At 45.6% G+C, this 142,181-nt stretch overlaps 7 protein-coding genes and 1 non-coding gene across 12 annotated transcripts; 6 read left to right on the top strand and 2 right to left on the bottom strand.

The window, feature by feature from the left end:
* Window positions 1–22,198: 22,198 nt before the first annotated feature.
* On the top strand, window positions 22,199–32,163 carry LOC8026195 (coiled-coil domain-containing protein 43). Its single transcript, XM_029968574.3, has 5 exons — window positions 22,199–22,411; window positions 22,527–22,623; window positions 22,727–22,871; window positions 26,609–26,706; window positions 27,484–32,163. The coding sequence occupies exons 1-5, from the start codon at window positions 22,247–22,249 to the stop codon at window positions 27,669–27,671; spliced, it is 693 nt and encodes a 230-aa protein (XP_029824434.2). The 5' UTR covers window positions 22,199–22,246; the 3' UTR covers window positions 27,672–32,163.
* On the bottom strand, window positions 32,084–46,960 carry LOC8026191 (tubulin epsilon chain). Of its 2 annotated transcripts, XM_029968556.4 has the most exons (12): window positions 46,639–46,960; window positions 43,057–43,136; window positions 42,089–42,157; window positions 40,799–40,914; window positions 40,301–40,422; window positions 39,759–39,825; window positions 38,841–38,961; window positions 37,036–37,187; window positions 36,160–36,300; window positions 34,553–34,693; window positions 33,217–33,391; window positions 32,084–32,367 (listed from the first exon to the last, which is right to left on the bottom strand). In XM_029968556.4, the coding sequence occupies exons 1-12, from the start codon at window positions 46,661–46,663 to the stop codon at window positions 32,212–32,214; spliced, it is 1,365 nt and encodes a 454-aa protein (XP_029824416.2). In that variant the 5' UTR covers window positions 46,664–46,960; the 3' UTR covers window positions 32,084–32,211. The 2 variants fall into 2 exon arrangements, with proteins under 2 accessions (XP_029824416.2, XP_029824422.2); XM_029968562.4 differs by lacking the exon at window positions 33,217–33,391 and having other exon boundaries at window positions 46,639–46,940.
* Window positions 42,607–42,679, top strand: Trnas-gga. Its single transcript has one exon. It is a non-coding gene; the product is annotated as a tRNA-Ser (tRNA).
* On the top strand, window positions 46,948–65,782 carry LOC8026194 (transcriptional regulator ovo). Of its 4 annotated transcripts, none has more exons than XM_029968588.3 (6): window positions 47,042–47,371; window positions 47,884–48,115; window positions 52,072–52,263; window positions 54,611–55,067; window positions 57,478–57,835; window positions 63,185–65,782. In XM_029968588.3, exons 1-6 carry the CDS (start codon window positions 47,347–47,349, stop codon window positions 63,622–63,624), a joined length of 1,704 nt encoding a protein of 567 aa, XP_029824448.1. In that variant the 5' UTR covers window positions 47,042–47,346; the 3' UTR covers window positions 63,625–65,782. The 4 variants fall into 4 exon arrangements, with proteins under 4 accessions (XP_042142464.1, XP_029824448.1, XP_042142466.1 ...); XM_042286532.1 differs by having other exon boundaries at window positions 47,877–48,115; XM_042286531.1 differs by lacking the exon at window positions 47,042–47,371 and adding an exon at window positions 47,378–47,790.
* A 5,619-nt stretch (window positions 65,783–71,401) lies between these two features.
* Window positions 71,402–75,626, top strand: LOC8026188 (serine-rich adhesin for platelets). Its single transcript, XM_029968603.3, has 3 exons — window positions 71,402–71,663; window positions 72,142–72,252; window positions 72,684–75,626. The coding sequence occupies exons 2-3, from the start codon at window positions 72,142–72,144 to the stop codon at window positions 75,045–75,047; spliced, it is 2,475 nt and encodes an 824-aa protein (XP_029824463.2). The 5' UTR covers window positions 71,402–71,663; the 3' UTR covers window positions 75,048–75,626.
* Window positions 75,524–77,715, bottom strand: LOC8026187 (dolichol kinase). The gene has a single exon (XM_002402397.5). It carries the CDS (start codon window positions 77,273–77,275, stop codon window positions 75,752–75,754), a length of 1,524 nt encoding a protein of 507 aa, XP_002402441.3. The 5' UTR covers window positions 77,276–77,715; the 3' UTR covers window positions 75,524–75,751.
* Window positions 77,716–82,890: 5,175 nt separating this feature from the next.
* On the top strand, window positions 82,891–118,272 carry LOC8026186 (sialin). The gene is made up of 11 exons (XM_029968624.4): window positions 82,891–83,149; window positions 83,489–83,572; window positions 88,639–88,872; window positions 95,354–95,601; window positions 100,311–100,494; window positions 102,946–103,076; window positions 106,279–106,428; window positions 107,996–108,128; window positions 109,371–109,526; window positions 113,434–113,519; window positions 114,597–118,272. The coding sequence occupies exons 1-11, from the start codon at window positions 83,134–83,136 to the stop codon at window positions 114,828–114,830; spliced, it is 1,656 nt and encodes a 551-aa protein (XP_029824484.2). The 5' UTR covers window positions 82,891–83,133; the 3' UTR covers window positions 114,831–118,272.
* Window positions 118,273–120,020: 1,748 nt separating this feature from the next.
* LOC8026185 (succinyl-CoA:3-ketoacid coenzyme A transferase 1, mitochondrial) lies at window positions 120,021–140,153 on the top strand. Its single transcript, XM_029968640.4, has 15 exons — window positions 120,021–120,442; window positions 120,946–121,045; window positions 121,455–121,588; window positions 123,324–123,416; window positions 126,856–127,005; window positions 127,683–127,789; window positions 128,177–128,237; window positions 129,322–129,429; window positions 132,555–132,654; window positions 132,754–132,848; window positions 134,944–135,065; window positions 136,153–136,228; window positions 136,854–137,030; window positions 137,764–137,865; window positions 139,765–140,153. The coding sequence occupies exons 1-15, from the start codon at window positions 120,371–120,373 to the stop codon at window positions 139,804–139,806; spliced, it is 1,539 nt and encodes a 512-aa protein (XP_029824500.3). The 5' UTR covers window positions 120,021–120,370; the 3' UTR covers window positions 139,807–140,153.
* The last annotated feature ends 2,028 nt before the right edge of the window (window positions 140,154–142,181 follow it).

Below are 142,181 nucleotides of genomic sequence, written 5' to 3'. Positions count from 1 at the left end.
GCACTATTACGGCGTTTGACGTCAGGATAACTGAACATAGTTCTTTTTTGTTAAATTTCTGTGACATAATTTTTAAAAGTTGTAATAATTGTTTAAATTTGTTCACGTCTCGTCGAAATAGCTTTCTTCATATTTTGAAGTGCTTGGTCTTCGAAGAACTTTAAGAGACAGATTGCCCTGGCGCAGCATGGCATGTAAAGTTAGTCATTTTTCCATTCGCCATGGCCTAGCACTGGACACACTAGAGATCTATCGGCTTCGGAGATCAAACTGCTTTCCGACACGAACAGTTCTTCAATCGACTTCAATCTCTATGACCCAATTTTCTAAAAATGATTGAGCAAGTAACCCACCATTTTACAATTCCAACCAACTAACACATCGCGTAATTTCGACTAAAAATAAATGATACCGACAGACAAGTGTTAGATAATTCGTGTCAAGAATGTTTAATCATGAAACGTTCAGTTTCATGGTTTATTTCACAGCATTCTCAAAAATAAAGAGCAGTGAAGGAGTTACATATCACTAGCATAAGTATTTGTGGCTGCTCCCGGCTTTTAAGTAAGCCGACGGCGCAAATTAACTCGCAATAGCTTGCACCGGTCATAACGTTTCAAGGAGACAATGCTCGCATTCATTTGCAACACTCTATTAGGCGCCAAGTGGCATAATCTGGGCTCGTTTAAAGACGCCTTCCAATGATATTTGAGCTTCTTCCTATGTTGTGTTATTTACCTCTTTAGTGATTCGGTGAACTCAGTGAATAAAAACTAAAGCATAAAATAGTTGTGCATCATATTTTTAATAGAACACACGAGAACCCGGGACTGGACAAAGTTACCCCAGGAAGTATTTGTGATTACAAATACTGAGATACATGAAAGGGAAGGCTAAATGCGAGATGGGGGCTGAGGTACATTTGTATTTTATATTTCGGGAACTTGAGAGACACTTCCGTCGATAGAACAGAGAGACTGGAACACTGATATTAAGTTCTGCGAGTCCAAAATATATCGCGAGGCACTATCCATTATTTAACACTCAAATACATATACATTTTGGCAAATAGTATTTGCCTAGCTAGCTACTTGTCTCCAATGGCTATGTAGTACTTGTATTCTCCAAAATAATTCAAATAGGTCAAACAGTCGGTAACCGTCACAAGCAGTCCCCCCCCCCCCCCCATTAATAGCAATATCATTATAAACACAGAAGATAAAAATAAGGCTCGATGGACCTCTTGACGCGTTGGACCTCTGACGCGTTGGACCTCTTGACTCGATGGACTCTTGACGCGTTGGACCTCTTGACACAAATTGGACCTTTTGACTCGTTGGACCTGTTGACGTGTTGGACCTCTTGACTCAAATTGGACCTTTTGACCCGTTGGACCTTCTGACTCGGATGTCACGTGGCTATTGGACCTCTTGACTCGTTGGACCTTTTGACTCGTTGGACCTCTTGACCATAAGCGGGAAGGAAACGGGGGGGGGGTGGGGGGGTTTGGTCCTAAAAAAATGTGACGGATTACAAGGAATCCGTTACGTAAAAAAAGTAAGGGAATTACTTTAAAATTGCTCTAGAAATTATGTAAATATTCCGTGACTAAATTACTGAAAAATGTAAGGGATTACAAGTAATTTCGTTACTTGTAACGGATTACGTACAAGTCTGGTTGCACCCTTGTACACTGTTTCATCTATATGATACATCGAGTGCGGCTTTCCATGTGGAATTAATGTGGGCTTCAAGAACAATAACAAATACGACGAACATGTCAAGTGTTGTAGTTGCTATTTGTACAGCATCAACCAGGGGGTCACGTGATGCTCCAGTGACGTCGTTTCTCTGCGTCACGCATTTCTGTTGGTGGGTGTCGCGTTACTCACTTTTTTCTTCGCGTTTTCTCGGCTATAACGGGTCACGCTAACGCATTCCCTATGGATCCACCAATGGATCCACCAATGGATCATTCTTTAACTTTTCTTTGGTTCCTTCTTGTTTCTGCTTTCTTTTTGCTTCTGACACTACAACTGTTACATGCCCGAGCTCCTTATTCACCTTTTTCTGTTCATTTTGTTGGGCAAGATCGCCACAGCGATTGCCGTCGCCGAGGGAGTCCTTTGTATTTCATGCTGTCTGTATGCTCGTTTTCTTTTTTATCGCTATTTTTTTCGCTTGGAATAGAGTTTTCAATTGGTCTCGTATAGTAATGTTTGCGAAGTGTTTACAGTTCATTTTTCTCAATGCTCTGGCTCATGGCCAACACCTGTCAATATGTGATAACACCTGCCATGGCGCACATGTGAGGTGAATGAGGCGCAGGTCCTGGAGGCGAGTGCACTTGCTTTCCCGTGGAGCGACTGAAGCAAGAAACATTGAGTATGCCTGGGAGTGGCAGCTGCATTGTTCAAACGTGAGGTATTGCTCTGGTGGCGCCGCTTAGCAGTGTCTGAAGCAAAAAAATACTGGCTAGGCCAGGAAGCCGTGATCGCATAACATGCCAGTACGGCGGAAGCTACGGCCCTGGCGGGCCAATCGGAACATGATTACGTTAAGGCAAGGGTGCAGGCGAGCTGGTTGAAGCGTGAAATAAATGTTAGCTGTGGTTGGAAATCTGTGTCGTGTTTGTCCTCCTTGTCCCCACTCTCCAGGGTTAAAGTGACTACGATCACTTGAGTGCGCTTTTACTGCGAAGAAGTATCAGGCTTTTCGCTGCGTCATGCTCCAATATATGCGCGTTGCGCTCGTATACGGTAGCGCATATCGAAGCCGTCGGCACGCAATGTGGGGATTATCGTCCACCCTTTGCCAAGTTACAACGAGAGAGGGGTATAACCGTGGGCTCTCACTCTGCTGGCGCCCCCTGGCTGTTGCCGGCTGGCTATACTTGACTACAGCTTGACTATCACGCGATCTACCCACACCAACAACAAGGTGGCCGGCGCCCAGAGTCCGTACTTTCAAACGTCTATATGAGAGTCTGGCAGCCGGGAAACAGTATGTTCGGGTATTTTCGATCCGCCATCTTGTGTTGTTGGCAGATAACATGCCATGGCAGTTTCTGGATAAGATAACACGCCATAATGTGCTATCGCGAAGTTGGCCTGATCCGCCGCCTGGCTGGCTCATAGCTCGAGTTCAGGTTCCCATGTGCGCCACCACTTCGCTTTTGTTGAATATTACATTACGAAACTTCCGTTTTCAGTAACTATTGACCATCGTTTACCCTAAGTTTTGCCTGCTTATATATGCTCTTGTTTGTAAAAAGTAATTGCGTAACTGTTTAGACAGAGGGAAGTTGGTCAGCCCCAATCTGCATCTGGTGTAACCGCGGTATAGATGAGAAGTTTAGCTAGCGCAGCACGACTGATAGCCTGGGGTCTTTAACGTGCTTCACGCAGTAGTGATACAGAACCGAACTTTAGTGACGTTCATCCACATTAAAACATCCAAGGAATTTGCTACCCATTTTACAGTAACTTGCAGCCCCGAGTGCAAAAGGGCTTTAGATCTTTTGAGCAGCATTTTATTCGCTACTGTGCCTGATCCTCTTTCTGTTGATGTTGTGCTTAGTTTTGTACTACTTGAAAATCGTGATCTATTTGTATAAAGTTGTGTTCTTTATTCTTTCATACGCTTATTTCATCAAAAGTTTATACAAACCTGAGGGTTGCGAGTCGCTCCTGAGGTAAAAGATATGATGCCCGTGGCTCGCGAGAAGGACCTGGTAACTATCCCTGTAAATGCCATGACTGTGCTGTTCGTTGAAGAGAAAAATTACCGAAAATTAGGCTATTTGGAATGTTGTTGGTTCTTCTGAAACTGTTCCGACTGAAATCGCCAAGAACACGAGAACAAAGTCAATGTACAATTATTAGAAAGACACGGTGTGACAAAGTTTTACAGCTTTTGCGAAAACAGTGACTCTTGTTACTTGTTCACTATATTTCTTTTTACATCCTGAACGGGGAAAGTCCATCTCACATATCTAAACTTCACATATTTCCTCCAATACTTTGAACCTTTATTCTGTCTTATCACATATTTTCCTTTGTTTTCTCTCTGTGGGGCACTAAGGGGGAAGAAATTCACCAGTATGTTCTCAACTTGTAATATATATTTTTAACTGAAAGGAAACCAAGCTACGTATCTACAACATACACACACACACAAAAAAAAAAGAAGAAAGTGCAACCCTAAGAAAACCGGTGTATTCATTCAAAGTAATCGAACACTTACATCAAATGAATTAGAGTTTTTTCTATTTTTTTAAATAGAAACTTTAAGCCTGTCACAACACCTTAGAGCCAGAGACTTGGGGAAAACAGAAAAGGGGGGATAGCACAAACACAGGTCTTGTGTTGTGCTTGTGTGTGTTTAAGGGGGGGGGGGGGGGGGGGCGATAATCTAGACGGCGGGGAGACAGTGAAAGAAAAAGTCGTGGCTGATGGCGCCCAGGAGATTATGCCGGCCATCGCCGCCGCGTCACACGGTGCCGTCTAAACCGAAAGGACCCCAAAGCGACGGCTAACATTCGCCTCTGGAGAGAGATGACAAAACTTTGAAAAAATCGTAAGGGTGCAGGCGAGCTGGTGAATATTAACCAGGTTGAATTAACCCCAGTCTCAGGTTCATTCAGCATGGTTACAAAACTTTGAAATGATCAGTGAGACGTGGCTGGTGTATAGTGAACAAGAGTACGTGCTCCCGCATTCTTCGAGCAAATAAAAACAAAAAGCGACGAGGTTACTCTTTTGTCATCTTTAGAAAAAAAAAAAAAAAAAAGGAAAGGGGGGGGGGGGGGCGAAGGAGAAAAGCTACCGGCCCCTTTGAACCCCCTCCACCTTAGGACCGCCACTATATATGGAGACACAACGAGAATACGCACCATGTGAAGCCGCTGGGAGGGTTGACGTAGCGTGGTGGGCACAAAGCGCGCAGATGAGGCGAACCTAAACGAGAGGCTCAAATCGCTGAACGTAAACAAACAGGTGCGTCGGAGTTCGGCGTACCAGTGACTCGCAGCGTTTCGCGTGATAAATGCGAACAGATGTGCACCGCTCGACGTGTGCGACATTTGATGCGCCTTTTACTTTCAAAGCATGAGATGGTTTTAACGCTACCCTCCCCCCCCCCCTCCCCCCAATCCTTAAATTTTGTCCGTCCGTTCGTCCGTCCGTTGATGTTCTTGTCACGTGACCTGACGTTGATGTCACGTGACCTGACGTCACGGGACAAACACACCAATGCAGTTTGCCCGCTAAAGTTAGCTTAAAAAATTGACGCCACGTGACCTATGTATCAATTCCGTTTCCCCGCTAAATTTATCGGGCAGGTGGCGTCACCTGACGTCACGCGACCTATACGCGTCAACTCAGCTTTTCCGCTAAATTCAGCGGGAAATTGAAATCACGTGACCTATCCACCAGATTCGCGTCTGGTGTGGCCTAGGCACCAACCCAGTTTCCCCGCCAAATGTAAGTCGACGTGACGTGATATATAAAACCATTCAGTTTCCCCGCTAAATTTAGCGGGAACATCTACGTCACGTGACACACCAATTCCCTCAGCAATTCTATGCGTTTCACGCGTTCTTAAAGGACTTTGGGGGTAAATGGTCCCTGCCTATCGTTTTCTGTATTTCACTCATATAAGCTCACTACAGACCCCCTACATTCCGTTGTAGTAGTGGTTTCGATGAGAGCCGTTCGTTTGTGAGTCAGAAAGAGTGAAAGAATATTACCGGTCGACCTCTGTCGCTCCCAGAGAGCCTAGACGCAAGAGGGAGCGACCGAAACCACGGAAATGGTTTGCACTTTATTTATTGGCGAACACCTCCTCCGCATATTGGTCCCAAGTTGGCTTGCGTCTGCATTGTCCCGGGGCCAGGAGGAAAGCGTATGGGGAGGCGGAGACGCTTCCGGACAATCAACGCTTTTGACTCCTCGGGCAGCGCGTCGTGTTAACAAAACAAGCACGGCTCATAAACCACGTGATTCCGATCGAGCAGTAGGAAACACTCTGTAATCTGAGCACTGTGAAACGCGAGCCAGGCCAGGTGTGCTCTTCTGTACGATGGAGCGCGAAGAACGCTACGGGCCGATACACGTTTTGGCCGCCGTGTTTTGTGGAGTGATGTTTTGGTGTTTGTAGCATGCTACAAACACCAAAACATCACTCATACAACGATATCTAGAACGGATGACCGTATTTCTTTAAAAAAAAAGGAGGCGCATTTGACAGAAATGTTCACGTCTTGTTTTTTCCAGCAGGAGAGGAAATGATAAGAACAGAAAGAATAAACACAGGGACGGAGAGAACAGCAGAACAGAAGACGAAAGAAGTGCTGTTCTGTCCGCCCCTATGTTTATTCTTTCTGTTTTTATTGAACTTCACCAACGCGCTCACGTCGAACTGAGAGGGAATGTCCCCGCGTCTTCTCCCCCTCGCCGCCTTGAGGGGGCAAACCGAAGAGAGGAGGAAACGAGATATCTTGACGTCACGGGCCTCGTCGGCCTCGTTCAATCTCCACCTCTTTTTCCAAAAATATAGCCGTCCATTCGAGATATCGCCTTACGAGTAGAGTTGTAGCGTCCCGCCTACAGCTCCTGCATTGTTTTCTGATATCCAAATTTCGGTTCAAGGGTACAGAAACAAAAATCAAAATATACAGAAGCCTTCCCGAAATGGGTGAAATTTGGCCTATGATATCTGTAAATGACAATCGCACGTTCGTATTTTGAGCGGATGGCTATATTTTTCGTTTCAAGCGTCCGATTCTAGCGAGAGCTTCAAAATCGGCCATCGAGGCCTGCGATGCGTCATGGCTTTTGCGTGTTACAATCTCGCGTTTCGGAATGGCGGGAGACTGCACAGCTGCACGACCACCGTCGTGACGCATTATTTTCGGCCCTTGTAGTTCGTAGTGCGTTCCGCCATGACCTATGAACTCCAGAGGACGATGATTTCGACTACCAAGTGGACTCGGAAGATGTCAGCGAGGACGAGTAGTCGCTCGGTGACAGACAGGCGATTCGGGCTAGAACTGTACGAACCATCCGACAGCGGACCGTCCGCCCGACAAATTCTGACGGGGGTTCGGTGTCGCCAAGAAATGCCTTGCTTGGTCAACTTGGAGGTACGCGCTATTAGGTGTTTTATTAATAGCGTGCTCACTTACCAGCTGCTTCGCTTTTCGTGCGGTACGTTAAGCTCTTTTGCTTTTCTTTTCTTCGAAAAAAAAAAAATAGTCGGCACAACGTCTGGTAGCAATAGAATATTCTTGGTACGAAGACCTAGTGGGTCACCCTTCATAGTCATCATTGCGAAAATGGTCACTGTATACAGGCGATCGATTTTCGTCTTCGTTGTCCGTCCCCCCGTTCTATGTATCTTCCTCATGTCTAATTACCGTTACCAACACGCTCGTTTTGTTCTTGATTTTCACCGGCGCCCGGAAAACGACGGACGCGCGAGGCGGATCCGCGCGCTTCGGAATTTCTCATCGTTCGGAAACCCGTGGGGCGATGTCTCGCAGTTCAGCGCACTGTTGCCGCAGCCCTAAATATCGCGGCATCCTGCACGCAAGCGTGATGAATAAACAGAGAAACAACTCGGCGGTACCAAAATAATCGCGCGCCGCGCAAAGCACCGCGATTGCGTCATTGCGTTCACTGGGTATCTATATAAGTACGGTGTACTACTGAGGGTGGCGTCACTAAGGGAGGAGCAGCACGTCACGATCCCCCACCAAAGCTTCGGCCCCTCAATTACCATGTGCTAGTGGGAAATCGTTTTATAACGATCTCCCACTTGCAGTGGATACTTTGCGAAAAAGTCGGCGAGAAATCTGCAGGGCGGCCGTGATTGGCCAACGCCGCACTCGACCTTGGCACCGGCCAATCAGAGCAGCCGGAGTTCTCGCCGACTTTTTCGCCAAGTGTCCAGATTAGGGCCCCTGGTCTCCCACTTGAAAGTTATAAGGGATTTTCTGAAGATTTCAATGGGAAAAGGGCGTCCGACGGAGCTCTCGAATATACATACCAGAAGCCGAAAACGGGCGAAAATGGGCCCCCTTTTCCCACTGAAATTTGCAGATAATCATTTATAACTTTTGAATAAAATATCGGTTCATGCTGAAACTTTGGTATCTGGTTCGGACCACTAGCGCTACCTTCTGGCAGGGAATGAGCGTTCGGCGATGCATACTTTATTTTTGCGGTAAAAAAAAAAAAAAAAAAAGAAAACACTGATTTTTTTTTTTTTTTGGGGGGGGGGGGGGGGGGGGAGAGAGACACTCCGTATTTAAGCAATAAAATTAGCCCTAAAATTTTGTTTCTGCGCCCCTTCAAGGTGAAACTGACTGTAGTGGTAGGAATTATAATAGGGAGTTTTCGTTGACCGTTTTTCCTACTCCGCTACGCTCTTCGCAAAGAAGACGTCGCTTAGTGCGCATGCGCGCCGCTGGCCTTAACTGCAGAGTTTCGGATAACGTAGCGGGTTGCCGAGAGCGTTGCGGGACGGAAGAAACGGTCCACGAAAACTCCCGAAATTACACAGCCGCTCAAACCGAGATGAGAGAAAGAACAAAGTAGGCGATGGAAGTGAGTAATGGAGTAAGAAAAGAGGAATGCAAGGGTTTATTCAGGATTGCCAATAAAAAAATGAAGATGGATTGAGGGGGGGGGGGGGGGGGAGAGATTTATGTATTTCGTATAAGAAGCTCAGTATGACGCCCCGAGTAGTAACATTAATTCTGCTTTCGTAAACGGAAATGTCGGAGCGTCAACTTTGGCGCGGTTGGTGTATGAATGCGATGGCTCCACGCACCATCATACTTGTCATTCGCAAGTGATGATAACTCTTGCTAAGATCACAAGCGAGACTCGCGGGAACGCGCGGAAGCGCTTGCGACACTGCCGCCGGAACTCCGGTCAAATAAAGACTTATGGACTCGAACCAACTAAAGTGTCTCGAACCAACTGTATTCGTCAAGACCCAGATAAACTCAAAAAGGTTGTTCCTAAGCTTCCATTTTCTCATTTATAAGCTAATTTTAATCTAACTATATTTATGAACGGTGACCTCAAAAACTCCGATGCAATGGGATGGCAAGTAAACGACGTATTTGACATCAAATTAAAAACCTAGAGAGATGCTCAGCCATACCTAATTAAGTGGACTTACATATTTTGCTATATGCAAACATTCTTTCTTTATTCTCAAATTTAAAAAAGAAATATATAAAAAATTACGAATGATGAACGCACGTTATTGGTGCATATATACCTGACATATAATAAATACTCTTGCACAATAGCTACAGTTTAATTTAGAAAATTTTACTGCCGCAGCTCTTCGAAAATTACGAATATCGCAGTTCATCTCGAAGCGGTGGCGTAGCCAGAAGGTGAATGTCCTTGTGGCCCGAAATCCAGCCGACCATATAATTTACCTGCACATCCTGCAGCGGTGCAGAAATGTGTGGGCGGAGTACTTCCGGTCGTATTTCAATACGCATACCGGAAGTACACTATCCTACACTTTTATGCACCGCTGCAGGTAAATTCAACAAAGCTAATATTATACGCAACTATTTTCACCCCTCCCACCCACTTTCCTTGCACCCCAACCAGGGCTGGATTTATGGGTCAGGCCTGGGGGGGGGGGGGGGGGGGGAAGAGGGGGGGGCGAGTCTGCAGAGTTATGATACGGTCGAAACGTTGCCCAGATCTTTTTTGTTGACCCAATATTTGCAATGTCACCAAACACTAAACTTTTGGCTGGTGTATATATCAATAATTTTATTAGGGGGGGGGGGGTCTCCCCCCCCCCTAAATCCGCCCTTGACCCCAAGTCATGGACGTCTCATGGACCTCAGCCAACACCACCTGGAATAATCAAAACCTGTGCAGTAGAATTTTGGCGTCATCACAGTGATATCGAGCGAAGACATAGATTGGATACGAGTGCTGAGTCAATCCATGGAGGAAGAGTGGGTCGTTCCGAGGCCTTCATTATTCTAAATGGTGTTGCCACTTACCCCCCCCCCCCCCCCCCCTTTCCCCCCGGACATCCAATAGTCTATTACGCGAAAATACTATTCGAAATTTCAAATATTTGCACAGCACTCTTCAACAGCAATTCAAATACTGGCCGTGACGTCTGGAGATGTAACCATAAGAGGACGCCACCGAAATAACTCATTGTCACGTTCGTTGTGCACGTCTGCCCACTCGAGAGGCTTCGAAAGCGCCGAGATTGCTCGTGTACCGACATACCGTGAACGCACAGCTAAAGAACTGTCACAGCCAAAGTGCCAGCAGAGGAGCACGGAGGACATAGTGAAAGAGTGCCTCCCATAATCAGGGTATAAAGATTAAGGTATCGTTACCTTTCATTTCCAATATCTCATTACGGTTCGTGTAGTTTTCAAGTTTCAAGTTTCTTTATTCCCCTTCATGCAAGAAGAGAGGGAGGACCCGGAGGAGGGAAAAAAAACAGCTGAAAACTGTTCGACAGTGCCCTCTCCTCCCTCAACAGCAACAGCAGAAGAGGCACTCAAAACAAAACCGCTCTCAAGAGTGCTCAATGAAAATCGTAAAGATAGTATGCGTTTGTTGAAACAGTTTTCAATCGTAATATTCCGCGATAAAAATAGTTTAACAATTTGGATAGTTGGTATCTAACCATATGATTTCCGTAGTTTGTTCTCAAGCGCGGGACCGTCCAGGCGTCGGCACGGCGGATGGCATACGAGGTGTTTCGTGAGTGAAGGAAAGAAAGAGAAAGAAGTGATTGAAACAATTCCTAATTTATTGAATGACGGTGCCGTGTGGCTGTCATGTGCTTCATTACACAAAAAATACGAATTACCTTTTTCTGAAGTATATGGAAACGATGAATATTTGCAGAGGTTGCATTTCCCAATACCAAGAAACAATAATTTAAATAAGAGTAGAATAAAGAGTTATAAAGATGGTCCTAGTACAGACTGGGGTACGGTTGTTCTACGCTTATATATTATACCTAACACCTTCGATAGTTTTTTTCGCTATAATCTGAACTGTTTCATTCCATCGCATGTATTCATTAAACATAACACCAAGAACTTTGACATTCTGCACAATTTCTATACCACGTGAGTCTAAAGAGAAAAGCTGATTTCAGCTAATTTTGTTACCCCCTTTGACCTGAAAACAACAGCTTCCGTTTTATTACTATTTATCACTGACGAGTTCAGGACAGTCCACGTATAAAGTTTTCCTAGAGATGTATTATCTGTCTTCATAATGTCGGAAATATCGGACCCTGCAAAATATATACTAGCATCATCTGCATAAGTTGCCATGTTTGCTTCATCGTCAAAGTTTGCTTATACAGGTTAAATGAAAGAGGCCCTAAAATACTGCCTTGTGGAACACCTGCATCAAGTTTTCTAGACTCAGAGCGCTGGCAATTTATTACAACACTTAAAAAGCAAAACTTTAAGTAACTCTGGAGTATTTTCAGGGCTATTCCACGAATACCATAAAGTTCTAGTTCTTGATTTACGATAAGGAAAGAGGGGCATTGAAGACAAACAGACTAGACAGAAAGCCTGTATTGTCTGTTTGTCTTCAATGTCCCTCTTTCCTTATCGTAAATTAGAAACCAACACGCTCCACCATTTCCATTCTAGTTTTTGAAGGAGAGTTTTATGATTAATACGATCGAAGGCTTTTGAAAAATAGATAAGGTCATTTCCAGTATAATTTAGATTTTTAACTTCTAGCTCCTATCAGATCATTTCAGATTCACTTTTACTTTGAGTTGCAATTAAAAAAATAACGCTATTTTTTTTTTTTTAATCATGAACGGTTAGTCAAGAAGGAAGGGGGTGTTGGCGGAGGCGGAGGCGCAGGCGCAGGGCCGACGAGTACCCGAGGAGGAAGCCCTGAGTTAGGATCGAACATGAATACTCTAATGCAGTGGTTCACAACCATCGATGTTTCGCGGACCTTATTTAGATCGCCCAAGATAATGGAGGACCCCGTGCGTGGTGAGAGGAGAGAAAATGTGTAGGTTAAATATAATATTTATTTAATAAATAAATATAACTAAGAGCTAGTGTGATATACACCTCTCGTATTGAAATGCACACGAGAAAACTCGCCCGAAAACTCAAACATTTCTTCTCGACCTGAAAAAATTCAAGTTTTATTGCTTTGCTTGACTTATGAGGTAGGGCTTCACGGTCCCTTAGACTGCCTTCGCGGACCATCATTTGAGAAACACTGCTCTAATGTGTCAAATAAAATGTCGGAAACCTAAAGAGCTATCTACTGCTGATGCTATGTCGATAGTCTAAGCGTCTTCGCGATTTACATGTCAATTTTGTTTTTCTCTTCTGTGTAATTCAAAGTTGTTGGAAATAATATTTCGTTTCAGGTTAAAGGGATACTGAACCGAAATTTGGATTTCGCAAAGTAAGGCTGCACAAGTGTTGAACGGGACGCTACGAACTCGTAAACATAACTCGTACATCGATATCTCAAACGGATGGCCGTACTTTTGGAAAAGAAGGGCGCGATCAAGCATGTTCTTTGACGTAACTGTCCTCCGGGAGAATTTGAGAATGAGGAGAAGCGGCCTCGCTTCTCTCCTCCTCACTTCGATTTACCAGCTTGACGGGACGTAGCGAGGAGGAGAGAGAATTGGAATCGTGACGTGCCTTGTCTCGTCGGCCTCGTCGGCCGGGTTCCATCGCGCACTTCTTTTCCAAAAAATACGGCAATCCGTTAGATATATCGCCGTATGAGTGATATTTTTTTGGTTTTGTAGCTTCCCGCCTATCCGCCCGGCCTTGTTTATGGAGCTCGAAATTTCGGTTCAGTATGTCCTGACGCAGCCGACGCTACGAGCTAGTAGGACAAATCAAGCAGCGTCAAAAGTGCAAGCCAGTGTGCCTTTTCCGTTTATGACATGGTTCAGCGATGATTGAACAAGTACAGAAAAATGACGAACACCATGATGGCGCGCTTTAGACGATGTCTGATTGGCCCCATCATGAAATATAAGTATGCCTCAGATTTTTAAGGTGTATTTTTCTCTTTTTCCGCAAAATATGTGTGCCAGCAAGGATTACGAGGTGATTGACAGGAGCTTATCTTGTTTGGTATCTTTCTTATGTGTGTGTTCAGCACAATGCATGCAATGGTATGAATACGCGGTGACACAGCAAGTCCACCTTGGTATAAACGCAGGACTTTTTTTATATAAAATTCTTATTATTAGCATTAAAAGTGCAAAAAAAAAGACAAAAAAAAAAAAAAACTACCTACTTGCTATGGGCGCCGTCACCCCTACGTACGCCAGTGATTGCAGTCCAGAAAATCCTATATTATCTACATCATTGAAGTCGGTTGTGCGCAAGAAATTATAATTGTATAATTAACTACTTTCGGTGTAAAGTAATTGAAATTCAAGTAACATTACATTTGCGAAGTAATTCTGCGTCGTCTTGTACAGTCAGTTCCCAGAATTCCTTTCGGCGCTACGTTGTGCGCAGCACGTTTTGCAAAATGTCTCTGCGGACGAGGGAGTAAAATAAACATGGAAAGCCATGTTGGAGGAAATGTGGTAAGGGCAATCAACTCAACCGTGTACTAATCATAAAAAAAATGAAAAAAAAAAAAACGAATTAAGAAATTGTGGTTCTGTGACACGGTGAAGTCACCTGGTCACGGTGTCACGTCGTGGTGTCACATGACGTTCCAGTGTCACAGCGTGGCACGTAACCAAACGGTGTCATGTCGTAGTGGTAAGTGATATGACGGACACAGTGGTACGTCATATAGTTTGTGTTGAACTACGTCACAGTGTCACATTCTTGTGACAGTGATATGACATCAAATGACATGGTCATGTGGATAATGTCCCGTGACCATGTCATTCTGATGACGTCACTAACCACGTCACGGGACGAAGTGTCACGTGACATCACAGTGTAACGACGCGATGGTGGTGGCGTAATGTCACATGGCGTGACAGTGCGTCAATTATGCAAAAGTTCAGGTTCCGCCGCTAAATTTAGCGGGGAAACTCTTCCTGCTGAATTGAGCTATCGCGCCATGTCGGACGGACGCAGACGATATCATGGTTCGGTGGCCGTAAAAATGCTATCGCGGTTGATAAGAAAAATTGACTATGGAGCGAACGTTCAAATTTGATCAGAAGATTCAACCGGTCGTGGCGTGACACCACGGCTTGACGCCATAATGTCACATCACGTGACCACGTCGCGTGGCGTCTATCTTTACGCTAGGCTTAGCGAAGAAATAGAATTGGTGCTCACATGACGTGAGGTTGTCGAATCCAAGGTCAACTCGTGGTGTCGCGTGATACAATGGTGTCAGGTCACGTAAAGTCTGTTTTCCCATTAAATTTAGCGGGGAAATGGACGGAGGTTCCCTCCCAGAGTACACTTAGATATGCTGCTGACGAGGATCGATGATGATTAAAGGATTGCTGTTACAAACAGAATGGTAAAATCATAGAGTTATTACAATAAACGCTAGAGGCTCAGCTGGCGCTAGTGTGCTGTTGCAAATTGAAGCAGACAGCATGCAGTCAGAAATTGACTTCCGGTAATGCATTTCTATGGGAAAAAGCGAGTGCATTTTCTCTCTGCGCTCGATTATAAGAGCAAATATCACGAATAATTTGTACGTACTAGGCACATTGTAACATTTCTCAGTCACGCAGACGAAATAATTGGTCAGTTACAGCATTTTTATTTGAAATTCGCGGCATTAAAAACGGTGTTAAAACCGCTTCGTACGTGTATTTATGTGCAGTGTCGGACACTGTTAGCGCGAACACGGCGTCGACGCTTTCCAGCATGGGGGATATAGACCAGTGTCCGCGCCAATTCCAGGGCGCCGCCATGGACCAGTGTCCGCGCCAATTCCAGGGCGCCGCCATGTTTATCTACGCTCGCGCCACCACGCGGAAAGAACTGGCAGGCAGGGAGGGGGGGCTGCGTTGGTGGCGTTGCTTTGGGTAGCTGGATTTTTATTCTTTATTCATCATTGTCCTGCAGCGCCATCAGGCATTATCGCAGGGGGCGAATAAACTCTGAAAAAACATTTCTGAATTCGCGGCACACACAATCGCACTGGGCAAGGCATTCCACTCCTTAATTGTTTTAACAAAAAAAGAATTTTTGCCCAATTCCGTCCTGGTGCGGTATTCTCTAATCTTATGAATGTGGTCTTTTCTTTTTGAGATATAATTTGGTGGTAATAAGTAAAATGAGCTATTAATGCCAGTTTTATTGTTATAAATGTTGTATAAAAACTTCAAGCGCAAATTTCTTCGTCTTAATGCCAATGCAGACCATCCCAGTTCTTTTATCATGTCGGTTACACTCTCAAAGCGGCCGTACCGCACCAAAACGAAACGAGCGGCACAACTCTGAATTCTTTCTAAAGCAACAATGTGGTTTTGCTGAGAAGGATCCCAAACGGTGCAGGCGTACTCTAGCACTGGGCGCACATAAGATAGATAGGCGAGCTCTTTGATAGATTTAGTTGATTTTCTTAAATTTCGTTTTAAAAATCCAAGCGCTCTGCCAGCCCTCATAACAACGTCGTTAATGTGTGCGTTCCAGGTGCAGTCAGCTGACAGAGTGACGCCAAGATATTTAACTGTTTGCTGTTTTGTTACGGTTTCATTATTCAGTTGGTAACATGTTTCAACTTTTGTTTTGGTTTTTCGGGTAAAACTAACATGGGCACATTTTTTAACGTTTAACTCCATCTTCCACTTTTTACACCATTGCTCTATTCGATTCAGATCACACTGCAGCCGCGTGGAACTCCCCTCGTCTGTTATGCATGTATAAACAACACAATCATCGGCAAACAATCTTACCTGTGAATTAACACCGTCATTAATATCATTAACAAATATCAGAAACAACAATGGACCCAAAACGGACCCCTGCGGTACACCAGATGTTACCATAACAGTATTTGAAGTTTTACCATTTAAAACAACACGCTGAAGACGTGATGACAAATATGCTTTTATCCAATTTAGGATAGTCGTGTCAAAATTCATGCTCTCTAATTTGTATAATAATAGTTCGTGTGACACCGTATCGAACGCTTTTTTATAATCTAAGAAAACACAATCAATCTGTCCGCCTCCGTCAACCCCCGTCATTAAATCATGATAAAGCTCAGTTAGTTGTGTAGTACACGAGTACGCCCTTCGGAACCCATGTTGCGAGTCAAAGAAAAAATTATGACAGTTTAAATGCTTCATAATGTGACAATATAAAACATGCTCCAGTAATTTACAACATATAGATGTCAGTGAGATCGGTCTGTAATTCGTAATTTCTTTTTTGGGCCCTTTTTTGTGCACAGGCACCACGTGTGCCACTTTCCAGTCATCTGGCAATGAACCATCATTCAACGATTTGTTATATATTACAAAAAGGTATGGAGCTATCGCATCTGCACAACGTTTTAAAATTCTCGGAGAGATCCCATCTGGGCCTACTGCCTTAGCTTCATCTATATGCTTTAGAAGTTCCAACACACCTCCTATAGCAAGTTCAACTGGTGGCATTGCACTGAACGTGCCCTGGCATCTATCGTAGTCGATGTTCTCAGGAGGCAAGAAAACTGATTGAAAATATTGATTGAAGGCTTCAGCTTTTTGCCGGTCATCGGTAATTATTTCGTTGTTGACCATCACGTCTCCTATCCCAATCTGATCATTACCACAGCGCCTCATGTACTTCCAGAACTGTTTGTTGTTTGCTTTCATCCCGTCCTCCAGCCGTTGCAGATAATTTTCTTTGGCTTCCTTCGCCTTTATTTTATACAATGACGTAAGTTCTTTTAGCTTATTTAGATTTCGCACCGAGCTCTTTTTTTTATACCGTGCAAACACACGCTTGCGCCTCTTTATCAGCCGCAGTAGGCTACCGGTAATCCATGGTTTTTCTCTCTTTTTTAACTTCGACGAGTCTATACTTGGAACGTATTTTTCAGTTAAACTGATAATTCTTTGTTTAAAGACTACCCATATGTCATGAACACTCATCTCCTCAGCAAGGCATTCGAAGGAAAGGAAATTGTTCGAAAGTTCAGAACTGATCCCTTCATAGTCACCTTTTTCATATAACAGCACCTTTCTACCCGTACTCACTTTTTTGCGCGAAACCCGAAAGTCAAGAGTTGAGACAACAGCACTGTGGTCGCTGATACCGGGTATGACATCAGTTTGCTTAACAACGGTAGGGTAGTTGCAGAGAAACAAGTCAAGTGTGTTTTGATTCCGTGTAGGTACAAGAACATGTTGTTTAAGTGCTAAGCTGTCTACCATGCATTTGAGATCGAGATTCAACTGGCCCATGGTTCCACATGCACAAAATTCCTCGCCCCATATCATATCTGGTAGATTAAAATCGCCTCCAAGCACTACACAGTCATTCGAAACACTGGATACTAGGTCGTGAAGTACCTCTATGACAGCTGAGTCAGAGTTAGGGGGTCTATAGAACACTCCAGCAGTGAATTTCTTGTTATCAGGCAGCCCAACACTACACCACACTGATTCGACAGTATTGCCTGGCACGTCTAGCTGGCAGCTTTTCAAGGAATCATGAACCAGTATAAAGACGCCTCCCCCATGTGATGACCTATCTTTTCTATAAGCGTTAAATACGCTAGGGAACACCTCGTGATCTGATATAGAGCTATCTAACCAGGACTCTGTTCCCAGGACTATATCGGCTTTTACAGAGCTAATCAGTCCATACAAGTCTTCCACTTTATTTTTAACGCTTCTGCAATTCACCAGCAACATTATAACATTCCTTCGCGCAATTTTTCTAACAGCCCTTGGACGTCATGCACGCTTCACGGCAACGACTTTTTCTATTTCAGCATTCCAAGTAAACATTTGACCGTTTATTATAAGTTTATCATAGGTTAATCTGACCTTATTGCTTGGATCACTCTTTTGAGCCTTCGCGTATGCCCAGAGATGACGACGCTTTTCCCTTACTTCAAAAGTGTAGTCTTCAGATAACGATAAGATAGAACCCTTAAGCTTGTATGCGTTCCTCATAACCTCAGCTTTTTCATTGCGTGAAGAAAATCTTATCATAACTGGCCGAATTTTCGTTTCATGTTGTTTCCCAAGCCGATGTATTTTTTCTGTAGAAGACACTTTCACCCCAAGTTTGTTTTCAAAAATATCCACTATCACCTTTTCTTTTAGCAGATCGTTTGTTTCTGACGTGTCCTCGTCGAGTCCATACACTATTAAGTTATTTTGTCTATTATAATTTTCCAGTCCAGTGATCCTGTCACCTAATGTCAAGACTTGGTTACTGAGGTGGTGAACGACCCTCTCGCACGCTTCAAGTTTGGGAACTGAATCCGAGGTAGCTTTAACTTGAGTTTCGATTTTTTCAACTTTCCTTTCAATAGATGAGAGCCTCTCATTAGTTTGTGTTATGTGCTGTTCTAGTCTCTCTTTGATCGAGTTCATACTACTGTTCAGGGCTTTTTGGCCATCAAGAATCGCCTTTAACTGCTCCTCAGTTAGCGGACCCGGGTTCTCCTCTACATCACCGCTGAGTAAAAGGACAAGAACGCAAAGCGAGTCAAAACAAGCAGCGACACATTCACACAACGCTCCCGGGCGAGGCAGCACCACAAGGCAAACATAGTTACTTTTTACTTTCGAGTAGGAAGGTTTTTTACCAACCTGGAATGCGAGCAAGAGCTTGTTAGCCTGTGACCGCATGCCTCGGGTGCTGACTCGCCCACTAAGCGGGACCGCTGAAGGGGCGGCGCAGGGGCGCAGGCAGCTTCGGTCAGTGTCGATGACGATGGTATTTCGCGCAAAAGCGCCGGCCAAGCCAACGGGCACAGTCCAGCACTCCTCTTTGTCAGCGGCAGACCGGTGGCTTCAGCGCAGTTGGTGATAGGAACTGCGTTGTGAAGAAACTGCTGAGCCAGACTTGTCGTCACATTGTCGCTTGCCGGCTGCACAATCCACGATGCAAAGATCTGGAATGCGAGCAAGAGCTTGTTAGCCTGTGACCGCATGCCTCGGGTGCTGACTCGCCCACTAAGCGGGACCGCTGAAGGGGCGGCGCAGGCAGCTTCGGTCAGTGTCGATGACGATGGTATTTCGCGCAAAAGCGCCGGCCAAGCCAACGGGCACAGTCCAGCACTCCTCTTTGTCAGCGGCAGACCGGTGGCTTCAGCGCAGTTGGTGATAGGAACTGCGTTGTGAAGAAACTGCTGAGCCAGACTTGTCGTCACATTGTCGCTTGCCGGCTGCACAATCCACGATGCAAAGATCTGGAATGCGAGCAAGAGCTTGTTAGCCTGTGACCGCATGCCTCGGGTGCTGACTCGCCCACGGCAGGCTGTCCGAATGCACCGACACATCGTGAAAGATGTCTTCACCAGAAGCCTCTGCGGCCCGTTCTTCAACAGGCAAGATGTCGTGAACATTCGAGAACCCATCTCGATCAAGGAAAATAAGGGAAAACCTTTCTTGTCTTAGATGTTCTCGGTGTCTGCTGACCCTTGACATCCGCGTTTCAGTCCGGGTTCATTGCGTAGTAAATATTTCGCTACCGCTTTCTTGTAGCTTTCAAATGCTTGATTGTTGGCTTCTTGTATACGACATTACATTCGTGGCACGTTTAAGACCGATTTTCGCGATCTGCTTGCCTTTCTGCGGCAGCGCGGCTCTGCCGAGCCGAAATAAGTGGGAGGCGTTCACTTGATCGAACGCCGTTTTAGCGAATGAAAACGAGACGACGACGTTTCATCGAATGACTAGCAAATGGGTCTAGTTACATAGACAGCTCGGATTAGCTTTCCTTTGTAATGTGGCGCCTTGTCTGCCGCTGCGAAGCGGCGTAAACGAGGGCTCCGAGTATGTTAGCACGCGTCCCCCCACACACAAACACACACTGCGAGCGTCTGGGTTCGAAACTATTAATTGCCAGTTCTAAAGGATGGTACTTACTTGAAGTGGGAGCTGGAATTCTACGAGGTACCAGGAGACACTTACTATCGGGCAACGAAGCACGGTGCCTGTGGGGGCGGAGTCTAGGAACGCTACTGATTAATATTGTGACAGGCGATCAGTTATGATAGCAGACGAAACTTCGACTCGTTTGTTCGGAAGTTCGCGGTGATATTTTATTAGCCCTCGTTACAGCACACCAAGGATCTTAGGCAGTGAAATTCACATCACGCAGGCTCGTCCGTCGTAGTCAAATGAGCGCAGTCGACGATGAGGTGTAATGAGCTACTAAGCTTCACAAGGAAAATGCGCGTGAGAAAGAGTTTTGAGGAAGTCCAAAACACCGATCCAGCAGACGCACGTACGTACGTTTACTCCGGACTTCATGAACCCGACGGCGCAAGATCAAAGAGCACCGCCGCCATCGCCACCCGGTTTTCTCTGCACTTTGCGCGACGACGGCACTGCAACGGAGGGCACTCGCCTCGGCGTTAACAATCCGCGAAATAGATTAATTTCCCACTCTTGAAGCCATTCCAAATGATAAATGAAAATACCTCGGCGTTGTTGAACATCTGACGACACAACCAACACAACTGTACCGCTGGCTGCGTGAGCCTGACACAACTGTGCCGAGCGCCTGCTCGGCACCGTTGTTGCTCGTGAAGGCCTGCTTATTTGAAGTTGAGACGATGATTCCACATCTTTCGTGGTGCTTGCAATAACTTCGAAGGGCAGGGGAACCTTCTCACGAGGACGTTGAAGACACTCAGCACGTACCGGAGCCACCAAAGCAATCGCACAAACCGTCGCCATGTTTGCTTCTTCTTCGTCACTCGCGGCGCGGTCAACTCGTCGCGAGATGTTTTCTGGCTCGGCTAGATGAAAACCAACAGCGGTAAAGTGGCGCATGGACACACGGCTCTCACATTACGGGCACTATACTCACATACCGCGGTAAACAGGACCGATGCCGGCGAAACGGCAGTCGGCACACCAGCGAAGAAGCCCTCAACGGGAACCGGCGGCGCAGGCCGACACAGCCCCCCCTCCCCGTGAGCGTCTGGGTTCGAGATTATTGTTCGCTTTTGCTCCTTGCGGTCGAGGCTAAAAAGAGCACTTCCGGACAAAGGTCTATACGTGCCAAAAGAACGAACGACATGTGGAAAACCAAGAGAGACGGCAAGAACTACGCAGTAACACTGGGTAAGTAACTCCTTGTGCTTGCAGACGATCAAAATAATTTGAAAGTCACGTAATATATAGTCCGATTTGCAATAAATAAGTACTGCTTTATTATTTCTGCTCATGAATATGTGCGAAGATGAATTGTTCTGTGTTCAAATCATCACCCGCACGCTCCAAATCTTTGCAAATAGGGGGAAGCCAGAGGACAGGTGCGTGATAAAGACTGCCCAACATAGGAGATAATAAGAAAACACACCTTTCGTAGCCCACGTACTTCATTCTTTACGTTTCAAACGTTTTTTTTTTTTTTTTTTTTAACCGCTCGTAGAGATGCACGACGGGGTCATTTTCATATAGTGAGAGGACAGGCATATTAGCGGAATGCTGGCGAACTTTGAACACACTCTACATTCCTTTCGATCGTTATTTTGCTTAGAATCGTCGCTCGTTTCTACATACCTGCCATGGAACAGAGGTTTGGGCGTGAAATATAGCGAAGTTTAACATCGTTCAGTGGTAAAGGAAAAATGCTGTAACTAAAGCAATTACACTTTCACAATATTAATAAAGATACATACTACCCGGTACAACCGAAATAACAAAAGTTATTAATGTTGTTTTCCGGCGACGAGACAAAATTCGCGCGCGTTTTCCCATAGGAATACACAGGAAGGCTGGAAAAGCAGATTGCATGCTGTCTGCTTCAACTTGCAACCGGAAGTCCCATAGACACTAGCGCCAGCTGAGCCTCTAGCGTTTATTGTAATAACTCTATGGTTAAAATACTGGCGTATTCTATAAAATATCCAGGGAGATACGAAAGTATACACAAAATTAATGGGGTCGTCTGAGAGTCGTAAACCTTGTAAGGCGAGTGCCGCGAGTAATCTCTCAACACTCCACCTACCTATTTTTGTAATGCTAGATTTTGGAACGGTCTGGCGTCGTTGGTACCTTCGGTAGGCAACACTGACACGACAGCTCCAGGGCAATCAGCATGGCGGCTCTCTGTGGTGATTTCGAACTGTGGCTTGCTGACAAGTTACGCGCGCTCAGTATTGACCCCGACGTGTTCGGAAGCTACATCACAGGCATCCTCGAAGGAACCGAGACGGAGGAAGAGAAGTCCGAGGCCCTCCAAGGCATCCTTAGCGAAGTTTGCGTAAGAAAACCTATTTTCGGCGAACCACTGTCTCATGTTGGCTGAAAAAGCTGTGTGGTTTTTTGCCGGGTGCCTCGCCGATTTGTAGACCTTTTTATTCGCTACTCTTCCGCAGGAGGACGGAATATCGGAGGTTAAGGATGAAATCTTCAGCAAATGGTCTGCGTACACCCAGAGCCCAGCGGAAGGGAATGTTCGGGTGGACGACGAAGGTAACGCGATCGTCAGTTTGTGAACTCCGATGTTTATTTTGCTTAGCGTCGCTGGTTCTTACTCACAAAATGTCTGCGCGTTTTATTTATTTTTTCTTCCCAGGGAAGTACAACGTCGAAGCGAAGCTAGTGAGTCTCATGGAGGAACAGGCCAAATCGGTGGTTCCAGAAAAAAGCGTGACCGTCGAAGAACAAAAGTTACGGCAGGCCATACTTGCCCAGTACGCCGAGGTTTCCGATGGAGAGGAGTAAGTCTCAAGGAGTTAATTATGAATACATGGCTTGCATTGGTGTCGCATCAGCCGCCATCGCTCCGTACCACGGTCCTGTGCCCGTACTATCGCGATCATTGGGAGCGTTAAGTCCGCGCTCCTTTACTCCTTCTCCGACGCTCCAACTTTCATACTCCGAGCGCAGCGACTAAACGGAACATAGCATACAGGAGCGTGACACACCAAAACTGTCGACTAGCCGCATGAGTCACTTCCGACCGCGTGGTTAAGCATCTCGCGGATATGGGTGGCAGACGCCGAAATTATTTCGAAGATAAATTCATTAAGTCTGTTGTGGAGCAGCAGAGTAAAGTAAAAAAGACGGTGACGTTAGGAAGTTTCTACGAATATTTTCATGGTCCTGAAAGCTTTGAAGACTTACTTCGAGCACATATGTGGAAAGTTACCTTGACCAATCGGATTAGACCACGCATGTTGTTCAGATTTAAATGAAAGACAGCATCCTTGAACTCGCTTGTCGACGCAGGAAACTGTCAAACTTCTCAGATGTTCCATGGTTCCGTCTTGCAGCACGGGAAAGAATCTGTCGATGTGCTTCGCTGATACCGGCACACCGTCATTCAATAGGTATCATGTCAATTTGTTTTCAGGCAAGATGCATGAACAAACCTTTTCTGCAACGCTAACTGATGTTTTGGCTTTCCAATCTAAGTATATTGATTTTCGCTGTGCTAAGCATTCTAGAAAGGGCAGTGGTCCTGTTTTTTCATCTTGGCAATGTTTCTGTCGGTCTGCTATCGGCACACTACCGTTCGATAGATGGATTCGTTTTCAGGCGAGATGCTCAAACAAACCTTTCCTGGAATGCTCATTACTGTCTTGACTTTCAAATCAAATTGTTTTTACCTGCTATATTATGCACTATTCAACTGTAAAGCAGCAGCGGTCCACTGTGCCCTCTGTCTCAACAACGTTTCTGTCAGTGCAGCCATTTTACTCGTGAACGTGACGTCACGGAGCGCAAAGTAGTCACTCGCGCTTCAAGAAATACTCGCTGCACAAAGAGCACGCTCAAGTGTCAGTCTTGGACAGCTCTCCTGTCCGTTTAGTGAACGAAGCGCAAAACTCTCACCCTCCGGAGCGTGGGCTGAAAGTACCCAATATGAGTGTGGACACTACACCGTGTGGCCCGTAGTACTATCAATGCCCCCTGTTGAACGCTCCATAAAGTTTAGATGCAAGGGGTGTCGTTTGTGCGCACACCTCTCGTGCGTACCTGACGAGGCAAGCATTCGTAATATTCATTCGACCTGCAAAGTGGTTTATTAGTTATTTCACAGTAATAACTCGAAGCGACTCCGAACTTGCTGCAGGAAAGTTTGCAATTGATTCATGTTGCGTCATGTTGCTTTTACGGTTCCAGGGAGCGAAAAATTGTTTACGCTTGCACCACGCTAACTTCTTTTTAGTGCAGATTTGTAGTCCTTCGCTTTTGCAAAACTCGCACAAAAGTAAATATTAGGCAGTTTTAGTAGATTGTCCTGATACCTCCGTGATGCATGTGCAAAGGTGTCGGCATAGTATCCGGTGTTGTTATCAGGATCATAAAAACAATCCTAAAGCCTCCTAAAAAAAAGTTACCCTACAAAAAGAAATATATATAGATATATATAAACTATATTTGCTAGCGCACATTCCTAGCAAAAAAATGCTCGTGTTCATCTGTCAACAGTTTCGCGGTTCTGCCGACTGTTCTTCGCTGGCAGACGATCCGGAAGTGCAGAGTGGTGCAACGATCGCTGGAGACGTTGCGTCTTGTCCGCAAAACGCGTTTGTACTTCGTGGAGCAATTAACAGGGGGCACTGATAGTACCAGGGGCCACACGGAGCGGTGTTCACACTCATATTGATCGTGGCAGTACTTTCTGCGGTATACATTTGAACCATCGAATTTATTCTTCTCGGCAAGGCTTGCAAGAAGAACAAATCTATGCTGCAGAAGTTATGAGAACAGGAGCAATGGCGGCCGGTACGGTGCCACATAACGTGACATGCAAGACATGATTGCAGCAGTCGTTCTTAGCTCTGCCTAATTTTTTTTGTTTTTTTGTTATGGCTTTGCAATTGAAATTAGCAGCTGCGAGACTTCTTGCATCGCATGGCGAACTTTAGGTTGACCTGGACTGTATTAGTGACCCTGTACCAAACTTTGGCCAAAGTTTGGTACAGGGTCAGACACTGCCTACGAGGGGTGCCGCTGTTCCAGAGGGGGCATTTTCGTTTGGCCACCCCGCTTTCAGTGAGCCGCCTCAAACTCGCGATGACTAGTAGTTTTCGAAACACAATTTCCCGCGCACCGACATTTTGTTAAGCCCGTATTTGGTCACTTTATGCAGGCACCAATCATTCTTTATAAGTCTCTTAAATCGTAACTAACATATACAAGCTTACAATGTTTTGCAAGCAGAAAAGAGCCAGGCAATTGAATGTACGGGTTCGTAGCGCCTCTACTTGATGGCTTTTCTGGCAGTGCTTAATTTGACGACAATAGCGGTAGTGAGAATTCACTTTGAGGCAGGAGGAAGAAATGAAGACTGGTATTATATTGGAGATTGTAGCAGAAAGGGAAGTTTGATCAGTGACCGAGTGTACAGAGCTGTAGATGCATGAACGAACGAGAAACACTGTCAGTGCTACGAGACATCACTGCGATCTATTGGTGGCTTATTCGAAGTGGGTTCGAAATTTTGATCCCACTTTCTGGTTGCCGGACTTCCAGCGGTGCTGGCTAGATTAGCATTTCTTAGCCCCCTTGTCGACACTATACTCTGTCTCACCTTACGATGTACCGCAGGAAAAGCTACAAGTGCGAGCTCCTTGCTCTGGAGCACATCTCAGCGGCACAAGCTCTCTTGAGTTAAGAGCAGCTGCCAACGCTATGAGCTCACGCTTCTAGCCCTCGCAGCGGTACAACATAAGGTGAAACGGAGTATAGTGCCACGCGCAGTCGCACAGCAAGCTTTCTTATAGCGACACGGAGAAGTTTCATGACCAGAAGCATATTGAAAGACTGACTGTACTAAGAACCAAAGAACAGCAGGTAGCTTGCACTGACCTGGCTTTGTCCGCCACGCTGGTGATTAATCTGCTGCAAGCAAGTATTCCCCCTATCAAGCTGACTTAAGCATAGAAGCATAAGAATGAGGCAAATAGTAAGCTCGAATGGTGTTCTGTAGTAGCTGTGTTTATTATCATCCGCTCTTCTTTCCACATGATCGTGTTCACCTGCCAAAATGTACTACGCCAAACTTTAATAACTGTCACTTGCAGACAGTGGCTGCTCTATGCGGTGCCACATATCGTAGCACTTTCCGAAACACTGTGGATGCCCGCTGCTGCAGGAAGTTCTCTTACTTACTCTAATCGTGCCGTCATCTCTTGCTCGGTATTCCCACAAATGCCTGCTGTGTGGCACTGGCAGTACGGAGATCGCTCTGTTTTTGCATTACTGCTAAGTTGGGCCTACCTCAGTATTGTTAGATGTTTGTTCAGATGATATTAATACTGACAAACAAGACTCGCTACACAAGAATAACCCAGCTTTCCTCGTTGTATTGTTTTCACTGTGCGATTGCTGGCAGCCAGCTGAGAAGCCAGTGCAGGCAATGGAACTTGAGCGCAATATTCTTGTAGCATGCAGTGACTCGGATATAAACAAAAGGAAAGCCACTACAATCCAATATTTCATTTAGGGAGTCGAGCCCAGTTCCGAAAGCTGCAGCGGTGCCAGAGGCTGTCTCTGCAGCTGCCTCCACAGGAGCCCCACACAAGGAGCATTATGCTCCCAAATGTATCCTTTTGCAGTGCTTGTGTTACTCCTTGCAGCTAGGTCACCGACTTCACGCCTTCAGATGAATGATGTTTACAAATGTCAAGACGAAATCAAAATGCACCTTTGCCTTTAGGTGGGTAGCAGTTTGCCATCTTGATACTAGCAATGCCACCTATGTTCATTGCAACAAAGCTTGACACGTGCCTGCCTTTGAAGATATATGGTACTTTTCGGAATTGAGGTTTCCGTCCTCTGTCACCTTTTAGCTCTACTTCAATCACCGACGGTGGCGATTGTAGTGGCTGTGTTAATTATCAGGCAGGCCACTGCTGGCCAGTTCGAAATACATGGCTGCAGACCTGAGTTCCGTAATGGTACCCGGTGGCTACGAGGCAAAGCGTCGCCTACGGATGCCCAGGTGGCGGGTTCGCATCCCAGCTGAGTTGCCCGCAGTCTGACAGAGAAGGCGCCATTTTACCGAGAGTTTGGTTGCACATCGAAAGATCTTTAGGCGGTCGAAATTAATCCTCGGTCCTCCGCTGGTTCGTGCCAGCTGGCCCCCTTTGGTTTAGCATGTAATACCCCCTAAATTGGACCATGTTCTGCAGTCCTGACCACCTTTTTCTACGTTGAAAAGCAAAGCAGGTCGTTTTCCGCCTCGAAATTCTCAAGTTTAGAGTTCTGGTTGGGGTACCAAACTCATGCGCGACGGTTTGCCAAGAGTCGCTGTCCATCGTCGTCGTCTGCGTTCCGCTTGCCCGTCCCTTCCTTCCTTGACTTGATGCCAACCCCAAGTGCTGGCGCGCAACACCAACGCCGAGACGGTCGCGCATGCCGAGAAGGAGAAGCGTGAGCTGAGCAAACAAGAGCACGAACGCAAGAAGGCGCAGGACAAGCTAAACAGAGAGAAGCAAAAGCAGCAGCAGCAGGATCGCAAGGACAAAGAGCGCAAACGCACGCAGAAGGGAGAACGGCGGCGGTAGCACCGACTTGGCGAGTCGATCCCGTTCCACTTCTTGTTACTCCCCCGCGAGTCCTCCTAATACTCCCCCTTTGATGCCCTCTTCTCCGTTCCCTCCTTTGCTTCTCAGCGATGTTGTGCTGCTACACGGTTGTAACGCGCATCGGTGCCTGTTTATGCGGTCGGTGCTGCCTGGCTGCGAGGTTGTTACGCCTTTATGTGCTGTTCTGTTGTGCACACGTGTTCGTTTGCTAGTTCCGGGCAGTGTAGGCGCAGGACCCGGATCCTCGGCGACCCTAGCAACAGCTTTTGCACGTCAGAAGTCTTGACGTCACGAGGTACTATAATAAATAAATGTGAATTGCCAAGAGAAGCAAACTTTAAAACGATTGCGATTTTGAACTGCAGTTTCAGCAGGAATGCGAAAATTAGTCTGTCTCCTCAAAACGCCAAGATTCGCTCTTTGTGCTCCCTCTTTTCTTTTGGTGAATGTCTTGTTCTTGTTTGCCATTCACTTGTGTGTCTTGTGGGTGTGTACGCAGTTATCTCTTTGTGTATTGTGTGTACTGCAGTTACCCAAGATACTTTCCCCATTCAACATTTTTTTCTTTATTTTTTTTTTTTTTGTGGTGGTTCAACTTGAAATTTGTTGAACCGAAGCTACATTAAAAGTTGGAGGGCAAAGTCTCTGCACGCAAAAGCCTCCCTAAAAAAACTGAATGGGGAAGAAAATAGATTTCGGATTTCCCAGAGTCAAAAATCTGTCATAAAGTCCGAGGTTCCACGTTTTCGGTGTTCATTTTGACCAAAATCTCCGAGCAGTTGTTTTTTTTACATTTATTTTCATTACCATATTCAACGCTTTTCTGTGTTTCTATATCGCCGAAGAGTTGATTAGTCGATTTCTCGTACCTATATTGATGGTGGTTTGTTAATACCCACAATTTTTTCACTATCAGGCACGTCCATGGTATCATAAAGAACTAGGAATCATTAATTGCTTCACATCAGCGTGTTACAAAAGAGCACGTTTATGAGTATAGTATACTTTCTAATTCCTGTTACTCAACTGGATGGGCTCCTTTTTGTTATATATTCTGTATAGAACATTCTCTTGGCACTCATACTCAAGACTGGAATAGTCAAGATGTTCAGTACCATGTTTAACAAACATGACCAGTCGGAAGCAGCACTTCTTGAAAGTGATTGCATTGAATGCTATTTCTAGAAATGATGTCTTGAGGGTGTCATTATTACACAAATGAACGCGGTAGACGAGTTTGTACAAATCAAAGCCTACAGAAGCTCGAGTTCCAGGGTTGGGTTCAACATGCGTGGTTTAAACTAGGGAGGCACTAAATTGTTGTTGAAGCGCATCTCGTGCGGTGGTTCCTAAGCTTATCCGTGCAGAATATCGCTTGTTAACGAACAAACCTTCGTTTGTAAGGAACGAAGCTGCTTTAGGATGTTGTGACTTGTCTGCCGAACCGAACTTGGCACCACTTGGTTCAGCGTCCTAATGGTGCACTTCAACGTCGTTCCATTTTAAAAGAGCTGCTCTAACACGAATCATGTGATGGGCACATCATAAACGGGAGTTATTTTAAACTGATAAAGGTAATTCAATACTGCCTCCAAAGTGAACAAAAGCTCTACAAGTAGGCATTGCTCACACATCTACTGATGGCTTTTTTATTTAAATTTTTTTTTTATCAAAATGCAACACAAAAAACTAGACCCCCCTTCCTTTTTTCCTTCCCACTTCCTGACGTATTTATTTATTTAAATTTAAAACATCCCTCCACTGCGGTTAAGCAATGGAAATAAACTCCAAAATATAATCTTTTTTAAATAGGTATTAGATTGATAATGCAATTAATGCAAAGGTGCAAGCAATCTGGACAAGAATGATAATGAACCCTGGAGAAGGGGAACAAGAGGGTCAAAGGACAAACACAAATCTCCAAACACAGCTAGGCGACTCCAAACACAGCTAGGTGGGGTATTAGATGGTTGCCATTTTGGGGTACATCGGTTCAAACCAAGTTTACGAAAAAGAACTTGGCGGGCAATTCTTGGCCCTCCTTTGGTGAACACCGAGAAAGCTAAACCCTACCTATGAAGGTGAAAATGACAACAAAGTTTTAATCTCTCGGTGCATTTGCATGTAATGATTTAATCTTAAGTGTTGAACCATAGCTGATGGGACATGAACCCAATGCCGGTGATCGGTATGTAGGCTGATCATCCATCTTTGAGATTATTGAAGCTGCAAAAGAAAAAGAATGTTTCTATTTTGTTTTCAGAATTGACTAGATGAATGCTCGTTTTTGCCCCAACAAATTGTGAAAGGTTGCCAACCATTCGCATGAAATGTCAACCATGTTTCACACCACTGTCATTACGATGGTTTGAAAACCATTGCAAGCTGTTTGCGGTACTCCGTGGCATTTGTGTTCAAATAAGGCAGCTCACAACACTAATTTTTTTTCATTCAGTGTCAATTTAATAATTAGTGGATGTGTGAAGCCAGTGTTCAGGGCTGACTCTTTTTTGGGTGGATCTGTATTGAGCGAGTTACATTTCCTAGCTGCTGTGTTTTTCTTTTTAGAGTCGAACCTACACATTTGTACATGTGATGGGTGTACCATTTCTAGCAGTAGTGTTTTAAAGATGAATACAAGCATGGCCATATTTCGAATCGGTTTATCCTATTGGCGCGGCAGTTGTTTCTAGACTGACGTGAAGAGTTCATGGTACCACGGTGATGGTTACTCTTGCCCATGTTGGCGGATTGCTGCTGGTCCTTTGCAAGAACCCGAAAGAGGGACAAAAAGCATTTGGAATGTGTGTCGCAGAAAATATGTAGACTAAAGAAAACTATATTTTAGAACTGCCCCAGTACTTATGCTGCACCATGTTGTCGAAGCGGAGACTGTTTCTCGCATAAAGAGAATCAGTTGGAAGAGAGGACATTTGTGATTCTAAATTTCCCTTGCAATGTAGGCTTTGGGTTGATTGAAATTTCTCAGATCTTTATTTATTTTGTGTTACATGCTTTGAGGCAGTTAGCAAAAAAAAAAGTGTTTTCATCCTATATATTACTGATGTTTTCATCTTAGCGTTCCAGCTAGTAAAATCAAATAGTTTCCAAGTGCAACCATTGATCTTAGCTGGCATGGAGTGTTTTGCACACTAGCGTTAAAGTGGTTCAGTGAACTATGTCGTGACCTTAATGCCCCAATGGACACTCGTTAAAAAAAATATTGCATTGTTATGGGCTTCGAGAGTGAGCCACGCCTCTACAGTATACAGCACTGCAGGTATGCAAAGGTAAAACTAAAATGCCGCATATTTTTAACATCACTAGAAAATTTAATCCCCAAACTTGGAGTTTACATACACTGTGTTTATGACTTTTTTTTTTTTTTTTTCCTTCTCTCAAGAGAAGGATCTTTTTCCTGTTGTGCACAAAACATGCAAAGCTCTCGCAGTTTGGAAGGGAGGAGGATAAGATGATTATCTGCCTTGCAGAAGAAAGTCTTTTTACCTTCTGTAAATTGTATGAATGGATTGATAAAGGGTGCCAGGTCTTTCTTTAATCTACCCATATGAGTTGCAGGCATTTTATGGTTTAGTGACGTAGAGAACGAAGGGGAGGGGGGGAGGGAGGAAGGAAGGTATAGGGGGCAAAAGTCTGCCAAAAATCACCTGCCAAGCGTTTTTTTTTTCTTTAGGGGCGGGTTTTTGTATTATAGAATAAATCTTACTCTGCATTAAAAAACAACAACAAAGATTTGAAATAGCAAAGCAGTTTTGTGCTACTGGCAGAAAAGACTACATCATAAAATCTAGGGGCTCGAAGTTACTATCCATTGTTTTAAAGAACCTACTGGAAAGTGTTACTCTTCAAGACTGTTACATGCACAACACAGTGCGTCTCTAGCATAGTGTGGTGTTCCCTGAAAAGGGTATGCTCTCTTTTAAAGCCATGGGTTTTCAATTGTACCTTTCTATAGCAAAGTAGAGTTGAGGTATGCCTGTAATACCAGTACAGGGATTAGGGGAATGCACGTAGCAAAGTGACAAACAAAGCTGATCTTACAATGGAGGCTTTTTTGTATTTTACGCATGCCATACAGGAATTGACATGGCCCTAATTCATGGAACTTGTACCTCTGATGCATGGTCACACATGTGTCGTGCCCATAATCGCGAATCAACATCCTACGTTACATTATCGATTTTTGGAGCGCGTCATTAAGCAGCGCTTTCGAGGCGGAGTGAAAAGAAACAGTCTCTTTCTTTTGAGTCCAGGTTGCGTTCGTCATGTGATATTTTGGAGAGAAAACGAAATGGGACCGTCTCTGTAGTCTGTGTACGTTTTGACGCAACCCACGTTTTTCGGCCCAGTCAACAACTACTACTACCACCTTCATGGTGTATTTTTAGTTGAGAGTATATTTAAGAGAAATGAGCAGTTGCAGACAATAAAGAATCCTTGTCGGTTGTGACCGGTCGTCTTTCCTCTACGTCGTTGCGGCGAAGGAGCACACCGCTCTTCACAGGACGACTTTCAGTCGCGGGACGGTGAGCTTGCTGAAGTCAGTGTTCTCCATTGCCTTGTATTCGGAGGAGAGGCTCGAGAGACTGGAAAGTCCGTCAACGAAGTGGCAGTCCTCCATCGAATCCACTTGAAGAAAGTGGTGCACGTGTGCCTGCAACGCGTGGAACGAAGCATATGTTACATGCGAGTCGTAAAGCATGTTACGTTTTATAACTTGGACTTTTTTTTTTTGCCTGAGTTCACTATGCTAGCTATGGTTGGGGAAAGTGAAGGCAGCAGACCGGGGCAGATTGACGGGTCAGGCTTGGGGGGAGGGGGAGGCATTCGGCTTGGGGAGGGGGGGGTGGGGGCTTTGCCGAGATATGACGTTACGCCCGAAACATTGCCCAGGTCTTTTTTGTTCATCCAATATTTGCTATGTCACCAAAAACTAAACTTTCAACTGGTGTATATCAACTTTTTCATTTAAAAAAGTTGACCTTGAAGGGCTTAAAGGGGGGGAGGGTTGCACCCCCCTTTAAGTCTTCCAAAGCCGTTTCTGGCAGCAGGTCTGGTGCATCCAAAACGTGTTGCGACGCCTTTGAGCCCATTACGCTGCACATACATGATTGTGTAATGCCTCGGAAGGTTCCTGGCACAAAGTGCAACAGAATTAAACTAATGTGTACCAACATATATAAGTTGCGTTTTGGCAATGTGCTAAAAGGGCACTTCACTTCGTAACAGCACTACATTTCCTAGCATCAATCATTGTGCAAAAGTTTACCTTTTTCTCCTCTAACACCAGAGCGTTTTCAGAATTCCTTTTTCGTCGCCACACCTGCAAACTAAATCGGCACACCGGAAGATGTCGCCTCGGGTGCACTCGTTGGAAACGTTCCACGCCCTACGATCCAAACGTCCGAAGTCAATCTGGAGTCCCTCGTGTGGCTTGTTTGTCCAGGATTCAGGAAGCGACGGCGGCTTCTAGTATGTTACTGGAAGGTGTGAATCTGCTCACCTTGCGGTTGTACAGCCTGAGGAACCGCGACTGCATCTGTCCCAGCGTGTGGTGAAAGGCGGTGGTGTTGGAGAGGGTGAGCAGGGAGTAAGGGTGCCCCACGGGTGCCACTGAACAGAGACCAGTCTTCCAACCGTCCCGGTTCCAATGCACAAACCGCACGTCCTCTCGGATCCTGAATGCCCCGACCCATAATTTACCTACTTGCCCGTTTTTCTTTCCAAAGCATTTTTCGCAAGTGGCTGTACCCACGTGGACTCCGTTTCACCTTACAATGGACCTTAGCGGATGCTGCTAGCCACTCCAGTCAATCCAGCGCTGTAAATGCGTCGCGTGACGTGCAGATTGGCGCCAATGGCTTGCAGTGACTTCTGCGGTCCTTTTCAAGGTGAAACAAAGTATAGCTGGGCATGTTCGTGGTCTCCAAATAAACGGTGACAGCTGCGTTAGCCACTGAGATGACCAGGAAACCAAGTGGGAGGAACCAGCTGCACTCCATTTAACCTTACGATAGACTGCAGAAAATGCTACGAGCCATCGAAGACAATCCAGTCCTGTGAGAGTGTCACTTGACCTCCGGGAGTGGGCACGGCGCAAAGGTGATGCAAAGTCGCACGGTACGTTCACAGTGACAAATTGGCCCGTAAGGCTCGTGGCGTCTGCTGTGGCTCGTTGCGATGTGAAACGGAGTACAGTAACATTGCAAGGTAACCGGAGGAGTGGTACCGAAATGAGGTCAATCCAACAGCCACTGCGTATGTTATACGGCGGAGATGTACGTCAAGGCTATAGCCTTTAGAGGTTTTTCTCACGTTGCCTGACAGTCCCAGGGACAAACCTGATTCCACTTGGAAGGATCTGTGAAGTATGGATCAGTAAGGTCGATGACGCAACTGTACAACACAGTTTGAAAGAAAGACGGAGCACGAGAAACGTTACATTTTGGAGAAAGTAATGAGCTCCGAGACCGGAAATGTCTACCATAAAATACTGGAGAAGCGCGCACCCCACTTTCACTGAAAACTTGGCTGGTCTAGATATGGGTGCTTGTCCGGTGAAATCGGGCGCTAAAGTACAATTTGCAGAATTGCAAAGTTTGTGAAATGTTCTTAGCGAGGGCTTGAACTAAGTGGGCGCATCTGCGGTATTTTAAGGTATGTGCGCGCCAAGAGCAAAGTTGAACGGTTACTTCAGATGTGACCAATTAGAGCGTAAGTTTAGAACTTTAGTGCATTCGAGGTGGATTATCCAGACTTCAATGCCACAGTTGGACCGCACCGATGATGCGCAACGGTGACCACCGAAATGCCTTGGGGGTGGGAGGGGGGCCACCAACCTGTCCAGGTTTCGGCGCATGTCCGAGATGCCGACGCTTCCCCTGGCGAGAAGTGCGCAGGCCAGCTGAACGCCTCGCTTCACGTCGCACTGCACCAGTTGCTGCTGACCGCTGAACGCATCCGTGAACATCTGATCCAGCCTGCGTCGACCCAGAACACAGCAAACCGTAATCCTCTCGTCTGCCAGGCTTAAAATGTCGCCAGGCTGCTGGAGGGACCATGAAATGAAAACAGTTCTACAGAGGTACATATCTGGAGCTGCTGAATTGTCACGAAGTGATACTACATCTAATGATGCCTGCTTGGTCTGGTGAAACAAAGCTAAATTAGTGAATAAAGCTCGCTTATTATTGGTGAGTGGTTAAAGGAGCTGTGCAACAATTTCAGGGCTTTGCTAAAATAATTGTGGAAGTTGATGCCTGACACTTCTGAAGTGAACTACAAAAAAGATTTTGCCTGGATACCCTAGTTTTTATTTTAAAAAAATGAAAAAGATCCAGGTTTTTGCCGCCTCTCAACTCGTACATCGTCTTCTGGGTCGCGTGCGCAGTGACGTTGAGGGGGTAGGCGCGGGGTTCCGGTAAAATTCTCTCTTTAGAGCCATCAGTGAGCAGTGAGAACTCATCCGCTCGCGACCGCGTGACCAAGTGCTGGCGGGTGACGCAAGAACAAAGGAGGAAAGTCTCATCAGAGTCCGGCCATAGGCGTCCGGCCCTGTCCCCCTCCCCCTCCAGCTTCTGGCGGCTGTTCGTCGCAGCAGCAGATGGAGCTGACAGTGTTGTGGACCTAGGATAGATGGCACTGCTAAAACTTCGTATAATAAAAGTTTTGTCGATGATACCAGGTTTTTGACGCATTTATGTTTGGAACGACAAGATTTATAGAAAAGTTACCTTTTATCGAGCAGGTATTCGCACAACTTGCTATCTTTCTACAAGATGTAGAAACGTCATGCCGCGTGTTTCTCATGGCCGCCGCTCGAAGCTGTAGGTCGCGTAATATTCAAAGTTTTGCCTCGCTATTACGCGGCGGAATCGCAACATTTCAATGAAAGGAGGTGTGCTTTCTGTCATTTGTGACAAGGTGAACAATATCAAAAGCAGAAGATGCCAATTCTTTCATTGTTAAAATCGTTGCACAGCTCCTTTAAGAACCTAGTACATGCTCCGCCTCTAGCACATACTCTGTGCCTTCCACCGGGCTTTGGCCGCATATGTGGCGAAGTATTGCCAAGTGCAGAAAAGTCGTCCTCCAGGCGGAGCATCTACAAGGGTCCTAACTTGTCTTAGATTATAGTTTGATGCCTTATTTATGTCGCCTCGGCCAGTCGAGCGAGATCGGGTGAAGCTCAGAGTTGCACCAGTTAAACGAGGCACTGCAGCTAAAAGCAATTCACTGCTCACTTGTTTCGTGAGCAAAGAGAGTTGCGTGTATCCACGAGACGTTTGTGGCTGCACCAACTTTAGCCAAGAAGCTACCCGCGGGACATCCGTTTGACACCGCCACGATGCCTAAGCTCTCAGTCTGACGCTTTTTGAACGTCAAGCGACTCGCGTGACAGCGGGACGTGATATCATCCGACAACTGCAGGAAGGGTATTTCATACTTCCGGGGTGGGAGATCAACATCGAGGAGGGAGTAGAGGGGAGTGACGCTGGAGACGAAGAAATGCAGCCTCGGGTACGGGACCAGATTGGTGCAGATGTCGTTCAGGTCCACGTTGAGGCTGCCTGAGAATCGCGCTGAACTGCAACAACCAACCGGCAGAATTAATGCCCGCCCTGTTGAAATTCACGGTATTTTCTGATGTGTAAGTCACACATTTTTTTTCTCTTGTAAATTTCTGTTGGTGCATTTTCTACAATAATGTAACTTATGTGTTTTTTTTTTTTCACATTCAAGAATGGACTGTGCAAGATGTAGGCTGTATTGACATTTATGACGAAGAAGGAATGGCTTCTGGCGGTACAAAGTTTTGCGACATAAATCTGCTGCAGCAGAAACTGTACATCATCCCTGTGACTTGTATGAAGGCGCGTAGTGGTACCAACCCTTTTTTGACGACTGCTGTTTATGGTGGGATGCTACTTAATAGACCAAAAAATATGGTACTACTGTTGACGATAGGGCTAGCAAGCTTACGATGTCAACGAGAAAGTTTTCCGACAAGTATTTACGTAGTATGCACAATTAGTTAATCAATGAAGGGGGTATTGGGAGAGGAGTCGATTTACTATAACAGTAATTTGCCCCCCCCCCCCCCCCCCCCCCCCCCTTCTGTTGTTATCGGTTTCCAAGCCCACCATTCCATTTGATGATACTTAAGATATTTGGGATTCACTGCTTCGTGGGACGGCTGCCAAGCGTTGTTGCATCTATGCAAGGCGGCTTCTCTGTCTTGAAAATGCCTAGCAATGCCAAGCTAGTCTTTGAGCCGGGACGTTATAATGCAGCTGCTGCAGGCTGGCAACAGAGTGTATACCTTGTGAGGTTGAGGAGCAAGTTGGCCACAATGTTGTTCATTTGGTCGAAAGGACGGGCTTTCTGGCAGAGAATGGAGTCCTTGGAACTCGCCAGCGTTGTTTTGGTCTTCAACCCCATTTTGAGGATGCGGTTACAGACATTCATCAGTGCCTGTAAAACACAACCAAAGGCATTCATGTGCAGTGGTGCTAAAACAAGAGTGTTGCCCCCCCCCCCCCCTTTTCCTGTCAACATTTCAGACACTTCTACATAAATGTTTGGGGAAGAGGAGGAAAATCCCACTCTTACTACCATCCTCCCGCCTAAAGGACCTTACACCCCCCCCCCCCCCCCCCCCCCCTTTCCTAAAAACTTCTGGCACCCCTCCTTATGGGTTCCTTTACTGCTCTAAGAGCATTTTCTGATTCGACAGTGGACCCTCAAAGCATTGATTCTGACAAACACCTGCATGTTGTTTTTTTCACTTATGTTTTCATTTTCTAAATGATATTAGAATAGTGACAGCGTTTCTAAACGAGTGGTGTTCAAATAATGGGTCCGCAAGCTGCTTTCTGACTTGGTGACAGTTGAGTGTGCTTCTCTGCAGTGCAGACACGCACTGTACAGAAGTGTGGTTACACAATGCGAAGATGTTGAAAGCTGTGGGGAATGAACCTTTGGTTTATATGCTCGTTCATTTATTTATTTCTCGTTTGATGATTACACCCCGTTTGTAAAGTTTTTCTTTAAATTCCAGTATAGTCGCGCACTTTTCGATCAGACTGGTCCAGTGCAAGCATGAAAACAAATGCATGTGGATTTCTCGTGCTGCCGCTTTCCTGCAGTGCACCTCTGCTGACGGAGAAGCACTATTTCCAGGAGAACATGCTGGCAAACATTTATATTCTTTAAACAAAAACAAATTTTTGTATACAAGGCCTCCACTCATGCTATAAATTGTTGCAACATTGCAAGCATATACGGTATGCGCTATGAATAAGTTCAGCTCTGGCAGTTTACTCATTCCCTATGTGTTTGTTCGTAACTTACATCTCATGTGATATTACCTTCAAGGACAGATAGTATCAGCATCTAGGCTGTTAAATGACGTGGAAGCGCATGAGAATTTGTTTTCAAAGCTAATTACCAGCTGATACAGTTCGGCTTGAAGCAATGTTTAAGCTGATATGACAAATTCCTAAGACGTCAACTCTGAAGAAAAGGAATTGTAGGATGAACTTGAGAAGATAACTATACTAAATTCAAGCGATTGTCAGCCTTGAGTCTTTTTAAAAAAGTGGGTGCCAGACTTAAAAAATTCCGTTCTTAGAAATGGCACCTACTTGATGACACAGCACTCTTTACGAACTTAGCGATAACCGTAACTTTCGAGAGTGAAAAAATCCCCATAGCATGCACCCCTGGGAACCATTGCTATACAATGGGAATTGGTGAAGAATAAAATAAAGGCTCGCACAATCAACACTCTGCCTTAAAGGGATGCTAAACCAAACATTTCAGTGTCTATAGAAAGTGGTGCATTATCTTTCCACGAGTCAGCAGCCGCCGGTATGCGCGAGCACACGCAACGAAATTGACGTCCTCATATCCCCCATTCATGCTTAATAGGCTTGAATGGGGGATATGATGACGTCAATTATGTTGCATGTGCTCGCGCACACCGGCGGCTGCCGACTCATGGGAAGATAGTGCGGCACTAATTATAGCCACTGAAATGTTTGGTTCAGCATTCCTTTAGTGGATTAGTAACATCCTTGGCAGCAAGACAGATCTAATAAGCTGGGTCACAGAAAAGAGGTTTACTTCATTCTCGACAGGACAGGAGCAGTCTGCAAACTCCGTGATCTTCTCCAGTGCAAACACGGTGTTGTAGGGCGAAGTTATGACATCGTCAGTGGCGGACGGAAACACAGGAATGTCAAACCTGTTAGCGCAAAGGGAGAAAGCAGTTTTTGATGCGATGAACATGCAGCATGCAGAATCTAAATATAAGTTTTGAGAGAGGTACCAAACAGAGAATCGACACAACTGAACAAGCAAACAGCAAACATCACTGGAAAAGCCCAATGCAGTCAACAATGACTGAAACATTGTCGTTAGCTAGGACAGTGATGTGTACGATTTAGCGGCTTTGATTTCCATTTGTATGTGCTGTTTTTTTCATGGTCCACTACCACTTGGGCCAGTTTATGACCTTGTTGAAGGTTCTAATAGACGCTTTGTGGCAGCCGTGTGTGGGCACCACCACAACCGACCTTCAGTTTTTCTATTTTCTTATTCCATTTACTTCACTTAGGTAATCATTACCACAGCAGGAAAAGTTCTCCCCAGCATAGGCCTTTGTGGAGGCTTGTCGTCGCCCGATTCAGTGGCTCAACACCTTGGTAAGACGAGAAGCGGTCAGCAATGATGGCTGTAATCTGGCATGAGTGCAACGCGTCTATAAGCTACGGATCCTTACCTGTGAAAGAAACTCGATTTAGAGCCTTCCCCTTAAAGTTCCCATACAGACAAAGTGAGACCTGCAAGATACTCCGCAGGTACCACATATGATCCATGCAGTGCTTCCAGCCTGGAGACACTTCCCTGTGTACTTGCTCGCGTAAGAAAAAGGTAACTCAGAAAAGACAGAGTTTCCTCGATGCTCGGAATGCACTACAAAAACTTGTGGTTATTGTGGAGGTGGTGCAAACATTTATAAAAACGCGAAGATTGTCTCACCTGAATACACCTGGGAACTCTTCACTAAGCATCTCGAGCACAGCCGTTCCAAGGCCAGAACCCGTGCCTTGAACATAAAACAAATTCATTCTCTAGGCATTGCAACGAGGGACTGCACACTTCAATGAGCATTTCCACATCCAAAATTCAATTTCTCTCCTCATAGTCTTACAGTCATTGACATGGAGCCAGTGAGCAACTTTTGAGGGTTCGTAGCCTTTGACAGGTACACCCGTGAGCGATATGAAGGTGAACAGCCCTCCTCTTGTTTTTGACGCTCCTGCAAGTTTTGGAACAAGCTCTGTTCCAGAAGAGCGCTAGAACACAAAGTTTAGACCCCAAGCCACGTACCATTTGAGACGTTGAGAATTAATATAGCTTTAGGGAGCTGTAAAACGGGCAAGAAACCAGGTAAGGTGTTCACCTTCATATTGCCGGCGGGTGTACTCTAGTGTGGCAAGTCAACACTCGTTTACAGTGACCCGATTATGCAACAAATTTATTTAACAAAAGAATTCCACTAAAGAATGTGTGGTACCTACCACCACCCAACGAATGAAGCAAGAAGAAACCTTGCAAACAGTCGCAGAGTTCGGCCTCCCGGCGAACCTTTTCCATAATCTCAGATCCATACTTCGATCCATATTCGTGGAATCCAACCGCCCTAGACGGTAGAGAAACGGAAGTGTCTAAATAATTCTGTTCTGCGTGCGCGAGAAGTTTGTCAGCCCCTGTGGGGCGTTCGGTGTCTCTACTGTAGATGAGAAATTTAGCCAGTGTAGTACCGTCGCTAGCCTGGTGTCTTCAACAAGCATCGTGCAGTAGTGATACACGATCACACACCGGTGTGGCGCTCATCCAGATAGAAACGAGCAGGGGCGTTTACCCCTGCCATTTCGATAGAACCCAGGATTCCTGGGTTCTGCAGCATGGGCTTTTGCTCTGAGCTGTGGTGCGCCAACGCGCTCGGCCACCGATGCTCTCCGAGTTTCCGGCTTTTCCATACGACGTGCAACAAAACAAGTGCCCAGCTTACTCACCAGTTATTTCCGGAGCCAGAGACATCGGTGACGAACTGATGACTGCTGAACATGTTTCCCAGGGGCGTTCGCAGCACTGAATTGATGACGCCTTCTTCCATGTCGACCATGACCGCCTTTGAAAATTTGTTGGAAGCGTAAGTTACAATTGGGGTTTCTCCGTTAACGCGGATAGGCCTTGAATGGTAAAGGGATGCTGAACCGAAATTTGGAACTCGCAAACCAAGGAGGGAGCGATAGGTGGGACGCTGCAAAACCCGAAAACACCACTCGTACTGCGATATCTCGAACGGTTGGCCGTATTTTTGGCAAAGAAGTGATCGGTTCAACACGGCCGAAGAGGCCAACGAGACATGCACGTCGCGGTTCTCGTTCCCTCTCCTGTTCGCTTCGTCCCCTCGAGCAGTTAGACCAAAGTGAGGAGGAGAGAAGTGTGGCCGCTTCCCCTCATTCTCAACTGTCCCAGGAGGATTGTGATGTCTCGGTCCTCGCTTGATCGCTCCTTTTTTCAAGAATACGGGTATCTGTTTGAGATATTGATGTCCGAGTGATATTTTGGAGTTTGTAGGATCTCGTTCAATGCTTCTGCAACCTTATTTTGCGAAATCTAAAATTAGGTTCAGGATCCCTGTAATTCCCCCCGAGACGTTTGATCAAAAAGAGAGAAAAACCCAGAAATTCGACCTGTCCTTTAATAATAAAAACAAACTTCAGGAGAAGGAGGTTTCTATCTACGGCTTTATTTTTAGTCGAGCCAGAACACAACCCACACTGAACGTTTCGCGAGGCTGCTGCTGGTTCTTTTGGGAACCACCACGCCTTGTCTATTTTTTTCCCCTGATTGGTATCGCGTCGTTTCGCAAGTATTTCGGTCGCTCGGATGTCGCCTGGAGGCTGAGGAATCCCATGCCCCGATACAGTGGCGTCACAAGTGGGGGGCGGGTAAGGCGGTGGACCACCCCGGGTGCAGTGCTCAGGGGGGTGTCGCAGCGGGTCACGTGAGAGCGGGGCTCGGGTGTGCCGGGGCGGGCGAGGGGATGTCGCGGCCACCTACTGCCCCGAGTGCTGCTGACCATCGTGAAGCCACTGCCCCGATAAATACCGATAATTTGTCCAACACACAAAAGTGACGAAAAAAAAAAAAAAGAAAAAAAGGTTAGAAAAAAATTTTTGAGTTTGAAGAAAAACTGAAGACACGTGACCCTACAAGCTCACATTAGTTCCCGTAGGCAGTCATGCCACTTTTCTAATTTACAAAATGTGTCGCACAGATCTCGACAAACCACTTACTCGAGCTCGGAGGTCGTCTGGCGACTTTTGCGAGCGCCTGAAGAAATTCCACATGGAGGTATTGTTTGTCTGGAAAAAAGGTTGGGAAATGAGCGTTTCATACAGTTATTTCTTTTTACAGCGGAGCTGTTAAGGGCTAGTTTCCCCAGTTTCGTGTCTGGGGACAAAGAAATCTCGACACAACCCTCTGGACAGCTACCGCCATCTTCAAGCGAAAGCGGTTATGACTGATAATGATATGAAATGCAAAGGTGCAAGTGAGCTGGACGAAAATGACGAAAATAATCCCTGGAGAAGGGGAACAAAGGACAAACACAAATCTCCAAACACAGTTAGCTGACTGTGTTTGTCTTTTGTTCCCCTTCTCGAGGGATTATCTGCGTCATTCTTGTCCAGCTCGCTTGCACCTTTGCATTTAATTGCATTATAATCATAACCTTAAAATGCAAGCCGTTCATCCTTGTTGGTGTTAGACTGGTGGTGGCTGATAAAACCCGTTTGCTCTTCTGACGTCAAACTCCTGGTTAGCTCAGTTGGTAGAGCGCTCCACTGGAAATGGAGAGGTCCCTGGTTTGATACCAGGACCAGGCGGATTTTTCCGGTCGTGCACCAGTCGATTAAGTTATGTTTGGAGATTTGTGTTTGTCCTTTGTCCCCCCTTTTCCCCTTCTCTTTTTCTCCAGGGATTATTTTTGCGGTGGAGCAATATCTTTATAGTCAATAATTAAAAAAGTAATTCAACAAATTTTACTTTGTTAACCGACTTATCATCATGATTATACCCCTATATTTTGTCTCCCTGGCTGTATAACCTACCTGCACAGACCACATCAGTGTAGCCGGTGTAGCCTTCATTTTTTTTTTTTTTTACCAAATATGTAAAACTTTAATAAAATTTTTTTTAAAAATTGTGTGTTTATAAAAGTTTGTGAATCATAGTTTTACGGTGGATGGGTGTGGATGCTTACAGAGTCATCCTTCAATAACGTGTGTTCTCTTAAAGCGAAGTCCCAGAACCGGCAGCCGACTTGATTGCCACATTGTCCAACTGAAAAAAGGAAAAATGTTATTACAAGGAGGTTATAAGTACTAGGAGGGGACACGTTGCAATATTGGTGAAGCATAGTCATAAAAAGTTTAAACGATGCTGTGGCCATTGTGACCGTAGATCTCTCTTGCAATTGGTGCGCGTGACATGTCACGTGTGAGATGGATGGTCGATTGTAGGGATGCCGCGAACTTTTTTCGAACCGAAGGTTCGATGATCGAATCGAGCGCTTCTAAAGGTTCGAAAGATTTTGAATTTTCGAACTTTCCATATCGAGAAATTTGACAGAAGTCGAATTTTCGAACTTGTTAAACTAAGAAGTTCGACGCTTTTCGAAATTTCGAACTTATTACACTGCAAAATTTGATGCTTGTTGAACCTTCGAACTTGATAGACTAAAACATTTGATCATTTTCGAACTTCCGAACTTCTTGCATTAAAAAGTTTGAAGCTTTTCAAACTTTCGAACTTCCTATGCAAGAAAATTCGATAATTTTCAAACTTTCAAACTTGCTAATTTAAAGAATTCGAAAATTATCAAACTTTCGATTCCTGAAAATTCAAAAGTTTGACGAATTTCATACTTTTAGGGAAAAAGTTCGAAAAATGAAACCGGCGAGCGGTTTCATTTGGATTCAAGCAGTGAGGTACAATCTTTTTTTTTTTTTTTCGCACTTTTACATGCGGTGTTGCATTCCCCGCGAAAGACAATACCGCTTATTTCTATCATGTGGCATGCTTGGTTTTAAAGAAATCGATTCTCGAAGGAGCGAGGAAGGACGACGGGTTTTTGACAATTGTCGTTTGTGCCATATTTGAAGCGCACAATAGCCGAAGCTATTTATGGTAGATATGTTAACCTTTTTAAGAATGATCTATGTATAGCCTAGGTAAGTGTCATCTTAAGATATGATTATTGTTGTTCAAGACGAGTTTCGAAGAAATATCCAAACATGTATCTATGGGCAATTATGCCCTAAACTTGGTAATTTGTTTTTGTCTACATTGTTTGAGGTATAGCATTTAAGTTAACACCACAGACAGTACATATCATTACCATCTGCAGAGTACAAGATAATGTATTTATTGTTTTTTTTTCATGTTGAGGAATAAATTAACTAATGGGTGAAGATTTCTAAAATTGTTCAAGTTCAACACGTCATAAAAAAAAATAAATAAAAAAATTTATTTCACGTTTCTGGGACGTGTTTCTTTTAGCCTGTACATATTTTGGCAGGAGAAACTTGCTTCGTAGTGCGCGTTCTTGATAGTTTTTTTTTCTACAGCTTTTTATTTTTGCGTTTATTGTTATGTTTATTTATTTATTATTTTTTACCAATGACACAGTTATTTAGGTAGAGAAGACATAGCTTTGCACTTCCGAACCACCGAGCATGTGACGAGTAGTGCCTTCTGACGAGTTTCTAACAATGGGGACCATCTGCGCGATCTTTTATGCAGTGAAGAGCGACAGTAGCTATACGTATGCATAAATAATTTCAGATTAAAATAAACTCGACCATGCCCTCTTTCCCCGTATTGTTTTCTTTAACAGTCCGAAATATCTGGGGGGGTGGGGGGAGACTGGAGCCCCCCACCCCCCCCTTCCTCCTCCTCCCCCCATTTTTCCTCTTTCGACACCACAGGATGGTAGAACGCCCCTCAACCTCAAGTTGTGTCAGCATCTGTGCTTTTTGCTCGGCATTTCTTCCGTCCCGAAAAATAAACCTCCAAGGCAATTACAAACTAAAAAATTGTCAAGGTGCAGGCGAGCTGGTGTATGTTGATTATGATGCAAAATCCCAAGACTGGGAATGAAATTCGCAAGAAATAGTGCAAGAAGAAAAAAAGGGGACAGGACAAAGTCTCAAACTGAACTGAGTTGAGTTTGAGACGTTGTCCTGAGCTGAGTTTTCAGCTGAGTTGAGTTTGAGACGTTGTCCTGAGCTGAGTTTGAGACGCTGTCCTGTCCCCTTTTTTCTGTCTTCTTACACTTTTTCTTTCAAATCTCATTCCCAGTCTCAGGATTTTGCATCATGTACAAACTTAACTATGCCAGCGTCACTCGGGCGGCGTTCGATCGGATTACTACCAGCGTGCAAGGGGGTAGGGAGGCAGTTTGCCAGATCACTTCAAGGTTTTGTTGAGCCTCAACCTCCTGCCTGAACCTGGCCGTTTCAAAGTGGATGAGTATCGTTAGACAGTGCGTTCGTGTGATCACTACTTCGTGATGCACGTTAATGACCCCCCCGGGCTGGCAGTCACAATTACTGATCTATGGTCACACATCACTCTGCACTGGCAAATATTCCAGCACATCCGGGACACTTGTCATCTCATTTAATTGCCTGACCAACTTCGCGCAGTCTAAGTATCACACCCGAATTTTTCTAAACCTGATTTCGTGAAAACCAGTGAGGCGTGAAAACGTTATTTGAAACTGTGGCAAAACATGAAAACCGGACTTCGAACTTTGTGCACTTGAACTTAAAGAAATTCGAAACCTTCGAAATTTTTTTTTTTTTTCGAATTTAGCCCTAAAAAGAATCGAAACCTTCGAACTTTATGTAGAAATAAATTCGAAATCTTCGAATTTATTGAACTTTATGTCTATAAGAATTTGAAATGTTTGAATTTTTCGAATATCAGATCCAAAGAAGTTCGAAACATTCGAATCTCTCGAATTTGGAGTTAGGAAAGTTCGAAATCTTAGAAGTTCTCGAACCTCAAGTAGAAAAAATATTCGAAATAATCGAACCCAAACTTTTAGAAACCGTGAAAGTTTTGAACTGTTCGAATTCAAAACTTCACGATTTTTGAAAGTTGCAATTTTTGCGATTTCGAGCTTCCGTACGGTCGAAAATATTGAAACCTTTCGAATTTGAACATCAGTTCGGTTCGAAAATATCGAAACCTTTCGTATTCGAACCTAGGGTAATTCGCGGCTTCCCTAGTTCATTGTAGGAGGCGTAGGAGGATTCCTTGCAGGCTTGCGCACACTCTGTTCGGTAGGTTTCATCAGATCATAGGCTAGACGAAGGCTAGCTACGATTACGTGATGTGATCACGTTGGCTTGATAAGTGAGGAAGGTAAGGAGGAAAATGAGAGAGAGGCGAGGCGTCAAGGGAGCATGGCTTGTGGAGGCTACGCGGCTGCAGTCAAACCCTCTCCTACCCTTCTATCCTCCTTGCGTTATTACCCATTAGAGACGAAGATCGGCCAGTAGGAAAGATACGAGAGAGAACGAAGCGACAATTTCGTATTATAATTCAAAGATACAATTAAAAGTCTATTCTGGACTGCCTCCGCACCAAAAATCGGAAACCCTAAGAAACCAAACAAAAATGTTCGCACACCGATTTAAATTTCCCGGGTTTCGAGTTGAAGTAGTGAACACGATAGACAGAGAAATAAATATCAAAAGAACACCAACAAAGCTGATGAAGCAGCGCGAGATTAAATAGATTTAGCGAGCCTGTCGAAAGTAAGTGAAATACTCACCCTGTATTACGATGGACTGCGTCATTTGCAACGTGCTTAGAGCGGGAATTTAGCCAGTCTTGCGCTGCCGGCGGCAGAAGAGCCGCAAGAGCCGATCGAACATCGGAAATCCCAGAGCCGCCATGTTGGCGTTGTTCTGTCTCTCTCCTTTCCTTTGATGCTTCTGGTATAATTATTGAAAACAACTGTGTCACTGTAATTTTCTAGACAAGTTTAAAATAAGTACATATTTGAGAAAATGGCTGATCAAATCAATTGGAAAGAACAATTGCCGCCAGGAGTCATTTTGCACGCAATTATTGAGTGCGTTCGTTCGCTCAACGCTTTCACAATAACCCTCTTTTACCACAAGACCTCGATCAACTCTCATAAGCTCTCACGCGCACAACGGATGCAATAAATGACGTCATACGCACATTTCTCATTCGTACGCAGTCGGACATCGAGCGAGTCCGACGAGAACCGACCACGCGAACGCAACCTCGCGCAGAAAACAACAATCTTCCAAAATGGGTGTTCGTGACTTTCGTGACTCTCCCCACTGTGCGTGACCGCCTCTCTGTATTTGTTCTTTTTCCGTGCGTTGGGGGAAACAAAAACCGCGTCTGTTCCCGGGGTTCGGACGAAAATCAACGAAAACTTGGCGCAGCCCCGAACCAAAAACTCCGATGGATCCCTGGCTCCGTTTATGGTAATTTGTACCCTAGGATGGACGACGACAGGCAGCTGAATGGTAAGTGGTAGCGTACCATTTTTTCTTGCGCCCCAAAACAAACCTCGTCCCTTCCATGTTCTGCGTTCTGCGCGCTTCGTTACCAGCGTTCTCCCCACCTCAACTCGACGTGCTACTTTAGCAGACGTTTTTGTCGAATCCAACTTTTTTTTTCTTCCCCACGCTTGCGGTTTGTTGCGATGTTTCGAACGCGCCGAAGCTCTTCGATTGCTGGCGAAGCGAAGCCGAAGCTGCCGAAGCTTCAGGGGGCTGTTTGGCGAGAGCAAGCGCAGCAGCGCTCGCTCGCGCACATCGCAGCCACTTTCTGAGCCGTTTCGTTGGAAGGCCCAAAGCCTTCCAACGGAACCACCCACGATTCGGCTTTCCCTGGATGTTCTCGGCTCTCGCGGAGGTGTTTAGGTTCTTGCTGCTGCTCGGGGGTAAGCGAGCGGTGGACGAACTTGGCGTTGCGTTTTTGAGCGAACGGATCGAGCGCTGCGGTGTTCTTTTGCTTAGCGTACGTCAGTTTTCAGGTGACCTCCCAACCTTCGTGCCCGTCGAAACCATCCTTAAGGAAGATGGAGCGCCGATATCGGTCTCGGGCGAAAAACCGGGATCCTTGATGATGAATCTTGAAACGAGGGAGCTGTTCCTCAGCACCGACGCGGCGTCGCAGCAGTTTTCGCTGTCGTCCTCGGACAAGTCGAACCAGCCCAAGGAGGACGAAACGGGCGCCGGGAAGCAATGGGACTGCAATTTGTGCAGGTAAGCAGCTAGGTTTCTCGAGCCTCACCGAAATCGTGGTTTGCACAGCGCGGATCGCGAGGGGCTCAAGCACCGTACGCGAGGTTCTTGTGAGGGGGAGGGAGGAGAGGGGGGGAGGTTAAGTCTTTGTTTACATTCTGATGCTGCGCTGCCTTACTTGCATGTTTGTTTTGATTCAAAACTTTACTTGTGTGTGTAGCGAACGGCAGTTCTGACTATATTGTGAGTGCAGTTGTTACAATTAAGACAGAGCACATTGGTTTTTGATTGGAAATTACGCAAAATAAAATTGTGTGGATTAGTTACTTGACTTGACTGTCTAAACTCATTCCCTGGGCTTTTTGCTTTACAAGAGCGTATGGTGAGATTAATGCGACATGCATTTCAGTACCACAAGCGTACAGCGTGCATAATGAATGCCCAATGCATATGGGCACTGCTTAGTCTGACAGTTTAACACAATATGATTTTGGCTTTCAGTCATTTGTTATATTGTGTTCCCGAAAAAGCAATGTACTCTCAATTATTGTTAAAAATTTATATTTTTTTTAAAGAGGTTTGTTACGATAAATTTGTATGTATGTGCTAAATAGCTGTCACTTGTGACCAAAATGACAGGTCACGGAGACTGTTATTAGCATTATTTTGCAGTCGTACAGAGCAGTGATGCATTGGTCAAGGTTTTAGATTGTGCTTCAGCAGGCAAGTGTACTCTGCTCTGACAAGACAATATATTCACTATGGATCTATATAAATGATTTCACAAAACTACAAGAAATAGCAAAAAAAAAAAAAAAGAAATCTTTGCCAAATGGAAAGAGTGGGGCACATTTTTAATAGATAGAGAAAAACATATAGAACTCCACAATGAGCTTCCAATTTAATGGTTAAAAAGCTCAACAGGACAACGGGCAGAAAGGAGGACACAGACGCAGTGCTTATCACCTCTTTATACGAGAAGGCATCTTGCCTGCCTGTCATTTACTCACAAACTCTACTACAACTCTTCAGCTTTTAGGTATGTTTTTCTATGGCCAGATCACCATATAGCACCCCATTTAGATCACACTTTTAAAATTACCCTCCCCCCTTATGCACAAATTTAAAAAATTTGCCTCTTCTCCCTGCTATCTCGGATTGAAACAAACTTCCCAGGGAAATTGCCTCCCTTAGCGTTCATCAGTCTTTTGTTGCCGCCGTAAACATGATGCCGCTTGAGTTGGTTAAGTTGAATTGCAATACTCATCTTGTTTCATGTACATCTGCTTTAGTACCCTTTTAAATATGTATATATATTCAGTTACTGCCGAAAGTACCGGTTTGCATCAAAATACTTTTTGTTGTATGCATGCATTGTATCTTTTTCTTTTTTGTGTGTGTGTGTTGCTTAGTTTTGTTTTTCAAGTTATATTATAGTCCCCCCCTATGTAATGCCCCTAAAAGCCTTTAGGGTAAAAAAAAAAAGTTATAATAGGTAAATATAGTCAGGTGCAACTTAAGAATGTGCCAGATGCTCTGCCTCCATCATGACCTTCCTACCTTCGGTAACACCTTAGGGTCTCACGAGAACGCCCGGCCGAAGCATGACGGAAGCCAACGAATGTCCGCTGGAAGACGGAACATCCGGCCCACTAGGGGCTGTGAAACGATCTTCGGACTTTGGCCAATTAGAGGCGGGACTTGATCTGTGTAACCTATGGAACAAAGAACAGAAAACCCAGCTGGTTTCCTCGTTGGGTTCTTTCTTCAGAGACCCCAGCCGCTTCCTCCGCAGTTGTCGACTTTTCAAGGATTGGCATCGCCGAAGCTCGCGGCAAGCAATCGACACAAAAGACAGTTCGCTGCGGGGCTGCTGGAGAGCGGGGCAGCGGAGGGGGACGGGTTTCGTTGACTTCCACGTGTACCCCACTGACGTGTCACCATAGTTTCCGTAACCGTCGCAAGCGGTTGCAGATCGGCAAATAATTTGTTTTTTTCCTTTACGATTATGCAGCAGAATACTGTAGCAATTTTTTGCGGGAAGGTGCACTTTTTTTTTTTTTGGTTGTGCCTAGAATAGTTAGATAATACAAAAAATAAAAACTGCTTATTATTTCGACGTTAAAGGAGCAATGCAACAATTTTTGTACTTTGCGCAAATACCGCTTAAAACGGATCCCCAACGTTAATGACCTATGAAACACGTGTTCGTTTTTCACCCCACGGAATAGAAGTCTCAGAAAAAAATTAAAGAAAAACGAGCAGCGTTCACACCCTCAACTCGCAGCCAGAACAAGCGGCCACGTGATCTGGAGCCGATTATATGCCGCCAGTGTTGATCATAGCCACGCGCTGGGGTTGGCAAAGCACAGGACACGCGCTGAGTTCCAGACATTGTTATGGCTCGGCTGTTGTCGTCGTTGCAGCGATTGGACACGGGTCACTACCCGAATGTTTCTCGAGCTAGCAATTATCACGAGCCCAAGTCGAGTGCCCACGCAATGCTCGGGTCCAATCTATGAACCGCATTCAAATATCGTCACTTGGGTGTACTGCGATCCCCACGTTACGTCATCAAATTTTGCAAAGGAGAGATTGAATGCAAATGATCGCTTTTGTCCTTGAAATTACACCGCAACAAAGGAGTTTCTTGGCCAGTGGCGTTGCGTGTGAGTATCCTTGAGTCCCAGGTGTGCCAGTAAGCTCGTGTCAAGTGAAAACATTCCAATTAAATATCGTTGCACAGCTCCTTTAAAATGGTTGCTCTACACCTTCGACTTGTGTCCGACCATAGGGTACAACAAACTATTGTCAAATTCGGTCTCGCATCTTGGGAGTCAGTTCGGTCCCCTATTTGTCTTCAATTTAACGGCAGAACAGTCCTTTCCACTTCGTCAAGACCCTTATGCTACTTGGCCTGGAATCTTCTTGTCACGCTATGGGAGAGTTTTTCGTAGAAACTTGATCTCTAAAAATTTTATAACATGGATCAGTGTCACTTGGGGTGGCAAAATTTTCTAGGGTGGAAACTGCCTCAACTTTCCAGACTAATAATTGGAGTATCTAGTAAAGCCCTGCACAGGGCTGGGCCAACCCGAATGCTCGGGCCTGAACCGGGTAGCACAGATTGCTTGCGGGCCTGAACCGGGTAGCACGGGTTGTTTCCGCGCCCGGGCTGGGCTCGGGAAATTGTGTAGCACACTTTCCAATACGGTGACAAGAAAATGCTATTGGATTGATCATTTCGATTTGTAAGAAACAAGAAAGCCGAAGTGCGCCCTCGCTACGACGTCACTAAAAAATTCTTAGAAATAAAGAAAGCTGTCTTGAACTTAAAAAAGCCCCCAAGAAGATACGGAGAAGGATCCTGGAGATTCCATCGGCATAGTGGGTCAGCTGCCAGCAGCCAAGTAAACGGGCAATCTGCTCGCAGGGGACAGTACGATTGTATTTCCCTTTCCATTTTGAACTCTCGAAGAGAGAAAAAACAGCCTTTGGCTACCGAAGATAAGCTGTCTTTTATATTTGTGTCAGCTTTCGAAGGTTCACCGCGGGGCTGCGATATGACAGCGTCTTTTATGCATATTAGGCTAAACAAATCAAATGCACCAGAACCCTTTCAGGGCAGCTTTGAATTTAAGAGATGAGGCCATGCCTTGGCCTCTCACTGGGCTGGGCCTGATTAGGTGGGCATCTAATTCGGGCGAGTCTAGGCCGGGCCTGATTAGGTAGATGTCCCATTGGGTCGGATCTGGGTCGGGTAAGGCTAAGAGCCAGCGGGCCTGGGTCGGGCCGGGCCTAAACAAAGTAGGCCCGTGCAGTGCTCTAGTATCTAAGGGCCGTCGTGCTGTTTAAAAGATGAGGGGTGAAAAAGGCGAGGGACCGTTCCCCCATTCTTCAGTGCCACCCTGTCGGAGGCGAAAAGCGCAGAATCCCTACGATTTGCAACGAATGCCGTGGTATGTCTCGCTCTGCAGCCCCGGGCTGAAGAAGGCGCTGCAGCGGGAGCGGCTGCAGGTGCTGCGGCAGAACCCTTCTTACCGGGAGATGGAGCGGCTGCGTCAGCGCAGCATGATGCAGCTGAAGAGACAGGACCCCAGCTTCAGGGCCCTGGAGAGGGAGAGGCAGAGGGCCAGGATGCAGCTGCGCAGGCAGGACCCAAGCTTCAGGTGAGTCTCAAGGAATCTGCGCCCGGACCGAAGGGGTCCTTTCGCCTCGTTGATTTCAATAACATCCCTAACTATTTATTTATTTCTTTTTTTGTGGAGAAGGTTTATTTTGCGACAGACACGCCCTGTCCGGACACTTAAAGAGATCTATATTAAGAGTTCTGTGTCCATTTTTGAGGTGTCTGGCAAGGCATTTATATCGGCTGAGGTTTTTATGGAAGCGCAACCCGTAAGGGCCAAATTGACCCAATGATCGAGGAAAGCTATTCGCAGCCGAAATGGGTTGCTTTATGCTTGAGCACCATTAGTCGATAAACAACTGCTCAAAGTTTCTTCCCTGCCCCCTTTCTTTCTCTTCAGTTGCGCATGATGATGACATGCAACTCGGAATATTTGAGGAGTAGTAAGCCTCGTGGGACATATCCTCATTAGGGAAAACAACAAAATCTACATATCAAAGTTTGTTTGTTGAAAGAAACCTCGAACACTTGGTCCCACGGAGCGAAACACCTGGAGCAGCTCTCGGTAACTCCCAAAGCCTCCAACGTCTCGACCCTCCGCGCCGGCCTTCCAATTTTGGTGCGACCTCGTTTGTTTTTCTAGGCAAATCCTCAACTTCATTCTTGTGAGACGCAGCTTTTGTCATTTACTAACAATCTTCATTCTATCCTTGATTGTGGGTCCCAGGTTGACTGGGTTTTTTTAGATTTTAGCAAGGCTTTTGATAAAGTTCCTCACCAGTTGCTTCTATTAAAACTTAACAAATTAAGTATTGATCCTAACGTAGTTGCCCGGATAGCCTGTTTTCTAACTAACCGATATCAGTTTGTTATGCTAATGAGAACACGTCTCCCCTCACTTCCGTCATGTCTGGTGTTCCTCAAGGATCAGTATTAGGCCCTCTACTGTTTCTCATTTACATCAATGACCTACCTAATTGCGTCTCATCGTTAATTAATCTTTTCGCTGACGACTGTGTAATATATACTAAATCTACTCAGGGCCGTACCCAGAAAAAAATTTCGGGGGGGGTTTTCGGGGACAACGGCGGCCATTTTGAAAGTGTCTATTGTCTTATTTTCGCCTATGAATCATGTGCATCGGTGGTATATAATGGAGAGTTGCAGCAAACCGGAGAACCGGTCCCGGTTTGGTATCCGGTAGCCGACCGCCGCCACTGCGCGTGCGCAGAGGTGGAGATTGAAATCGGCTGGCTGCGAGTGCACCGACCAGGGCCGTACCCAGAAAAAAATTTCGGGGGGGGTCAGAACCCCCTATCCCCCCCCCTGGTTACGGCCCTGAATCTACTAACGACTCTGGTGTTTTAAAGCTCCAGACAATAATCAATGCTGTTTACCACTGGTGTGAACTTTGGAATATGGAACTTAACATTACTAAATGTAAAGTCATGAGAATATCACATACTGGTCCTAATGTGCCCTTCTACCATCTCGACAATGTCCCTTTGGCACCTGTTCCTTCTTATAAATATTTGGGCGTTCACATTACTTGTAACCTCTCATGGAAACTGCATGTTGAATATGTCATCAATAACGCTAACCGCATGCTAGGTTACCTGAAAAGAAACTTTGCTCTCACACCGTCAGCCTTAAAATTAACACTATAAATCTCTCGTTCGCTCCAAATTAGAATATGCTTTTTCTATCTGGGACCCCAGTCAGTCTAATCTAATTAATGTTCTGGAAGCGGTCCAAAACCGTTCTGCCCGTTTTATTCTAGGTAACTATCACCGCACTGCCAGTGTTAGCTCCATGAAAATCACCTTGTCCCTGCCTAACCTCTCTCTCCGACGAAAAGTTGCTCGTTTGTGTCTTTTTCACAAGATCTATCATACTAACCCGTACTTAAAGCAACGTCTTTTCCTCCCACCGTTTTACATTTTACCTCGCATCGATCATCACCTCAAAGTTGGAATTTGTAACTGTAATACCAACGCATTTCTACTATCATTCGTCCCTAAAACTTCTTTGGAATGGAATCACCTCCCGACTTCCGTAATTTATATTATTGATGCCCAAATGTTTAAAAATGCTATAAACACTCTTTACTGTCCTGAGCCGCCATGATATGTTATGTACTCTGCCCTTTTGTTTCTTTTTTTGTGTTATTTTGTTACTTCCACTCCCCTCTTTAATGCCGATTGGTCTTGAGGGTATTTAAATAAATAAATAAATAAATAAACTGTGAGGCGAACGTGTTTCTGGGTGCCATAATTTGTACTTTGCACCAAGGAATGAGTGATTTATTTTCTGATATCGAGCTATGTCCAAAATGAACGCGAGATTCCTTGCCGTTTGATTGTGATCCTTTCGCGTCTTCTCCGCAGAGCGATGGAGCGGGAGCGTCAGCGGCGCCGCATGCGGCTCAAGCGGCGCGACCCGGCCTTCCGCGAGCGGGAACGAGAACAGCAGAAGTCGCGTCTCATGATAAAGCGCACGGGCGAGAAAGGTCCCCTCCTGGCCATCGCTGCCCCTCCCCCTCCATCGGGGCCTCCGGGGACAAATACCACGTCGCCACCGACTACCGTCGCCACTTCCACAGCATCTGTGGTCGTCGTGTCACAGCAGCCGCAACAGCAGCAACAGCAACAACAGCCGCAGCAACAGCAGCAGCAGCAGCAACAGCAGCAATCTCAGCAGCCTCATCATCACCATCATCAGCCGCAGCAGCATCAGCAGGCGGGCGGGAAAGGTTGCGTCGGATCGCAGCACGAAGCGCCCAAGCGAGAGGCGGCGTTGTACGGACACTTGCAGCGCATCGTGGGTTACCACAATCTACTCCAGGTGGGGCAGGCGGCATTTGGGGGCGGGGGGGCGGGGGGGGGGGGGGCTTCTTACGCTGACACGGGACGTATGTCGAGTCCGGTTGACGTATTTGCGTTCGAGTGCAATTGACTGTTTCCACAGGAGAACGTGCTGGCACCGTCTATCGAATGGCTTTGGAGCAATTTCTGATCTGCAAATATATTAGGCATTGTTCTTTTGCCTTGTGCTTGAAATAATTCTGGTGATATCGTACGAGACCGTTACTTTTATATAGTGTGTTGATTTAATCTTGCAAGTAGTGCAAAACACTCAGTCTAGTCATACACATATTCGACGTGTTTCAAGTCTGCCCAATACATGGCATCTATGTGTTCACTCATCGTAAGTGTTTACAAGCTGTAGCGTTGCAGTCGAACACTCGGATGCAAATATGTTAACCAACCTTCACTCGCACCTTAGATTTTGCGGCCAGCTACGGTGTCTTTGTTTGCATCCGGTCGTTTTCTAATGCTTTTTAGTGTACGAGATTCCGGGGAGTCGTTGTTTGTCCCCGAGAACAGCTTGTAGCAGATTACTGGACTTTGGTTGCTTTGCAGATGCTTGAAAATTTTTTAATGCAACCAGGCGGTGGTTTGGGCCGGCTGGTTTGTGCTTAAAGAAAGTGGCGCCAAATTAACGCATAGGTGAAGAAGATTCGGACGAAACACATTGTTTTACAGCACAGCTTAATATAGTTCAACCAAAATAATTTGCGGGGTGAAACTTAACCAATAAGAAAATATAAAATCATTCTTTTCAGCTTCGGTTTCACAATGTTGCTCTAATATATTAGCCTCGATGTGCCAAACTTGTAGCGCCTCTTTTTTTTAGCTCTTTCGGGTTTTCTTGGTTTAAGTTTGCCACAGGTATGGTGGCCATAGGGGTAGGTGTACCAAACGCTTTGCATTCTTGGCAGTTCCACGCGCCGCTGCTTCATGACAGAAAAAAAGTGGCGTCGTGGTCGGGATATTGGATCATATCTGTTTGAAGCAGCGTGGCGTGAAGCGTCTCCTCGGTATTTATTTTGTACCGAAGTGTTGTACTCGACTGTGCGAAAACGAGAGCGTCTAATACTCTGCGTGCTCATGTATGACGCACTATTACGCTGAGAGCGGAATCTCTTGTTATCGTGCCTTGCTTTTTGTAAAGCTAACGCCGCATCGCGTTACGCCCGTGTTCTTTCTCGCTCAATACTTAATAGTACTTGCCGGCTACAATTGGTGCCACCTGGTTTAAAAGTGGGGATCAGGAAGGACACCAGCTGCTTCACACCTCACTGCAAGAGAGGCTATAGATCCGTGAGGCAAGGATTTAGAGCATCATCATTTTCTTTTCCTCAAAGATCCTAATATTTTTCGGAAACAATCGTTTCCGAAAAAACCCGCGGAGCTGCGGTGCTCTTCCACCTCGCCTGCAAAAAGCGATCAGAACTTTGCGCGTAATGCCATCAGGCAGTTGCCGGCTACAATGGTCATGCCACAAACAAGTGGCAAGTGTTGGCTTGTGTTTAAAGATGGCTGAAACGTTAGAAAAGAGACGTGGGTATGCCTGCATGCTCGGCAAGCGCGGTTCAACGCCCTCGACCGCAACCCTCGTGTAAAAAGATGAACTGTAGCAAATGTGTGTCTTCCATGGCGAAACCCAGACTGAAACTGAAACCAAAGAAGTCTCGTACTTGGCGTGGTAACACAGAGTCGTTTGCTCTGCCTCCCCCTCTCCCTAGCTTTCTCTTCATTGCTACAGAAAGTTGTCCCTGAGTACTTCATACAATTGTTATGGTTTTATTCATTCAATTTCCAATTTCATAATTGTTTGTCTTGTGGAAACTGCCTGATTTAATAACAATAAAAAAAATAGATTGGCCCAAATTTTCTTATAATATTATTTACGGTAATTTTCAGCCTCATCAGTTATGTTTTTGAAAATATGAAAAACAAATGCCTCAATAATTGAACCATTTTTAAAAAAAATATAAAAGCATTCTTCTTCCCTAGTACTATGAGCAGATGGAACAAACACCCCAAAAGTGGTGTTAGTTTGGTATCGCTGTCTACTTTTATTGACACACCCGTGGCGTAGCCAGGAATTTTTTTGAGGGGGCATATCTTCATGACATGGGTTGGGGAGAGGGGGGGGGGGGGGGGGGGGGGTTAAGAGGACTGGATCATTTCAGGGTGTTTCGGCTTCGAAACCCCTCCCGTCCTTCTGCCTACGCCACTGCGACACACTACTTAAGTACTTTGTCAAGTTGTTGCTTTCGTTGATCTATTATACTTTGTTTCTGATTTATGGTTATGCATCTGTGTATTTCCTGCTTCGGCATTTGTGCAGAATGCTGGCACTATAGACAATAATAAATAAATATGTACTCTTTCCACGCCCACCCCAGGTCCGTAACCCTCACCCCGAAGAACCGGGCAGCCCATTCAAGAGCCCATACTTCACGGCGGGCGAGCTCAATGCCAGCAGCGGGGCACTGGTGCCGCGCCGCATGGGCACTGTGCCCCAGACGGGCAGCGGCTCCCACCCTGCCGGCGGGGGCCACCAGGGAGCGGCCACGGGCACCAAGGCCCACCAGCACCAGGCACTGCTGGCGCGCCAGAAGGGTTTCCTGGACGGCACCGTCTCTCCCTGCCACCCTCTCGGCGAGGTGTTTGCGGCCTCCTACCCCACGATGCGCGACCAGGTCCTGGGGGGAGGTCAGTCGTGTTCCTCGCTCGAGACAACGCCCCATCTGCAAACGGCCGGTGAGTGGCGCCACTTTTTATTCCTTTAAAGGCCAACCTAGAGAATTGTCTTCTGCCAGGAAAATAAACTGGTTTCCTTCTCCCCATTCCTTCTCGCAGTCTTCTCTCATCCTCTTCCCATAGGAGTGGGTCTCTGCAGGGGCTAATTAATGGGTCAGGGGTGGGGGCGGGCAACGGGCAAATGGTAGAGGCATTCGGTTGGCGGTGGGTCTTCTGACATAATATTATGGCCAAAAACGTTACCCAGATCTATTTCGTTGACCCAATATTTGCTGTCACCAAAAAAGTGTATATAAATTTTTTCATTAAAAAAAAAGTTGACCTTGGAAAAAAGGGCGGGGGAGAATGCCCCTCCACCCCCGCTCAATCTGCCCTGGGTCTCTGAGCTACTCCTCACAGAAAAAAAGAGAAGGGTCTCCCTCTTTCTCGGATGGAAAGGAGGAACTGAGGGAGAGTTTCCTCCTTTCCAGTTGTTCGTCGGCCTTTAAGGTTGGTTCACACAGCTCTGTTTTCTTGCGTTATGTTACGGAATCTTACGCCTGGTTGTGAAAAGAGTCGACTACACATATGTGCTTCGTACTAAGTGTGGCAACCAGTTCTAGGAGTAGCCTTGCCTGCAACATTCAGAGCACAAATGTTTCGGCAACTTGTAACGTAACGCAAGAAAACGCTCGTAAACGCTCGTGTGTGAATGGGCCTTTACATCGAGTTATGACCGCAAGTCACCGGCAGATCCGTGCTTCGTATTCCGCGTGTCAAGCCACTCCTTTACCTGGTTGCAACGCTTCGTACAATGCATCAATGTGCCGGCGACTTCTGGTCGTATCTCGATGTAAGCGTACATATGCTTCTAACATAAGGAAACGGTGCTGGGGGGACCATGCTTTACTCTCTCGAGAATTTAGACGCACCAAACCAAATTCCGGCCAAGTTTAATTTTTTTTTTTTTTTGCACTAGCTAGGAAGCTTCTTTAATAGGCGTTTGTAGACATCATAGACAAACTATGCGTTTGACTATCCTTCTCTGGAAAAAGGTTTTAGATTGGAGAATCTGTGAACAATAGAAACATTTCAAAATATAAATCAAATGGAGGGTGTATTAAATTGTGCAGCTTCCTGTTGTTTTTTTTTGTTTTGTTTTCTTTTGTGAAAAAAATTGCTTTCCTATTATATCTTACGTCGCGTTCATCTGGGGCCCACGCGTCATCGAGAAAGTGCAGCCTCCAAGGCCGCGTCACCGCTTCAGTGCAGTACAAGATGAACGACCAGGCGAACGCAAAGCATCTTGCTGTGCGCCGTGCCGCAGAAGGTCGCTTTAAAGGGACACTGACATCCCCCCCAAAAATTGGTTTATGTTTTGCCAGGCGATCCAGTATTGTGTCGGAAGACTACCCAACCGGTATTTCGCTGCAGCGTCACATATATTTGTAATAAAGTAAAAAAACGCAACAGCTCGAAACCGAAACTGGACTGGGGAGGAAGAAGAAATATAGAGGAGAAGAAAGTTACCGAAAGTCACGTGGCTGTGCTACTTTTTTTTTTCAATCGACATATTTGCGGCTTTTTATAAGCCACAAAAAATGGGTATCATATTTTTTGTCTTGTTTTGGTATTGAGTATATGCTACGTAGATGACCCACAACTTTGATTATCTTTGATGGTTGTCTCTAAACCATAGAAAACGGCACGTGACCACGGAAAAGAGAGTGAGCGCAAGTCAAACGGGCCAGTTCTCGATGGGCAGTTTTCAGGCAGGAAGAAAACAAAGTTCGAGCTGCAAATTGTGTTCTGGGTAGTTTGGCTCTCATATGTCATGTACAAATAAAAACCTTGGCGAGCAAAAATACCCTGTCAGTGTCCCTTTAAAGGGGCCCTGCAACGACTTTTTGACTGGTTTTTAATTTGCACCGAACCTTTCTTTTCTTTTCTCGAATTTCGCTTTATTTTACAAGTTATAGGCAAATTAAAATTACGAAAACGAGCAAAATATAACCTCCTTCATGACGTCCTTGGTCCTGGCTTGAGTGCCTGTGAACTAGAAAAGGGATAGTGAGCTCAGCGTGTGCTCACGGCTGCCACACTCTGTGTCGACGGCTCGAGAGGGCGCCACTAAAGCATGTGCTGGATAGGCTGTATGAAGCGGGCAGCCAGGGTGGCTCGTATTGCATTTGCTGCGCAACTAAACACTAATTCGGCATGACACTTCATTGGCGACAAACGACAGCAAACACTGGGTAAAGATCAGTTCAGAATGGGAGCCACTTCGCGCTGCCAAACAGCCAAACCGCAAGCCAAACCTGCTCGCCGAAAGCCTTCGGAATGCTCGAAACTGGTCGGATCCTCGAGCCCACACGACCACAGCGCCGCTGCGTACATCCGGGAGCTTTCTACGCTCGCTGCTCGTTGGCGCCTGATCCCATTACCCTTTCTAGTGTGCGCCGCCTTTTCCACCGCTTGGTGGCGTGTATGCCGACGGGTCATTTCTTGTTTCCGTACTTTATAAACTGCATTTGTTTCTTTTCTGATCTAAAATACTGAACAAAAACTACTTTCATAAATAATTGAAACGGTTTGCGCCACTTATAATTTGTATTTCAACTAGCAAAAAACTTTTAGCGGCTCTGACCAGTCATAAGGCAGGAGTTGGCCAGGACCAACAATGTCGCATGCCACACATGATCGGTACCACGGGGCGCCCTTGTTGGTGGAGGAGGCTTCTGTGTCATCCGGTTAAAATATGAAGCACTGATATTTAGTTACACTCTCCGTGCCCGCTGGGTTGCCCACACCACAAGAGATGTGGAAACGGCACAAAAGGCAGACGCTTAAGTTGGATTGCAGGGCCCCTTTAAAGGGGGGACTGCAATAATTTCCGAACTTCGGTCAAAAATTTGTGGAAGTTGCCTTCTGACACTTCTGAAGTAAAAAGAGAAAACCGATTTCGATTGCATGTCGCGGTTGTATAAAACAACAGATAAATATTGGCATTTCTGGCACCCCTCAACTCCCAGTCTTCAGCGCCACAGATAGTCGCACTCCTAGCGACGTAATTTAGGGTGCCGTGTAGCTTCTTGTGTGCTCTCTCGGAGGACGCTTCCTCTCCCTCTCTCTGCTGACGTTAGGGGGCGTTATGCTGCAGCTTAGAGTCGAGCAAGGTCACGTAAGCTTCTCTCCGTAGTTCCTTCGGCTGCCACTCGCTGCTGCAGGTGGGGGAAAAAAAGCTTGACTTTTTCTTTGTGATTATGCAGCAGAATCGCAACATTTTTTGTGAAGATGTTTTCTCTATTTTCCAAGACACGATAAACAACGTAAAAATGACGAGATGCTAATTTTTTTAGTCTTGAAATTGTTGCACCCCCCTTTAAGGGCAGAACATAAACGACTGGATGCTTCGAAAAGAAACTACTATGCATTGGTGGTGGCTCGCGTCATCTAGCGCATTAATGCGACTTACATGTGGTATTTCAAATGGCTACCTAATATATATTTGTTACTTTTAAAATTTAGCCACCTGGATAAAATAGCAGTATACATTGATAAAACGTTTATTTGCGTATATGGTCTAGAACATTAGAGTGATACCTATGAAATGCGCAATGGAGATATGTCTCACTCACGGACATCCCAAAACAAAAGCTAGTCGGTTCCCAATTTCCCGGTTGTATATCCGAGCTTCTGCGAATCAGCACAACATCCTCAGCGTCGCCCCAGCAAGTTCTGCATGCGACGTTGCATGATGATCAAAACGGTAAGATGGCCGATCGATTTCCTCGGCCGTCTTCTGCAGCACTCCTCCTGTGGAAAGTATGTCTGGGTAGAACGAGCAGTTCTTGAAAACCTGGTATAAGGTCGTAGCGTACTGACCTGGGCAGACGGAAATTCCTCCGGAACTGCAGGAAGCATAAAAAAGTGTTTGTACTGTGTTTGCACGATTCTAAAGTGCCCTCAATTCTAATGCATGGGTAGATTTAGCTCCTAGAAAATCAAAAAGTAAATTGCTGCCGATTCTACCATGCAGGTAAAACAACGAAAGTTGAGCACATACCTCATAGAACAGATTTTATGAAATGCATGCCAATTCAACAAAAAATACCGTGCACTAGTCGCCGTTGTCCGACGGTGGTTCTTCGCTGGCCACAGAGGTTATCCTTGCTTTAGTGTATAGCGTTCTAGGGGCCGCACTTCTTGCGCTTCTACGAGTGCACAACTATTGCCTCTGAGAGGGTCGTCTTCCAAACCACTTTGCAAGCTCGTCGGGTCGCTGGGATTACGAGGCCATGCAGTGCTGGTCAGTTATCTTTTCCTGCAAGCGTGATGATGGCTTTTCGTTCAAATAAAGCCTCCTAGTAGAACTTTTTTTGTTTTTCCATATAACAACAGCATACACGAGTTCGTAAATGTGAAAGAATGCCATGATACGGATACCAAAATGGTAAAAAGTATATAAAGTCATGATGGCGATGGGGCTAGCCACGTTATACCGAGCGTTGCTTTTTTTTTTTTTTTTAGTTTGTTTTTGATTTTGATTGTAACGCGCATGTTTTTTGGGCACCGATTTTGGCGAAAAAATGTTAGCGTTAGAATTGTTCAAGCATGGTAAACATTGACTACTGCAAACACCAGGCGTCGTAGTACGCGGTATGGTGTACACATACTGCACATATCTTTTCGTCCGGGTATTTGCGTACGACGTCCTCAACGCATCTGACGATCTTTGGTCTTTTTTGTCGGTGGTGGGAACAACCTCTCGACCATGTAGGCGTACGCGCTTTCGCTTTCGTCGTCGCTGCTGGAGTCGTAGCCCAAGCAGAAAGCTCGAGGGAACGAAGTGAGAACCGCCGCGGTCAACATGTTTATTGGGAGAAAAGAGAGATATGGTTGGGGTGCTTGGTAAGACGAAGAGGCGAGGCAGCGCGGAAAAGGGGGGTACCGGAGCAAAGAGCTGCTCCGTCTTTTTCGACATTATAGCTCATGCAACGTGCGCCAGAAGAAATCAAGCAAACGTAGTGCAGCCGCACTGTCATGACCAGGTGAACGCGAACCATTGGCCAATGCAGTGCGGTGCCGTGTCGTGTGCCTGGACGAATGTGGCATTAATGTGCCAACATGGCGAGGTTCCATTTCTTCCTAATCTCGCCCGTTGCGCACATTCTCGAACCTACTCGCTCCGTTGCACGTTGTTAACCCACGACAATGCCACTCTGAGTAAGATTCGTAACGTGGCCCGTCGAACGGGCGAGACGGCCCAACAGCGAGGTCGTTGGCATTTCTCGCTTACACCTGCGTATAATGCGTTGCCAGATGCTTTTGAGGTAAAAAAAACGAAACAATTTCCCTCTCTCCCAACAGCGAGCCCTGAGGGCGGCCGCCCCGCCCACTCCGGCAGCGGGGCCCACCTGGGCAACAGCATGGATCTCGTTCCCTCCGTCCCCGACTGCCCCGAGTGCCTGGAGGCCCAGCGGCAACGCTCGGAGTGCAACCTCTGCCAGCAGCAGATGCAGTCCTCCCAGCACCACCACCAGGGCGGCGGTGCCAACGCCGGCACGGGACGGCGCCGGTCGTCGCGCCAGTCGCTCGAACGCTTCCGCTGCACCGTCTGCTCCAAGGAGTTCGGCATGAAGCACCACCTGAAGGAGCACTTCAAGTCGCACGGGGACCGCAACCTGTGCTGCCCACACTGCGACTACCGGACGTGCTACGGCTACGCCCTGCGCCGGCACGTGGTGATACGACACGACCGGCCGGCCGCGAGGCAGGCACAGGTGGTGCAACAGCTCGCCGTGCAGTGAGGAGGCTCGGGCGATCGGCGCCCGCGGGCCGTGACGGCGTATGGTGGCGACGGGGCTTGCGGATTGACCCTTCAAATCGGCTGGCACGTCGGAGCGGGCCGGGCGGACAGTTGCAGCCTCGGTGACGTTAGCGCGCGATGTTGGCGAACAGCAAACGGGCAAAGACTCTTCATGGCTTCAGACTTGGCCATGGTGCTCTTTGCGAAGGTTCGAATGTTGTGGCAGCGCCGTGACTTCCTTCTTTATGAAGGTGTGAATGTCGTATCAGCGGCGTTACGTCGAATCGACTTTGGATTGACGCTTATGTGTACGACTGTGGCATCGTTTGCGAAGTGTACCTTAGACACTTATGCGTGGCAGGAACACAATTGGTTCGTGGCTTCACCGGCCTTCTGGATTGAGTCGTGGTGTTTTGCGATTTAAGCTGCTGTGGCTCGTGCGCCGAAGGGGAGTTTGGCTTCAATTGGCTTTGTCGCCTCTCTTTATATACGAAGCCACCTTTAACTAACCACTGGCTGCTCGGGCACGAGGGCTACAGGAGCCAGCTATGCACAAATTCTAGGCTGTTTGAGACGGCTTTGTAAGTGGCTGAAGTCGTCCAGGGTCGGCTTCGATTGGACTTTTGAAAAAAGCTTTGGAAGTTAACGGATGTTTTTTCTTGGGGGGAAGTCTCAGGTGAGCCTTTGACACTTGTAAATTAGTATGTGAGCTTGGATGCCAAACTTTTGCCTCTGTGTCAGGACGAGTGATTGGGCATAGGCAGGCCACGCTGCGTTGACAAATGCCCGCTGCTTGCCGAGCAGGCTTGGGTTTTTTTGTTAGCATGATATTGGATCGCAGATATGTTCTGCGATAGAAAACATGCTTCTTTTTCTAACACAATTGGAAGTGACGGAGACAGCATGTTTCATAAAGTTTCCTGAATGAGCATAAATTCAGTAACAAAAGTTGGCCTTTGATGGAAGTCTTGCACCATGCAAAGGTTTGTTTGTGTGGTTAGTTCACTGGAGGTACATAAACTGAACAAACAAGTTTGCTGTGAGTAACAATCTTTGCTTCGAGATTCTCACCTCGATGCATTGTGGTCTTCGATGCCACCCATAGACGACACAGCCAGTGTTCTTGCTTTTTTACGTTGTCATACCCGAGAGCTGTAGGAACATGAAAAGTATAGTGGTGCCATCTGTGAATGATGGCATGAATTTCTCGGGTCTCCATAATTTAGGTAGTTAATTTAAATTTGTTTGTAGGATTTCAGTAGCACAAATTCAAACCTCTTTACATGTCGAGTGACCTAGGGTCACTTTGTATGTTGAGAGTGCAGAGACATACCCAACCTCCCAGTTGTAAATCCATCGATGCATATACCCTTTGCTGCCAAAACGGTGGCCATGAAGGCTCACAAGTCACCTTCCCCCTTTATGGCAGGCTGTTTTGATCACATGACTGCACATGTCCAATTGACAAGCCCGGTTTCATTTGCAGTCATGAAACTGAAGCAGTGCTCTGGATACTGAGCAGCTATAGTCTCTTGTAGGTTAAGCAAAGCAAGACAAACTGCTCCCACAAAGCCCTTCACTCATTTCACTCTAGCGGAGCGAATGCTAGAGGGGAGGAAATAAGGGCAATCATGGCAAGCAGAAAACTTTGCGGGAGGTGCTTGTTCTGCTATTCTTAACGTGCAACACTGAATGGTCTACTTAGAGCGGCCAAAAAACAAATGTGTAGGTTTTTTCTCTTACCTTTTAATCTTCGGACGCATGGTTCTCGCTTTGTCAATTTTGGAGGGCTGAAATCATGATGACTAGCTCCCAGAGCATTGGGAGCATTAGTGGAAGATATCCTGTGTACAGTGTATATATTTATCGCACACATTGGCGGCGGAACACATTGAATTTCAAAGTGAATGACTTAGTGTGTAGGGTGAATGTAACTCACTCATATTATTACTACTGCCCTTGTTGCTCCAGCTTATTGGAGAAGCGGAAAGGAAACCAACAAACTGCTTAGCGATTCATCTCACCCATTTAGAGAGTAGCTTGCACCCCATTATCAGTCTCCCAAACTGTACCGCAGCACCTTCAAAACTGAATCTTAGCCGATGACATTACTTTCGTCCATATGTGTATGTGTAAATAAACATCTTTGTAGTTTGGAACTTTGGTCGTACCGAGTTTTTATTTTTCATATATATATCCCATTTCTTTACACTAAACAATAGGTGTTATGATCGTGACAGGCCAACGAAAACCAAGTTAACAATTTGGAGCAAGATGCATAGGGTTTGATGCCCATGCGACTACGCAAAAAAGAATTTTGCGGAAAAATTTCACCCTTGTGGCGCCGCACGTGACATCACGTGTGATGTCACGTGAAATTTAGCGGAAAAATTTTCGCGCTAAATTTGGCGGGGAAATTGACGTCACGTGGCCTCAACACCAATTCAATTTCCGCGGTAAATCTAGCAGAAAAATTTCTCGCTAAATGGGAGGGGAGCAGGAAAGGAGGAGGGGCATATATTCTCCCCTCCTCCTCCTCCTCAATAGCTGCGCTCTAAATTCGGCATTACAGAGAATTGTGAGCGTCTTTCATTTTTTTCTTTTTATATTTAGTTTGTCCCTGGGTTTTTCTCAACCTCTACCTCGTTGGTTTTTCTTGAGTTTGTCAGAATTCTGAAGGAAAAAAAAGACAATAAAACTTAGTTTTTTTATTATTTATTTCTTTATTTTTAATCTTTATTTGCATAAGAACTCAGGTGGGGGTGGTTCGTTCGATTAAGTATATTCGCTGTCTCGAAGAGTCGGATGTGTGCATATTTGATTTCACAATTAAGCGATCCTATTGTTGAGCGTGAAATTGACGCCCGCGTGACAGAGACTGTTGGCGCTCGACGGCCGCGGCTCGCTGCATCCTTTATTTCGCGAAAACCTGCCATAGAATATTTTCCCAGGCAAAGCATCGCAGCATTTCAAGAAGCCAGTAAAAGCGGAAAACGTAACACAAGACTACGGGCTCGCACAGTTCGCCATAGCCGCACGTTTCTTCCAGCTGCTATCGAGGCCTTCCTCTCGGCGCCCCTGGATGTGCGCTTCCCCATCCCAGAAGACCGGGCGGGATCCGCGCTTCTGTGCCGAGCCTTTTCGCGGGCGCGGAATTGATTGTGTGGGGAAGTTGCGTTCGGGCCGGGATTGCGGGACGCGCGTTGCCCTCGACTGTTGCCGTGATGGGGGGTCCTGTCGCGGGGGGGGAGGGGAGGTGATTGGGATCGGGACTAGAGCACTATATAGCTCCTACGGAGCAGAGTAGCGCAATCCTTTGAACCCCGTGTTTTGCCGACAACATGGCCGACAGAGCGGCTCGGCGCGAGTCACGTGGTACTCAGGGTTCCAGGAGGCGGCCCGTCCTATGGGAGAATACATGGAGATCGACACAACACGGCTGATTAAAAAACTAACGGCGAGTTCACAATTTTCAAAACTAGCCTGTCGTGAAGTTAGTAAAGCGCTAAACACTTTATCAAAGTTTTAATAATATCGGATGCGTGTGCAAATGTTGAGAAGGCAATTTCCAAGCCCATGGCGTTTGAAGCAGACGATTTTTGCTCGCAGCGGAGATGGGCTTTTCGGGTTGGCCGGAGCGGGTCACGTGAATGGTGTGACGTCGCCGTGTCGTCTGCTGCATGATGCCGCTCAAGCAATTTTTTTTTAAAAGTCAGGTCCTTGCGGGGCACAAAACTTATCGCATATTATTCTAAAATGTTTCATCATTATGTCAAAAATGATTTCCATTCCGCACATCCCCACAACACTGAAGAAACAACGATTTTCTCACGTTCTCCATGCATTTCTGACCGCAGTTGGAACCTCCGGGCGTTCGCCGCTAGTCGCCGAGAGGCGGCGTTCTAGATTGCGCTACTCTAGAGAGTTGCGCATTTGTTTTCCCCGCGCCGCCACGCCGCTATTCGCCGAGATCCATCACGTGAGGAGCAAAGCATCCGGTAGCGTGCAAGAAAGACACCTTTACGGTCGCTCCGCCGACGTTTCTCTTGCCCCGGCCGTATGTTTCCCTTCTTTCCGCCTCCTTTTCCTCCTCTCCTGTTTTCCATGCGCGGCGGCGCGCGCGGCGCCGCTATTCGCCAAATTTAGTCACGTGAGAAGCAAAGCATCCTACTCGTGTGGGAAAACCGGCGCTACGGCCACGCGCCGAGGCTGAATGCGCAACTCTGCTACCGTAGGTAGCTATACAGGAACTCTACGCTACTCTGCTCCGAAGGAGCTATATAGTGCTCTAATCGGGACCTGGCTCGCCCTCCCAAGGTGTTGGGCCTTTCTCGGTCTCTCCCTCCCCTCCCTCCTGGCAGGGCCCCCCAGTGTTGCCAACCCCTGATGTCGACTTATCCCTAGGTTGATGCCGAAAAAAACCCCAGATTGGACGAAAAATCCCTAACTTTCGACGGGAAGCTTAAAATAACACAATCATAATGTCACAAGCTATGCGCGCGTAAAGCTGCCTGCTACTATATATATATATATATATGTATATATATATATATATATATATAACCTTTCACCACGACGCTACATAGTACCGTCACAAAAGCTAGGCCCGCTTACTGTCTTCGCGTCCGGGATTGCTTCGAAAAGTGGAAACGTTTCTTACGTCCAGCAAAAGGATCGCCAAAATAAATACAAAGGAAACTGCTCGCGTCGCATTGAGCGAGACCACGCACTGCCCATCCCTGCCGGAAACGAGGCGCGTACGTCACCGAGTTCGTAAAACGATAAGAAGGGAGTCGGGATAAACCGGCAGTAACTCCAAATAATGTAAAATTTACATTAAAAAAAATGCGGTCACTTGAAATTCGTTTCCGAACCTACATCCGGGGATCAGATGACCGAGTCTCTCAACACTAGCCTGCTCCTGCGCTGTGTGTGTGTAAGCGTTGTAAGGTAGAAGGGGGGGGGGGGGGGGGGGAAGAGAGGGCCTGTGCCACTTCCCCCCCCCCCTCTCACCCCCAACTTTTCTCCCCCAAACCCCAACCCCCCGAGAGCCAGTGAAAAAAGCGCCCAATCAACAACACTCCGTGCGACGCGACCGGCGCGCCGCCGCGCGGCCGTTACCGAAGGTAGGCAGTGAGAGCCCCACCGAAACGAAACCGCGCCGCGTGCGTTGGTACGCATTGAAGTCGGAGCGTTGCGGTTGCGCTGGGTTGACAGCATGAACTGCTGTGTCGTTAAGTGCTTCAATAGTAATGCGTCGTATCTCATGGGGACGAAGTTTCACAGTTTTTCACCTCGACGACGTTTTGTGGGACAGCGACCGCGATGGACCCATGCCGTACGACGCGAGAAATTTGGTCTCCCGATCATGTCTGCCACTATGTCGGCACTGCTGACATATTCTACACTGCCGCTTTGCGCTCTGCGTTTGTCTTCGTACCAGTAACGCCAACATATCTCAGCTCGAACTGAAATGCCATTCCACACTCGTGGGTATGAGGTGCGAATTTCGTTGAAGGAATGCCATCGAAAGAAGTTTCGTCCCCATCGTACGTGTCGATGATATTTCCGGACCAGTATGGCACACAGTCCGTACTTCATGAAGAAAGAATCGAACGGTACAAAAAGTGACAAATATGAATCTAAAGAAAACTACAATGAAACTTGGAATCTCTGGACAATCGATGTTTGACAATGAAAGTTTATGTGGTGTGCTTTCTTTTTTGATCAGCCTCCTTTTGGATGTGGAAACGCTGACACCCCGAGTCTTGAAGACAACAATTTTTTTTTCTCGGCTTTAGAGCCACCTATCGCAAAGTTGTTCGAACTGGAAGTACCGTTCACTGGTCCCTTCCTACCTGTAAAGTGTGCACCTTGCGGCCATGATGAGTGGTATTCTCTTGGCAGCATTTGACAGTCAAAAACGGTTCCCATTTAGTTACGCCGGCCAAAAATATTTCCACCTGGTTAAACTATGCCATCTCTTTTAGGTATAATAAGTGTTTTGTAAAGTTATGGTTGTCCAAGTACCTGTGTGCCGAAAATCAGCACCTCGCACAACCAGATTACTACATAACAGCTCACCGCAAAAGCCTTTGATGGCCAAACCGTGTGTTGGCCGGCAACTTGGTTTTCTCGGTTTGGAAGCCACCTTCCGTAAAGTTGTTTCAAGTGGAAGTACAGTGCATTAGTCCCTTCCTACCTGTAAAGTCTCCATCTCCCACGACAAGTAGTATTCTCTTGACAGCCTTTTCACAGTCAAAACCGTTCCCTATTCAGTTACGCCGCCCAAACTAAATTTCCACCTGGTTTCCCTATGCCACCTATTTTTGCTATAACTTTTGTGTCAAGTTACGGTCATGTCCAAGAACCTGCGTGTCTAAATCTGCACTTCGCACAGCCCGGTTATAACACAACATTTTGGGTCCATTATGGGATATTCCTGACAGCTTTATGCCTTTATTCGTTCGAACCATAACTTTCACACTTGCTGTCTTAATAAAACTTGGCCCACTTAGTGCACGAATTTAGTGAACATCTCACTCGCCTCCAAATATCATCGACCCACCAACTTTACAGCGACGAGCGAAACAAATTTCCCACTGAGAGCAATTATGGTGGCGGCCATCTTGCTTTTCGGAAAATTGCCCAAACCCCTTTTTCGACCGCAACTAGAGAAATTATCCCTATTGACGATTCAAACTTAATATATAAGAAGCGGAGAACAGCTAAATGCCCTTCTTAAATCTGCCCCAGCACTCATGCAACGTCATCCTCAACTTATCGGCTTAAAAAGCAAAAGTTGCGCTCGTGCGCGCTTCCGCCGCCACAGCTTTGCACGCGAAAAGGCGCCGCAGGCTGCTGAGCGCGCCTCGCTGTCGAACGCCAGCTCCTCCGCTAGCGGCGCTACGCGCGTTTTTCAAAGCGCCCCCTATAGTTCCCGCACGGAGTGTGGTACTTTCCCCCAACCTCTCTCACAACGCTTCTCTCTCTCTGTGCCGCTTCGTCACTCTGGTTGGTTCGAAGGGTCAAAAGGGTGGTTTGCTGTTCGCCGAATTATATTAAATAAAACAAAATGCACACGTATAAAAAAAAAAAAAAAAACTTCGAGAAATCCCTAGATTTCGCAAAAAGTCTTCAAATCCCTAGGTGAGAGCGAAAACCCCTAGATCTAGGGGTAAATCCCTAGGGTTGGCATCACTGGGGCCCCCCGTCGCGGCGATGGGAGTCGCGCGCGCTTCGCGATTTCGGTTTGGACGCCCTCTGAGGACACTCGGGCCGTGCTAGGGCCTCGTAAATGCGACCGATTGCGTAACTCCCCCCCCCCCCCCCCTTTTATTATTGTTATTATTATTATTATTCCTTTTTTTTTTTTAGTATTGTGTTTTTTTGTTTGTTATGTTGAACTTTGTTTTCGTTTCCTGGGGGTTGGGCTATTGGTTGGGCCAACAGACGCACCAGCGTACGGGCTTCCGCCTTTCTGCTTCGCCTCGCACGCCCCCAGGAAAACACCTGTCTGTGCAAATAAAGATTATTATTATTATTATTATTATTATTAAGAAACTGCGGTGGTGTGTTCTTGGCTCCCTGTCGTGGCGGCCGAAAGTGGCCTAGAAAGCGGTCTACCGCGCGTAGGTAAAAATCACACTTATTCTACGTTACGTAAACCCAAAGTGAATCATAAACACTAATTTGCCAAAGACAAATAAAATAAACTTACAAAAATTATGTTTCAGAAAAATTTAATAGATGGCGCGTAATACTACCTAATTCTAGACATACAGTTGTAAGTTTTATCTACCCGTCTTTTGGCTGTGCTCCCAGCGCGCGCAGCGGTCGTGCAAAATACGTAAGATGTGCGAAAGCTACGAATGAGCGACGTTCGGAGTACGAATCTGAGCATGGCGCGTGGTTCTTTAATTCCGTTCGAACGGCGTTCTCTCGAACACCCAGTCGCGTAGTCTTCTGTGGATTCGACTCAAGTTATACAGAGAGTTTCACGCAAGGCCACACCGATGTCGGTCGAGCTTTGCAATCATTGTAAGTTTGTCTCAGTTTGTTTGAACGAGACGTCAGGACGTTCTACCGGCGTTCTGCACGTGTTCCTTGTTATCAAGAAAATAATGTTCTACAGCGTTCGCCCAGTTAGAGATTCTGATAAGGTTAACAGTGTCCCAGTTTTTATAGAGAACGAAGCTACGAGTGTTAGCAATAAAATCGTCTCATTCTGCTGGACATGGGCTGCCGATCAGCCACGATGCGCGCTGTAATGTTTACGGGCGTTTTAACGTTCGAAGCCCTACGACATTGCTTTGACACTTCACTCAATGCTGTAGGCGCCAAACTTTCTCCAATCACACTCGGGAAGAAGTATTTCTTAAGTTGGCTTCCTAGCTGTTCTTCGCAGTTGTAGGCGCCTGCTTCTGTCAGCGTTCGAATCCGACAACTAGACCGAACAAAACCGAATCTTATGCCAGACGTTTGTGTTGAAGGAGTTTGTACTTTGTTTAATTTTCAGATGTCGTTTGTGAAGTGGTGCGAGTACTGCGCAGCAGAAGGCATACGAAGCCCAGTATGCTTGTTCCAGATCAGTTTCACGGAAGCCATGCAAGTCTGCAAGCGACCAGAGGTGAGAAAAGTTGCATTCTTTACCTTTCTGTAACATCCTTGCGTCTCGGCCTGGAGACGTCGTGTAAGCCACGCATAGGAGGTGCTAGCTCTTGAGTATGCCGTTGCAAGCCAAACAGCATCCCTGTTGTGTGATGTACAGCTTTCCTTGACAAACCCAAGTGAGAGATCAGCGCACCTCTTTCAGTAACCATTGGCAATCTGTTACTCAAAGTGTTAAACCAGTAATCTAAATGTAATGGGTCATTACATTTACTTGATGCCTAAAGGTGTCTTGTGTTTATTGCAAACTAGCAGAACCTTGTCCTGTTGTTTGCATGGCAAAGGCTGCCCATGAGCAGTGAAAAGTTGTTGACCTCTCAAGCAGATTTGAAGTGTAGCTTGTTGCACTCCAAGTTCTATGTTCTAAATACTGTTCCGTCATCTCTGCAGTGCCGGGACCTGCTGATGGCCGGGAGCATAGAAAAGCTCATCCTTCGCAGGGATCTCTCGGAGCTGGGCGAAAAAAATGAGGTGCCACCAAAGACCACAGGATCACAAGCATGTCTGTCAGCCACCATTTCATCGCCGAAAGAAGCCAAAGTCAGCGAGGTGGAGGTTGTCGAAGGCTTCCTCAGTTCGTTGGACATTTCCACGGAACCTCCAGGAAGCAAACCAAATGAATCGTCACTGTGCATCGCTGGCGATACGCTGAAACCTGTAATGCTTCCCGATTGTGCTGCTGTTGCGTGCGATGGGAGAACTTCCAAAGTGACTGAATTATTGAGTTTACAAGTGAGTGGTGAACCTGGTGCTGTTGTACCTGAAGAGGACAAGAGTTCACGAGCAACACTACCTATATGCGATGCAGCCTCTCTAGGCTGCTGCGTCAAGCCAGACGAGGAGCCTCAGGTTTTGGCGAGTTCTGTCAAGTTGAGGTCTGAAGGTCCCTACGATTCCGTGGTTCTACAGCACTGTCCTGACCCCTCCTCGGCTAGTCCAGTTGTGGCCGATGCAACTCCGGAGGAGGGCGAGGCTGAACGGTGCAGCGTGAAAAGGGAAACTTCGCCGTTCATCTTTATGCAGGACTTTATTGAGGAAGTGGTGGTCACAGAGGAGCAAGGCAGTGTTGATGGAAGGGCCCTCCAGGAGTCATGTAACGAACCCACAAAGCCTCAAGAAGTGCCCATCTTGTCAAATCACACTTCCACGTCTAACGAAGCCTTGGGGACGTTGGCCGCTGATGATGCAAGAGCTGATGAGGCGAGCCAGGCTGAAGGATTGGGGGCAAACAGTGCCGGCCTTACCAATCTTTCATCGAAAAATGATCCAAACGTGCGTTATGGTCCCGAGTTTGAGGTATTCCGTGCAGATGAAACTGCAGTCTGCTCTTCACTTCGAGTTGCTGAGAGCATCTGCAGTCTGGAATGCAAAGCCCCACAGAGTGCCAAATTGTCCCCTGCTGTTTTGACTTTGTCATTGAACGTGAACCAGCCTGCTGTTGTTTCGCCGTCAAAAGAACATTCTTTGCTGCTGATAGGACAGACGAATACCAATGGTGCTAAGGAACTGACTGAGCTAGGACATGATCAGAGGTTAAATAGCATCTCTGTCCAGGCGGTGCCGACAGTGAATGGTCATCGACTCATTAATGGCACTGCCGGGGAGAGAAATGGATCGAGAATAGTTTTGGTGCCGGGGAACAGCAATGCGGGCAAGGCTGGTGTTGCAAACCCAACGCAACACCTGACTGCGGTGTCGCAGCAGTTCACGGCCGTCCCGGTGGGAACGACGTCTGCCGAGGTGCTTGACATGCTGAACAGCAGACCTGCGGAAGACGGCGTTGGGTTGAAGGCGACTCACGGGATCACCAGCAGGCAAGACCAGCCATATATGACTGCTTTCACTTCGGTAGATGGTAACTCAGTGCTGCAGCAGGTTCAGCAAGGGAGACCCGTTGCCTCATCTAACTCTCCAAAAAGAACACGCAGGTCCATGCAGAACTCGACAGCAAATGTGGCGCAGGCTGCAAACGGGCAAGGGCAGAAAGTTAAGCCGGTGCCTAAGCGGAAAAGGACCGCCGCCTGCCCTTTGAAGAGCGACAACAATTACCTTCTAAGCAAACTAGCCCTGATCAACACAGTACTCAATTCGCCAGCGTCATTGGATGTTCATTCCCATGTGCCTCCCGGTCTCCAGCCCGCAGATGCAAACGGACAGCCTGCCTTACCAGCCAATGCACCAACCCCAAGGAAGACCTCTTCTAATCGTCAAGGACGGAAGCAAGGCTCGGAGCCAAAGAAACAGCGCAGGGCCCCCACTTCGGGGGGCACAAAGACACGTAAAAGGCCAAACAGCAAGAAAGATGCCAAGTCCACGCCCACTGTCGCTGACCTCAAACCGGTCTGTAGCCCCCTGGCGAGCGAGAGCGGGTCGCAGAGCTCGAAGCCGAGTAGTGCCAGCACATCGTCCGGTTTTTATGACAGTGCGAGCAGTGGTTCAGAACGGAAGCAGGGCGCCGGCCTCGATGGAGATTCTGCAACGTCCATGTCAAGTAGCATGCTCATCCGCCTTGTCAAGAACCAGGTCAGGTCGACGAGGACCAGTGGCAGCGGGTTTCCCGGCTACCACCCTGTCCTCGCAAAGAAACCGTGCTACAGGGAAGACAAGAAGCCGTGTCGTAGGAAGTGGGCACGATCTGCGGAAGACTCTGTACAAGCCGACGACATTGATCAGCGGGTGGCTCAGTTGGCTGGTTCGGAGGACTTGAGTCAGTTTGATAATGTGCTGGCTGACCTCTTTGATGGCTTTGTGTGACTTTATTTATTCTTTTGCTGGATTTGTTAGGTAAATTAGGTGTAATGAGCAAAAAGGGGGTGAGGGGGGTGTTGCTATTTTTTTTTTCCAGTTCCTGCCTGTTGGGGGGGTGTCCTTCAGTTTCCCCGTGCTCTGCTCAAGCATGGTGCTTCATTTGTGCATGAACTTTTATACTCTGTTTTATGCACGGCAAATGACGTTGTCGAGCCTACTGTTGCGAGTGTGACGCTACGTCTATGTTGAATTTGCCAGTAGCGCGTAATCGAGATGCCATGCTAGGTGCCGCAGAATCGTGCAAGTAGCTTTGGCGACATCGTGTGCCATGTATGGAACTAAGAATAGTGGTTCATGCCCCCACGGATGCTTTTGCAGAATGAAATGAATGCATCCTTACAACGGCTGTCTTGTGACATGCTGTGCGCCCCATCATCTCTAACTTGCTGGTGATCATAATGGTCAAGAGCATAGTCTCTGCAAAATGGTTGAAACATATTTTATTTTTGAAATAATTCTTCTCACAAATGGCACACACAAAATGTGATATTGTGTAAATAAACTTCGGATGTCACTATAGCCCGAGTCATTCGGTTGTCTGTCTTGGCTTGCTCCTTGACACAACTTTTGCAGATTGCTCCCAACTGCCAACAAATCGGAACTGTTGTGGGAACTGCTGGTCCATTTAGACGTGGGAAATGTGGAAAACACTAACTTGCATACAGAGAAATCATCATGGGATACATAAACACAGGAATTGCAAGATTGTCCACTTGCACTGTAAGTGCTTCGAGGTAGGCATTGAGGCATAATACCAAGACTAAAAATCCTGTACTCAGTCCCCACACTTTTGGTGTCAGTATATGCAGGAGGGGAAAGTAAAACACAAACTGGGCCAGGATTGATGCTAAGGTTCCCTCTAATGTCTTTTTAGTTCCCGGCCAGCGATGTCTTCCAAGTTTTGATCCTACCACGGAGGCCACCGTGTCTCCTATGCCAAGGCTGACAGTGCCGCTTAATAGCACTAGGGTCTTTTCTGAAGACCCAAAGCGATCTGGAAACAGCAGCAATGGTGTGGCACATCCCACAAACAGGTAAACTGGAGTGAGTACAAAGGCTCCAGCATCCTTTTCATCCAAAAACATCTGGAATGCCTGGTGAATGTCTTCTCCAAACGGTGGCATCCGCAGGGCCCTCACAAGTTCCAGGAGAACAAGGACACCCATCACCGACCCGCATGCAAGGTACATTAAGTCGGGGTCAAGGGTTACCCCTGGTATGAAGACCAGGATGACAACCCCGTGGAAGACCTTTCGGACGATGGTTGAACTGTCTGCGTACGTCCTCGTATACCAGGACACAAAGAGAACGGCTGCAACTGTCAGTACCATCCAGGACACCATGAGGGCAGCCCGGACGGTGGTGTTGAAGATGTGTGAAAAGAGCCAGCCCACTGGTTCGGCACCCACCATCACCCAGCACAGCGGATACACCAAGGACACAGCCGAAAGGCAGACAGCGGCGTAGAAGCCCGACGGCCTTCTCAAGGCCGCAACGTTGGTCACTGCTGCCACCAAGACGGCCAGGCTGAACAGGCCGGCCTGCAGGAACCCTGCAGACGAGGAACAGTTCAGCATGCAGTCCTCGCCGTAAACTAATCTACAAGCGATGCTGGAGCCTGCGGTTGCTAGGAATGTTGTGGTCGCCTGGCACACCAGGATGAGTTCGCCCAGGGTGAAGGACCTTGGCGAGTATCTCCAGAGAGATGAGGTCAGGTGCTGGAAGACGAAAACAGACGACACCGACGTTCCCGCACTCCACAGAACACCGATGTTGGTAAGGGTGAAGAGGAGCGTTGTCGTCCATAGCACAGACATGGCATTGATGGTACGGCTGGGGAACTTGAAGACGAACGCGAAGGAGAGGAGGAGCGTCTGGCTGGACACCACTTCGGCGAGGGTGTAGAGAGCGCCGTGGAAGTAGGAGTTGCCTCCAGTTAGAAGAGAGAAAGGAAGGAGCAGAGTGAGCCACAGTCCGTCGTCGGCATGAGGTCGCTGGTCTGGGTTCGGCGGATCAGTCTTTTGATAGCGCTGTAATAGGAACAACATCGCGAGAAGCGCCGTTACAGTGACGAGCTGGCTGGCGGTTACGTAGAAGAGACCGGTCAGGAGGATGCCGGTCGCGACGACTACGTACTCGAGGCATGCCCTTTCTGCCTGGCTCGATGCTGTCATGTCGGCTCGCGATGCGGGGCATTGAAAGTCACGTTCGCCCGAGTTTATCAGCGACTGATGCGAGTGACCGTAGTCTCGTCGTTCTCGCGCTGATAATCGTTTTCGATGGTTCAGCGCCGCGTCAGTTTCACCGTACAGTATTTTTTCAGAGTTGTGGACGCATTTCACAGTGATAATGGCTTACCGCGGAAATTCCGATTAAGGATGCTCCAATCATGAGACGCGGAAAAAGAACCAAGCAACATTACGATCGTGTGGGAAAATGGAACGAATGAAATCATCAGCTGATGAAGGATACCTGTATGGCAGTGACAACTTTCTAAAAGGCCGCCATTTTTCTCCCGCGTCCCTTTTTTTTTTTCTTTTATGTATGCATTTAACTTCTAAAATATTATAAAGAAATCTAAAACACGTGGTAAGTTCCATAGGTAAGCTCTAATAAAAACATTGGTCATTTGCGTATTCCCATTATAACACTTTAATATTCTTGCGACTTGCTATCACTAGCGACTATTAAAATACACTAGAAAATATTTCACACATTATGCATTAAATTTTTTTCTGCCGTTTACGTACAACGGTGGTTCATGTATTAGAAAACGTCAAAAATTAGGACAACCCGCAAAGCCCGCAAATGGATGGATGGATGAATACGGCTGAGCCCTTTGGATCGGGCGGTAGCTTACGCCACCTAGCCATTTTGTTTTACCATTTAAGCTTAGAATATTTAAATGTGAAATCTATATTCACTCCGCAGTGCAAAGAAAGTGAGGCTATGAAACCCCCTTGCCATCAGTGATTAAGAAAATACCTAGTTTTCTCTCGATTTCTGCCACCATTCACTTAATCTTTGCTTGGTAATCTCTACAGTCTTGAAATCCACTCTCCCTTCGCTGTCTCTAAAACCCAATGACTTTATTAAATCTATGTTGTCTTCGGTAGGCATAGGGTGAAGCCCTTTACAGTAGAGAATCAAGTGCTCAGCCGTCTCGTCCTCCTCTCCACAAGCAGTGCACACTGTATCAATTTCCTGGTACTTCACTCTGTATGTTCTGGTTCGCAGAACACCCGTTCTTGCCTCAAACAGCAATGAGCTTCCCCTAGAATTGTCATAAATGCTTTCTTTGGCAATAACTCTTTTGTTTAATCTATAGCTTTCCAGAGCAGTCTTTGTCTGCATTCCCTCTAGCCACCGATCTCTTTCTGTGGCCTTAACTTTCTTCTTAACTGAGACTTGCTCTTCCGTATCTTCGCTAAAACCCAAAAACCTTCCTCTTAATTTCCTAGTGCGCTGTCTCCACTTTGTGTCTACACTCCTCATGTATAAATAGCTGAAAACCTTTCGTGCCCATTGCTCCCCATCCATTAGCCTCAACCTATCCTCAAATTCTACCTTGCTCACCGCTTCCCTGCTCTCAAATGATGCCCATCCCATGTCTCCTTGTACTCCCTGGTTTGGCGTTTTGCAATGCGCCCCCAAAGCCAGTCTACCTACTCCGCGCTGTTTTATTTCTAGTTTCGCATGCACTTCGGATTTCATGCATAGCACTGCGTTTCCAAAAGTCAAGCCAGGCACCATGACCCCTTTCCAAATCTCTCTCACCACCTCATACCTGTTGTAATTCCAAAGTGCTCTATTTTTCATTACAGCTGCATTTCTGTTGCCCTTACCTATTATATACTTTTCATGGTCTCTGAGATATTCTGCACCATCACATATCCATACTCCTAGATACTTGTATTTACTAGCTCTCTCAACTGTAATATTCTGTATCTTCAGCCTCTCAACTTCATCCTCGTTAAAAATCATGACTGCCGATTTTTCGCTACTGAATTCTAAACCTAATTCCTCTCCTTCCCTACCACAGATGCTCATTAATTCCTGCAACTCTGTCCTGTTGTTAGCCATTAGTACAATATCGTCCGCATACATCAATCCCGGTAAGGATTGCTGAATTTTTTGGCCTAGCTTACTGTAAGAAAGGTTGAACCCAAGCCCACTCTTCTCTAGTCTATCCTCCAATCCTCTCAGATACAACATAAACAGCAAAGGCGATAACGGGCACCCCTGCCTAAGGCCTCGTCTTATCTCTATTTTCCCTGTCGCCTTTCCTTCCCATGTTATAATCACCTTGTTATCTTTGTAAATGTTCCTTAATAGTGCTGTTAGTCCTTCATCTAGGTTTAAGTTCTCCATTATGTCCCACAGGTTTCTTTGGTTCACATTGTCATAGGCACCCTTGATATCCAGAAATGCCAGCCAGAGCTGTCTGTTTTCTTTTTGCGCTATTTCTATACACTGTGTTAGAGAAAATAAGTTGTCCTCCAACCTTCTTTGTTTTCGAAACCCGTTTTGTAACTCGCCCAGTATGCCCTCGCAATCTACCCATTCCTCCAGTCTGTTCTTTATAATCTGCATTACCAACCTGTAAATAACCGGTGTCACGGTTATAGGACGATAATTCCTAATATCAGACTTATCTCCCTTTCCCTTATATATCATACTCATCCTACTAAGCCTCCATTCATCTGGAATATTTCCTTTTGTTATCATGGTACTCACTACCTCCCTTAGTTTTGCCTTAGATTTAGGACCCAAATTCTTCACCAGCTTGATAGGGATACCATCTGTGCCTGTCGACGTGCCACTAGGGACTCTTCGTTCCGCCTTTTCCCATTCTCTTTGTCCAAAATCCGCGATGTCACAAACTGGACTGCTACTTCCTTCGGTTCTCCTATCTTCCACATGTACCCGTTCCCGAAATTTCTCCTCCATCACTGCTCCTATATATTGTATCGCATCATCTCCCTCTAATTGATCTCCCTGATGCGAGAGTATAAACCTCTGTCTAGCTTGCGTTGTTTCACCGAGTGAGTTCAAGTGCTCCCAAAACTTCTTGGCAGCATTTCTATCTTTCTTACTTACATTACTCATCCATTCCTCACCCTTTCTCTGAATTTTCGCATTGATCAAACTGGATGCCTCTCGGCGACATGTTACAAAATTGTCCCATTTTCTTTTTACTTCCGTTTCGGACTCCCCACTACGCTTGGAATACCTGTGTTCTCTAGAGGCTTCCTGACGTTTTTGTATCGCTTGCTTCACTTCTTTGTCCCACCAACTTTTTGGTCTATGTCCTTGCTTCCCCTTTCGTTTACTCTTAACTTTGTCTAGTTCTAGAGAAAAAAGCCTAGTTAGGCTCTCATAGGTCCAATCTGTATGCCGTTGCCCTGAAACTGCGGCCTCTATTCTTTCAACAACTATTTCCAACTCTTTGTCGCTGCAGAAAGTTTGCTTTGAATTATGTTGTATAGTTTCAGCATTTACTTCTCTGGCAAAATTCAGCTTAATACGTTTGTGATCACTACCAAGACTTTTGGAACCTTCTTCATCTATTTTCATTACTTGTAACTTACCATATATTTTGTGTGACATGAGTACGTAATCTATAGTTGAATGCAGATTGCCAGTTTCCCAAGTTATGTGCCCGTCACACTTCTGACTGGTATTACATAAAACTAAGTCATGTTTTTCCACCAGTTCTAGTAATATGCTTCCAGTTGAGTCCGTATACCCATCCAGACCCTCAATATGGGCATTCATGTCTCCCATAATAATTATTTCGGAGCCTTCCCCTAGTTCACTAATGTCTCTTGATATGCAATCAATCATTTTTCTGTTTTCCTCTTTAGCACCTGTCCCTGTCCATAAGTAAACCACTCCAAGGACTGTTGATTCCCCAGCGACTTTTCCTTTCAGCCACAAATGTTCGGCGCACTCACTTCTGATCCTTTGAAAGTTCATATTCTTCTTAATGAATGCTCCAATTCCACCTCCCTTCCTCGTTCCCTCCATTCTGTTGCATTCTTCCCACACATAGTCAGGGTTGCAAGGTGGCTGCTCCATGTCTCTGAGATGTGTTTCCACAAACCCATACACCATTAAATCCTCCTTTCTTAGTTGCTCCTCTACCTCTTCCCATTTTAACCTATTTCTACCACCCTGCATGTTAATATATCCAATGTCTGATTGTGCTGATTTTTTATACCTGTTCTTACGTTTTCTCCTCTTTTTAACCCTGGGTGCCTCTCCTGACTTTGTTGGGTTTTCAGTTACTTCAGTGCCCCCAGGGCCCTCGGTCCCCCCAAAAAAGCAGTCACCGTGCGGCCCATCCTATCCCCCACCCTGTAACCCGTGGCCTCACTGTAGTGAATGCCATCTGCAAAAGGGCGGGAGCCAGCCTCGTACACTTCTCTGTTTACTTCCATTACGTCGTACCGAAGCTGTCGACTCATACCCTTAATTACTCCGTTGGCTTCGACAACCCTCCTCTCCGTTAACCCGGACTGCCCCCGAACTTCTGGAATGGTGCACACAACCACATGCACATTCTCAGACACGTCCCTCAGCTTACGTATTCCCACGTTTAGCTGCTTTCCGAGGTTCTGGCTCCTACCCTTCAGCACATCATTAAGCCCCGCATGAACTATTACTAGGTTCCTTCCCTCCCGGTTATCCCACACCCCCTCACGTGCTGCGGTCATAGCATCCACCATACACTTCCCTGGCTGGACCTCTACGGTTACCCTCTGGTCTCCCTTCACCCTGTTATGTACACCCCTCCTAACCCGTGCTACGTTAGAGCTCCCCACTACCAGTACCCTAGATCCCCCTGGTGCCTGCGCGCCTTTGTCCTGCGACTTATCTCCTGTCACCTGACTGCCCGACGCCTGCTGCTCGAAGGCGCCATTGAGCTGAGGTTCAATCAGCTCTCCAGCGTCGTCGAGCCCGCCTGCCAACAGGCCGGACTCCCGACCACCAGGGACCCCAGCCTGCAGACTGGTGGTTCGTCCCGCTAGAACTGACACTTCCTCCTTTCTTCCCTCGCTACTCTCACTCGCTCGAATTACCCCTTCCAGGCGCTCTACCCTACTGTCACACTCCCTCTTACGCTCCTCTAAACCCGCCTTCCATACTTCCCCCAGCTCTTCCGCCTGCTTCTCGAGGCCGACCCGCTGCTCCCTCTCATGATTAAGCTGCCTAGTCAGCTCCTCTACCTGGGCCTCGAGACCCACCCGCTTCTCTCCTTCTGCCTTAAGCTGGGCCTCGATCTCCCGAACTCTACCCTCCCATTCCCCAGTTACCTGCTGAAGCTTCACACAAAGCCGACACTCGAAACTCACCTCCGCCGCCACCTCCAGGCTCCCGAAACCCGTCTCCTCCAGGTAACACCACCTCCCACACCCCTCGCACTGCACCAACTCGTCCCCACCCTTGTTATGCCGACCCAAATCTAGACCCATGTCTAGACCGGGAACAAACCGTCCCTTCCCGCCAAAAATTCAAACAGAGCCTACTTTGCGAAACTAACGTTAACTGCTGCTGTTCAAACCTAATACTGCTACCGCATAGTCACTTCCAATCAACTCTCAAAAAAAGAGAGAGAAAAGAAGAAAAACTGGCACTTAGCTTCGGATGCTCGAGGAGAACCAGGAAACACGTCCGCTCACCGCAACTCAGTCGGTGATTATTATTATTATTATCGGTGATTTATTATTATACAAATCCGCGGCGCTTGTCGCGACCCTATGCGTCTTAAACACGTACTAGGAAAACGCCCGCACACAAACAAAACGAAAACGAAAGTTATTGTTTTTGTTTCTCAACAAAACAACCAACTGTACGTCGGAGGCGGCTGTTTAGGCAGACGTCCCGCTTGCAGCAGCAGTGTCGGGAAGTTGCCCAATGGCCATTTTAGAGTTTCTTAAACTTGACGAGGAGACGTACCCTCCGAGAGCCCGCCGGAGCGCTCGGAAAAACTGGTGACAACTTTCCGAGAGTGCCATCATCTGGAACCATGGCGCAACGACAAAGTAAGCAAGCAAGGTCGGGTTCCCAGCTGTGTGATTGATGCACTTGGCTGCTTTCTAACCTCACGCGCAGCAAAATTGGTAGCTCCGTGCCAGTGTCATTGCAACGGTGAAGCAACAGCTGTAACTGCGAAGCACGGAAAAAAATTTTTTTTTTTTTGTTATTTACGGTGTTTGGACAGTTTTAGTTTTACACCGTGATGTCGTGCTCTGCCGCGCGCACGCTTCGTGCGACGGCCCAGTGTGACGAGTTTTTGCGCTTGGGGATGTAAGATTCCTTTAGCGTATTTTTAATTGTGTTGCTCATAGCTTTTCTCGGGTCAACGTTTGTGCGTGTGACAGAAGTCTTGGACGAGATGCCAGTGCCGGAAACTCAGCAACCGGGTCAATCCAAGGGACGGTCTGTCTCGACTTCCAGATTACTGGGTGAGTTACTATGTGTCCGGGCGAAAGTATTTTCGAGGAGGCCTTCAGACGCCGGGGACTGGATTACCGTTGTGAGCCCGGTTTCGAGCACTCAAATGGCGATTTTATTTTCCTTTTCCTGTGTTCGCGCCTGCCTGCAAAAAAAAAAAAAAAAAAAAAAAAAAAAAAAAAAAAAAAAAAAAAAAACGAAGTTTTTACAGACCGGTTTTTATCCCCTGTAAGAATATTATTTCACCAGTTGCACAATCGAATTTAATCGGATTAATATATATACGTAAATTTTCATTTAGTTTCATAGATGTAAAAAAAAAAAAAGATATATTGCAGACTTTTCTTTATTATGCTATTATATATTACAGAAGGTTTTACAACTTATGAAGGTATTTGTGCAGTTCATCACTTCAACAGGTGGAGCTAGATTATGTTTAATGTTGAGAATGCATGCATGATAATAATTTGGTATTTAATATATATATGATATGTTTTGAGACAATACAAATTAATGTCACAAAACACTATGAAATATATACGATGACACTTAGAGGCAATACAAATGAATTTTGCATAACTCATGTAGACTGACATTAATTTGCGTAGTCTCAAAGTGTTATCGTATATGTATATAAACTTATTAACATGCATGCATTCTTGGCATTAAACAATATATAATATATACAATGAGGCTTTGAGGCAATACAAATAATGTCGCATAACTCATGTATGCTGACATTAATTTGTATATTCTTAAAGTGTTATTGTATATGTGGTATATCAAATTATTATTATGCAACAAAATAATTGAACTTCTTTATGTATATACTTCCATTGATAGTGTCGCAAGTTTCCGTCTGCTAAATTTTTACTGTCGTTTCTCCTCTAACAGGCCTTATGGGCATGTTGCTACATAGGCATGCAGTGACACTTCCACTTTTGATTGCGAGCACTTACGTAATAAATCTAGAGGAAAAGGTACTCCATGCTGTCATGCATTACATGCCACTTCACACTGGAATATAGACACCAATGTTCCAAGGCATCCGAAATGCCATGTGGACTGAGGAAATTACAGCCGAGGGACTAGGTAATGGCTGCTCAGGGAATGTCTGACTCATTTTATTTTTAATCTGCGACTGACTGATATTTTAAAAAATGAGCGAAACATTTCTAATTACCTAGCCTCATTTAGCTTTAATTTGGGAAAAAAATACTGGCATCAGGCACCGGTAAACAAAGACTAAGTTGACGGGCAGTTGAAGAACTGCGATGCATCACTGAAAAGCGACCATGCCAAACCTTGCGTCTGCGCTCTCTCTTCATTTTACTGTCACTCTTTCACATTTTTTAAATTTGAACCCCTGATGTTGGTGCTTACGAATTGCTGCTCCCCACTCCTGTCTTTGCCCCCCCCCCCCCCCCCCCCCCCCCCCCCCCCCTCCCCCCTCCCCCTCCTCTCCTCCCTATCACAAAAAAATGTCTTATCTTTCAACACCGCTTGGGATTTCTTTCTTTATTCTTTATTCAAAGATTACCCCGCATTGCCCGGAGGCGTTATTGCAGGGGGGTTACAGTTTTGAAAAAAATACATCTTCATTTGTAGAGCACACCTGGTCTTTAGAGAGCCTATTCCACTTTGCAATGGTTTTAACAAAAAAAGAATTTGTATACATGTTCGTCCTGGCGTGGTACTCTCGGATTTTGAAAGCATGGTCAGTCCGCCTAGAAACATAATGTGGGTGTTTTAAATATACTTCTCTGTTAATGCCAGTTTTATTATTATATATGAGAAATAAAAACTTCAGTCTCAACTTTTCTCGTCGAGAAGAAAGCAGTTCCCAATTCAATTCGCTTTTCATTTTAGTGCAGCTCTCCCTCCGCCCATAACGACCCAGTACAAACCTAGCAGCTCTATTTTGAATTCTTTCCAATTTGTCAATCAAGGTTACGTGCGGAGGGTCCCAGATGGCGCAGGCATATTTTAAAATCGGCCTAACACATGTTAAGTACGCGGTTTTCTTTAATTCGGGTTGTGAACATTTCAAATTCCGTTGAATAAAATTGAGCGCCCTGCCAGCTTTTAGAATGACATCATCAACTTGAGCATTCCAAGAACAGTCGGATGACAGTGTGACACCAAGGTACTTGTAGGTAGTTTCATTATTTATTAGGGCGTTATCTATCTGATACGCACTTTCAATTTTTTTCTTTTTCTTGGTAAAACTCAGGTGTACACACTTCTTTGGATTTAAGTTCATCTGCCACTTGGAACACCAAGTATTAATACAATTCAAGTCTCGTTGCAACGTAGCAGCATCTTGTTCGTCCTTAACTTCCCTATACACAACGAAGTCGTCAGCGAACAACCGTATAGAGGAGGAAATTCCCACGGAAATATCGTTTACATAAATCAGAAACAAAAGTGGTCCCAGGACCGAGCCTTGTGGGACTCCTGACGTTACGTTAACGTACTCCGAACTTTTTCCGTTCAAGACAACACATTGGCGACGTTGAAATAAATAATTTTCGATCCATCGGAACACATTTAAGTCTAAGTTTAACGACTCTAGTTTACTAAGAAGGAGCGGATGCGACACAGTGTCGAACGCCTTACGGAAGTCTAGAAAAACACAATCCGTTTGCCCTCCATCGTCAATATTGGACGCCAGTTCATGGTAAAATTCTACGAGCTGTGTCGTGCAAGATAGGCCTTTACGAAACCCGTGTTGTTGACTAATTAGTATGCTGTTGTTCGTTATATGTTTCATTATTCCTGTATATAAAACATGTTCAATAATTTTGCATGAGATGGCTGTTAGTGATATTGGCCTGTAGTTTGAAACCTCTTTTTTTGAACCACCTTTATGAATAGGGACAGCATGGGCGATTTTCCAATCGTCTGGTAGGATACCAGTGGAGAGTGACTTTTCGTAGATTACATAAAGATACAACGAAATAGGTCCGGCACAACGCTTTAGTATACGGGGAGAAATACCATCAGGGCCATTTGCCTTAGTTTCGTCAATGTTTCTTAAAAGCAACTCGATGCCCCTCACGCTTAGTTCAACTGGCTCCATTAACGGGATGGCACTTGCATGTGCTGGGACAGCTGCTATCTTTAGGTAGGAAGATAGATTGAAAGTAATCATTCAAGCACGTAGCCTTTTCAGTATCGTCTAAGAGGACATGATGGTTGTGCACAATTTCGTTTATTCCTAAGACTTCGGATCCACAGCCTTTTATAAACTTCCAAAAAAGTTTAGGGCTAGTTTTCATCCTGTCATTAAGTCTTTTAAAATATCCTTCTTTCGCAATTTTTATGGATAATTTATACTCCTGCGCTAATTCAGACAACTTCTTCAAGTGATTGTTACTTCTAGTTTTCTTATACTTGAGAAATGCTCTCCTTCTTTTTTTAATTATCCTTAGGATACGTGAATTGTCACCCAGGGTTTTTTCTTTTTTTTCAGTCTAGTAGAATCTATGCTTGGAGCATAACGGTTCATAAGTTCAAGCAGCTTGTTCTTAAATACACACCATAATTTGTGGACGTCGTAATCCTCAGCTAGGCATTCAAAGACCGGCAAGTGGTCAAGCAGCTGCTGAGATATACTAGTATAGTCGCCTTTCTCGAAGAAAAAAACTTTCCTTGTTGCGCATGTCGTCGGTCGGATGATTCCTGATTTGACGCTTGCAATGACGGCTTTATGATCACTTATTCCTGGTATAATGATGACGGAATCTATAAGGTTATGTGAACTGCAAAACAAAAGGTCTAATATGTTATTATTCCGAGTTGGATCCTTTACATATTGTAACAGTCCATAAGTATCTATGATGTTCTTCATTTCTAGATTAATCCAACTACCAACTTTGCATGAACAAGTGCCATCATTCCATTTCAATTCTGGCTGGTTAAAGTCACCTGCAAGTAAAATGGGGTGCCGAGAGGCCTCCGAAACGATTTCAAACAACGATTGGGCTGGTTGGTTGCTTTTCATGTTTCGATTGAACTGCACTGCGAAGGATTATCAATAAACAACACTGGACTATGCTCTGTCTCACCCTACGATGAACTAGGTCCCGAAGGCTGGCGGGGGGAGCACTACCGCAGAAAAGCTTCCATCCGCATCGCAAAAGAGTGCACAAGAGAAATTCCCATATGCAGAGCACGATGAGCACAAATCTTACGCATATGGTTCTCTGTTGTGAGAGCGCACTTCTTTATATTGGCGAGGTAAAGGTACATAGTATTTAGTTTCATAAAAATTCATGCAATATTTCGTAAACATGTCAACTGTTTGGACAAGTTGGAGGGCACGCAGGCAACACTGAAATATTGTCGTTTCTCGTTAGCCATAACAATCCAATCCAAGCTTTGGGTATGCACCCGGACCCGCATCTCCCTTCCGCACGTGGATCATACATACGCTCCCGTGTCGAAGACTTGATCCGGCTCATCTTAATTTCTTAATGGCCGCTGTTTCTGCTCCTGGGTCGTCTTCACCATATCGTTTCCAGACAGTATTTAATCCCTTCACTAGTCTTCAGCACTAGCAATTGGCAGACTGAACCACAGCGAGGGCTCGATAAGCAGACAAAAAACTCGCCTCCACATGACGCGTCTTTGCGCACTGATACATATGCGACATAACAAATATATTACATGGTTTCTAAGAGGCTCGTTATTGGACTTGACAGCCTGTAGCATTGGGCTTTAGTCCATCGTCGGATGAGACGGAGTATACGAAGACGACACGACATGAACGAGTAATTAGCACAACTAGCAACTGTCTCTTTCCACACAACAGTAAATCACCAAAGCACGTGACACAAAAAGAAGAAAAAAATGGGAGTAAAAAAAGAACATAAATAAAGAATGAATTGCCTGCCATCAAAAGCTCCCTTACGTATGTAGTGGTCGCCGAGGCACGAGCACGTGGCCATAACGCGGTGTCTTTTTAATTAACCCTATTTTTTATTCTGTGAGGGAAATTGATGGCTCACTAACACACATTTCACGCTTCCCGACATCACAAAAATGCCTTCGTCTTTGTTTCTCCACGATCAAGAATGGATGCTGCTGGTACCAGCAAGGCACATCTTCGTCCTCATGGGTTTCTTGGGCCTGGTGAACGTCTACACGCTACGAGTCAGCCTGAGCGTCGCCATAGTCGCCATGGTGCGCCACACGGAGCACCCTCCAGTGGCCACGGTTGGAAACTTATCTTCTGCTAGCGAGACGCAGACGCAGTGCCTTCCCCGCAATCCACAGTTGATGGAGCAAGCCAACGTGACGTCTGTAGGTGCTGTACAGCTGTTTTGTTTCCCTGACTTTGTAGCTCGACAGAAGAAATGATCTTGTGCAGACATTCATCAGATATATTCATAGGTACTGGATGTCTTTGCAAGAAGTATGCGGAGCGCAAGTTCATCTTCTTTTGCAGGGGTTGCGTTGACGTCTCAACGCTGAGCTTTCTGATTGGCCCTGGTTGCAGAATAGTTGGTAGACCTAGCTTGCTGAGAGGTCTAACCGCTATCCTTCAATCGGAGCTCGGCATTCTGACGTCAACACAATCCCTGCAAAAGAAGATGACGAAAACTTGTGCTCCATAATCTTTCCGAGTCAAATTGTAAATGCCTTTCTGCAGCTTTTTTTTTAAACAGGTCTTGCATCACTATTGATTTGGGGTGCTTTACACTTTTACACTGGCCCTATGATCAAAGTCAGTGATGTGATTGCTGCGCCAATTGCGCCAAACTGCGCCAAGGGGCTAACCCTGCTACATCCTGCTACATTTCGCCAAAATATGGATAATCTGCGCCAAGCCTGCGCCAAAAAAACAATTTCGGTCGCCTTTCAAAATCGAAATTAAACTGACTACCGTAACTGAGCATGCATCTGTTATGTGGCGCAAGCGGCCGCCCGACTCTGGTCTTGCATGGTTTTCCCGCCGTCTCGCGATTCGCGCGCTCGTCGTCTCGTGGGTCTCGTCTCGCATCTTTTTTAAAAACTATAAACTTTAAAAATATTACACGATAGACGCGGGTGTGTGTGGGCACTCCGACGCTAGCGTGCCGGGTACCAGCCATGCCGTCATGCTGTGAAACGAAACCACATTTTTGCGAGGCGGGAGTTACTTTGTGAGCTGAAGCACTCGCTCCTGAAAGCAACGGCCGTGGGAAAAGTATATTTGGTCTCTGCCTTCCAGTCACCGTGGTCGCGCGACGTCGGGTGTTGCAGCCCCACGTCGCTGCAGATATGGCGCTTTCTGAAATAAAACTAGGTACTGCTGCATGCTCATCAACATTCCTGTTCTTGTTTAAATATGTATCTGAAAAAATCCCTCTTTAACTCAGAGACTGCTGTGGCGAAGTATTGATTACCTAGGTTTCTCTCGGCGGGCATTTTTTCGAGAGGGAAACCCGGTACGTGAAAAATCTGGCGTGATAGAAAGTTGGTGAAGGGAACTGGGCTAAAGCAAAGAAGGCAATATCTGCACGCTGAACCCGCACAGCACGCTTGTTTGTCCCGAGTTCAGTCGTTGCACAAAGCGGTCCAAGAACTTTTTGACTCGCGATGTCTTGCATCGACGCGCTCAGGTTATTTTTTTGTGTATGTTTAGCTTGCATTTTGTTGGCCGGCTTGGCAAACACGCGCCGCTGGACTGTTTTTGGTCGTACGCTCGAAAGTTAAATTTTGCATACGATTTCGGGATTCAGTTGGCGACGGAGCGGAGTGGCATGGTTTCGATTTTGATCGAACAGCCGTTGTCTCCGCTTGCGCGATGAAGCACTCGCAACTTCAAGCCTGCAGAAGTTGCCATCACGTGCATGCGAACATGATTGCACGATAGACGCACCAGCCGGGACCAGAGCTCTGGCCGGGATGCTTGCAGTCCCTTATTTGACGTTTGCTTATTTTTGGCGAATATCTGGCACGTCGGGAACCAGTAAAACGGTAACAAGTGTTTTTTAATTGCTTGGCAACGCCTACAGGACTGTATCCATTTGTGGGATGTCTCTGCAGTAAAAGCACAAGCAGCGAGTTCCGTCGAATCACGTCACATCAGAACACAACACAAATCCCTTCGTTTGTACAGCACTTAGAATGAATATATATATATTTTTTTTTTGTAAGGATATCTGCTCCAAAAGCCACCTTTGCTGCTCCAAGACACTGTTTTGGTTGCTCCAAAGGCCACATTTGCTGCTCCAAAACACTGTTTTGGCTGCTCCAAAAGGTGCTCCAAAACAGCTTAGGCCAATCACATCACTGAAAGTGCACTTGCACGTGACACCACTGACCAAAAGGCCTCTTTGTCATGGCATAAATTCAAAAATAAAAGCGGACGTTTAGTTTCAGCCTCCTCTTTGCAAAACTTGGATGACATAAGTCGCAGGGATTGCAGTGTTGATGGTGACAATAGTCAAATCTTCCTCTTAGATTGGACAAGAGTATTGCATGAGCACTTGGGCTCGTGGCAATCATTTGCCTCAACGAGCATTTGGGTCATGGCTTGACTCGATACATGCAATGATGAGAGTAGCGGAATCCTAAAAATGTCTGGAATTCGGCACGCACCCTTTGGTTTTTTAACCGTAACACTTGGCTATGACGAACATTGGTGTCGTCAATATATAATTGGTTCCAGATCATGTGGCCATCTTTTTGTTTGCAAGTTAAGGAGATGAAGGCTGCTTGTTTTTCTCTAATTTCTTCTGCAGCTCCCATTGCATGTAGAAAACAAGCTGACACATTTTTCGTAGGTTAGATAGGTCAAAGATTAATTATAAGTGGCATTTACTGAAAGTATGAAAAACTGTTGGATTTTCCCTTAAAGGGCCCCTGAAAAGAAAAAAAAGCTTGAGGTACACCTAAGCACTTCTTAGGAGTTTTTAATGCGAAAGCATGCAAGCTGCTCGTCCGCTCCCTTTTTCGTCTGCTGCATAGTTTTCGTCGCCGGTCAGCGTGCGTGCTCCCCTGGGCACGCTGACCTTGGACGCTCCGTGTTAATGGTGCGCTGATGGACACTCAGCGCCATGGGGAGAGCAGTCGTGGAAACTGACGAGTGCAGCGGCCAATGAGGGCTCCGTCGACGCGCGCCAGCCAATGGAACCGAAGGCGAAATCCATCAGCTTTACTTCGCTCCTTTGGGATTGGGGAAACTAGGTGCCGTTTTCGTGCTTCAAACTGATGACCTCAGCTTGCTCCATGGGACAGTTAATGCTTTTGCATTAAAAAAGTCTTTTTTAAACAGTCTGGTTGGGACACAAGCGTCAAAAAATTAATTTTATGTGAAAACATTTTTTTTTAGAACAATGTTGACAGCGCGAGTCGCGATTTAGTTGGTAGTCCCCTCCTTTCCACTTGTTCTCTCTCGGCATTTTGGGCACATGGGGGAGAAGTGGATCGGCTTTGCCTTCACATTGAGGTGGAAAGAGCGAATGAACATCTCTTTAAGTGAATGACCATTCCGTGACGTCATGACCATTCCGTGACGTCATGGACTTTGCGCGCAGAATTTCAAATAAATATCTCACTGTCAATATTGCTCTAAACAATTTTTGGCATAGAATATATTTTTTGACACGCGTGTCCCAACCAGACTGTTTAAATAAAAAAAATTTTCTTTTCAAGGGCCTTTTAATTGTTTTTAGATGTACCTGGCTCTTCAACGTGGAGTAGCCCCCAAACCATTCAGGACGAGTATATCTCGTCTGCTGTCCCCAGTTCACGCACTTGACCGTTCTAAATGAATCGGGGTCACTTGTGGCTTAGTTTGCGGCTCTGCCAACATACGGCAGCCCTGAATTCTTTTTTCAGTTTTGCTCCTATTCCGTTTGTAGCTAGGAATATGATTTCGAAAACAACAATTTTGATCTTGAAGACAACACAGTTGAGAGTCAGTAATTCCCAAAAACTAAAAGCGGTTAGGGAATAAAGCCCTACGAGATTCACGGATGGTCAATGTGTTTGGTGTTTGCCATACCAAAAACTTACCAGCTGTAATGTACTGGTGTGAAGCAGCTGTGTGTTACGCGATTACGTGTACTGTTTCGTAGCACGGCGTGGGCTGTATAGGTGCAATGGGACAGGAAGTAGAGTATCAAAACTGGCACCTGGATGGTAGCAAAAGCCTTTGGGTGAACCGAAAGCCTTGAGATGGGCTGATCCTGTGGGCATATTGCACAGCATGCAGACAGTCAGATAAAAGACGTTCACATAAACATATAAACCAGGGGATCTAGGATAGGAACAGCGGGCAAGGTAAAGTGTAGTCTCGTAAGAGCCACTATAGACCCTTTCCGGAATTCAGTGCCATCTGGTGACTCAAATGACAGTTTAACTTTTACCGTACTAATGGCGGCGATGAACCTGTGGTCTGCAGTACTGTATGGGGCACCGTCACTTTCGCAAGTCAATGGTAAATGAGAATGCGCGCGTCACTGACCAGTTCTTTTTAAATCTCTTTCAGTGTCGATGGTGAAAAAGATGCAACCAGTCAGAACGAAGCGCCAGCCCACATAGACGCCTTGATAAAATTCTATACATCAAGGGGCTTTGAAGCCGTGTGTGTGCAACTAACAGATTGACTGGGCCCGAGTTAGAAATGAACTCTTACGCAGCTCTTGCATCCGATTCCTGCTTCACGTCGCGCTAACATCTAGAATGTACACGCATCGAATCACCTGCTTAGGAGCATCTTCAACTTCTTCTTTCATCACTAAACAGAAGGCCACCATTAGTATAGCACATATGCCATTTTTAAGATGATGATAGTTTTCAAGGTTGCCAGTCTGAATTCCGGAACGGGTTTATTGAACCAAAACGCTTGCCCCATTTGGAAAGTTGGCCGTTTGATTCTGAGGCAAAGGGATGATGTCCTACGAATTCCCAGTTGGTTTGTTCAAATCTTGGCTAGAGCACTCGCAGTATGATGAAGGCTTATTGCAATGTGATGCAAGTGATAGGCCGAATCGAAAATTCCGCAAAACGAATTCGGCAATGTCAAACTTTTCTAAAGATTCGACAAAAATACATTGTTACCAGACTTAAAGGTACACTGACAGAGTATTTATGCTAGCTGAAGTTTTTAGTTGTACGTGACATATGAGATAGCCCAACTACCCAGAACAGAATTTGCGGCTCGAAATTCGGTTTCTTTCCGATCGAAAACCGCCGACTGAGAGCTGGCCGGTTTGAGTCGTGCTCACTCTCTTCTTAGTGGTCGCGGGCCGTTTTCTATGGTTTAGACACAACCACCAATTATAATCAAAGTCGTGGGTCATCGAAGGCACGCACACAATATTAAAAATAGAAAATAAATATGATACCCATTTTTTGTGGCTGCTAAAAAGCTGCAAATACATTGATTGGAAAAAAAAAAAGTTGCACAGCCATGTGATTTCCGCCACCTTTCTCCTCCTCTATATTTCTTCTTCCTCCCTAGTCCGATTTTTGTTTTGGTTTCGAGGAGTTTCGTTTTTTTTACTTCATTAAAAATATATGTGACGCTGTAGCAAAATATATTGATTGGGTACTCTTCTGACACCATAATAAATCGTTTGGCAAAAAGTAAAAAAATAAATTTTGGGGGGTGTCGTCTTTTTAACCCTTTAACCACCAAGTTATTTTCGAAAAAAAAATGTACAAACTTTGCCAAATTTTTTATTTCCACATATTTTTTCTTATGTCATGCTGATTTTGCAAATACATTACTTGATTGGTTTCTGATTGGTATTAACATAAAACTTTTAAAAGAAAAAGTAGATTTTTATGGAAGCTTTCCCTCAGTGCATGTAAGAGTAATAGAATAGCACGTGCTGAAATGTGCAGTATTTATTTGAACATGCACACCGTAACAAAAGATAAACTTTCTGACCGTAACCGTAAAACCGTTACCGTAACCGTAACCGCAAAATTATTAGTGCAAGGAACACCATCATCTCTTCGCAGTCCACCGGTTTCCATGAAGAACCCCGCGCTGCGAAATGCGGGAACGCGTAGCGGTTCCCGCATTTCCCGCAAAAAAACCTCGAACCAGTCAAGAATGCCTTTTTCGTCAGTGGGTTGCTGCAGAATCCCAGGCACTGCGCAAAACGGAAACCTCGGAGGCGCGGGTGGCGGGTTTTAGTGTTTGTGCGTTGCCACACTCGAACACTACCCAGCGCGTTGTCTTCTTCGTCACTGTGGTCTTCGTCTAAGTCCGTTTCGTATTCAAAATCCATGTCCGACTCACTTTTAGAGACAAATTCAATGTTTTCATCGTTGCTGCTGCTACTGCCGCAAAAGAGAGCCCGTTTCCGAGGGCTGTCACCGGCATCACTCAAGCGTGCTGCCATTTCTGATCACTGTTGCAAGGCTAGATACGTGCTATATTTGTGCGACCTCTCCTGCCCTCCAGTGTTGGAAATTGAAACTAAAGCCGATGGACGAACCTGTTTCGTGTTTGGCAGTGAAAGCAAGCCATCATTTTGACTGGACGAGTGTAACTCGTCATCGGTGATATTGGTACAACCTTCCATGACCTGGTTGGAAGCTTGGGCCTGGTGGTTAAAGGGTTAAAGACCCCCAAATAATCTAAATAAATACTTGGATCTTTTGGGACATCACTAATGCCCCAAAAGACAGATTGAACAAAGTTCAGAGCTCTGGGGGAACACTTCTGTTTTCCCAGAACTGAGTTAGTCATTCTGCGAGTCACCGGTTTGTCTGTCTGTACTTGTAAATTACTGTCATGTACCGGCTTTAACTGCTCTCTTTTCCTTTGCTCCGGTTTTCAGGACTGGGACACAGTGCTGCTACATTTGACTGGGACTCAAGTGTACAGGGGTTGGTGCTGGGGTCTTTTTTCTACGGCTACATCTTGACTGTGATCCCTGGAGGCGTACTGGCGGAGCAGTTTGGACCAAAATGGCTGATCGGTGGTGGCATCCTCATCACCAGCGTCCTTTCCCTTCTGATCCCATTGGCTGCCAATCTTCATCACCTTGCTGTGGTCGCCATCCGCATTCTTCAGGGATTGGCCGAGGTATGGCTTTTCCACTCGGCGGTTTTGTTTGTACGCATGTTTGCAGTGTGATGAATGTTGTGCATGTGTTGCAAACTACTTTTGATTGGTGTCTGGTATTTAAATTTAAACAAAGATAACAGTATGGGTGTTATTGCGAGAGAATTCGTTGGTTCGAATACAACGCCAGTTGTGAAATTGTACTATATACCTAGTACTTTGTGTGAATGTGTCGGAGCTTCTCCTTAATTTTTCAGTTTTATTTCTGATGTTCCAGCATTGTTGCTTGCAGTATGGGGCAGAAATATTCCCCCTTAATTGTAATGTGAATGCACATTGTGCAACGCAGTGAAAATGAAACAAAGTGGCACTTTTTTCTGCCTGATTGACACCGCACGCCTGCTACAGGTTTTAACGGTACACTTTACACTGTGTGAGAAAATAGCAAAAAAAAAAACAGCAATTGCATGATCTTCGTAATTCTTCATCTTCTGCAGCAGTACCTTGTGGACACATTATTAGAGGGAAAGTGGTGGACAGTGCATGACCCGGAAAAAGATAGCTGTTAATGCTTTCAATGAAATAAAGTGGTCTACAAGTTTAACACATGTTTATTTGAAATCAACTTTCATGGCTATGGAGCACCGCAGTATGCTTATTCAGGAACCGGTCGCTCGTTTTCCCATAAAGCGCTTTCATTCGTTTGCGCTTGTACACTGTGGAGGAAGTTTGCCTAGTGTTTTCCCTATGTGCTCAGGTGCACTGCAGCGAAGCGGCATGGTATCATTTTAAAGTGTTCACACTTTCTTCGTTAGGAGCACCACTAAGCATCTTGAACATTGGAATTCCTACCCAGCATAGTACTTAGCTGTTACAGTACTTAGCTGTTACATATAGTTGGTTAGTACACTCCTATTAAAGTGAATTCTAAGATCGCTCTAGAACAGTGGTTTTCAAATGGGGGTCCACGGACCCTTTGGGGTTTGCAATGTCATTCTAGAAGTCTACGAAGCCCTGCCTCATGTCAATCAAACCGCCCAGCAATAAAATGTTTTTTTTTGTTTCTTTTTTTTCGAATTTAGAAAAAAAATGTAATTTTTGGTTAATTTTTTTTGTGTGTATGTCAATGAGAGGTCTACTTCAGACTAGCCCTTAAATATATCCATTTAATAAATTATTATCATAATTAACCTATATTTTCCCCTTTCTTCACCATGAATAGGGTCCTCCATCTTCTCCTATCCACAAGGGGTTTGCGAAACATTAATGGTTGAGAACTACTGCTTTAGAAAATCGCAGCAATATCGCTCTTTGAGAACCTTTTATTATGCTGGGAATGTTTTCTTTTAACTTTTGTACTTCTCAAAATAGTGAAACTAGGTGGAACCACCTAAACTGAAACTCACTGAAAGGGGGAGAGAGAGGGTGTGAGGGTGCAGACACGCTCGACGTAGGTCATTATGAGAGATTTTATCATTGCACATGTGTTTCTCTCTCCTCTCCCCTGTTGTGCTTGCTGCCTCACAGGTATGACCAGTGTTCATTTTTGTTTTTCAGTCTCTGTGGTGGAGCATGAAATCGTCTTGTTTAAATTGGAATGTTTCACCAGCATTGATTGAAATACATTGACAGCGGTTGGAAGTTGCTTTGACATCTTCACCACTTAGAACCTAAACGCTGGATCACGCACTTGCATTTGCTCCTTACGACCGAGTTCTCATGATCTCTTATGGCGCCGTCTATGAGGTGGTGCTGGAACTGCGTTTTACTAGAGCGAAGGTTTTGCAGTATTTGCAAGGTCAAATGTACATATAATATGCAGAAACGGATGTTTGTAACATCAATACTTTTTCGAGCCTATAAAAAAAGAATGGTGCTCGAAGAATATAGGAAATCTAGGAAAATGACTAGTGTCCAGGCTGCCCGACAGATAAGAGCCAGTGTGTTCTCTCGTGAGTTCGCCTAGATTAAAGGCTCTGTTATACTCCGACGTAACGCGTACGCGCGTGCGAGCGCGTCACAGCGACGTCACGTCGGCGAAAACCCGATGCTCTATACTCCGGCGTCGTGGCGTAACCGACGTGACCGGCGACGTTTGACGCAGCCTGACCGTCTCAACGCCAAAATGGAGCATGCGGTATTCCGCGCCGGCGACGTCGGACCATGCATCACGCGCTGGCTCCCGGCAGGCGTCGCGCGGGAAGCGCGGCGAGTGCGAGCAATAGCAGACGACAGGAACACCACTCCGTGTGGCGTCATGTTTGAAGAATCGGACTCGGTCGTCGAGAAGCTGATTGAGGGAATTCGTCTTCACCCGCGTGTCTACGACACGAGGAAGCTTGAGTACCGTAGACCGGGCGCTTGTCAAAGATGTACCGTATGCACATTGACCGCCTACGCTTGCGGCGCAGGCGGGGCATCAACAATGCAAGCGCGAGTTTTCGTCGGGCAAGGTACGTCCACGCCATCGCTCAAACTTGGCGCTCAAGAAGCGTGAGAATTCTCGTCTGCTATTCGAAACGAAAAGGAACCGGAAATGGCGCACTCTCGCAGGAAGCGCGCCCTCGTAGCCAGATTCTGCGCATGCGCCGCGCTGGTGACCCACCGACGTGCGCTGCGGGAGTTGCCAGGGCTGCCGGAGTATAGAGAGGTCGAATTTTTGACGCGCGCGGCGTGACTGACATGACGTAGCCGACTTCGGCCAGCGTTCGCTTGCGTGCGCCTTACGTCGGAGTATAACAGAGCCTTAAGAGTGCTTCCAACTGCTTGATTGGGCGCACATAATTTGCAGGCCACATTCGCAATTTGAGCTGCAAGGGGGATCCAAAAAGCATTGATAGTCTACATCTCCACGAGCTCCCTGCGTGCTTTTCTTCCTGCCTCTTTCAAGAGGCCTCCGCAATTGTGAACACTCTCTGTGGTTTTAGTCGCCCCCTCTCTTAAATCTAGGCTCCTACTCGTAAGGGCCCAGGCAAAAATTTTCAACTGGAACCAATTGGTCCCAGTTGCAACTGGTTTATGGAACAATTCCCAGTTGCAACTGGTCCCAGTTGGAGTTGTCCAACTGGTCCCAGTTGGAGTTGGTCCCAGCTGGAATTGGTCCCAGTTACAACTGGTCCCAGTTGGAGTTGGTCCCAGTTACCGCTGGTACCAACTCCAGCAACAATGAAATACGGCACAAAATGGAAGGTTGACAAGACTTTACTGTCAAAAACTTGGAGAATGAAACTAAGTAATAGGTTCAATGACGTACACACTCCGAGTTTAGCCACTTGCTTGCGACGGTTGAATCGCTTTTTCAGAGGTAGTACTCATGAGATGAAGGAAGATCGGCCGCTGGCGTCTGTTAGTGAAGACGTCCTCAGCTTCTCTCCCCATCGCGTGAAGAAAGGTGCTCACCCGTGATCCCGCGTTGCACAGGTGAAGTCCTGATAGGATGCGGTAGCGCTCCCACCTTGCGATCTCTGTCACGACAACAGTCGCACATTTTCGAAGTAGACCTCCCGCCATTTTCGCCGTTGTGCTCACCGCGGCGTTTCCTTCCGTCCGGTCTTTCCTGGGTGCCCTCCGATTGCTGAACTGCATCTTTCTATCCTCGAAGTTCACCGCCGCCACCATGGTGTGTGTACAGTTAGGTCCAAAGAAGTGCAGCTGTAGTTTTGACATTTTCATAACAACGCCAACTTGGGCGATGGCGACCCTTCTCTACCGCGTCTGTCCGACTCCGGCGTCAGTATAGGCAGCGCCATCTCTCGACAGCGCGTACCACTAATCCGCACCCGCGTGCCACGGCAGCTGGGGGAGGCGCTCACTTGATCGAATGACGTTTTAGCGAACGCCCACGTTTCACCGAATGACACTTCAGCGAATAGTCGGACGCCGCGAAGCGGCGTTTTCTGGTGGGCCAAATAGGTTCACATTTTTGTAATGAGCCGCCGCAGACTGTCGCCGCGAAGCGGCGAAAGCGCAGCGCGGCGGATGGGTTAACGCGCGCCCCCGTTATTGGCTAAAACGTCGATTTGCTTAAATGTCGCTGTTCGCTAAAACGTCATTCGCTCATGTAATATGGACCCATAAATGTTTTAATATATTTTAATGATGCACTAAATGTTCATTTAGGTGAACACATTTTGTCACTAATTATATTTTCTAATTAATAAAATTATTCAATTAATTAAAATTTTTATAAATATATAAATGTACCCAGTAATTAAAAATTTTCCTATTTGTATAAATCTAAAAATGTAAGTGTTTTTAGTTTTCTTCATCAGCAAAGGTCAATACACCCCCAACTTGTCAAAATTGCTACCCCGTGTGAACTGGGAACGGGAAAGGCATTTGAAATCCGACTGGGAATCGCTCCAACCAGTTACTTTCCTAACTGGTCCCAGTTAACTCCATTCCCAACTGGGAGTCAAACCAGTTGACTTTCAACTGGGAATGGTTCAAACCAGTTGACTCCCAACTGGGAATGGTTCAAACCAGTTGGTCCCTCAGTTGGTCCCAGTTGGACTCCTATTGGTCCCATTCGATTCCCAGTTGGTACCAGTTAGTCCCAGTTGAAACCAGTTGAGGTGCCAACTGGTCCCAGTTAGAAATTTTCGCCTGGTGGATCACAAGCGACTTGGTTGTAAGCAGTCGCAAGTGCGTGAACCAGCGTTAAACTGGGGTTTTCTCGCTGCGGAAGGAGCTTCTCTCTCTTAAAGCGCACCTCCACTGATTGTGCACAGGGGGTGACATTCCCGGCGATGCACTGCATGATATCCCTGTGGACTCCGATCACGTCCCGGAGCCGGGTTGTCTCCGTCATCCAAGCGGGCTCGGACGTTGGCGCCGTCGTGGCCATGATTGGCTCGGGGCTACTTGCCGACTCTGGGTTTCTCGGTGGCTGGCCGTCCATTTTTTATGTCTTTGGTGAGGTGATATTTGATGCGTGCTGCAATTGGTGGCTAATTTTTTTTTTTTCCACTTTGTTTCAGTCATTTAATGTGTGTTGCAATCGGTGGCTTATTGTTGCTTCCTTTCACTTTTGTTTCAAATTTTGATTTGTCACATTACTATTGCATAATTGTTTTTTCTGTATATATATTGTTTATATTTACGATTGAATTAACCCAAGTACTTTTTTTGCCATGTTTTATGCTTTTCCATTTAGCTATAAACTGATCATGGGCACTGACACGTCAAAATAATTTTTTTGATTATACGAAATGATTGAAAACGATGCCCATTACCCTCAAAATTCAGAACTTGGGAATTTAGTATTTGTGAAGTAGGAAAATAAGTTCCAAATGCTGAACTCGAAGTTCCCGCGTAATCCGTGCCAGTGCAGCGACGTCAAATATTGAGCGGTCCTGCGAGTGGAGTTTCTCCGACGCCTCCGAAGTGTCATGTTTGCCGGCATCTTGTGAACAACTGGCTGCGAGCAGACAACACTTGACTTTCGAGTTTGAAGTTCTTTTAGGGCCCTTTCAGCAATCTCAAATTCTTTGAAACGGTGTGAGGTTGAAGAGAACGCGCAGTGAACTTTTGTGAGCGACATGAGGGGCCACGTTGCGCTGGTTCTGCTTGAAAGACTGCCCCGGCGGTGTCACAACCGAAACTATAATACAGACACCAAACCCAGTGGTTTTGACCGTTCACCGATTTCTTTTTCTAAGTCTGAGAGGTCGTTAGGCACCTAAAAAAGACCATTTCGTCTGATTTCCCGACTCACCAATCATCCTCTCATGTGTCGAGCGCCGCCACGTTTTTTGAAAGAGAATAAAAAGCCAGGAGGTGGCATCACACCGGACTTCGATTTTCGGTATTTTAAAAAGAAGGGCCGTAGTGCGTTTGCAGTTGCGTTAGACATTTTTACAAATTCCATTATTAAATGTTAGAAAAATGTACCTTACAAAACTTCTAAATTTCATGATATTTGACGTCACAAATCAAAATAAGCGAGGAGGTTAAAGTGGAAGAGAAAAATGGTAAAAATAAAGAAGCGCGTGCGTGGAAAGTTAATTTTTGCGTTGTGGTATTTTTTTGCGTGTCTGTGACCACAACTTGCATTGCTTTAGACAACAAAAGAAAATACAACCTTTGGGGTGTCAGTGCTTTTTTAAGTCCTCCAGTCCCTTCAACATTTTTTTTTAAACATTGGGATCCCTGCTTATGTAAATTCAGTCTTGTACTAACAACTTGTTAAAAAATAAAGTGCGCTTTTTTCCTTACTCGTAGCGCAGGTGAACATAACTTGAGAGAGGAATAATTGTCGATTTTGATGCGATGAACCCTGACCTTAGGTGCTGGCACTTTGTGGCGAGATTACACAACAATTTTTGTGTGCCTTAACATTTCATGGTTAGTAGCAACATTTTACCTGTTCCAAATCTGTTTTGCCTGTTCAAAAGTAAAGAAAGTTTCTTGAAAATCTATTCAGCTGACAATGTAATGACTTTGGAATATATTTGAAGTTATATTCTTCATTATGTGCTTTCCCCATTTGTATAATTTGTCATTTTTGGTGGAGTGTGTGTAGGTCATAATCCTCAATGAACCCCTCAAATTTTCCTCTTGCTTAGAAAAGGAAGGGTCGTGCATAGCAGGATGGAGTTGTTGGTATACAGTCACACCCGTTTATAACAGACAGCAGGAAACGCTATGATCAGTTTGATATAGCAAGTAGTTCGATATAGCAAAAACCATTTACAACAAACTTCCATGATGTCTGCGTTGTAAGGTGAGAGCTTCTCTTTCTTTCTCATCTCTTCGCTTCCGCCTTGTAACAACGCGCTGGAATTTCTTTTTTTCTTCCTTTGCATGCCTGCAGATTTCTTTTTTTTTTTTAGCTTATTTTCCCTTCTGAATTGCTTCTCTTTTTGGGCAACTGGTTTGGGATGAAAATATTTTTTTTTCTGTGTGTGCATGCACAGTTTTTTTTTTTTTTTCACTTTCTCCCCTTCTGAATTGCTTCTCTTCACTCAATTTTGTTCGTGGCTTGAGCTTTTAGAATTTTCTTTCTTTCCTACTTCTTATTTTGTGGGGGGGGGGGGGAGAAGGGACAGGCTAGAAGACGATAGTTTGCGCGTCCTGGGGGGAAAAGTTTGATATAGCCAATGTGTTGTTCGTTATAAAAAGTACTTTTTACATGCATTTTTATTTAAATTTTCCGTGAGTTCGATATTGACAATAATTCGATGTACGTGGGTTCGTTCGAAACGGGTTTCACTGTGTACCCTACAAGTGGGCTGTGCGGTTTCCCAGAAAGCTTTGGTGTGATCTCATTTGAAGCGGTTATGAGTGCCTAGTGCACACCTTTGATCTGTTCATCTGACAAGTATGTGTCATAGTAAGAGCTGACTGTGTCACCTTAACTTTCAGGGTTGTTTGGCATACTCTGGTTTTTGACGTGGTGCTTCCTTGTGTACGACACCCCCATGGACCATCCTCGCATCTCTACGAAGGAACTGGACTACATCCTTTCAAACCAGGGTTCTGAGCAGGCCGAGCTGGTGAGTGGCAGGCCAAAGATCTCTGGATGGTTTACGTCATGTATGCCATGAAGAGCCAACTGCCTCCAACACTACAGTGACAGTATGGTGACAATTTTGCACATACAATATAGACCACTTACAATGCAACCGCTTATAGTGCAGGACCAAGTACCGTATTTATCTGAATATAAGGCGAGGTTTTTTTCCAAAATCCGTAATCTCAAAGTCATACCCCGCCTTATATTCGAAGCTCAGTATAGCAGTATGACATTTTTTTCTTTTTCTTGGGTCCTTCAACTGCCCCCTCGCCTTATAATCGTGACCGCCTTATATTCGAATAAATACGGTATAATGCGGCTTTTTTCAACCACCGGTTCGCCTCCCATAGAACTCCATGTAATTACATACTGCTTAAAATGCAGGCACGCGAAGGGAAATACCGGTTATAGTGCGGTTTCTGGAGCAGCCCGCCGACCGCGCCGACCGAGCCGACCGACCGGTGCAGCGAGCACGCTTCCCTGTGCGACACTAGATAATGGCACTAGCCGCAAGCGGCACTCGCGGGGCAAGGAGGTTGCTCGAAGAAGCGGGGAGAAGCGAAGAGAGAGTCTTCAGTTACCATAGCGACGGAGGGACGCACGCACGTGTTGTTCACGTGCATACGTCCCTCCGCTGTGTTGGAAACAACCGCAACGACGACCAATCGCAGGTCGAGAAGAAGTGTTTGCGCGCGTTGCATGCCGGTCGCGGGCCGGCTTCTTCTATCTGCAAACATGGCTTCGGTTGTGATCGTTGACGTAGGCGGCGTGGTGGAAGCTCATCGTTCCGCGTAAAAGCGCTACCCTTGACTGTGAATTTTCGTCGTGTGTCGCTATTATAACCCAGCATGTACTAGAAGGGAAGATCTACCTACTCGTGGGGCGATGTCGTGGCGGCACTCTCAAGACGGCCAAAACGCCCGTGTCGTCGTGTTTTTTTACTTCGACTACAGTGGTGCTTTCTAAGCATTTGTGTTTTCGAACATTGCCCGGATTTCTTATTTGAAGCATTTCATGCCTGTGCTCAAGTTGAAGTTATTACTGGTGCGTACCGTATAAAGGATGCGAATTTTCACGCGTTTTCATCACCGGAGAAAAGTGATTAGGGTTAGCAATCCTGAACGCTCGCAACGTCCGTCCGCAACCCACGACGCCGTTAAAATTCTGCGCCAGGCAGAAGTTGCTCATTTCTTTCAAAATCTGTGACACACTTGAGAGAGACGTGTACTCGTCTGGTGAAATAAAGACTTTCCTCAAACTAAGCTTTATTTTTCATCTAACATAAAATAAATTCTTTTACAAAGGTAAGTTGTCTCATGGCATGTATTTTGGCCTGAAAAATGGAGGTTTTGGTTATAGCGTGGTACCGCTTATAGTGCGGATTTTCGCGACTCCCACGACATACGTTATATGCGGTCTACACTGTATTTTGAAGCAAACAGTCCAATTTATTTCTTTGTGTCAAAGTAAGAGGCTATAATGCCAAATGGATAGCTGAGAAATCATAAAGATGTAAAGAGAGTGCAGAAGAGACATGAACATTAGACGAGAGTTTTCGTACCCGTTTCCTTTTGTCTATTTTTAGCCCGATCGTTACTTTTAAGACACCTGTGGCTTTTTATTGCAGGGTTTGCACAGCGTGAAATTCTTTCTTTTCTAAATTTGCGGTCTTGTTATCATTACGTATGATAGTACCCATACCTCGGCAAACCTCACTCATGAGGGCCCTCACTCACCCTCACTCACCCTCATCTTCACAGGTGAGGTGAGGGTGAGTGAGTTTCTGAACCAGGAAAATTAATGAGTGTGAGGGTGAGTGAGGGCCGTGAAGGCTGTGAGGGCGGTGAGGGCGGTGAGGGGTATGAGGGCCATGAGTGCGTGAGGGCGGTGAGTGGCGTGAGGGCCATGAGTGCGTGAGTGGTGTGAGGGCGGTGAGTGCGTGAGGGGTGTGAGGGTCATGAGGGCAGTGAGTGGCATGAGAGCCGTGAGGGCGGTAAGTGCATGAGGTGTGTGAGGGCCATGAGTGCGTGAGGGCGGTGAGTGCGTGAGGCCCCCTTCAGATCGAGCATCTTTCTCAGCAATTGTGGTGTTAATAGCGGGTTGTTCTCTAGCTTTCCCTAGATCGACACGAATTGCAGAGATCGGGTACGGCTGGAAATAAGCAAGCAACTCGGAGCAATTCGAATACGTTTAAAGCGGCTGCATCCAATCAGGGGCGCAAAATTTCCACGGGATACCTCGTGCCGGCGATGATGACACCGAAAGACTTGGTTCTGGTTTGAAATCAATCGTTTTTTTTGGAAATAAACTGTTTCAGAAAGGTGCATTAGTATTCTTAACGAGATTTAAATGCATAAAAACACGTTTATAACGCGCAATTCTGTCTAAATAGTGCAAGAAAAATAAAATTTTATGATGACGATGGCAAATTGCAGCAATTGGTTGCTGCGTGTGATCGCGGGCGGCCCGTGTTGCTGGTGTTGCGACGTAAACTTTCTGGGCGAAATTGCCCCATCTGAAGCTGGCCTGAGTGGCGTGAGGGCGGTGAGGGGTGTGAGGCCGCAAGGCGGTGAGTGGCGTGAGGGCGGTGAGTGGCGTGAGGGCGATGAGTGGCGTGAGGGCGGTGAGTGGCGTGAGGGCCGTGAGGGCCGTGAGTGGCGTGAGGGCCATGAGTGGCGTGAGGGCCATGAGTGCGTGAGGGCCGTGAGGGCGGTGAGGGCCGTGAGGGTGGTGAGTGGCGTGAGGGCCATGAGTGAGTGAGGGGCGTGAGGGCCGTGAGGCTCAGTGAGGGTGAGTGAAGGGCTGAAGGTGAGTGTGACTGTGAGGGTGAGGGTGAGTGAGGGGCTGAAGGTGAGTGTAGCTGTGAGGGTGAGGGTGAGTGAGGGGCTTAGGTGGGTGTGGCTGTGAGGGTGAGGGTGAGTGAGGGCGACCTAAAATGCCGACCTCTGATAGTACCATACTTTCCAGCGTAAAAGTTGTAGACTTTTCCAACCGTAGAAAGGGGTGCAGCCGATACAGAGGTATGACTTATATACTATACCAACTTTTTTTTTCCAAAAACTCATTCACAGGGGGGTGTGACTTATACAAACGTTCGACTTGTAAACCAAAAAACATGGTATTCCTCTAGAGACTAAACTTGACACGTGTTTAACTTGACCATGCCCGACGCGTCTTTGCAGAAGAAGAAGGTTCCGTGGCGCAAGGTGTTGCTCTCTGCAGCTGTGTGGTCTGGCCTCCTATCTCATTTCGGCTTCAACTGGATCCACTACATCTTCCTCACCGAGATGCCCACCTACCTGACGTCTGTACTGCGTTACGACCTAGGATCTGTGAGTCTAGCGTTTGCTGAAGAGTTGTTTGTTGCTGGAGCGAGTGTAACCATGTGTCGGCGATTGCGAGATTTGTTTTCAATCATTGTCATCTTGGAATCGAAGTGCAATTACAATTAGAAGTGCTTTCATTAATATACTGGGCAGAGATTATGTTACCAACATGTACAGTCACCGACCGATTTTTTGCACTTCACAGGGTCAGAAAAAACGTCCGAATAATAGAGCAGTCCGAAAAATCAGCAGATTAAAAAACTTGCCTTTTTGCCTTTATTAAGTCTAAGCGGACTTTAAAAAGCCGTAAATAGTGTCTTGCTTCAGGTTACGCTTGCGTGCCTTGATTTAGGTTGCGCCTCCATTTGCCTTTGGCGACTTTGTGTTAGTTTGAGAATCGCTGCCTTCTTTCCTAGCGTTATGGTTCAGTAGTACTTTCTGCGCTTCTTAGCAACAGATCATCATGGCGGAAGAGCAGATGGGGCAATTACGTCTAAGCCAGCGTAGACCGAAAACACAATTCACCGAGACGAGATAAGAGGCACAAGGTCCATGACTGCAGTGGCGAATGAACAAAGCAAAATGGAAACAACAATGATGATGATAATGACGTGCACGTAGAGGAAAAAAAAAGCCATACAGCATCACTTAGTGGTAGGATTAGTGCTAGGTACTGCCAAACCAGGCCAATCCATTTGCAGTTAACATAGAATTCAAAATGGCCGCTTCTCGGTGGTGTTTCCCGCTGATCGCTCGTGACGAATTTGTCCGAATAATCAAACTTTCGGACTTGGAGCTGTCCCAAACATTGGTCGTGAATATGCACTATTTCTATCGGGTAAGTCACAGTACCTCTTTTAGATCCGAAATATCAAACAAGTCAGAATTATCGGAGTCCGAAAAATCAGTTGGCGACTGTACCAGTAAAAAGGTTATTAATTGTGTTTTTAGAAAGTAAGCCCAAACACATCATTAGGGAGCAAAGCCGGATAGAGCCAACGCAAATGCTTGTCTGCATTTCGTAAAAAAATACTTAGATTGTTGACTAAAAGCTTTTCCAATCTAAGATTTGCCACCTTGTGAAGTATTGCGCCAGAACAATATTTAAAAACTAGCTTGGGTTGAGTTCTCAAAATATTATGTTAGAGAACGAAGCTTTTTTATATTGGTTGACCCCCCCCTTGCGATATATTGTTTTATAACTATAGACCCTTGGAGGTGAGAGTGATTCTAATTGAGGATTATGCAAAATGACATGCATACTATATGTGCAAGATTTGCAAGTAACGTATTTATAGCAATAAATTCATCATTGTTCAAGGGTCGCATTCAGAAACCAGCTCTTCAGGCACAATTATCGACAGTGAACTATGAACCAAAACAGTTTTATCTGAGCCATCAATCAGGCTTGTGGCTGACCTCTCCAAGCACCATCAATTATATTAGTGAATTTTCTTTGACAACTAACTTGTTCAGTTTCACGTGAGCTTGTTTGCTCTTGTTGTAGCGTGGTTCTCAAAATGAACATGGTGCTTAAAGCTATTCTTTCTGTTGCTTACTCTTGCCCACCCAGAATGGTCTGCTCTCTGCCATTCCTAATATCCTTGGAGCTCTGTTCAGCTGCCTGGGAAGTGTGATCTCGGACTGTCTACGTAAACGCCATTGCATGTCCATCACTACCAACCGTAAGGTCTTCAACAGCATTGGTAAGTTGTCTACATCCTGTGGAACCGAGGCCTCTCTGACATTCTGTCCTGTTAAAGCTGTTCGCATTGCAACAAAATTTACCATTATGTGATGTACCATCACCTAATCCAATTGACAGCTGACATTTATGAATATTTTATACTTGTCAATATAACTGTAGTATGTGTTTTCAATTTGACCAGGGAATTTAACATAATATCCCTAGAGAGAAAGAAAAAGAGAGACATCCCACCCTAAAGAGGAAGCAAATCAGGGGAAAATGAGGAGTGGGCAAACTTTTGGTGTGTAACATAGAAAATATTGTAAAAAAAAACTATTTTTGTATTCTGTGGCCTGCCAAACCTGTTGTCACATTGAGGGGCAATGGAATGTAGACATCTGTCTTTCCCAGTCAGCAACGTTTGCTTCTCTACTGCAGTAGCTATCTAACCCCATTTCGGCCAAGGTCACCATTGGCCAGGACCTTGCAGTTACTAGAAGTGGAAATTATCTTTCGGTGCTTTTGAAAAAAATATTAACTCATATCAAAAATAGGGGTGGGTTATCTTTTTGGAGTGGGGCATCTTTCGGGAAATTACGGTAGTAGTAGTATTATATTACTTGAAAACCTACAGGGTCTTTAACTTTGTTGTGCATACTTTTTCTGCGGCCTAACCGTAATGCAGTGATGCGACACCCACAGGTGGTAGTAGTGTGTAACTGATGCAGTTTTCTTCTCAAAATAAATTGAATTTTCATGAATTTTTCAATCACGTGCATTTGGCAAAAAGGTGTACTTGCATGTGTTTTTAGTAGAGAGGTTGCTTTTGTGCTGAAGAGTTTAAATGGTGTGTTGGTTTTTATAAACAGCTTTTATGTTTCATGGAAAATATTCTGTTGCATTTAATTTAATTTCATTCCATTCAGAAAAAAGGAGCATAGGAGAAAATGTTTTCACGAGTCATGAAAGCTGTAATAAGAAAAATGGACCATTCCAACGCTCCAGCACACGGGTAGTCTTTAACCAAGAATAAACAGTTTTATTCTCTTGATATAGCTTTGAAGATTTTTGAAAAATAGCCCATTTCAAATAGTATTTGTATAATATTCAATTCAACTTAGCATTGTGTAAACAAGACGACTTTTTAGTCTGTATTTAATTTAATCTTGAAGGTAGAGTAGAAAGTAAACTTCTACCGCTGTGCACCTTGCCCGAACCCCTCCGTCTCGCGTCACCTGACAAGATGCCCCATGCAAATCAGGGGTGCTGGTGCCGGGCCTGTTCCTCATACTGGTGCCTACGGCCGGATGCAACGGCTTCTGGAACATGATGCTGCTCAGCGCTGCTGGGGCACTTCATGGGATGGGACACAGCGGATTCATGGCCGCCTACATCGACATGGCTCCCGATTTTGCGGGTAAAGAATTGCTGCATCGTTTCCTATACTCCACGACAACTTTTCTTGGCAATGCTGTGGAAGGTACAGGCCCACGTCCCCTCTCCGATTTGAGTGTACGCAGGCTCTCCTCCTCCCCCATTTCCGGGGAGAGGAGGAGAGCCCGCGCACACTCAAAATGGGAGAGGGGACGCGGGCCTGTACCTTCCACTACATTGACAAGAAAAGGTGTCGCGGAGTATAGCTATGTTTTACTCGATGTCGTCAAGATTGCGGCGTTAGCTTCGGAAATAATCCCAGAAATAGGCAGTACTCAGGTGCACTGGCAGGCAGCTATGCGAAGCGCAGGTTTGTCTGCTTTTTGCACAGGGGTTGCGATCATGTCAGAAGGCCGCACTCTTAGTGACTGATTGGAAAAAAAATAGTACATAGGCCTCAGGTCTTCTAGCATTGAGGTCTACCCGCCATTCTTTCAATCAAAGCCAGTCGGAACTCGGCTTTGTTCTGACGTCACCGCAACTCCTGCGCAAGAAGCAGACGACTTGCTCTCCGCATAGTTTATTGTCTTTGATGCTGCTGACTCGGCAGTATTCAGTAATAGTTGTCGTAATAATACTAATATTTATTTTTGGTTCAGCTGAGAGCCGCCGCGCTGCAAAAAGGCAAGTAGCCCATATTGTGAAGGCCTGCGGTGCTGTATTTAATGAAGATGTGATGAGATAGTGTACAAACTTGTTTGTTAAAATTACTGTGACAGCCATTCTCTCACATGTGCCTTAGTTTTTATAATACCACGAGAATGCCCCTGCTTACAAGACACATCACAAGAACAGATCGGAACCTTTGAGGACCGTTCACACTCTTGCGACTGCTTAGGACCAAAGGGCTTCGAGACCTCTCAAAATCTCTTGTGACAAGAGGGAACAGCGGTGCCACCTACCGGGTAGCGGTGAAACACTTGGCAGTCCCAGATATTTCCTTTTTCTATTTGGTGCATACATTTTTTTTTTGCTTGGAAATTTTTGTAAATGTTGTAAACAACAACTTTTGAAGGTAGTACATACATTTGGCCTTGCAAATACCGCAAAACTTTCGCTCTAGTGAAGTGCAGTTTCAGGGTTGTCGCATAGATGGTGCCATACTGCCAGTGTGTTTGCTCTCTAGTGTTTTCTCATCATAGGAGGTTTTAAGTGTGCTGCAATGGCGGTGCATTACGTGGTGAACTTGCCACACTGTAGGGAAGTGAGAATTGATTGTGAGATTTGAGTTTTCTTACCAAATACAACTGGGGGACCCTATTCCCCTACATATCTTATTTACATTTTTTTGTTTGGCTGGGAGTTGGGCCAAGTTAATTTGATACGGGGGTTGAGAATATATTTTTTCATTTTATACTTTTATAGGTCTGAGTTTTTCGGGGTTAGGGGCTCAGAGAAGTAGCGTGATTAATTGGGTAACCTCACTTGAGCTAGCTGCATATGATAATGATTACCTTGAAATATTAAGCAAATATGTTTGTTCATTTAAGAGCTTACATTAGCTTTCTGATCTGCACTGTAGTGGAGGTGCGGTACTTTGTGCTTCGATATGTACAGTAATCCCTCGTTATAATGAAATCGATTTTTTCTAATTGCTTTTATCGAAGTTCAGTGTGGTCCTGACCGAAATGCACGCATTTTTGACCGGATTATTCGAAGTGTATCGGTGTCCTATCACGCTTACTACGAAGGCCGAGGTGCCAAAACCATGTAAGCCTACATGGAGGCATGAGGAGACCCTTGCATTCCCTCCCCCTTCTCTAGCAAAGCATACGGCAAACTGGGAAAACGAAGTAAAAGGTGTATGGAGAGCAGAGCGCGCAGAGCTGGCAGAGCGCCGCTTCTGATGCCGATGCGCAGACGTGGGGATGCAAGCAGGCATCAGCGGGAGCAGCGTCAACATTTTGACGCTACTCACGGTGACTCACGGCACCCGCGGCCGACGCTGCTTGGGAGCTCCCGACACGCACTCCTGCACAGGCGAGCCTGCAGCATACTACATGCACTCTTGCGTCGTATGGGTGATTGGGAGTGTTTACCGAAAGTCGCTTAGATCTGCAAGGTTGAGAAAAGTGGCCGGCCCAAGTCCGAAATCGCCAAAGAATTCAACATTTCGGCATCGACTGTTCGACACTGTTCACCATTTTGCAGAACAAGCAAGGCATATTGGAGAGGTTTGAGAAGTTTCTCATGCAGGAGAAAGCGCGCTCACTACTCGAAGATGAAAGATTGCCAGCCGCTTCGCACACATTGGATTCTCTCTTGCGAGCATGCTTGAGCCGGCACACGATTTTCCTCTCTGCAACGATCTCTACAGGAGTGTGTGAAAACATGTTGGTAAAGCCACCGAGGATAACTTCGATTCGTTTGTGCTTGTTGATATGGACGTTCTCATTGTTGCATCTGCCACAGATGCTGCGACCGTAGACCTTGCATGCGACCAGGGTAAACACGAAGTGACGTCGGAAGGGCACCTCAGGAAGCGCCGATGACTGCGGAGACGCGAAACATCCTACAGCTGCTTCGAAACAAAGTGGAGTTCAGCGACGGTGACAGGTGTTCTTGCGATGCCTGGATTAGTTTGAGGAGAACAGATGCCTGGATGGAATTATAGGCAAACTCCACTTAATTATTTTTTTACTTGGTAAAGCTGTGATGAGATTTTATTTATTTGAGAATACTGCCGGCCAACTTTTGAGGGCCAAGGCATGATAGACAAACATCAGAAACCATCAATGAGTCGAATGAACAAACAACAATAAACAAGTAGCTTAGTCATTGGTGACAAAAAACAATTCATCAATTACACTCGCAAATAAAGCGGTAGAAGCAATAGCCGTCACACTTAGTGGCAACTCATTCCACTCACTAACAAAACAAGGAAAAAATGAGTTTTTAAAAACATCTTTTCTGCAGCGGAACTCAAGGAGCAAATTCTCGTGCTTCTGCCTTGTAGCGCGACTCGCGTTATACTGCAAATAATCATCAAAATTTAAACCAGCGTTATTATGAATTATGTTATGCAAAAATGTCAAACGCTTTACTTTCCTTCGACATGATAATATAGACACTCCGGAGGCGGTATACAATGGTGACACGTGTGAATCTTTGCCGTATGAGTTGTAAATAAACCTAAGCGATTTTTTTTGAAGGCCTTCCAATTGGTCAATAAGGGATTGCGAGTGCGGGTCCCATACAACGTCAGCATATTCCAGCAGAGGACGAATCAGCGATTTATAGGCCGTCAGCTTTGTCGCAGGAGTACAGTGACTTATTTTCCTACGTAGCGACCACAATTTACTTGACGCTTTTGCGACAGTCTGCTCAATATGACTAGCCCAGCTTAAGTTGGACGTGATAGTAACACCTAGATACTTGTATTTATTAACTACTTCTAAGGCATTTAAATGAATAGAATAAGAAAAAAAGATGTTCATAACCAAGGTTTGTTTGATTAAATATACGGTCAGGATGTTCCGCAGTGTTCTCGTCCACCTTCAAGGCTGCCGGCACTGCTTTTGTTGCTCTATCGCTTTTATTGAATTATTGCTTATATATAATTTTTTTCCCGTCCTGTGGACTTCGTTATAACGACGGATTACTGTATGTACCACCATTCCTTGCTTGCTTACTTATTTATTTTTACCTACATCACCTAGTGGGCACTGCAGTAGGGGAGGACACTGGAATTGTAAAAAGCACAGAAATGACAGGAAATAATAAATGATGAAATTGAGGAAGAAAAACACTCAAAAGGAAACATTCCAATGACATTACAAGAACATAATTTCTTGCTTCACTGCATAGCGTGCACCTTACATCTATACGATTTTCATTTATGGGAGAACTTGTTTGCCTCTCACTGCGTGTTTCCTCCAATGGCTGTGCAGGTACGTTGCTGGGAATCTCAAATATTGGCGGCAGCATCCCAGGTTTTGCAATACCATCCTTGCTGGGCTGGCTTGTGAAAGACGAGGTGGGCATGTGGTAGTCATGTTTTTATGTTTTGCATATGCCCAGTAATACAAAGCTGCCTATCCATTAGTTTTATGTGCAGATCGAACTGAGGGCCGCATGGTACATGCTTTTTAGGAAATTGATGGGGACTGTGATTATTAATTGTTGCTGTGTTTTTGTTACCTCCAACATTAACTCCTTAAGTGCCACTTTTTTTTTCCTGAAAGTGCCCTAAAAGTGCCATATCTTTTTATTTCGAAGTTTTATTCCTCTAGTAATGGAAATAAAATTTCAAAAGTTTATTACGCAAAAACTGGCGGTGAAAAAAAAATGCACCAGCTGAAACGAGTGCTGCCATTTTTGATCAGCGCCGCAAACTACTCAGACGAGCCTTGGTCATCCGTGGAATTGAGGGCTACCGAAAAAAAACGCTGGACGGGCTTAGCTCGTCCATGGCATTTTTAGCCAAAATGCGGCCGACGAGCTCAGCTCGTCCAAGGCACTTAAAGGGTTAATGAAACTCCGATGCGGGCATTCTCACTTTGATGTACCGGATCCAATTGAGAAAATGGAACATATGCATTGCTAGAAAGCTGAAACTCCGTGTCAATGTGACGTACGCCAGCGATGCTGATGGAATGCTGAAGTTTGAGAACATGATGTTACCTCAATTGAGAGAGAAAACATAAAAACAGAATTTCTTTACCAGCCTACATTCATCTAGGTCTAATATTCATCGGACCAAGAAATGCCATTATGGGAGCATGCACCACTTATTTCGGTGAAAAAACTTATCAAAAAGAAAACTATATTGTCTTCCTTGCTGACAAGTTTGTTTCATGGGCTGGCATGTGAAAGGATAAATAGTCAAACACATACCGAGTAGATGGATAGTCACTAAATAGACAGGTGTATATACTAAGTAGACAGTTCAATAAATATCTGTGGCTAGATGGACAGAGAAAAGACTCTATCCATCTTGAGGAGTCATACAGCTATTGTGCCTCTCTTCAAATCAACTGTGGCCGCATTCTAGCACTAACACATGTGCCTCTTTCGCGAATATCTCTCTCATGCAGAGTTTTTTCCGACGCAGGGCTTCCTCGCGCAGTGGGCAGCATTCTTTTATATCGGCAGCGTTATTGCCATTTTGGCGGCCCTCGAGTTCGTGCTTTTCGGCTCGGCGGACCTTCAAAGTTGGGGCCTGGGTTTGGTGAACGTGAGTGTGGTCAAGTACGGTGCCTCCTCGTCCCGGGCATCCTCTCCTCCCACCGACCTACCACGAGTGCCACCCAAGTGCACGGACCTTGAAGTCGACCTGCCGCTCTAGTCGTTATGATCTTTACTCATTGCTTGTGCCATTGTGTGGGTTGGAGTGCATAGAGACGGTTATAGGAATGCCATTTGATCGCCATGCCACTGTGCCTATACTGCCATCGGTTTCACTTACACATTACGGTGTCTTCGTTGCCTTACCACATTGGCAAGAGCGATTGGCGGCTGTCTGAGGCCGCTTGTCCAGAAATCCGAGCGATCGGGGTGGAGGCACAGAATTAGTTTGGTGCCGAGCCCGGGAGTTCTCGGAGGAAATGTTTGGGGGATAGGTTGCACCTTGGCAGCGCTATGCTTTGCCGCATGGCAGTGCTGCATGGGTGAGAAGTGCTTCCCTAAAACTACCTGTTGCTCATACGGGTGTCTGCCCTGACAGGTCGTGTAGTATAGTGTAAATAATTTTGGCAATTAGATGAGGAGAAGTGGCACTTGTTGAAGGACTTGTACAATCCATGTTGGTTGGGGCAGGTATTGCCAGTTTGGGTGAAGCCTTGCCGAGTTGAGGTGTTTCTTGCCAACTTTTGGCACAGTTTACTAGGTTTTTCAATTGAGCATCGTGTTATGAAATAAGGGTAATGGCGCAGGGTAGCGTGGTGAGCAGTCTTACTTATAGAACTCTGAGACTAGGGGGAAAAAAGCAAAGAAAAAGAGAATTGGGCAACAGAACGGCGTCTCAACACTACGTTTTGAGATGTCGTCGTTTTGGCCCTTTTTCTTCTTTTTTTTTTTCTTTCGGCTTTATAAGTTTAACATTATATTGATTGACAATCTACAGTTTCCGCCCGATTTTTCGGATTTCGCAGGGACCGAAAAAACATCCGAATAATAGAGCAGTCTGAAAAATGAGCAGATTAAAATATTTGCCTTTATTACGCCTAAGCGGACTTAAAAAATCCGTCAATAGTGATTTGCTTCAGGTTACGCCTCAGCTTGCGTTCTTTCACTTTCTATTAGCTTGAGAATTGCTGTCTTCTTTTCTAATGTTATGGTCGAATACTTTCTGTGCTTCTGAGCAAAACTTCGCGGCAGCGGAAAAACTGATGGGGCCATGACGTCCAAGCCAGTGTAGTCCAAAAACACAATTCACCGAGATGAGATGAGATGAGAGGCGCAAGGTGCACGACTGCAAACTAATGAATGAACAAAAAAAAAAAAAATGGTAACAGTGATGATGATAATGATGCACAGCTAGAGAGAAAAAAAAAAGGCTCGAGGTACACCTAAGCACTTCTTCAGTTGTGAATGCGAATGCCATTCTTCCGCTCCCGAGTTTCCTTTGCGGTGTATTTGCGTCGGCTGTGCGTGCGCTCTCCCAGCTCTCCTCGCAGCTTTGACCTTGGACGCTTTGTGTTACAGGCGTGCTCGCGGCGCGGACACGCAGTGCCATGGGGCGGCGGTCGTTGAAACTGACGTGTACAACGGCCAATGGGAGCCTCGTCGACGCGCGCCAGCCAAAAAGACTGAAGGCGAAATTAGGTGCCGTTGTCTAGGCTTTTCGCGTGGTTTCATAGCTGGGAGCTGGCTTCACTTGGAGAAAGGATTTAAGGTGCCGTTTGGCGCGCATCGAACTGATGACGTCTGTTCTCTCCATGGGACCCCCAGTTAATGCTTTCACATTAAAAAAAAGCCACAGCATGGCGTCACCTAGTGATGGGACTTAGCAGTACTCAAGTAGTGCTGCCAAACCAAGCCAATCCATGTGCAGCCAACATAGAATCTAAAATGGTGGCTTCCCGGTGGTTTTTCCTTCTGGTCGTTCACGACGATTCTGTCCAAAAATTGAACTTTTGGACTTCAAGCTGTCCGAAACATCGGTCGTGAATATGCATTATTTCTATCGGGTAGGTTACGGTTTTTCCTTTAGGTCAGAAATATCGAACAAGTCCGAATTATTGGCGACCAAAAAATTAGTCGGCGACCGTATACATGTTTTTTAAAAACCTGAAAAAAAGAAAAATGCATTGCTTCTGATGTTTCTGGTGTTTAAACTATATATTGAATGAACAAATATTTCTTCCCTTTGCTACTCTGGGAAAAGGATTTATCCTGAAATACAGGGCAAGCGCCCACTCAAATTTTGGAGATAGTCACGTAAAAATGGGGGATTGGCGCATGTCCGGTCATCAATTTTACATATAAATTTACTGTGCGTATTTCCTCAGATCTTACAAATTTGGGAATGGGTGGATGCACAGTATTTTATGGTAGTATTGTTATAAACACCTAAGAAAAAAGACCTATGCAAAGAAACATTGCTGTTCGTTTGTTTCTGATTTGACGCAGACACGGATACCTGCATGCAGATCAGCAAAGATTGCCCATCATATGTGACGAACCTGTGCTGCTTATGGTTACATGCACAATGTATAATTGTTTTTGCAGTTTTGTATGGAAAGACTTATGGCATGATTTTATATGCCATAAAATATTTACAAAACAGCAGGTGGATACAACTGTGGGTGGATTAACAGAATTTCTGGATCAAGGAAGGGGTGGTCTATGGAGACTATCCACATGCAAAGGACCAGATGCAATGTGATAGTTATTTTAAAAAAGTGGAGCTTTCAAAGTAATCCATCATTCATTTTGTGCGCTTGCACAGATTCTACTCAAATTCGTAGACACGCACCTCTGTGATACCATATGCGCCAGCAAAAACAAAGTGCTTCAAGTATTATGGTCACCCCTGAAAGATCTTTTAGTTCTAGGCTACTTCTAGCATTTTTGCATGCAGTTCCTCGTTTGTAATGCAATGTTACCTATGGGGTTGTAACTGTTTACTTTCTGTTTTGTACCAGCTATGACAATGTCACGATAGTATCATACATTAGAAACTGAATAGTTTATATATTCTGCAAGTATTTGGGCTTGTACGTCGTGATATGAGACGTTTGCTCTTTGCTACTAGTGAACTACTGCGCCTTTTTTGTATGGGTACTGCATTTGTGTTAAGCACTTTTCCACAAACATTTTTGTTAGTTAAATATAATTAAATAAATGTAAGATAAAGTTTTAAAAAATCGAAGAGAGCATATATGTTAAAGCAGCAAATATTTCTTAGTGTATTATACATATTTTTTATATTCTGAGCTTTGATTAAAATATTAATTTCATTTATTGTCCTCGGCTGCGATAAAGCTTGGCATCTCGTTATTGTGCGCTTATGTTTTCTGCTACAACGGCAGCATCTGTGGCATAATCTTTTAAAGGAAATTTGTATCAGTATTGTGTTTAGAACTTGAATCATTACTTCAGTGTTTTTTTTTTAAAGAGCTATTGAACAATGCATGTTCAACATTACATGTTAAACATATAGGAAATATTTCTGTACTGAGATTTACATTTTGGCACAGTGCATTCCCTGTTAACAACCTTGTTCCTCCATTTCTTGTGGATAGTGTGCCAATAATTTAGTGTTGGAACGCATTTCTTTAGTTTTGCTTGCTGTTTGCAGTGATCTCCACGGTTAATTGTTTTCATGTGTGAATATGCAGGCTTGGCAAAGGTATACTAATATATTTATATATGCTGTAATTATCTGCCGTGAAATAAGCAGAAATATTCTGTTTCGTTCTTTTTACACGCTTTTGCGTAGTTTTGGACTTGGACAAAAGAAAAAAAGTTTTGAGAGTGTAAAAGACACGGTGATTGAAACCCTGCATTTTCAAAGCAGGGCTACATTCGCTAGTCAAGTGGCAGTGCGAGTGGTGCTACTTTACGTGCAATAAACAGTTTAAAAGAGATGTTTGTATGTTTGTTTTTATGAAGTTTCTTATAATTAAAACTTACGCGCACGCACAAACAAAATAAGTGCGCTTAATTTTAGTTTTGGTTTCGTTTACGAAGTAGGCGGTGTAGGATTCCGTTATTTATAAGAGAAAAAGCTTTGCCTGGCTTCTGGGAAAAACGACTGGAGTATTTTTTTTTTTTTTTGCCTTCAGAATAATTTGAAACCTTGAAAACAAGCGATAAGCCTTATCCATACGTCTCCTACGTGTTTTTTTTTTTTTTTACATATATCTTTTATAGCGAGTTCGTTTCACACGCACTGGCACCGTTCGAGTTCTCTCCCAGAATGCATCGCACTCACAGAGTGTTGCACGGAAAACTGGCCTCAAACGAACTCGCCAAATGCACCGAGTGCAAAAGACTGATGCTGCCGCCATCTATGTTGTAGAAAAGGTACCGACTTCAAACCGAAACTAGCGCCTTTCTGTTCGGAGCGATGCGTGGAACTGCGAGAATGCAGTCGCTACCAACGTTTATCTACGAACGTTGGTCGCTGCAACCTGTAGTTTATAGTTGCGATGACTTCAAGCAGGTAGGCTGCCGTAGAGATAATTACAGACGGCGTAAATTTCCGCACCCAGCTGTCTACAAAGCAGCTGGTTGCGATCTTTCAATTCTGATAACCAAGAAGCTGTAAGAGATCCTCGTCTCTCCCAGTCGTACTCGGTCGCAAGAGTGTGAACGGGCCTTTACACTGAAGAAAACTGATGATGCTGTCCGAGCAGAAGCTTGATCCGTTTGAGCATGGTATTATGCGTGAACCACTGAAAGGGTACGGCTTAAAACTAGCCTGTTGGAATATCCAGCAAAACTGGGACTTTCGATTTGGATCATCATTATAGGTGGATTAGATATTATCCTTGGTGAGGGCGTCGAGAACGAGAGCTTCCTCGAACAATATACGACGGGGCAAGTTAGCTGACGTAGGTAAATGTTAAACATGATGATGTTGCCAAATCCTCGGGTAAAGTCTCCATCTTTAGCTTTCTCTGATGCTTATTGGACAGTCGGAGGTTTCTGCTGGGGGAGTTTTGTCGACAAATGTTAAATGTTTCACCCGCACACGGATGGTGATAGACATCTCGGAGGCCGCTGTTGCGTTTGTTCTGAGCATTTCTTCAGACACTGGTTTATTTCAGCGTTTGTGCGGCAACAGAGCGATTTAAAACCTGCAAATAAATCACGGGTTGTCAGTTGCTTCCTTCGTGAAATAGCAGACGCTCACAATTCAAGCTCGCGTTTGATTTCGTTGCCCGCGGGACGCGATTTCTATCAAAAAATCTACTTTTTTTTTTTTTTTTTCCGTTCGGTTCCGCGACACATCGTAGCAGACGAACCCTCGTCGTCTGCTCCCGCTCCTCGCCGGCCCCGCCGGAGCGAGGCATGACGGGATTGCATTTTGGCGCACTCCCGATTTTCTCGGTGCAGCGAGTGCATGCACGCGTGGGGTGTCAGCGCTGAAACGAACTCGGAGAGTGCAACCACTCGTGGAGTGCCGGCCGAAACGAACCCGTTCCACGCTGCGAGTGGGCACGCGTGGGCACGAGTGCCGCGAAACGAACTCGCTATTATTTACATTTTATTGTCTGAATGTGGCGCCATCTGCTGGCGGAAATAACTCTCCGCAAGAGCAGAGTCGGCAGAGTCGCAGAGTCGCAGCCTGCAGCGTAGGGTCGGTAGGGTGCCGATTAGTGCCGATAATTCTCGTCCGTGATCAGGCCATCGGTCGCCCGGTTTTCGGTTGCAGAGATGGCTTTACGAATTATTTTACGGAACGTCGATACCCTCATTTTGCATGGTCGAACAGCGCACAATGCCCAGGTGAGGACGTAGTTTGGAACAAAATACTTTTTCAACTTGTGCACTTTTAGTTTTAAGTCAACATCTTGCGTAACTCCGGTCCCTTGAGCTATGTGAAGCATTTGGGAAAGCTCGCCGCTCACCTAATACGGACTTTGGTCACGCATTTCGTAAGCAACAGTTTAAAAGAAAACCTACAGCGCAAAAGTTTTAACAGTTTTCAAAGTTTGCATAGTATGTGCCGTAGTCCGTATTAATGTTCACGCTTAATAGCGAAGATCGGCATTCGTGTCGGCGTGAGTTGCTCTATCTGATTTTCAAATTTGTTTCATGCTAACATTTCTAGTGAGATAAAAAAAATGTATCATCTCAACATGCGTTGTATAAACTGTACTGCCGCAACCTTATAAGCGCAAGTTATGTGCGGTTGCGAGCTTGCCATGTTTTTTCCCTAAAATTCAAGCACCTTTCATCTCTATGTTTTTTTTTTTTCTTTTTCTCCTCTCCTTTCTACTTTTGTGCAGAGGTGCCTTTCCACAAGTGCAGCTAGAAAAGCCCGCTTCTACGGCTCGGCAGAGGAGGCTGTCAAGGATATCAAAACGGGATCCAAACTTCTTGTTGGAGGTTTGGACTCATCCTTACATATAGATCACGTCTGGGCGTGTGGGGTATGGGTTCTGAGTAGTTGCGTCTTGGGGAGAGGACTGCTCAGTGATCTTCATTTAAACGTTTCTGTATATTAAAGTATGCCATCCATGGATGGCACACATTCATGTAGATACTGGTTAAGAGATGTTTGTGGTGGAGTGCTTGTAGCTTAACTTTGCATAGATTCTTATCTGCAACAGGGGGGATTGATTCGATTTGTTGAACCAGAGGCTACTTTCCAGCCCACCAATCTACCTCTAACTCCCGCAATTTAAATTAAAAAAAAAAAAGGTTATTCAACATGTGGAATCAAAAATAAATGCTTGGGGGATTGTTTAGTGTAAAGGTGGAAAGAGTGCTTATTGTTGCTGTGCACGCCGTACAGGTTTCGGTCTGTGTGGCATTCCCGAAAACTTGATAGCTGCGCTGTCCAAGTCCAACATCAAAGACCTGGTTGTTGTGAGTAACAACGCTGGAGTAGATGGCTTTGGGCTTGGCATCCTTCTCAAGACAAGGCAGGTTTGTAACTTCTTGGCTCTCATTTGAGATTTGTTTGACTACAAGTAACTTGTGGCTTTAAAGAACCTTACGTGTATAGTCAAGTGCCCTTATAAACAAATACTCCAGTTCGCAATATCTGTTAGTTACATCAGTAGCTTAGCAGTGAACTTTTGAATATACCGTAAAATCCCGTAAAAACGTCCACCCAAAATGAAGGGATAAATGATGAAAAATTTGGAGTGGGCAATCTTTGGGGATGCAACAGCAAAATGTTATCAAAATTGGTGATAAACACGAGGGGGAGGGGGCTTTGTTTCCTACTATACTCTGTTTCACCTTGCAACCGAGTGCAGTGGATGCTAAGAATCACAGGAGCAAATGCGGGGCCGTTTGAATGTTTTGCGACCTGGAACAAGGGGCGCAGTGTCGTGCGGAGGACATATCACGCACTACGTTCACAGAGCTGGATTGGTTAAGATGGCTCATAGCGTCCGCTGCGGTCACACGGAAGGTGAAACAGAGTATACAAACTATGTGAAACGGGAACGGATACAACAGATCGCGGACGTGGCAAATTTGTATTCCACAGTGCGACAAAGATGCAAGAAGCCACTAGAAACACTGGCGTTGCGGGAACCAACATAGCGTGCGCAGATCACGGACAAAAGCACGGTAACCCGCTAAGAGTTCGCCCATCACTGGAACGGATACCGCAGAACATGAACACAGCAGGTTCGCGCTAAATGGTGTGATAAACACGCGGGAAACCGCTACAAACTCGTGTTTCACAGGAACTGATGTCATGCGCGCAGATTGCTGACGCAGCAGATTCGCGTGCCACAGTGTGATAAATGCGAGAGAACCACTGCATACTCTCCCGCCACACGTCTCGGTACCGCAGATAGCACGATTAATGAAATTCCCGTTGTGCATCGCTTGTTCAATATCTGGTGGGATTCAAGGAAGGGGCGATCTTTCAGAATTTTTACTTTATGGATATTCAGCCCAGAAAACAAGATGGGCAATCTCTGAGGGATGTGCGTTCATACGAAATTTTACAGTAGAAAGCTTTTGACAAAATTTTACACTTTGTACACAGGTGTTTGTTCTAACAGTAGTGTGTTATAAGGGAGGCTGATATGACTGGGCTTCACTGTATGAATGTCTGTTTTCATTTAGGTACATTTTACTACTAGCTGCACCAAGAGTATATAGACTACTTCTGGAGCTTGAATGTTGAAATCTGTAGGGTAACTGATAGTGTTTTATCTGTTTCATCGTACATGTGTGCAGGGAAAAATGGTGGCACCATCTATAGGTAGCTGTGTTAAAACAGCTCTTACAAAAATTCTTGATGCCTACTGTATTTTGAATGCAATTGTATTTTATATTGCATCTGTTTGTAGTTTGTAGCAGTTTGTTTTCATTGCTTAAAACTTTTCTAAGTATGAAAATTTTCATGTTTTAGCCAGTCTGTCTGAAGTCAACCATATAAAGATAATTGTATGCTTCTCACCATGGCAACAGCATACCAGTTTTATTTTTGTGATTGCATGTCTCACACAGCAACAACGATCTTTCTAGGGCTTACCTCCTGTAAGACAACCCTAACTTTATACCACACTATTCTTAGTAGCCAGGGAAGCACATTTTATATGACAATTGAGTTAGTTCTTTGCAGATTCGACATTATTTCATGTTGCACCTTAAATAAAAACACCTTTAGTCATTTGTGGCATCTTACCAATTACAGGTGAAGCGCATGATTTCCTCCTACGTCGGGGAAAATGCAGAGTTTGAGCGGCAGTTCCTCTCTGGAGAGCTTGAGCTTGAATTTGTCCCTCAGGTACAGTGGCATTTAGGCAATTTTTCTTGAGAAACTTGGTGGTTTTCACCGTTGGTCAATGGAGGAAAGCATTGCATTACAGTGGGTGGTAGTTTTAACACCTCTTAAAGGGGTACTGCAGCGTTTTCTTCATAGTCCTCAGTTTGCATGAAAAATTGCTAAACACACCAACGAGCATTTTTAAAATAGTAACACATATTTTGTGATTGCCTGAAGCTGAGCAGGTTGGTTATTCATACTTGTAGATACGCCAGCTCAACGGAGGAAGAAAAACGCAAAACAAAGAGTCGCAAGGAACATACACACGCACTCCGCTGGTGTTCGTGTGTATGTTCCTTGCGACTCTTTGTTTTGCATTTTAGAGCGCAGCTCTTAGGGGCCCGTTTCCGGCTTGAGCGGCGTCGCCGTCGCCGTCGGCGTAACCGCGCGGTGCATCATGGGAAATGTCCCATAATGCACCGCGCGAGCCCCCCCACCGGGGTCACGTGACCTCGTGGGGGGTCACGTGACCCCCCCGAGGTCACGTGACTCCCCCGAGGTCACGTGACCCCCCGAGGTCACGTGACCCCCCGAGGTCACGTGACCCCCGCCGATGTCGCGTGACCCCCCGATGACGTCATCGTCACTGATGACGTCACCGGCATCCACATCGTCATCGTCATCATCACTGATGACGTCACCAGCATCCACATCGTCATCGTCATCATCACTGATGACGTCACCGGCATCCACATCGTCATCGTCATCATCACTGATGACGTCACCGGAATCCGCATCGTCATCGTCATCATTACTGATGACGTCACCGGCATCCACATCGTCATCGTCATCATCACTGATGACGTCACCGGCATCCCCATCGTCATCGTCATCATCACTGATGACGTCACCGGCATCCACATCGTCATCGTCATCATCACTGATGACGTCACCGGCATCCACATCGTCATCGTCATCATCACTGATGACGTCACCGGCATCCGCATCGTCATCGTCATCATCACTGATGACGTCACCGGCATCCCCATCGTCATCGTCATCATCACTGATGTCACCGGCATCCACATCGTCATCATCACTGATGACGTCACCGGCATCCACATTGTCATCGTCATCATCACTGATGCCGTCACCGGCATCCACATCGTCATCGTCATCATCACTGACGACGTCACCGGCATCCGCATCGTCATCGTCATCATCACTGATGACGTCATCAGTGACGTCACTGATGTCGTCACCGGCATCCGCATCGTCATCGTCATCATCACTGATGACGTCATCAGCGACGTCACTGATGACGTCACCGACATTCGCATCGTCATCGTCATCATCACTGGTGAAGCCATCAGTGACGTCACTAATGACGTCATCGGTACCCGCATCGTCATCGTCACGGGTGACGTCATCAGTGACGCCAGTGATGACATCATCGGCATTGGGGGTCACGTGACCCCCAAGGTCACGTGACCCCCCCCCCCCTGGTTAGTTTACCCCCCCCCCCCCCGTGCCCTTCCCTCCTCCTCCTCAAGAGCTGCGCTCTAATTCGGCGTTACAGGGAGTTGTAAGCGGCTTTCATTTTTTTCTTCCTCCGTTCAGCTGGCGTATCTACAAGTAACACATATATTGGGCCCAAAATAATTATTTTTTTCGTGAAGTTATTGAATCTAGAATTTTTGTCCTCACCGTGTTTTTCAAAGTGAGTCTTTACTGGCAACAATGAAAAAGTGACGTCAGCGGAAGGCAGGGGTTCATTTTTTGGACTGTAGACTTCGTTCACAACTGATTACAAGCAGTTTCATGGTGTTAAACAAATGCTTTGGTAGCTCGCTCCAGCACCCACGCAGCAGCATGAAACAAATGCTCGGCACATTCTATCTCTTAAACTCTCCACTCGACCTACGAATATGACGGAGGCTTATTGCGGAGAAGGTGCCGTCTAACCGAGCTTTCGGCTGCACGTCAAAAGATCCCCAGGTGGTCGAAATTAATCCCCAGTCCTCCGCTGGTGCGTGCCAGATGCCCGTCGTAGGTTTGGCACGTAAAACCCCCAAATTTGACTTTGACTCGCTCGACCTATGAGCCTGCCTCCCACCGACATCACGGCACTGAAAAGTGTGGGTATACAGTGTAATCCACTTATAACGATACCAGATATAACGATATATCGCTTATAGCGATCAAATTTTTTAGATTTGATCGCTATTTTTTTAGATTTGATTTGATCCAGATATAACGATAATCGGCTATAACGATTGGATTTTGCGGTTTTCTCAATATCGTTATAAGTGGACTGCACTGTATTTGAATGTCACTTTTGGCGTCACTTTCACTTGCCGATTTCACAATCACTATTATGAATTTCATGACTATAAATAGCATACCGGAAGGGGTAAAGGCCGGCGATTCCGAAAATATAGGTAGTTGGCGTAGCTCAACAAATAGCCAGAGTACCCTTTTGAAATAGCCTTAGCTGCTTTATGAACATATTAGAGCGCAGCTCTTAGGCGCCCGTTTCCGGCTTGAGCGGCGTCGCCGTCGGCGTAACCAAGGTCACGTGACCCCCCCCCCCCCCCCCCCCCCGAGGTCAGGTGACCCCCCTCGGAGCATATTAAAGAATGAGGGGAGGAGGGGGAGAAGGAGGAGGAGGAGGAGGGGTCTACCCTCCCCTCAGTACCCTTCCCTCCTCCTCCTCTAGAGCTGCACTCCAATTCGGCGTTACAGGGAGTTGTAAATGGCTTTCACTTTTTGAAAATCTCTTACACTACTGCATTTCATCCTAAAATAACCATGGTGGACACTGCCAGCCATTGGAGCCAATTTAGCGCCGAGAACATGCCACATACAATGCTGGTTGGGCGACGTGCAAAGTTAATGTGGTATTGCTTGCAGTTCATTCTGATGATGGCAGTTTTTTTCACGAAAAAATTGGCTTACCTCTGCTTTTGTACAGGCTGTACAAGGACTTCATTGTGTCAATTTGTAAAAGATCGACACATGATCAGGCACAGGCGACGCTTGAATTGAAGTGCAATGCATGCTTGTTACCGAGCGGGCGAATGTCACGCTCAGTCAGTCGACGCAGGTCACTGCTTTTAGTGCATACACAGCCTTCAGCACTACATGTATTATTTGTGCCTTTTCGTTTGTTCTTTTTCAGATGAGCATTTCACGCCTAATTCCTCTTGTCTAGCGAGCCAAAATTTCACGTAAAGTTCAGCCGAGCTACCCAGATGTGAAAATTTTTATGATTCTAGATGAAGCAAAAAGAAATGCCAGACTTTTTGGCTGGGTGGGCTCCTTTCTTAGAGTGGATGTCTATACGACGCAGGAGAGGAGAACTGCAATTATAGTTAAATGCGCAGGGTTCCAAAAGTGCCGTCACTGAAGGTAATACTTTTTGTCGGTGGTAAAATGAGCGTTGTTCCTCCGATGCCAGGGCACCTTGGCAGAAAGACTGAGGGCAGGTGGCGCAGGCATTCCAGCATTCTTCACACCGACAGCCTACGGCACCCTCATCCACAAGGGCGGCGCTCCAATCTGCTACGACAGTAACGGCAATGTTGCAATCACTAGTGAGCCCAGACCAGTGAGTAAGAGATGCTCTGAACAGCACTAAGGTAGATACTGTACTAGTTTTGTAAGAAAACATTGTTTCTAGCTTTTTTTTTTTTTTATGGAACTTTAAAAGTAGTCATTCTTAGCTCTGTAATCGCATAATGAAAAGGGAAATAGCTCCTTACTCTAATGCTTTGCATGCCATAGCCACCGCCGACGTAAGCAATGCGGGGAGTGGCGATTATCTAACATCTCGTTATTGCTCCACGGCCAATGATATTGCGTCAATGAATGCAAAAAATGCCAATGGACGAATTGTGTAGCAAGAAGGTCGACATAACAAGCCAAACCCCGCATTCATTAAGCCGTCGGTGACCACAGAATGCTGATTGATGACGGAAAATTTCTGAAACTCGCAACTCTGTTGACATTTTAGTTGAGGCCAAATTGTAATCTAGCTGAATACGAAATTCTAGGCAAACGCTAGTTTCAGTTGGTAACCGACAGATAGACACTCAACCGATGCTTACTGCGACGGAGAGCTTATACCTGGTGGGACGGAGTGAGAGCGCCATAGTGGGAGGGGGGAAAATATGACTTAATGAGAAAAATTTCCTGCTGGTACTCCTGCGATTTTTTTGTGGAAGCAATTCGTGTAAATGTCAGTTGATGTACTGCATTTCTGCGCCTCTACAAATATGTTCGCAGCACCAAGTGTTCAATGGCAAGAACTACATTCTGGAGCATGCCATCACCGGAGACTTTGCATTGGTCAAGGCCTGGAAAGCCGACAAGGCCGGCAACCTTGTGTTTAGGTAAGGCACTTTTTCATATTTCAAATTGCGACGCAGATAACGGCTTCTGGCTCTCATACTTTCACAAATGCCAACACTCTATTTTTTTTATTTTTTGTTGATCCTGCTTTTGGTATGTTTGCAACTCCATAGCACCACTTGTGGTGTAGCTGTTGGTCACTTTCTGCTGTATTGGGGAGTTTAAGTAGGTAGTTCTGATAACTATATGCTCGATACTTTGCCAGTGCTTTTCCATGTACATTGTATCATTTATTGGGTATCATTATTGGACTGCAAACACGAAATACTGAAACACTGAAGTAAGGATGAAAGTTCAGATGCTGAGTGTATTGTAAGAAATTAACCTTTGGTTTTTGCAGAAGGTAATTTACAGTGTTGTCTTTGCAGGAAGACAGCTTCGAATTTTAACCCAGTCATGTGCAAGGCGGCAAAGTATACAATTGCAGAGGTTAGTCATTTTTTTTTCCTTTGCATTGAACCGTGTTAGTGCATTAACGATTGTTAGCGGTATTCAAATTTCCAGGGTTTGGGCTAGTACAGTAACTTTTATAGCACACCATTTTTTAGCACTTTACACGGTTGCCAGGTGATGACTGTTGGTGCTTTAGATTAAGTCTCTTGTAATTTGGGTACCTAAAAAAGAGAGGAGCCATGAGAGATTTTACATCTCACTCTAACTGGCAGTACAGTCAAGAGTACCGTATTTACTCAAGTAATAGCCGCACTATTTATGAACAAGGCCCTTGCATCTGCTTTCCCGCAAAACGTATACACCCAATCATCGTGTTGCGCATAAATGAGTACATAGCGAATAACTAGATCGAGAACACGATTCTCCATACAAATGCAATCTTCACAGATGGTATCTTCGCTCGAAGACGTTATCTCTGTCTTGTAAACAGCTAGAGTCATGCTGTCGATCGCGGTGATTGGCAATTCGCGTGCTCCGCAGGAAAGCGAGCCCTGAGGTTTTTTTTCATAAACAGTGCGGCTATTACTCGAGTGAATACGGTAACATTCGTGCTCTGAGGTCTAGTTGTGCAACATTGTTTGATCTTTATTCAAGAGTTCCTTTTGGTTGTTCTGATAGGATTTGTGAGTGTTTTTCTTGGGTTTTGTGACAGCCTTGTGTAAGTAAGAAAACCACTATGAGACGTCACATAACCTAGTAATTGATTTACAATAGATCTAGAAAGAGGAGTGAAGTGTGATGTAATTGTAGGTGATTATATAAGAAATTTCTAGGTTTATTTCGCAGGAGTTTCCTTGTCAACGTTCAGAATTATTACAGATGCAGCATCTCGGATGTTGAAACCTATGATACGCTAGAACTGGTGTGCCAAGGGCATACCAGGAGACTGCAGAAGAAAGTTTGTTGAAAACTTTCTTCAGCAGTCCTAGCTCACTTTTGTGAAATATTGTAGACAGTGCCATGTGGCCTACCGAGCTAAGAGAACAAACAGGATTTGCTCCCCCCCCCTATGTGGCTCTTTTACTTTAATGCCTTGCTTTTGTTCCCTTGCATGGCTAAGGTGGAAGAGGTGTGTGAAGTCGGAGACATTCCAGCAGACCAGATTCACATTCCTAGCATCTACGTCGATGGCATCTTCAAGGGAAAGAGCTTCGAGAAGAGGATTGAGGTGCGTGATTCCTGGTTCACATTTTGTTGCTGATTAGAATCCTAGTCCTGGAACTCAGTTGATTTTATATGGTTATGCCGATCAACTGTGTTAGTCGCACGGTAAATGAAACCCTCATTCACAGGCTTTGAGGTTGTATGGCTTCCATAAACCCCTTATAAGCTGAAATCAATTGTGGTGAGAGAAGTAATCTTTGCTCAAAGCATGTGCATTATACCCACGTCATCTACTATTATCAAGTTTTTTTGTCTGTATCATTTTGTCATTTGCCTGAGGCTCCGGTTTCTTTTGTTTTGTCACCTTCATTCTTTACAAGAACTTCCACATTAGAAATATTCTTTACTTCTTTGCAAAATACCGCAATACATTTTTTGGAATTCAGTCATTTGGGACTGCAAGTTACGACTCCGGTTGTAACTACCGTAATTACCCGATTCTAACGCGCCCCCGATTCTAACGTGCACCCCATTTTCATACCCAAAAATGAGGATTCTAACATGCCCACAATTCTAACGCGCACCCGGTTTTCATGAGCAACAAAAATCAGTGTTTGTGCAAAAAGAACAAGCGAAGTTTATTTATCAGTAAGCACTGTGCTCGTAAGCACCATCACTCACACTCGTCCTCGTTGCCGTCCATCACGTTCGAAATTCCGCACTTCTTGAACGCGCACTCCACCATAGCAGATGGGATTGTGCTCCATGCCTCAAAAAGCCATCCAGCCATCTCTTCTAGAGACGCGCGCTTCAGTCTTTTGGCGGGCATGAACGTGTGAGGGCCGTTAATCAGTCACTCATTGTAGAGTGCCCGCACCCGGCCCTTCACGGGTTTGTTGAGGCACACATCCAGTGGCTGAAGCTGGGAGGTCATGCCGCCTGGGATGACGACAAGGTCCGTGTTGCACGCGGCAAGTTTATCCTTCACGCGCTGGTCGAGGTGGCACTTGAATGCGTCGAGCACAAGCATCGCACGCACTCCCAGGTCGGCGCCGGGCCTTTTCCGCCACACACAGTTTATCCAATCGATGACCAGATTGGTGTCCATCCACCCTTTTTCGTTGGCTCGCACAATGACGTTTCGAGGAAATGTCACGTCTTTCGGAAGCGTCTTCCGCTTAAAGGGCAACTCCGCTCAATTCCGAAGATTTCGGGATAATGATTGATTTCGAATTAAAAAGCCCTAGTAAAACACACTACGTCGTTTGCTTCGTGAAAAATGGGGTATATATTTTTAAATCTGATTTTAAACACGAGCAGAAATCGAAACCGAAACTTCGGCTCCGCCCGGCAACATTGGCCTCGGGTCACCAAGTACATGGCCATCACGTGGTACGAGATGTCACGTGATCCTCGGCCCAACGACGGGCGGGATTGGGGCGGGCGTGTGGCAGGCGCGAGTGTCGTCTGCACCGCACTCTTCGCCACGTTTTGGTGTCTACGGCATTCGACGACGTCTGCACGACTGCGGCATAAGTGCGCGCACGTGGTGTCCGTAGTGTGGACGAAACTCCGAGAGACAATAATCACAATCGGTGAGACGATGACGGCGGTTGTGACGCAGAAGACGACGGTAACGGCGGGGCCACGGCGGGCGGCCAAACGGCTCCCAAGAAACGCGCTGCGCAGGCGCGTTACGCCAATCACGTGGACATTGCTGAGCGCCGAGAGGCAACGTTGCTGACGTCATGCGCTACGCTCGCCCGGAGAAGTGAAAACAAGCAAAAGGGGGCCATGTAGATGGCGTTTAGCTCAATGTTGGCCCCGCCCATGCCGTAGCCTTGACTGCGCTGTTGGTTGCACCTGAATTCGCCCGCTCAAGTCAGCTGGTTTCGGCAACTTGGCGAGTTGCAAAGTTTGCCGGACCGTTGAAGAAACATTTAGACAGAACTGCGTCGTAAGATTTCACGTTTGGTCTTCCTAGGTGATACTGAAGAGGACTGCATTGTTTTTTCAAAACCAAAAATGAAGCGGAGTTGCCCTTTAAAGATCAAATATTGAGGCAACTTGTGACCGTCCGCAGTGCAACAGAGCATTGCCGTCACCCGCGTCTTCTCGTGTCCAGAGGACAGCACGCAAACTTGTTTAGCTCCCTTCACCTCCACTGTCGTGTTGGCGGGCATGTCGAAGTACATCGGTGTCTGGTCTGCATTTCCGATTTGTCCCAGCAGATACCCATGCTTCTGGCGCACTGATATTACGAACCGCTGGAAGGGTACAAGCTTCTCTTCGTAAGCTTCAGGCAGCTTCTGGCAGATTCCAGTCCGCCTCTGAAGAGAAAACCCTTTCCTTTTCATGAACTTTGTTATCCAGTTTCTGCTGGCCTTGAAGGTGCTTCTGGGTATGCCTCGGTGGCGAGCTAGCTCGAGAGCTTTGACTTTCAATATCTCAGTTGTCACCGGCATCTGGTCGGCTCTCAGCTTCTTCACGTAGTCGGCCAGGGCATCTTCGACGACAAAGAACCGCCCTGTCCGTGGCCCGTTGAACCCTTTCCGGGTCGACTTGCTTGCGAAGATCTTTTCTCTCTGCTTTCGCCAGTCGCGAACACAAGTTTTCGGCACACCGAAAGTGCGCGAAGCGGCTCTGTTGCCGTTCGTCTCTGCAAATAAACAAACTTTCTTCTTAAGGCCGGCCTCGTAATGAAAACGCCGCGCCTTAGCTGGTGCGGCGGCCATTTCAGCTCCGCGAGTACGAGTTGTCTGTCTCGGCGACGTTGACAACTGACAAGGCAAATCGCTAGAGCAGCTCCTCAGGTTGCGAAATTCAAGACGTGATTGCGATCACGAGACCACGTGTGTTGCGCTGTTGCGCAGAGGCTACGCTGCTTCTTGTAATAGCGATGACAGTGAGACTTGCCGGTAGCGTGATTTCGGTTTTTGTTTCGGTTTAGTATCCGATTGTAACGCGCATGCCATTTCTAGCTGTATTTTTCTTGAAAAAATGTGCACGTTAGAATCGGGTACTTACGGTAGCTGAAAAGAAGTGTCCTCAGAAGCTCCAGGTAAAACCCTGGTTAATAAAAAGGAATGTCTCACTGGTAGAAATAACAGAGAACATGCAGGAGAGCTGGCGAACTCGGGGTTTTCAAGAGGTTGAATATCTTTGCGTGCATCTTCTGTTTCCTTTTAGAAAAGGAAAACGCGGTCGAAGGCGGAGGGCGCTGCCAAGGACGACACCCGGAGCCGCATCATCAGAAGGGCGGCCCTGGAATTCGAAGACGGCATGTACGGTATCCTTTAGGAGGCGCTCACCTTTTAAAGGTGGGACCCCTTTTTCTCGCTCGCGTGCTGCCTCAGAGAGTCGTCGTGTCCTTGACGGAAGTTCAAAGTGAACCTGGGCATTGGCATCCCAGTGCTGGCCAGCAACTACATCCCCAAGGGAATCAGCGTCGTGCTTCACAGCGAGAATGGGATCCTTGGGGTGGTGAGTTTTCGGTCGCCTTTATATTCCTGAAGCTCGTTGGTGTGAGGTGCTTCATTTTGTGTGGCTAAAGGTAAAGACTTCGACTCGGCGGTTTTGCTCAGTCTGTTGCTACACCGATGATCGCACCAATCCACAGACAAGCGGCTTATTTGTTTAGCTTGGAACGAGTGTTATTATCAGTAAATATTGTTCCGATACCTAACCCATGTTGCACATGTAGCCCAGTACCCATCCACTATTATACTCCGTGTTTTTATTAATATTTTTTGTTTAAAGGAACACTGACACCCCCCAAAATTTTTTAAAAATTTTTTGCCAGGCGCTTCATTATGGTGTCGGAGGACTACCCAATTAATATTTTGCAACAGAGTAGAGTATTTTTTTAATAAAGCCAAAAGACGCAACTGCTCGAAACCGAAACCGAAACCCGACGGAGGTCGGAGAAGTGGAGAGAAGAGAGTGAGTGGCGGAAGTCACGTGGCTACACCCGACCGTGTTTTTTTTTTTTTTTTCTTCTCCTTTTCGGTAGCAGACGACATGCGGCATTTGGGAACTGTTCGCCGTGGGATTCTTTTGCAGTTATGTATGTTCCGCTCGTTGTTCTGTACTCCAAGATGAGTTGTTTTGTACATTGAGGAGTTGGAGATGAGTAGTGAGTGCCCATGGTGAATTTTGATCGGCTCCGAAAAGAATACACCCAAGATGTTGCGTGAAGAGCTGGCTCACATGTCCCGCGTCCGAAACAGAAATGGCATTGTGCGACAGAGTTTCCGAAAGATCAACGGGATCGGGACCAATGGCTGGCTGCGATTCCTGTAGACCATTTACGGGCACCTCGGAAAGCGGACGCTACCTGATTTATATGCTCCTTGCATTTTGTGGAAAGTGATTACATTGAGTTCGCAGGTGTCAAAAAGGAAATCCCATACCATTTAATTCAGCGACGTGTCGTCCACAACATTTGTTTCTTATATTTTTTTTGTTTCTTAAGTAATAATTGTAAAAAAACAAATGTAGACATCAAAAAATATTTGAAAAAAAAAAAAAAAAAGGTTTTACGGGGTATTGAACTCGGTCCTACCGCGTGTGAAGGGGACGTCTTTCCCACTGAGCTACTGGGGCATATCGAATATAGGGTATCTCTTTTCTTAGTAATAATTCAGCCGATAAACTAAGTTGGAAAGTTTGCTGCCGATTTTCTTCTAGCAAAAGCACTCCCGGGTCGAAGTCGGGATGCACCACGCATTGGCGACATTCTCACCTAGTAAAGAAATCGTACGCGTGCATATTCAACTCGAAGTAGACACGGCGCGCTTGACGTTTGCGCGAGCGATGTCTTCAGCCACAAGAAGGGAGCGACGGCTCGGCGACGCCTTCGTGCAAAGCGGCTTGGTGGTGGGGCGTGTCGTACGGGATAAATACCAATTCTTTTGACCAGTCCCGAATTTCTCTTTTAAAGGCAGACAAAATTCGCCGGTACCGCGAACGACAGTTCTGAAATAGAGGTCCCACGCCCGTTGTCCACTGCCATCGCCGTCCCTGCGAGTCCCACGATACGTGAAACGACGCACGCACAGAATGCTTCCGGTTGTCTGTGGAACTTTTTTTTCAATCAACGTATTTGCAGCTTTTTAGAAACCACAAAAAATGGGTTTCATATTTTTTTCTATTTTTAATATTGAGTGTGTGCTTTCAGTGACCCACGACTTTGATTAAATTTGGTGGTCGCATCGATACCTTAGAAAACGGCCCGTGACCGCGGAAAAGAGAGTGAGCGAGACTCGAACCGGCCAGTTCTTGATCGGCGGTTCTCGGGCGGAAAAAAACCCGATTTTGAGCCGCAAATTCTGTTCTGGGTAGTTGAGCTCTCATATGTCACGTACAACTAAAAACCTCGGCGAGCATAAATACCCTGTCAGTGTCCCTTTAAGTGAATGCATTTAGTGTTTTTAGTTTTTGAGTCTTCTGGTAGCAGTGGGAAAGTGTTATAGTAACCGAGGGAACATGTATGCTTGGGTTTTCTGTGGAAATTATTGGCTCTCCAGAGCCCGCTTACTAAACCCAGAGTAATAGCAGGGTGTGGCCATGAACGCAGGGACCATACCCGACGGAGGAGGAAGTTGACCCCGACCTCATCAACGCCGGCAAAGAGACTGTCACCGCTTTGCCAGGAGCATCCTACTTTGGAAGCGACGAGTCCTTCGCAATGATCAGGGGGTGAGCATAAATGACAACAAACACTTTCATTTGGAGAAAAAAAAAAAAAAAAACAGTTTGGTTCAAAGTAAAGGGTGTTGTTAGTTTTGACAATAACTTCGTAAAACTGCCGCATTTAGCTTTGTTTTTCTGGTGGATGCAACAAATTGTGTATTGAATCCCTCAAAGGCCACACTCTTTTGGCAGCAAGAATGCAAGGTAGAGGTTTGAATTTCAGCAACTTGTGTCATGAAAACCTGGTATAATTTGTGAAAGATTTTTTTTTGCTGTACATTTTTTTTTTTATTTGCTACCTGAGGATCTGTTTCTTGGGTGAAGACATTGCATTATTTTTGTATTTATACTGACAACTTTATATAGAGTCAGCTCCACATTGATGCTGAAAATAGTTTCATTTTGCCTCAAGAATTAGAGATCATGTATTGATTAGTAAATAGACCTGCCTCCTACTTCAGACCTCTGTGAACAGTTGGCAGCAAACAGAACCCACCTTGTAAGGTATGTGTAGACCAGCAGTTTATTATTTATTTTTATTCCAGGTTGCCCCACAGTGCCAGAGGCATTATTAATGTGGAGAGGGTGGATACAGTTGCATAAAATATAGCCACCTGATGTTCATATACATAGAATGAATCAGCAAAGAACAAAAACACATTGCACAAGCTGCACCAATTCACATAGAAGTTACAATCTAAACAAGTTCATTGCTAATTTAACACTGCTTGCAAACTTATTGGACGAAAAAAAAAAAAGTTGCGGTGGCTTTATGACAGCATATAACAAAAGGTGTATGACAGTAGTCCAAATTTGGAAATACAATTTTACACTTCAAAACTCAATTTTTTCATTCAAAGGACCAATGAACACAAGTTGACGATCGGGAATATGCGGGTCTTAGCTTACTTTTTTATGATTACTTTTTGACTCTGGTTTCACTGGTGCCACAGTATTGGCACTTCTAGGGAACATAGTTATGCAGTGTTACCAATTGCCTTTGTTAAAGCTAGCTATTGACTGTGGTAACATTTCTCTCCATGCCTGTCAGGAGTGAAAGATTTTGCTTTTTTTACTTTGCAATCTATTTTAGGGGGCACGTTGACCTCACAATGCTGGGTGCAATGGAGGTGTCGCAATATGGAGACCTGGCCAACTGGATGATTCCTGTGAGTTTGCTACCTTGGCATCTATTAGTGTTTGTACCCATGCCTCAAGGAAAGATGCTAAATTCCTTTACTTCTTTTGAAAATCTTGTGTGCTACCATTTAGGGCACAGGTTATGAAAGCTTCAGCCCAAGTAAACCAATTTATCAGAGTTGGATAGCTGTACATTGGTATTAGCAGAATCACAGGAATGAGTATTTCTTTATGAGCTCATATATTGAAAACCTGATGCCGGTTGACAGTTGCCTTTTCGAAGCTATTTCAATCCATTCTTGGGGGTCTCCTTCTCTTAGCTGTTTGCACGCTGCTTGCCCTCTAAAATATGCAGAAATGGCAAGGACAACCAATCTCTTGAGTTTGGCTCAGGTTGAAAAAACACTCGGGGGTTCTGTACTTGGGGTAAAGGGATCACCTTCACCCCAAGCACAGTAAAGCTCCTGCCTCACATACTGTTGCAAAATGCACACGTAGAGGCTAACAGTATGCTAAAAGCATAGGGTCAGCTTGGGCGTGCCCGCTTTTCAAAGCAAGTCACAAAAGTTGTCATTTGTGAGTATGGTCTGAAGTGTTGAAGGTCTCGAAATGTTCTTGGAATTTCCTCAGCGTTGAACGAACATTGCGTTTCAGGGCAAGCTGGTCAAGGGAATGGGTGGGGCCATGGACCTTGTGTCCAGCAAGGCTGCCGGAACCAGGGTGGTGGTTACTATGGAACACTGCTCCAAGGCTGGCAAGCCCAAGATCATGAAGGACTGCACGCTGCCGCTGACGGGTCAGCGCTGTGTTGACCTCATCATCACCGAGAAGGTGCGTTTGCCGATCTTCCAAGTTATAAAGAAGCCACCCCTTGTGAACAAAGAAACGAAAGCTCTTAGAGTAGTTCATTTATTTACTTCATGATACTACCTGGCCCGAACAGGATTGTAGTATGAGAGGAGAAACACAACATGACAAAAATTGGAGCAAAAAAAAGATGGAAAACTGGTTTCCAGACATTATGCAATGTTAACACCCAACACAAAGCAGTTAGAAGAATTAATGTTTGTAGTCGTGATGTGATTAAAATGCAATCTAATTAGAAAACGGTGACATCATCTGTGAAGAAGTCTAAAGATTGAATTTGTCGCTAATGCTGGCAATCTGCTCCATTCAATCATGTATTTGGAAGAAAACAGCATTTATTGTGTCAATTGAACTTTGCACTTTATTATTGAGATTGTGCACAAGCAAATCTGGTGCTTAATCAACCTGAAAGCCTGTGGTAGAATTGGGTAACATTGGCATTTAATGTGCCTCGAGCCATTGAAAGTAAAACCTTCGATCATGCTATATGCGCTTTTCACCTTAGTGTGAGTGGTTTTTCCTTTCACATGAATGACGACAGAGAACTTTACATGTCGTAATTTGTGTATTATCCTTTCCAGCTTCATGAATTGTTGACAATCGCAATTCGAAGCTTCTAGTTTTCAGGAATGGCTTGGGTTTGATTGGAACATAACGTATTTTTGGAAGCCTGTGCAATTTCTCTGTTCTTTTGCAGTGTGTTTTTGAGGTGTGCGAGGAGAAAGGCTTGACATTGACTGAAATTGCGGAAGGCCTCAAGTTGGAGGACATAACCAACAGTACAGCATGTCCATTTGAGGTAGGGTTCAAAATAAAAACATCTAGACTAATTTATTTAATTTTTTTTTTTTGCATTAGCTTTATTTAATTTTATGTGCTTCGAATTATATCGTTTGTTGAACGTAATATTATTTACACTGTATATATTTTGGATCATTCTATCAAAATAGTACCACCCCGTGGAGACTTCTAAACTTTTCTGCTTGGCTTCTCTGATGTACGCTGTGACATTCCACACTGGACGATCCTTTTTCTATATTTCTATCGTCCTTCAAGGTTTCTTAGCTAGAATATGCCTGCACCGAAGTCTGAAAAGGGTGATTTAATGAAGGTGGGCACAGGGTGCTACGCTATATTAATTGCTGCATGCTATTGCAGATTTTTTATTTTTTTATTTTCTTTATAGCTAAGGTAAAACATGCAATTGCAAATATTTCTTGTTCTCATGACATGCAACTAAAAAACTGTAAAAAAAACACCAATGTATTTATACTTACTATGTCACACAGCATATGTTAAGGGGGGACATGGCCTGGGAGGGTCAACTTTTGAACCGCTCCCTTAAATAGATTCAAACTTTCAGGGTGCATTGATCCCAATTAGGATTGATGACATCTAAGGTTTCAGTCTCGTAGGCCAATTCCACTACACACAATGCTTAAAAAGCTCCAGAAAAAAGTGACTTCAGTAGGAAATGTATCTAAAAAATATAATAATTGCAATCCACAAAACATTTGTTATAATGTGAAGTAGAATACCCATAGTGCAAGTTAAGCAAAAAATTAATTGTAGAAAATGCAATTCGAGAGAAAAACAATAACACCCAAAAAGTGCAAAAGATTTTAACAAATTTTTGTGTTTTAGAATATTCAGTTTTTGTCATGAAGAAGTTAGCTTTTTCAGAGTATGAGTACCTTAACTTGTTCCTCAGGAAATTTCAGTCCGGGATGCCACTGAATGAAATTATTAAACTTTCAAAATGTCAAATGATACATTTCCTCATACCACATTTCCTGCCGAAAAGTGGAACTGAGAAAAATGCATCTGAAGTTTCAACTTTAGGTTTCTTTCTTTTCTATGAGCCCGAGTTAGGCGAAACTTACCTGGGGCATCGTTAGTACCTTCCTCTTTGAGACTTCATTGTTCTCCTAGCAATAGCTACCAGTTTGTGTCATTTGCAGGCAAGCTAACTTTTGTAGCAGGTATTCCTTGACAGATAAACTGGCAATAACTAAGAGGCAAATCTTACTAAGGAAGAGCAGCAAGGCAGGAATATGATCTGAAGTGGAAGATACTGTGAAAGGGTGTTACTGAAGATGACACAATATCACGTCGCCGGGCAGGACCAATTGTAAACCCTGTTTCAGGTCTCAACCAATTAGATTGCTCATACCAAATTTTCAGGATTTCTTCTGTTTGGATGTAAAGGGTTCCCCTGGGCATTAATACTTTTAAACTTTGAAAGCTTCTACGGGCTAAATCCAGAGTAAATGGCGTTTCCAATGAGGGTGAGACGTTCTGGCTATGTTAAACGAGTATGAAGCAGTACTAAATAAAAAACACAAAAAACTTGCTCCCAGCTGACGCAGAGGGCTGCCGACATGTCGAAAATAATTTATTGTGAGATAAATCCTGCATGTTTATAAATGAAATTTTCTGAAACCATTCTTTGGAAGTTAATAAACATAAACATGTAATTTTTGAAAAAAACATTTTTCCTGAAAATTTGGATTTCCGAGGCCATGTCCCCCCTTAAACAAGTTACTGTGCAAACTGTTTCCTTCAGTATATGTTAAAAACATCATGCAGTATGTGTTAACTGTAAATGTAACATAACGTAAAGAAAAAAAAGAAGAAAAGTGACAATTCCGTGAAAAATTGACTGAAGAAGTTTTTAATATAATCTTTTTTTTTACAGGTATCGCCCAAACTCAAGCCAATGCAACAGGTGAACCTCTGAGATAACTCAAGTGAAATATGTGCAATTTCAAGAACTCTGGGGACCTGCTCGTTCGCAAGGGGTTGCATTTATTTTTTTCTCTGCTACGCTAAGTGAAAGAACATTGGGTGAAAATCCATGTTGTGTGTTTCAAGCTGGAGTTATTTTTATCTTGTGTTGATGACCTCAGTGGAGATTGCTTATTGCTAAGGGTTTCATAGCCTCACAATGGAAATGTTGGAATGCTTGCTTTTTGGAGATGTTATTTTGTTTGTTCCTGCAGGTCTTTGGTTTGATTTTCAGGAATATGGTGCCAATACAAACTGTTAATTTTTTCGGCGTTAGATATGAAGATTGTTTTGTCTCAACCTGTTTTTTTATGTTTTTACTGCACACTGAAGTCACATCTTGCAGGTTACTACCAACTTTTAAGTTTATATCTTTGCTTTAGAAGCAGCACATGGTTTCAAAACTTTAGACACATTTTGTATTATTGCATCTTCGGGGTACTTTATACTTCTGTTTTTGGTGGCGACATGTTCTGCTTGTGTTCCACTAGATCAGGGGTGGCCAAGCTGCGGCTCTTCGTGTGTTAAAGTGCGGTTCGCGGCTCCCTCCCCTACCCCCCCCCTTTCCCGCCTCCTTCCCGGTCACACGAACACTTCCCCCAAAAGAGATATGGAACACGTTCTGAATCTAAAGACAGGTTGCGATTTGGTAGTCTTGAGCTACTGCTACCTTATGTACAGTTGGACAAACGTTTGCTGCCCCCCCCCCCCCCCCCCCTTTTTTTTTGTGGCTTTTGGAAGTTTTGTGGTTTTCTTTGCGGCTCTTAGTCCGGGTCAGCCTGGCCACCCCTGCACTAGATGGACATTGGTGGCTTTTTGTATGCTTGTGTTTACTCGATAGATGTTGGCTTGGGCGTACCAACCGAGGAGGAGGGGGGCCGCTCCCCCCCTCCCCAAAATACCAGAAGCCGCTTTTTTTTTAGATGTTAATTGTGTGGGGAGGGGGGGAGGGGGTCAGAGAAAAAGGCATGGTGTCGGACAATGCCTTCAATGGCGCATTTTTTAAATAGTGAAGAAAATGCTAACATTTTCATCGGTCCGGTTCGGAGAAAATGGAAAACGAAGTGCAATCTCGCCATGACAATGCTAAAAGTAAAAAAAAGATATTGGTCAAAAACACGGCCGTACGTAAAAAAAGTGTGCCCACCCTAAAAAAAAAAAAAGCAAAAGACTGGCGAGAAAAGAAAAAAAAACGCGGGGGCTTAGGGTTTTATTTGTTCTTCATTTGTTTACACTCTTCTTGAAGAAGACGACGAAGTGTTTTCACGCCAAAGCGCCCTCTGCTGCTAGAGTCGCCGTTCATCGACCCCGGCATGGCCTTCCAAGACGGGGGCCCATCACTCCCACAACTCCAGACGGTTAGCCACCTCGTTGGCTCCGAGGCAAAGCGCCGGCCTATGGATCCCCAGTTGGCAGGTTCAAATCCCGGCCGAGGTGCCCGCAATCTGACTCAGGCTTATTGCAAAGGAGGTGCTGTGTAACCGAGCTTTCGGTTGCACGTCAACAGATCCACAGGTGGTCGAAATTAATCCTCGGTCCAATGCTGCGGCGTGCCAGATGCCTGTCGTTGGTTTGGCACGTAAAACCCCCCAATTTAAAAATTTTTAACTCCAGACGGCTTCTACCAATAGACCGACCCACTCAGCAGCGGCATTCCAAGGACAAGCCGAACGAACAGCACTGCCAAATGGCAAGTACACAAATGCAGACAGTTCTTTAATGCCTGAAACGAAAATGTGCATTGATTCCCTGACCGCTGGGCAGCATTTTTCCAGCATTACAGACACTGATAATGCAACTACAATGGACGACGAGGGCTGCACTTTGAAGCTATCAAGAAAAGCAAAGAAATGATGTCAACAAGCCAAGAGTGAGTCTTCAAGCGGTACAATCATATCTGTTTTGGCCCGACCTCAACTCAATCCAGTAGATGAGACAAAGCTGATTACCAAATTAAACCAACATTGGGTGTGAGCCAAACTAAAACTGACAGCCACTTGAATCGAAAGCACCCGCCTTCATAGTTTAAATCCGCCTGAACTGCAGACTCGGCCTGATCTCTGTCAGTGCATGAAATGCTGAAGGACTCGTCTCTTCTGAAGGTGACATCTCTGCTGGGAATTGCTGTCAAATCCTCTGGGTCCCATTCCCAACCCCAAGCAACCGGAGTCATCAGAGGAGTTGACACTTACATCGACACTTCCAAGATACATGGAGTTAAAAGACCGGCAACGACACAACCACATCTGTTTGTAGGATGGGTACATCCACTAGAGTAGCCATAACTACATTTTCATTGAGACTTCCTGGGTATGTTTTTCTTGTTTT

This window comes from Ixodes scapularis, unplaced genomic scaffold, assembly GCF_016920785.2.
Source record: "Ixodes scapularis isolate PalLabHiFi unplaced genomic scaffold, ASM1692078v2 PGA_scaffold7__128_contigs__length_106722199, whole genome shotgun sequence".
In the NCBI taxonomy this organism is placed as follows: Eukaryota; Metazoa; Arthropoda; class Arachnida; order Ixodida; family Ixodidae; genus Ixodes; species Ixodes scapularis.
Note: the sequence above shows the minus strand (reverse complement) of the source record. Positions and strands in the feature narration are given on the sequence as shown.

Excerpts from the sequence above, each read along its gene's own strand:
- LOC8026195 (XM_029968574.3), top strand. The coding sequence starts at position 22,247 with ATGGCGGCTCTCTGTGGTGATTTCGAACTGTGGCTTGCTGACAAGTTA. Across the intron at positions 22,624-22,726 it reads TGTTCGGGTGGACGACGAAG|GGAAGTACAACGTCGAAGCG; the intron begins GTAACGCGATCG and ends TTTTCTTCCCAG. Across the intron at positions 26,707-27,483 it reads GGAGCATTATGCTCCCAAAT|TGCTGGCGCGCAACACCAAC; the intron begins GTATCCTTTTGC and ends GCCAACCCCAAG.
- LOC8026191 (XM_029968556.4), bottom strand. The coding sequence starts at position 46,663 with ATGACGCAGTCCATCGTAATACAGG. Across the intron at positions 43,137-46,638 it reads GCAGTCCATCGTAATACAGG|TTGGACAATGTGGCAATCAA; the intron begins GTGAGTATTTCA and ends TCCTTTTTTCAG. Across the intron at positions 42,158-43,056 it reads CGTTATTGAAGGATGACTCT|ACAAACAATACCTCCATGTG; the intron begins GTAAGCATCCAC and ends CCTTTTTTCCAG.
- LOC8026194 (XM_042286530.1), top strand. The coding sequence starts at position 47,742 with ATGTTCTCGGCTCTCGCGGAGGTGTTTAGGTTCTTGCTGCTGCTCGGG. Across the intron at positions 48,116-52,071 it reads TGGGACTGCAATTTGTGCAG|CCCCGGGCTGAAGAAGGCGC; the intron begins GTAAGCAGCTAG and ends CTCGCTCTGCAG. Across the intron at positions 57,836-63,184 it reads GCCCCATCTGCAAACGGCCG|CGAGCCCTGAGGGCGGCCGC; the intron begins GTGAGTGGCGCC and ends CTCTCCCAACAG.
- LOC8026188 (XM_029968603.3), top strand. The coding sequence starts at position 72,142 with ATGTCGTTTGTGAAGTGGTGCGAGTACTGCGCAGCAGAAGGCATACGA. Across the intron at positions 72,253-72,683 it reads AAGTCTGCAAGCGACCAGAG|TGCCGGGACCTGCTGATGGC; the intron begins GTGAGAAAAGTT and ends TCATCTCTGCAG.
- LOC8026187 (XM_002402397.5), bottom strand. The coding sequence starts at position 77,275 with ATGACAGCATCGAGCCAGGCAGAAAGGGCATGCCTCGAGTACGTAGTC.
- LOC8026186 (XM_029968624.4), top strand. Across the intron at positions 83,573-88,638 it reads CTCGACTTCCAGATTACTGG|AATGGATGCTGCTGGTACCA; the intron begins GTGAGTTACTAT and ends TCCACGATCAAG. Across the intron at positions 88,873-95,353 it reads AGCCAACGTGACGTCTGTAG|GACTGGGACACAGTGCTGCT; the intron begins GTGCTGTACAGC and ends TCCGGTTTTCAG.
- LOC8026185 (XM_029968640.4), top strand. The coding sequence starts at position 120,371 with ATGGCTTTACGAATTATTTTACGGAACGTCGATACCCTCATTTTGCAT. Across the intron at positions 127,006-127,682 it reads TCACTAGTGAGCCCAGACCA|CACCAAGTGTTCAATGGCAA; the intron begins GTGAGTAAGAGA and ends ATATGTTCGCAG. Across the intron at positions 137,031-137,763 it reads ACCTCATCATCACCGAGAAG|TGTGTTTTTGAGGTGTGCGA; the intron begins GTGCGTTTGCCG and ends GTTCTTTTGCAG.